Source organism: Mesoplodon bidens (assembly GCF_964165515.1).
Source record: "Mesoplodon bidens genome assembly, chromosome: 4".
In the NCBI taxonomy this organism is placed as follows: domain Eukaryota; kingdom Metazoa; phylum Chordata; class Mammalia; order Artiodactyla; family Ziphiidae; genus Mesoplodon; species Mesoplodon bidens.
In genome coordinates this window covers 124,680,192-124,819,584 of record NC_138160.1, presented here as the reverse complement: position 1 = coordinate 124,819,584, position 139,393 = coordinate 124,680,192, and the positions used below count along the sequence as shown (strand labels likewise).

Sequence of the window (139,393 nt, the reverse complement as noted above, 5' to 3'; positions counted from 1 at the left end):
TTCCGGTTGGGAGTTATTTGAAAAATTATGCAGAGAGAAAGGAATAAAAAAAGGCAGGTTTCTGATGAACTGCATTCTTGTTGCTTATAATGCATTTCACACAGTTATTGGTCAGATTGCATTTTTAATTAAGCAGAAGAGGAAAGGGATGCCCAATGTTGAATGCACTAGCAGGCCACTGAAAACAAAACAGGATGTGTTTGCTTCTTGCTGAAGAGAGGCAAGCTGAGGAGCCCCTTTTTTTCAAAGTCCTGAGTCTCTCCTGTGTGATGTGCTTGGGTAATATGCATGCAGGCAATGAGCAATGCTACTTCTTAGGACAAGATGAGATAAGACATTTCTGTGTGCCTCTACACTACTGAGGTTATAAGCCAAGTCAAAGCTATTTATGATAAATTTGGTGCTTAAGTATATGGGTGTGTGTGATAACGACTTCTTCCAGCCCCCAAATTATTACCAAATGAATGCATTTATTTTAAGGCTGAGATATAGCCATGATCTCTTCATAAAAGACTGTGAATATTTTATAGGTATCTATTGGAAACTTCTAAAAAAAAAGCTAACCAAGGCTGATATTTAGTAATTATGTTTCTACTGTCTATGAATATGCATACTAAGGATAATTTTTCCTCTTAAAGTTGGTTGTAAAATTAGAAAAATACGTTTGTTAATGAATTTTGCAGCTCTAACAGCCATTCCCCTTCCCCCTTGAGAATAGCACTGTAAAATCTGTTATCTATTTATACGCATTGCTTTTCTATGGTAATTATTTTGATTTTCGTAACTTAATTTTTTCAAGATTTGTTTGTTATTCTCTAATATTCAGCTGTTAATATAATTCAACAGTGGAGTGATCTTCAGACAATATACATACTTCTAATAAAAATATTAAACTATTTTTCAAGACCAAGATAATTTTGCCTGTTCTCTTTCAGCCAAAACAATGACACTATCGCTCACCAACTTCCTTTGCTTCTGTACTTAACTATTTCCTGACTCTGTTTATGTTTTCTTACAGCTATTGGCTCTTCTGTCTTTCCAGAATATCAGAGGAAGGAATGATGTCGAGAGATCCTAAGACCTTTAAGTGTATTCTTCTGCTTTTTGACAGGAACATTCGACCACAGATACTGTTTGTTGGACATGCAGGATGGTATTACCAGGTGCTTGATGTGCAGTGTTTCTCAGATGGGCACCACCCTTTGGTATCTTATGGGACTTAGAGTTTCAGTGGAGGAGACATATATAAACAGATAATTACAATATAGTGTGACAAGTTCTGGGAAAGGGGAATTCCAGGGAGCATTTGGAGCACATAGAAGGGACACCTAACGTAGCCTGAGTGGGGTTAGAGTGGCTTCCCAGAGGAAGAGGTGTGAACTCTGTTGGTTTCTTTTCCTTACCCCAAGCTCTTAAGAGCATTTAATACTTTTCATTTCATAATAAATACATCTACTGATTACATTTATTTATTAAGTTAAGTATTTATTGAATACTGGGGATGCATCCCTAGACAAAACGGACAAAGTCCTGGTCCCTGTGGAGCTTACATTTTGGTGGGGTGATATTGACAACTAAAATATATGTATTTAGAGACAACTAAAAATATGTAATACAGAATAAAAAGATACTTATCTGATTAAACTATATACGTATGTATATAATGTATAGTGTGTTAGAGAAGGATAAATGTTTGCTGAAAAATAAGACTGGTGAGGATCGGGAGTTAGGAGGGGCTGCATTTTTTTTTTTTTTTTTTTTTGCGGTACACGGGCCTCTCACTGTTGTGGCCTTTCCCGTTGCGGAGCACAGGCTCCGGACGCGCACGGGCCCAGCCGCTCCATGGCATGTGGGATCCTCCCGGACCGGGGTACGAACCCATGTCCGTTGCATCGGCAGGCAGGCTCTCAACCACTGCGCCACCAGGGAAGCCGTGGGGCGTTGTGTTTTTAAATTAGTTTTCAGGATATATATATAACTGATTAAATTTGTTATAAAGCAAAAAAAAAAAAATTAGTTTTCAGGGAAGTGTCCTTGAGAAGGTGTCCTTTAAATAAAGGCTTAAAGGGGACGAAGGAGTTGCGAAGTTATCTGGGGTAGGACTATTCCAGGCAGAGGAAACAGCGCAGGAAGGAGAGCATGGTGTGTCTGAAGAGCAACGAAGCCAGCGTGGCTGGAGCACAGTGAGCAAGATGACAAGAGGAGGTCAGAAAAGAAGGCGTGTGCGTGTGTCGGGACCAGGCGGTGCCTTCTTGTGAAACCGTCGTAAGAACTTGGGTGTTACCGTGAGAGAGGTGCTGCTCTGGATGGGAGCTGTTTTCTGAAACGCCTCACCCTCTCCTTCAGCTCCTTCCTCTCACTGCTGGGGCAGGGGACCTGCAAACTACACTTCCCAGAGTCCCTTGCCCGCTGGCGTCCTCTTAGGTTCTGCCCTGGGAGGTGCTGGCAGGACTGGAAGAAGGGAGAAAGGAGGAGCCTTTCTTGTTTTTCCAGCTGAGGGTCCTGGCAGCCTTTCCCATGTGGCAGCTGCCCTAGCAGCAACGGCAGCTGGGGACTCTGGCTCAGGCAGCTCCTTCCAGCCATGGTCCCTTCAGTGGCTCTGATTGCAGGTTCCATGTCACACCATATTCCCTTTGTTCCTCCAGCCTGAGGGTGGCAGTGGCTTCCTGCAGTTACTCCTCTTTGTCATCAATTCCTTATAATCCGTAGCCTCTCTCTTTGAGATATGTAGAGTGGTTTCTGGTTTCCTGATTGGATGCCGACTGATACAAATGTTTTGAGCAGCAGAGGGTCACCATCTAATTTACGTTTTAACAAGCTCCTTTGGCTGCTGTGTTGAGGGAAGATGCTACAGGGCAAAAGTGAAAGTGGGAGGCCAGTTAGGAGACTACTGAAGTAAGCCTGGTGACAGCTGATGGTGGCCTAGGCCAGGGTGGCTCCAACGGAAGTGGTAAAACTGGTCAGATCGTGGATATATTTTGAAGGTAGAGATATAGGGTCTACTTACTGTCCTTTGTATGCAGAAATATTGCATGTGACCTACTTAACTGTATACAAAACTTTCCTGAATTCTTTGCTTACTAGTGGAGATAAGTTTGCACAAAAATCCGCTTTCTGATTTGTGTACTACAAGCATTACCAGTGGGTTGGGCAGTGTCAGGGATAGGTTTAGGGCAAGGTTAGCCAACCAGGATGCCTAAGACTATGAGAATTCCTTCAGAGCTAGAGACAGATAAGAGGGTTAGAAAGTATCACAGTGATGCTGTGGTCAAAATAAAAATAATGCTATATCCTTTGAAAACTCAAAAAATTTTCAATGAATACATGTTTTCAAAAGGCACACTATCTATCCATTCATTTATATTCCAGCAAGATCAGATTCCAGGAAGCTAAAGTCTAAGCGTTAATCTCTTTCTTATTTTGAGATTTAAAAAATATTATACATAAAAGACATTATATAATATCACAGTGTATTTGTATAGTCTTAGTAGCTTTTTTTTCTGTTTGGTTTCATAGACTTTTGTGTGTACTCTTCTTTTGTTTGTTTGTTATGTGTACTCTTTTAAATCATGCTTCTATTTAATAAAGAATTAATAAGTAGGGGATTCAAAGATGAAAATACACTTAGTATTTAGCATTAATGAGATTATAATCTTGGGCCTCTGGTCAGCATAATGAGTGAATCTGGCCTACAGCTCTGGGAGGACTCAGTTGCCTCCTCTGCTACTTCCTCCAGTGACTTTTGGTTCCTGTGCTGGCCCAGGTCAGCTGTATTGCAGAGTTATTTTACTTGTTTATTTTAACAAGTACATATCAGCTGTAGTGTGTGCAAGACACTGTTCTTTTTTTCTTCTTTTAAAATTTTAATTTTCATTATTATAATAATTTTTTTTGAATTTTAGAATTTTATTTATTTATTTATACAGCAGGTTCTTATTAGTTATCCATTTCATACATATTAGTGTACATATATCAATCCCAATCTCCCAATTCATCACAAGACACTGTTCTTAGCACTCCACATTTACTAACACCTTGAATCGTCCTAACAATTGAATTAATTCAGTTTAGGGATCACCTCTTAGTCCTGATGCCAAAAACTCAGCCTCTCTGCACCAGTGCCGAATGGGCTCTTCGAAACAAGAGTTCTGGGTGACGTAGAAAAGAGCAACTTTACTGCTTTGCTAGGCAAAGGGGGCCACGGTGGGTTTGTTCCTCTCAAAACTCTGTGTCCCAACCTGGGGAGATTTGGTAAGGAGTTTTTTTTTTATAAATTTATTTTTATTTATTGTTGGCTGCGTTGGGTCTTCGTTGCTGTGCACAGGCTTTCTCTAGTTGCAGTGAGCACGGGCCACTCTTCATTGCGGTACGTGGGCTACTCATTGCGGTGGCTTCTCTTGTTGCGGAGCACAGGCTGTAGGCATGTGGGCTCAGTAGTTGTGGCGCACGGGCTTCGTTGCTCCGCGGCATGTGGGATATTCCCGGACCAGGGCTCGAACCCATGTACCCTGCATTGGCAGGTGGATTCTTAACCACTGGGCCACCAGGGAAGTCCCTGGTAAGGAGTTTTATAGCAAAGCTTCAAGGGCAGAGTTGCTGATAGGGATCAGAGTGTGTGCAGGGCCTGTTCTCCTTTAATCCGGCCTCCTGATGAACTTCTCTGGTTCCTTTAATGTGGCCTCAGGTAGTCCTGATGAGCTTCTCGAGGTTATCAAACTGTGACCTTCTCTCTGGGACATCTTCCAGTTGGTGGAGGTTTTAGATCTGCAGAAGAGCTTAAAGATATTGTTATGTCCTATATCCCTTGAGGTGGAACCAGGATCCTGTTCCAAAGCTGCACTGTTGTTTCTTGGCGGCTTCGCCCATGTCTCTGCACCCCCTCCCTTCCCTGATTAGCAACTGTTGGAATCTGCCCTTTGGATCTCAGGGAAGGTCATGGAGGCTGGAAACTATTCCCTACAAACAAGAAATGGGGGACACGGAAAGGCTTCCATGCCCAGGAGCCCCACAGGGTCCTGCTCGATTTCAGTCCCACACAGGATGTTCCTTTCCATTGGGTGCCACGTCCACCCAGACTATACACCTGCAGGCCCTTGCTGTGGTCCTCACAAACGTCTTGCCTCACTATGCCTTTGTGAAAGGAACAAGCTGTAGGAAAATGGGGGCTGACCTTATATGATTGTAATGAGGCAATCTAACTCAGCAAGACTACCTTTGCTGACTGTGCTGGCCACTTGCAGCCATCCTGCTGGTCCTTCCTTTCTTTTCTAGTTCAGCCTCTGTTTTTTTTTTTTTTTTTTGCGGTACGCAGGCCTCTCACTATTGTGGCCTCTCCCGTTGCGGAGCACAGGCTCCAGACGCACAGGCTCAGCGGCCATGGCTCACAGGCCCAGCCGCTCTGCAGCCTGTGGGATCTTCCTGGACCGGGGCACGAACCCGTGTCCCCTGCATCGGCAGGTGGACTCTCAACCACTGCGCCACCAGGGAAGCCCCCACCCTCTGTTTTTATTAATCTGTTGGGTAGAGTGACTCATCTTCATGGCCCCTATTCCCAAACATGGCTTAGCCTCAAGGCCTATCTGCTTCTCCACAGGCCAAGATCTGCAGGGCCAGGGGTTTTCTTTCACACACCCCACCCTTCTTGGAAGATGCTTGTGGTTTGAAATGACTTATCTTCCCTTCCCTTCCTGTCCAGGGGATTCTGTGGGATGAGGAGGGCAAGAGTCCACACTCCTGAAACCTTTGCCTCTAGAATAAGTCTACTATTTTTCTGGTTTTTTTTTTTTTTGGCATCCTTGTTTTTTTTCCAGATAAGATTCTTCTTGAAGAGAATGTTGCATAGTTAAAATATTTTTTGAAATCCACATAATTTACCTTTCCAAAGACATCAACTAAGCTTACATTTATAGAGAAGATGTTGTTCTTATTCTAAGCCTTCTGAAAACACGAATTGCTGTGGTAAAATATTCATTTAGACCTGTGCTGGTGACATTTATAAAAAACTTCTGTGGTTCACTAGAGCTTAAGCTGAGTGAATTTTATGCTAAAGGTAAATTTGAAAGAAATGTTCACAGTTGTTTTTATCACCTGTCCTCATTAGTTGCGTCTCCTCATTTTCTAATTAACCACAGTGATTATAGAGAGTTTGCATTCCTGCAATTATGTGAGAGAGAAATGGAGTTATGTCTGTGTCAGATTGTGGCATATAATTACTGCCTGTGTTAAAGAACGTGTACAGCCCAGAGAAGAGAAGACTTGGAACCATAATACGGTAGAACTTCCTCATTGCTTGGGGGTGGGACAGTGGGGGAAGGAAGTGGGAGGGGGAAGTTAAATCAGGCCTTGACAAAATTAGAGTCAACCTGTATCTCCTTTAACATGACAAGATTCCTCTTTGTACATTTCCCTTAGCATCACTTTTGTCCAGCTCCCAAGTCCTTCTTTCCCTATTAATGATTAATTCTCAGAAGACTGGGGCCGTTAATTCACATTTAGATGCGAATGGCTAGTAGATTATTGACCATGGCTGCTTTTTAGGTTCAAAGTGTTATGCCGTTGAAGGCCTCCTATGAGTCAGGTCATGTGCAAGACACGAGGAGCCAAAAGATGAAACAGACATAGTACCTTTTCTTGGGGACATTATAATCTCACAGGGAACCAGAGATTTTTTTTTTGTTTTTTGAGCACTAAAATATTTTATAACAATAAAAGGTAGCTGGAAATACTATATGCTAACAGACAAACGATACATAACTCCTGGGGTAGGAGTCAGCAGCAGGGAGTGTGGCAGAGGCCACACTCTAAGAGCCTTTCAATGGACTGTTGGATGGATTGGGTCTGCTGCTTCAGTTGTGAGCCTTCTTTGATGGTGACAGAACAGGCGATGACAGGCCTGGAGACCCCACAGGCTTGCCCCACGGCCTGCTTGGAGCACACAAACACGTAGGGCACATTCTTTTCCTCACACAGCAGTGGGAGGTGCAGGATGATCTCCAGGGGCTCGGCATCTGCAGCCATCACAATGAACTCAGAGATGCCTCTGTTGAGGATTTTGGTGGCCTCATTGGCTCCTTTTTGAAGCTGCTTGTAGTTACATGACTGCTGAACAAGGTCCAATAGTTTCTTGGTGAGGTGGGCATCTGCAAGAGGGTAGGCCTCCAGATTTACATCAGCCTCAGTCATTGAGTCCGCCTCGGCAGTCTCCTGCCTGATGCCGCAAGGACAAAGAAATGACCCCGGAACCAGAGATTTAAATAAATATTTGCAAAATAAAATTATGTTTGCCATAGGAGAGGAAGAGAAGAGAGAGTGGCTAACTCTCCTTGAATTGTGGGTCTCTCATTGAGCTATGAGCTCCTTAAGAGCAGGAAGTGTGCCTCATCTATCACTGTATCCCCAGCATCTCCTACAAAGCCTGGTGCATAGAAGGTGCTCAGTAAATGATTGGTGATTTGGTGTTTGCAGAGACATGACATTTGGTTGCACACACATGGCCCTCAGTATATTGCCGTATGGGCCAGTGCCTTGGGAAATTTCACACGTAGACAGCTTCTAAAATGGCTCCCAATGATCCCCACCTTCTGGTAATCATCCTGTGCAATCATCCCCTTGAGTGTGAACTGGACTGAGTGATTTGCTTCAAACAGTAGGCTATGGCAAAAATGATGGGATGCCATCTCTGAGAATAGATTATAAAAGACTATGACTCTCTGGCTTTTCTTGCTTCCTCACCTGATGAAGCCAGCTGCCATGCTGTGAGCTGCGTTATAGAGAGGTCACATGGCCACGAACAGAGGGTGGCTCCTGGCCAACAGCCAAGGAGGAATGGAGGTCCTCAGTCCAGCAACCACTAGGAACTAAATCCTGCCGACAACCACATGTGTGAGCTTGGATGTGTGAGCCTCTGCTCCTTCCCTAGGTGAGCTTGAGACTCAACCAGAGCTGACCTCTTAATTGTAGCCTTGTGAGGGACCTGGGGCCACAGCCACCCAGTTAAGCCCTGCCTGGATCCCTGGCCTGTGGGATGCTAAACTTTGAGATAATAAATGTTACTTTAAGCCAGTAAGTTTGGGGACCATTAGTTACATAGGGATAGATAATTAACACAAGGTAAGACTACCTTCTCTTTAGGTCTTTACTGACAGATCATTTCTTTTGTTTTGTTTTGTTTTCTTTTTTTTTTTTGACAGATCATTTAAATCCAAAAGGTTTTCCCACGGAGAGGAATACACAGAATCATTTGTTCTTTGTTTAATGTTCAATTTATTAAACTCATGAATCTAATACCCCAAACTGAAAATGAATTTTTTCTTGGAGCCTTTAAATATTGTTTACAGATTTATTAAGCATATCATTTAAAACAGTTTAAACTAACTGTAATTATATATTTAGAACAGCTGATCCTTTTAAACACTTTGAAACCATGATTCACAAACATATAAAACAAAGGCTACAGAACTTATTGTTATAGTTTCACTTAAATTTACTCTAAAGCATCAATATCATAGGTTTAATGTGTTTCTTATTTCTCTTCTTGTTTTTCTATATTTGTTTTTAGATACCCTCAGAGTTTCAGCATTATTAATTTTATTCCTTTCCTTGAGTCATAAAATTCTTAGCAGATCCTGAAGAAAAGATAACCTTATCAGAACTGCCTAGATTGCAGAACTTTGGTATATTGACTGACTAATTCTTGATCATACTTGTTTGTTTCTCTCAAGATGATTCTAACCCAAACTACCTTTCTATATTAAGCTTTTCTATGAAAGCTTAACTCTAAAAATTAACTATAATTTTCTATAGGTAAATTACACCTGTTAATTCCAGTGCAACTATTTCAGGCCTTATCTTATGCCTAGGGTTTTAATTTTGCAACCTAGTATTTATTTCTGATTAAAAAAATCACTTGGCCATTCTTATATATAACCTATTATCTTGTCATAATCAAGTATTGATTTTTGTCTCTTAGCATTAAAAATTACATCTCCCTTATTAGCATTGAGATTTAATCTCCTAGGGGTTGAGAGATTAAGTCTGTGTAGTTAGTGTTCCTCTGTAGCTCATCTGGCAAACACTGTGGAACCCCCTTTCTTGTTGGTTATTGTGGGTGCCCACCCAAACTGAATAGTCCTTCTTGTTCTTGGCATCTACATTTTCTGGGGCTATTTGACTTACAGTGTCCAGTGTTTATTCTTAACAGATAAAGCAGACATATGACTGTGCTTTATAAACATACAAGATTCATAGAAGAAATATCAAACCCTCTTAATTATTAAAATCAATAAAAATAAACATGATCTATTATAGTCACTACTTTCTATTACAGTAATCTTTCGGGCAAGCTTCATAATAACTTTTCTATTTTAAGTCATTTTGAATTCATGGTCTTTCACAAAACTCATCTTTTCCTGTAAACCATGATGATGATTATGATGGAGATGGTGATGGTGATGGTGATGGTGATGATGATGGTGACGGTGCTTTTGATGCTCAAATTGTAACTTCATCCTAAGAGATGCATCTTCTTTTAAATGGGCAAGAGTAAACTATAGTGTTTAAGGATGCACATTTGGGTGATAAAATCAAAAAAACAAAAAATAAGAAAGTCATTATTATAAAAGTGAGGATATGAGGAAGGGGAAGGGGGTGTGATCAGAATGAGGCTCATGGAAGGAGCTTATGGAATAGGTGGCAAAGTTCTATTTTTTGACCTGGGCAACCATTTGATTTGTGTGTGTGTGTTATATCTGCTCTATTTGTATAATAGTAATTTTGTTAAAAAAACTGTCAACGTATGGTCACTGGGGAGCCCTTTATGTTGACTCCTTTATCCTTTATAAACTGCCCCTAATATTTTTGAAAACTCTCTTGCTTTTTGGCAACAATAGGATGTTGGAGAGATGTTCTGAAATTTTTTTTTCCATCATAAATCATGAAATTAGCTACCTTCCAAAGGATTCTGTTTTCTTTTAATAGGAAATAATTCTAAAGACCAGGAGCTGGGCTCTGGGGATGCACATGGAAATGTGTGGGGAGCAAGAATGCATTGCTGTTGCTACTGGGTCACTGAGAGCTGAAAACATACTTATTAAGGTTATTATTTCACATTGATATTTCCAATTTAACTTACGGTATTGCTATTCCATACTTTTCTTGTATTATATAAGGTTTCGTCAACTACAAGCCTTTCTCCTGAATTGACAATCTTTTTGGTCTGATGAAGCTCCTGGATGGAACCAAGAAATGCTTTATATTACATTCTGCTCTTTGGTACAATAATTCCCAAACTTCTGTCAGTCACATAATTCCTAAATTTTTTTCTACAAATTTGCTAAGTTTATAATTTTGTACCATTTATATTATTGTCTTCTTAATATTTTTGTTTAATCAACATTAAAGTGACCTCCTTAAAAGAATGATATTCATATTAGACAATAATATCTGTGGAAATATAAGGTTTCATTAATGGGCCATATATTTTTTCCAGTATCTATTAAGATGGATGTGAGTGTTGGAATTTGAGGAGACTCAATAAATGTCATCTTTCTCACTCAAGTTTAGCACCACCTGAAAGATAGACAAAAATCAGGAAAAAAGAGTTCAAAGCATGAGGTTCATTACTAATAAAGGCTGCACTGGGGGTGTTGCTTAGGAGCTGGATGATTACGGGCTCCCTTAGAGTGGACCCCAGGCTTGGATAGAGACATCCACTGACAGGCTTGACCTGCAGTGTGGCCCCATTTCCCTCACAGCCAAGGAGGAGGATTCAGAAGGAGACAGATTCAAACAGTAAGGAGAGAAAGACTGAGCTACCATACTTAGTTTTTTCTCCAAACTCACCAATCAGGCAGGAATGAGTAAGGGAGCAGAGAGGGGCCAGGGAACATTAAGCTAATGGATATTTCTGTAAATAAAACACAAATTCAGGGGAAATAATTACTAAAAATACATGTTTGTCCATGTATCGAGTTAAAGCATCTAAGTACAACTTTTGGGAAATGCTGCTATAGTGAACAGTGTTATGATAAAGTGCCTGTGAAGTTCACCTTGTCTGATATTTCTTGGGTACTTTCCCTGAATCTCAATTTATTTGTTACATTTGGAGGAACACATTTAATGTAGAAGAGTCTGTCTGAATCCAAATCAGAGTGAGTCATATTGACAATGTAGCACATATGCCATCTGGATCATTTTTCAGATACTTGTGTTAAATAAACTATCATTATGAAATCATAATCAAAAGGTTCCAGCCCTTCTTATGCCACTGGGTGTTATTTTACCATCACTATTCACAAAGCGACTATACTATGGCAAAATCTTCTGTGTTTTCATTCTTTATTTCCTTAATTGAGTCGGGGACACTTATCCCATTCAAATATTTTGATATGGTAGTTTCCTCTGATCAAGCTCCATAGAATGACAGTGCTTAAAGGAAAAAGTAGAGATACCCTGACTCCCCCCTTGTTTTATAGAGATGAGAAGTCAAGGTCTGCAAAGGCAAAGGACTTGTCCAAAGTCACGTCCTACTTAACTGACTTAACCCCAGATTTGGGGTCTTCTAACTCTCAGTTCATTAATTTTTTAATGCTGCCCCTGGGCTGTTAAACATAAAGTCAAAATGAGAAAGCAAGGGGTCTTAGCAGAGAAAAATTATTTCCTATCATTTTCTATCTCTAAAATATATTTTGAATCTCTCCATTCTTTTCCATACTCCATACCATCACCATAGTCCAGTCAACATCACCTCCTACTTGGATCACTGAAGTAACCTCAAAACACGTCTTCCCCATTTTCAACCTCCAATTCAGTTTCTTCCCTTCACATGAGTTGTTCACTGGAATGCTTTGTCTTTTATTTTTCACCACTCAGAACTCAAGCCCTAACTTTTTTGATTCCTCATACTGTGATCTCTAATAGAACACAAACTTTCCCCATATTTAGCTGATTTAAAGATCTGTAAAATGAAAATATAGATACTAATTTATTGGAAAAAATCCACCTATAAGTGGACCCATGCAATTCAAACCTGTGTTGTTCAAGGGTCAACTGTATATCTATTTTGTTTAGTGATGTTTCCTCAGTGTCTGGAAAACTGCCTGTATGTGATGGCTCCCCAAAAAATATTTATTGAAAGAAATAACAGCAAACACTACCCATTGGATACTTACAGATTTTAAGATAAAGACATGGAACAGAATTTTGGGGATTTTGGCTCAAAGATACATGGCCTGGTATGTCTAGGTTAACAAGGAGATGCATTTTATTTTTTTAAAATTTTATTTATTTATTTATTTATTTTTGGCTGTGTTGGGTCTTCGTTGCTGTGCGCGGGCTTCTCATTGCAGTGGCTTCTCTTGTTGCGGAGCACAGGTTCTCGGCGTGCGGGCTCAGTAGTTATGGCACACGGGTTTAGTTGCTCTGCAGCATGTGTGATCTTCCTGGACCAGGGATCGAACCCGTGTCCCCTGCATTGGCAGGCAGATTCTTAACCACTGCGCCACCAGGGAATTCCAAGAAGATGCATTTTAGTAAGACAGTACAGCTAACAGATTGCACTAATAGCATGGATTATCAAATGCTTCTACAATAACTTTTAGACTGCAGCAAAATGAAAAAAACGAGTTTCCAAGAATCTATAAATCAACATAGCATATTAAAGTGTTGTAAAAAACTAAGCAAATCTATATTTTTCAACCTCTCATCCTGTCTAGAAGATGAAACACGATCCTGTTATGAACTGGCTTAGGTAAGTCCTATTGGTTGAAGTATGGAGACTTTAAGATTTTCTTTTTATTAGTCGTTAGTTAACTACTGAGAATTTTCATCTTAAGCAAACTTTCTTGTAAGTATCTGAGTAGGTGTGTTGGACCTCAGCTTCTTCGTCTGTAAACTGTGGATATAACAGTTCCTGGATATTGTGGTGAGGATGAAATGAGTTAACACATGCAAATTACTCAAAGCAATTACACAAAGGACAGTGCCTGGCTCATATTAAGTGCCCAAGAAATGTTACCTATTATTACGAAAAGCTTGTATTAGTGCTTTAGTTCCTTTATTATTTTATTTGAATAGCAATTTCCTCTATCAGAGAACTTATTTATACATCACCTTATCTGAATTGCATGAAAGATTCAGCACTTAGTGTTTGCAGGGTGCCAGAGATACAAAGAAACGTAAGACCCAGTCCCATCTTTGAGAAATTTGCAATTGAGTTCCAGCAAAGTACTTTATCCTATGGCTTGCTTTTGGAAAATACCGCTCCAAGGGAGCTAAATTTGGACTGTCAGCTTTTTACCAATTAGGATTCTCTAGGTTGCAAGTAAGAGAAGCCAGCTCAGACTGGCTTGGGCTACAAAGTGGATTTGTTAACCCATGTATGGGGCAATGAAAATAGTGTGGATTAATTGGGGGTAATTGGCGAGGGGTTCCATAGTGTTCACTTTAAGGCCGAGATTTAAAAAAAAAGACTGGGAGTTCCCTGGCAGTCCAGTGGTTAGGACTCCACGCTTCCATTGCAGGGGGCTCGGGTTCAATCTCTGGCCAGGGAACTAAGATCCCACAAGCTGTGTGGTGCGGCAAAAAAAAAAAAAAAAAAAGAAAAAGAAAAAGAGGCCTAGATTTTCCTATCTGTTGTTTCCTGTCATCACAGGGATGGCATCAAACCAAGGCTGTGGCCCCAGTAAACCTCTCTTTACATTTCACTGGTCCAGACTGGGTCAGATGCCCATTCTACTGCCAATCAGTGGTAATGAAGATCTTTCCTAGGCCAGTAAGGCCCACCACTGAAGCTAGGGGTCGAGTGAACACCTGAAGAAAAACAGGGCTCTATCCTGAAGACAGAGGGCAGGATGAATGCAGAGTACACAACCAACAATTCCCAGCCTACCCTCCGAAGGGGGAACTGTATCTTACTTTTCTTTATGTTCTAACACGTTCTGTGCCAGCTGCACAGAAGATACTTAATAAACACTAGCAGAAAGACTGGGTAGTAAATAGATGTAGGAAGAATTATTTATTCACCTTACGTAAGCCTCCTGAGTCCGAGAAATGTTTGTCCCAGGAACTAGCATGACCAGTTCTTTCTTGTTTAATTGCCTTTTCCCTTAGCAATATAACCATGGGTTCCATCTAGTCCCAGTAGTGCTAGAGGGGAGGTCTGGATTGACCCTTCCTTCTGGAGCCCCATCGTTGATTAATTATAAGTTGTGATGTTCCTCATTCATTCCCAGGTCATGGGGCATCTTTTGGCTGGTTGGTATCATACGTCATGGTAGATGAGTCAATCTTCTAAGGTTTGTGCCCAGAGAAATTGCCATTTAAGCTCCCTCTGTATTTCAACTCTGAGGTTAGGGAAGCAGATGTTGATGGACATCTAATTAGCATCTTAGGAGGACTCAGAATGATCTCCCCATCCTTAAACTGTTGTTTAATCGGTTGTCCCAGAGAGACACTGAGAGCCTCACTGGAATGTTGCTTCATGCAGAAAAAACAACCCAGCCTAGCCTCCCAAGTCACCATATGTAATGACAATGGTAACAACTATAGTAAAAAAAAAAAAAAAAAAAAAAAAGCAAGTCTAATGCCTGGTCACAAGTAAGAATAATGTTAGGTACATGTGACATTGGTAAATGTGTTACATCCCTGGAATTAACCCTTTGACTTGCACGCTCAGCATCTCTTTTATCTCATCTCTAACTGAGACAGCGTCCATATTTTAGGGGTAGACTTGGGGTAACCAAGTACACACAACCACTGCATAATATCACCTACAATAGTCATTTAAGCTTTTGGGGAGCTAAAAGCAAAGCCAGGAACCACTTTATTCTGAGACATCACTACCACATTAATTAGATATGCTCTTACTGGTAAGATCAGCCTTCTTGGTGAGCAAACAAAGGCAGTTGCTTGATGGCTTAAGTTAATCTTGATGTGACCGTTCTAGGAAAAGAATATTTTTTTCCAAAGAGGAAAGAATTATTCAAAGTCCTTGCATGAATCGTCTATTTCTAGGGGTCATTTCTCTAATATTTATGTTTACCTTGAATTTTATTTTCTCATGCTTTCATGAGTCACCAGTACCTCTTTTGATTGGCTTATTCTTTCTTCAGAATTATGAATGCCTTTAATCTAAACGCTCTTTTGTGTTCTGCCTTCAAATCATTCCAGTTTTCTTCCAGTGACTTTGTGTCTATTAGTTTACACCTCTGCAGAGAAAAATTTTAGGAGACTGGATTCTACTCCCTTCAGATGAGTTAACCTCTGCAAGCTTCAGTTTATTCATCTGTAAACTGTGGACAGGAATGATAATGGTTGTGGTACTCTACCCGGATCCCCTCTTCAGGACCTATGCTTCCTCCAACCCCCAACCCAAAGCCATGCTCCTCACTGGGAATTGTCCTGCACTGCAAGGGAATTGCCTCCCCTAGCCCCTCGCCTCAATGGGGCTCACCCAGAACCAGAGATTCTGCTCCTAGAGGGTTGGCTGAGACTCAGTTGGAACCATATTTTGGGGCAGATTATCTCTTTGCCTAATCTTGCATTCTTCACTACCTGTGGTTGTATCTCCCAAAGCGCCCCCAATCTTCCTGTACGTCATTGACTGATGACATTCACATTTCTGCCTGATCTCATCAATCAGATAGTCCTTTGAGAAAAGTAATAACTAACTCAAGGCAAAGTTAAGTTGTCTTAAGTTTGTTATTTGTCCCTAAACTCACTCTTCTTTTGCCCTGGGGCTCTTCATGGTTGCCTCTTTCTCCTCCAACAATTCCAGCCCTCCAGTTCCTTACTGCTCACACCTTCTTGCCCTAGAAAAATAGTTGGGAAGGGAAAAGACTTGGTAAACTTATTCTCATTGAGGCTGAATATATTACCCCTTAGCTTTCTAAGTTACACTTCTTTTGAGATTCTCTCTGTGTGCCTTTTCTTTTATTATTATTGTTCCCTGTATTATGACCACAACTGCCCTTCCGTAATTTCTGGTTTTCCGTCTGGTGTGAGATCAGTCTTTTAAAATTGGCCTTCTCAGACAGGAAATATCTTAGATTCTTTCAAAACTCATGCCATTGGGCTTCCCTGGTTGCGCAGTGGTTGGGAGTCCGCCTGCCGATGCAGGGGACACGGGTTCATGCCCCGGGCCAGGAGCATCCCACATGCCGCGGAGCGGCTGGGCCCGTGAGCCATGGCCACTGAGCCTGTGCGTCCGGAGCCTGTGCTCCATAAAGGGAGAGGCCACAACAGTGAGAGGCCCACGTACTGAAAAGAAAAAAAATTCATGCCATTAATTGCTACCGCTATTACAAAGAATATTTCCCTATTGGTACGAACATCATGAGGTAAATTGGTGTAAATTGGCCTTAAAGGATGCAGTTTTACCAAACAAAATGAATAAAATTCTAAGTGGATTTCTAAACAATCAAGGTGGAAAAAGTAAAAAGAGAGAGTTGAAAATATAAATGTGAAAGGCAGCTCAACTTTCAAAGGTATCAAGAGTTGGGTTGATTTGCAGATGGAATAAGGCCTGGCAGGCAATAAGGGGTTCTTTTCTCTTTTCTTTTTTTCCTGGCATATGAACTCATAACAGCTAAATTTTTCTCCCACATTATATTAGGCAGGAGTCTCAGTTGAAAGTGTTAGAGAACTCAACTCAAATTAAGTTAAGCAGAAAAGGCGATTTACTAGAAGGATTCTGGAGAAACTCAGAAAACCCAAGGAGCTGCAGGAAACAGGGCAACTCATGGGATTCAGGGACTAGACCTGGAAATCCGGTTCCACCAGTCTCTCTTTTCATCTTTGATCTCTGCTCGTTTGTGTCTGGTGTTGTGGGCTGATACCTTTGTCCTCTAAAAGGTTTTGAAGTCCTAATGCCCAGTACCTGTGAATGTGACCTTATTTGGAAAGAGAATTTTAACAGATGAGCAAGTTAAGATGATGTGTTAGTTTGTTGGGGTTGCCATAACAAAGTACTACAGACTGGGTGGCTCAAACAATATAAATTTATTTCCTGAGAATTCCCTGGAGGCCCAGGGTTAGGACTCTGTGCTCTCACTGCCGAGGGCCCGGGTTCAATCCCTGGTCAGGGAACTGAGATCCCACAGGCTGCGGAGCATGGCCAAGAAAAAAAAAAGAAAGAAATTTATTTCCTTACAGTTCTGGTGGCTGGAAGTCTAAGATCAAGATGTTGACAGGGTTAAAATGGTCCTCAAAAAAAGCACTATCTTTTTACCCTGTAATTACCCTCAAGGACTCTGTTCTAAAAAAGCAATGAAACATGCTGATAAAAATTTACCCACCAAGATTTTCATGATAGCAATAGTTCCTATCATGTCCCTCCTCAGCTCAAAGTTTTCAGTAACTTCCCATTTCACACAGAGATAAAGCTAAAATCTTCACCAAAGGCCCAGAAGACTCTCTGTGACCTACATCCTTGTTACTTTTTTGAACTTTTCTCCCAGGACTCTGCTCCAGCCACACTGGCCTCAGTTCTCAAATACACCAGGCAAAGGAGCGCTGTCTCAGGGCCTTTGAACTTGCTACTCCCTCTGTCTGGAATGATCATCCTTCAAGTATGAGCATGACTTGCTCCCTCTCTTCTTTCAAATCTTCTACTTAAATGTCACTTTGTCTGGGAAGTCTTCCCTTCTGCCCTGCCCCCATTTATCATCCTTCTTCTACACTTTTTCTCCTTAGCACACATACTTCTGTAATACCAGATATTCTACATATTTGTTTTGCTCTGCGTTGGAAATTGAATACCTTCTAGGTTCTCTATAACACATGGATGGTATGATGACGAGCTGGCTCCTTGCCCTGGAACGTTTCTTCTCTGCCTGATTAAAATTCTTGAACTTCCTTTGTGTGGAGCTGCACCCCTCAGGCCTGCAAGCCCTTTACTTGCCCAGCCTTAAGACTGAAGAAAGAGCCCAGAGTCAGGGACAGAGACATCACCGGTTTAATGGATGGGAGAGCTTACATGTCTAAAGCAAGGTCCTGGAGCTACACCCCACTGTCACCCCACCGTCTGTAGAGGGAGGGCAGGGCATGGCAGAAGTCTTTGGCTGGGGAGGAATGTGTATGTGTTACCAGTTGCAGAGGGAATTGAAGTCAGGTTGCCAGGGAAACCAGCAGAGGGGCACACCCTTTTGATAAATTATCATAGTGGAGATAGTTCTGATCTAAAGATTAGAACAATCACTAGTTGGGGCTAGGGGCAAGTATGTAGGCATTTACCAATTAGGCTCTATAATTTAGAGGGAAGGTCAGTCATGTGAGTAGGTGTAGTTAAAGCAGGGGATGTACAGAAAGCAAGAGAACCGCTATTTTGAGTGACCTGACCATACGCTTTGTCTGACCAGTGTCATCCTTAATTGGGGGAAGAGAAGTCTGGTTCAATGATGCCATGGGTCTAACTTACCCTGACATTGTGAACTTGTTCTGAGATTTTGCCTTGTTTTCCCTGCAGATTTCTGCTTTGTGCCCTTGTGTCCATGTTGCCTGCCCTGAGTCTCTAGTCCATATCTGAAATCTCAGGGAGCTAGAAGGGAATTTAGAGATAAAATTGGCCCATGTGGTCATTTTGTTGATGGTGAAACTGAGGTGCAGGGGCAGGAAGGAACTCGCTCAAGGTCATATTCTATGTTAAGTACATTCATGAATTTATTCAATATATACTATGTGCTAGGCACTTGTAGAATAATAGAAAAAATATATATTGGTCTCTGCCGCCCTCCCCCCTACACTCCCCTCTCCCACCTCTTAAACTCCTCCTGGCACAGAGCTCCTGAAACCCTTGTCATATCATAAGTGATCAGAGCACTAGGAGCATATTTTGTTCTAATATTTGGTCTTTGACTCTGTTCCTGACACTAAGCTCCTAAATCCCTTGGAAATTTCTGGGTGATAGGAGTGTCTTTTGTTCTAATGAGGCAACTCTGGGTAGGCTGCTGGATGGGGGCTGATCACCAGAAAGACCAAACCAGGATTAGAAACTTGGAATTTTCAGCCGCATCCCCCATGCTCCAGAGACGGGAAATGGGCTGGAAGTGGAGTTAATGATTGATCCTGCCTATGTGTGATGAAGCCTTCATAAAAATCCCCAAAGTATGGGGCTTGGAGAGCTTCCAGGTTGCTGAACATGTGGAGGTGCTGGGGGAATGGGATGGCCGGAGAGGGCACGGAAGCTCGATGCCCCTTCCCACCTAGTCCTATGCAACTCTTCCATCTGGATGTTCATCTCTAACCTTTGTCATATCCTTTTATAAGAAAATGGTAAACAGTAAGTAAACTGTTTCCCTGAGTTCTGTGAGCTGCTCTAGCAAATCAATTGAACCGTGGGAACCTCTGATCTATAGCCCATCAGGTAATCACCTTGACATGGGCTTGACACCTGGAGGGAGGGGCCGTCTTGTGGGAGTGAACCCTTAACCCGTGGGGTCTGAAGCTATCTCCAGATAGATCGTGTCAGAATTGTGTTAAATTAGAGGACACCCAGCTGTGACACCCAGGTGTCACAGAATTGCCTGATGTGAGGGAAACCCCTATGCATCTAGTGTCAGAAGTGTGAGTGTGGTAGTAATGTGAGAATAAAAGAAACACAAGAGGTGGACTGAGGTTTTTTCCTACCCAGCACTGAATAGGGAAGAGTGAATAAGACACAGTTCTTTCCAGTCTGGACAACCTCACAGTTCAATGGAGAATTCACATAAACAGACAATTACAAAACTGGATAAGAAAGATCAGTGAGAGAGAGACGGTCAGCATGAAGAGGGTGAGAACAGCACAGAGGTGAGAGGGCAAGGAGAGAAGTTCAGGGCTGAAGCTCTCCATCCACTTAAATCTCACAATATTTATAATGGGCCAATCATCGATTCTTTCCATCCAAATGTATTGGATGTTCTTCTACTGGGCCTTGCCTTGAAGATACAAAGATGAGTCTGGTATCTTAAAGGCCAAATAAGGTCATGAACTTGTGAGGTTGGCCAGCAAATTTCCAAACTCGAGTCCCTGACTGGTTAAGCCACTCAATTTCAAAGCAAAGGAAATTTGTTTCACAGCCCTTTTCTCTTCCTTGGGACACAGCGAGTAAGTTGTGCAAACTGGCTGTGATGCTGAGCCACAAGACTGCTTGGAGGTGGCCTCCCTTGTCAAGCCTGGCACCCCTTTTCACCTTCAGAGTGCTCTGATGTCCTTGGAACGGGCAGGTAGTGTTTGTTCTAACACAAGGCAGTTGGCCAGTCAGCCCAAGTAGAGCCAACAGGTGCTGGGTCCTTTAATCTTTCAGGACACAACCTTAGCCTTTTGTGGCTGGTTGATCAGGAGTGGGTGAGCAGCTGTCCAAGGATACATTCTGGAAGAAATCGGTGGTCCAGGTGGAGCGTGGGCACAGGGTCCAGTCTGGTAGGAGCTTTGCTTTCACACCCAGTATCCAGCTGCTGTCGGTTGCAGAGGCAGATTAGAGACACCATCAACTCCACAAGCAAATTATCTCTCCTTTGTAGGCCTGTGTAATTCCCCAGGGACATTGGTGTTTGTTCTTTTCCTATAAGGATGGGTTGGTGATATAGTAGAGATGCTTTATACATACATTCAACATGCAATGGCTTTGGTGCCTAACTCTCCACCTCACTTCTCATTCAGTATTTCAAGATAATGCAGCCCATAGGTTTAGTAAGGTGGGGATTAAGAATTAACTAGTGGGTTTAGCAATTTGGTCCTTGGTGACCTTGACAGCAGTAAGTTCAGTGGAGTGCCAGGGGCCTGAACTGGCTGGAATGGGTTCAAGAGATTATAGGAAAAAAATGGAGCAGAGAGTTGAAATAGAGCTGAAAGAAGATATGGGGTTAAGAGTAGATTTTTTTTTTTTTTAAGATGGAAGAAATCACAGTGTACTTGTATGCCGGTTGTAATGATCCAGTAGAGGCAAAACTGATGATTCAAAAAAGAGGGAGTGGATATGGCTTGAGATGTCCTTGAACCAGAAAGAGGACAAAGAACTTTTAGGGATGTGGTAGAGCTGTGTAGGGGAGGAAGAAGTTTTCCTTGACCCTCTTAGGGTCCCTGGCTGGATGTGAAAATTAAACTGACAAAGACAGATTAACAGGAGAAAAGCATACACATTTACTTACTGTAAGTTTTATAAGTGACATGGGAGCCTTCATCAGGAAATGAAGACCTGAAGAAATGGTTAAACCTAAGTGTCTTTATTCTAGGTTTGATGAAGAGTGGGCAGTTGTGGAGAAATATGATAGGACAAAGGGTACGAGGTAAGTGTAGTAAACTGGGGGAAACTTGGCAAGGCCTGTTTGTTCGGATTCTTCCTGGTGACCCTTCATCCTGGAGATAAAGATGCTTCTTCCCTCCGGGTATAGAGGGGCACCTGTTAGAAGAGGGTCTTATGACCTGCTTCAGGGGAGAAGGGTGGGGGACAGCCAGAGAGATCTTTCTGCTTCTGCTGTTTTCTCAGACTCCTTCAGCTTAAAATATCCTATACGCTAAAGTGCATGTTTTGGGATACTGTGTTCTGAACCTCATCAGCTGGTTGTTAAACACAACTGCAATTAAATATTAAATTATATAAATTTACTATTAAATAAACAATATTTTAAAAGGTAATAGATATTCAAAAAGCTTCCCTTCCTAACTTCATTGCTACCTTTACCATGGTCTGTGTTCCTGCAGTTATGTCTATCGTGAGTGGAGGTGGGTGGTGGAAATGACACCATGCTGGTCATTTCAAATTGGCCATGGTGGGAATATTTACACCACAAAAATTGCAGCCATTAGACATCAGGACCTTGTTTTGGTTTGTTTTTTAAAGGAGAGCTGTTTGTTAACTATATGCAGCCCATGCCTGGATTTGGTGGACAAAGGGAGAGATTGGCCCTCAACTAAGTGGCAACAGTTTGTCCACAAGAACAGGAGAGAAGGCAGGGCATTTGGACAGGTGGGTAGATAGATGTGGTAGAGAGATGTTTCCTATTTACTAAGGGAAAAAGGAAGCAAGGTAATCACCTGAGAATAAGGCTGGGGAGGGAGGTGCTGGAGGTTTGAAGAGAGAGGAGCCTGGCACAGTAAGTGGGTTAGAGAAATGCAGTGTTTTTGTCTAAGTCTCTAAAAAGGCCCCCTGAGGGCTTCCCTGGTGGCGCAGTGGTTGAGAGTCCGCTTGCCGATGCAGGGGACACGGGATCGTGCCCCGGTCCAAGAAGATCCCACATGCCGCGGAGCGGCTGGGCCCGTGGGCCATGGCCGCTGAGCCTGCGCGTCCGGAGCCTGTGCTCCGCAACGGGAGAGGCCACAGCAGTGAGAGGCCCGCGTACCGCAAAAAAAAAAAAAAAAAAAAAAAATAAGGCCCCCTGAGGTTGGTGGTTATGAATCTAAAGAGAGGCCTGGGTGTATAGTAGTTTTCCTCCAGGCCCTTTCAGTGGCTTGGGTGAGGCAGTGAGTAAGTGGAGAGCTGGATTTATCCAAGGCTAGGGTTTTGCCAGTCCAGTATGACTATGTGTAAGTGAGATTATAAAATTATAAATGAAAAAGCCACCACCTCAAAGACCTCCCTTATTTATCCGAGCTAAAATCATGCCGCCTGTAACTTTGAGCTATTATCCTGCTTCTTTTTCTATTTTGTTTATTGGGTGTTAAATTATCTGACAGCAGGGACTGTGCTTTCCTTACTGCGGAATCCAGTGCCTACCACAGTGCTTGGCACATAGTAGGTGCTCAGGAAGTAACATGTTGGATAAGTTATTGGATTAATGGATTCACTTGCTTGCTCCATGGTGTTTAACCTTTCCTGAGCGTAGGATTTCCTTACGGAGTCAGATGCAGATATGGGCAATTTTTAAGTACTTGAGATGCAACCTAAAGCCACAGAGGCAGCTGCCCGGGTCGTGTGAGTAATGAAGCTGTTGGTCTTTGTCACACAGGACTCGGCAACACGAGGGGGGTTATATTATAATCCCTAAACTTGGAGGGAGGGTAGTTTATGTATTTATTATTACTTTTTTTTTAGTGCTGCCAATAGCGGCTTAAGGCTCCAGGAGAGGTGATGACAAAAGCCTCAGTGGCAGGGTCCAAGCCTCCAACACACTGCGCCGCGGCTCCAGGGCGGATACTTGGGTCCATAGGCGTGGTCGGGGGCGTGGCGTGGTCAGGACGAGGCGTGACCGGCGCGGGGAGGGGCGGGGCCGGGGCCGGGCCGCTCCAGGCGCCTCCAGTCGACACCGCCAGGGGCCCAGGCACCTCCCGCGCCCTCCGCCCGACGGGACGCTGGCGGAAGGGGGCGGGGGCGTGACCGACTGTCTGGTTCTCTGGACAATAAAGTTTCGAAAGTTTGAAAAAGGAGGAGAAAAAAAACCTCCCACGCCCCTTCGGCTACCCTGACGCGGACGCCTGCGGCCCGGCACCTACAGAGCTCCAGCAGCAGTGTGCTCGGCGGAGGCGTGGCAGGCGCGCCGGAATGGGGGTCACCGTGGACGTGCACGAGGTGTTCAAGTACCCCTTCGAGCAGGTGGTTGCCAGCTTCCTCCGAAAGGTATTCGCCCCGCTCTTTCTCGGCCGGGGCTCGCATTCTCCCGCGCTGCCCCGGTGGCCCAGCGGTCTGCGCTCCGGGCAGCGGGCGCCCGCAGCTCCCCTCACCTCCACTCTGCACCCCTCTGCCCGCTCGGAGGTCCACATCCACGGTCGGTCTCCCCTTCCAACTGCGGGTTTCGCCTCTGGGATGTGCTGGGCGAGGGCGGGGGTGGATTTCCTTGAGAGCTCCCCCACCAGGATGAGCGAAAGGCTCCGTGCGCGGCATCACGTTCACACCCTGCCCCAGCTGGAGGGAGAGTCGCGGGGAACCCAAGTTCTGGAGCTCCGGTGAGGCTGCACAGGGCTTCTCGATCTCTCTAGTACATCATTGACTCCTTCAAAGCTAGTGGAGGCTGTTGAAGCCGTCATCTACCACCTCACCACTTTCTCTTTTATTAACAGCTTGGGACTTTGGGCAGTCCCCATGCCTTAGTTTTGTAATATGTAAAATGGGAAAAATAATAGTACCAACTCAGGAGTTGTGAGGATTCAAGTGAAATAATTCCTGTAAAGTGCTTATCACAGTGACTGATGCTTGCTAAGTTCTTTAAAATATATTGTTGTTGTTTGTGCTACTATAACTGTACACCCTAGCCTCAATATTCAGTGGCCCTCTTTATCTCAAGAGCTGCTCCTGGGACTGTGGCTCGTAACGGTAGAATGGGAAATTTCTTTCTAGTCTGGTTCTGCCTTTAGTTAGTTCACTTGATGACCTTGGTCAAGGGTCATTTTCTCTCTAGGCTTCAGTTTCTGCATCTAAGATGTGTCCACTTAAAAAAATGCACAGCCTAAAAGTTGAGAATTATGTTTTATTGGGCAGACTTGCTGAGGACTTAAGCCTGGATACAGCCTCTGAGATAGCTCCTTGGGGCTGGTCTGAGGAGGAAAGGGAGGGGCCAGGGTATATAGGAGTTCAGACAAAAAAAAAGGATAGTTGACCATCCAAAGATTACTGCTAATTAAAGAAAAACGGGACATCTCAAGTTAATGAAATTAGTGTTTTTCTGTGTATGGAACAATGCAAGAGTCTGGGCCCATTGAAATTCCTTTGATAAGTGCCTTAACTATCTAGGACCTGTATCCTGTTTTTCTCTGTCCTGAACCCCATCAGGGTGCACCGCTGGGGATGGCTGCAGAGGCTGAAGGGACTTATGGCCACAACATCGTTTGTTTACTGAAATGGCAGGTGACGTTTTTTGTCCACAGATGAGTGTTGTATCAGATCTTCTTTCAGCTTTCACGATCTTGAGGAAGATTTGCAAGAATTGTAATTTGCCTTGGACAGCTGCCACTGGCAGTGCTCCCGGTGTGCCACCTGGAAGCCTGGAGATGGATTTTTTTAAGTGATAAGACCTGACCTCCATTAGAGGATGCACTTGGGGGCCCAGGTCACAAAGGAGTGAGTAGGACCCTGGTTAACATGATGCTGCCATGGAGGCCTTTTTTGGGGGGGAATGTCAGCTGGTTAATATTGTTAATTATCTCCTGTATGTAGTACCTGGTACCTACTAGGTGCTCAATACAAATCTGATGAATGATGAATGAATAAATGAATGAATAAATGAATTACAGATGTGCTGTAGACTTTGCCTTAGGCTAGGCTTCTGGGCCCTAAAGAGAAAAAGCCAACACCCCATTTTTGTTTTAGGGCTGGCACTTTGGAGTGTGGATTCTCCAGTGTCACTGCCCCTTTGGAAAGCCTTTCTGGGTTGTCCTCATCAAGAGGCAATCTCTGCCTTGTCAGAGCTGGAGGGACACTTTGGGCCTCAGTGACTGTCTTCTACAGTGTTGGGTAGTTACTACTGCATGTGTCTTTTCCCTCATTAGGCTCTAACCTTCCTCGGGGTAGGTCTCACTACTGAGGAAACACGTAGCACAGTGCCAAGCTCTCATTTAGAGAGTACTTGGCATGTGTCAAGCTTCTGGGCTAAATGCTTTTCTTTCATTCAGCAGGTGTTTAGAGACACTTTGTGTGCCAGGCTCTGCGCTGGGTGTAGGGCACCACAGACAGACTCTCTTCTCATGGAGCTGATGGTCTCTGGTGGGTGAGACTGACATTAATAAATGATTAACAAGGGAAAACGTAACTCCAGCTGATGATGTGTATTTACACAGGGAAAGTTCACAGTGTTGCGAAGTCCCGGAGGGTGACATGGGGAAGACTTCTTCGAGAAAGTGACATTTGTGAAGTGATGGCTGAAACATGAGACGAGTTTCCTAGGCCGGCGGGGTGGGGGAGGAAGTGCTGTCATACGTTATCGTTTTTACTCCTCCCAGCAGCTTCAGGAAGTAGTTAGGATTGACTTCCATTCCATGGTCTGGAGAAACTGCGGTTCAGATTCCAAGCTCCCGCAGCTAGCAAGTGGGAGAGCCAGGATTTCAACACATCTGACTCCAAGCTCACACCCCCTAATTACCAGGCTGTGCTGCCTTGCACATAATAGACACTCAGATAATCACTGAGGGAATACCGTGCTGTAGACTCTACTTTGTGTAGAGTCTACAGTTTCCTTTTGCCTGCAGTCTTCTCTCAGGGTTTATTCATCTCTGACCGGTTGTGCCTGGTCTAAGAGTATAGCTTTGAAGGTGCGAGGGTGAGAAAATACATTGTTTTGGTTATCTGCTGTGTAACAGATCACCCTAGTGATTTAGGGGCCTAAACCAATGGTAAGCTTTTGATGGAAAGCTTTTAATTCTCACATTTCTACGAGTTGATTGGGCTCAGGTGGGCAGTTTTTAGGTGCCAGGTGTTATAGCTGAGGTCGCTTCTCTAGCTCGGTTTAGTTAGGATCTGGAAGAGTTTTTTTTTTTTTTTTTTCAGTACGCGGGCCTCTCACTGTTGTGGCCTCTCCCGTTGTGGAGCACAGGCTCCGTACGCGCAGGCTCAGCGGCTGTGGCTCACGGACCCAGCCGCTCCGCGGCATGTGGGATCCTCCCGGACCGGGGCACGAACCCGCGTCCCCTGCATTGGCAGGCATACTCTCAACCACTGCGCCACCAGGGAAGCCCTGGAAGAGTTCTTATACAATACTTAGCAAAGTGCCTGGCACGTAGTAAGTAAAAACTGAGGAGGACATTTTGGAAGGTAAGGCTAGGGAAAGTGGAGGAGGACATTTGCAGAAAAGGTCTAGGGATGGGACAGTGTTATCTCTATGGACAGTACACTTGCATTCTTTCTATTCACAAGGCAGTCCTTCAGAGATCCCTGGATGGGGCTATGTGACTGTCTCTAGGATGTCAGTAAATTCAGTTGCTCTGAGAATTTTTACCTTACATTATTCATTCTTTTTTCTTTTCTTTTCTTTCTCTCTCTCTCTCTTTTTTTTTTTTTTTGGCTGCGCGGCATGTGGGATCTTAGTTCCCTGACCAGGGATCAAATCTGTGCCCCCTGCAGTAGAAGCGAGGAGTCTTAACCACTGGACCACCAGGGAGGTCCCCACCTTACATTATTTAAAGCCATGAACTGGAAGTCAGTAGACCTGGATTCCAATCATTGTGCTTCCTTCATTAAAAGCAGTTTTGAGGTGGCCTTGGGAAACAGTTTTCACCAGCCTATACTGTGCCCTTGAGCAAATTAGAAAGAGGCATCATCTAGGTGTTCTACACCCATAAGCTCACAGTAAATGGGGCTAGTGGGAGGTGTATGGGGCTACTTATGCAAGTTAGAAAAAAGTGCTCCTTCTTCTAGGTGCCCAATGGCCTGCTTGACTGGAAAACCTTGTGCAGTGAGCAACATGCACAACCTTATGAGACAACCCTACTGTCTTAATTTCTTATCTGTGAAATGATATGCTATGTACCCCACCAGTCTCCCAGGATTGTTGTGAGGATCAGATGTGTAACAGTTTGACAAGCATATGTTTCTTTTAAAGCATAAGGTAGTAAGAATGAGCCTTTTAGCAAAATACACTTTTATTTTTCTTTTACTCTTTTTGTATTTTTTTTTTTATTATTCAAAGGAAAGCACTTGGCAGAAGGGACAATCGTAGGATCTCTGGGAAGCATTTAATCTGATTTTGCACAATGGTATGTTTGAAGGTGCTACAGCACTGAGGAAGTTCTATTTTAAATAGAGTCTACTGATCTCTGGCTTTTGGTATGTTATGGCTTGCCTTCCAAGTTATAATATCCTGCTATTTTTAAAACCTGAGGAATGTTTGCTCTTCTTACACCTGCCTGTTGGATACCACAGGCAAAATATTAGCTACATACTCTCAAAGCTAAGTGGCACCTTGAAAACAAACACCACAATACTCTTTGTTCGTGGAGTGCAATGTTTCTCATTGAACTCTTCATAGAGGAGTGCTGTGAAAACCAAGATGGTTTATTCATCAGATGCTAAACTGCACTTCCCATGAACTACAGTGTCAGTGCTCCTGACAGTGTGTTTTGGTTTCTTTCTTTGAATGACTCTTAGCTTTCTAGTTATCATCATTTATAGCTGTTTCCTTCCTTTTACTGAAAACCATCTGCAAAGAGAACACACTGTTGCATAGATGGATATAGCAGCTGATAGGCTTACTCATCTCTGGAAGCTAACATGGGTCTGTTTAATGGGCTTGCCTTGCATGAGCTGGATTCCTAGATTTTCTAAAAATTTCTTCCTAAAAGACTTCCTAAATTTTGTCTACCTGAAATTTAAAGTCATACAAAAGGCCATTATGTGGCCTGGATTTTTCTTGTTTATTCTTAAATGAGGCCAGAGAAGCTACAGTTTTTCTTTTTTTTTTTTCAGTTTCTAGAAAAACATAATGGGATTTTTACTGTTATTGGATTATATCTGTAGATCAATTTCAGGAAAACTGACATCTTAACAATATTGACTTTTTCTATCCATAGACATTGTGTATTTTTCCATTTAATTATGTTTTCTTTTGTTAGTGTTTTATAGTTTTTAGAGTTCAGGTTTTACAAATATTTTGTAAATTTATTCTTAAGTGTTTCCTATATATATATATATATATATATATATTTTTTTTTTGCTTTATAACAAATTTAATCAGTTATACATATACATATGTTTCCATATCCCCTCCCTTTTGCGTCTCCCTCCTACCCTCCCTATCCCACCCGAAGCTACAGTTTTTCTTAGCATAGAGTTGTTCAGGTTGATTTTCTTGTTATGCTGTAGGTAAAAGAATCACTGTGAATAGAGTGTAAGCTTCATGGGTGGAGATTTTATCATCTGTTCCTGATGTATCTCAAGTATCCAAAGAGATCCTGGAACATAGTAGGTTATCAGCAAATCCTTATTGAATGAATGAGTGAAATACTGTCTTCAGGATTTAGCCCTATGTAATTTCAGACCGAAGCCAGTGTGGATTCAGTAACATGTCCTTACTTTGGGTACTGTAATCAAGCAGACAGATTAAAATAATTTCTTTGCTTCAACACAGTGGCCTCGGATTTTATTTATTCTAGCCAGGAGCTTGATGTTGTGAACAAAATGGTTTGAATGTTTACCCTTAAACTCAGAAAGGGGATTTATGAATGGCTATTTCCATTTAGAGTAGAAAGTTGATTGGGTAATTAATAATGTTTCCATTTCTGATCCTATTTTTTCTTCCTTGCATATCTGACACATGTGTGGAACATCTCTCAAAACAGAGCTCCTGAAATATTTGGAGTGGACCCGTATTTCCAAAATAAGTGATTTGAAAATGATAGGCCTGGGTTAGCATAATGGTTATGTATCTTTTTGTTCACACTATAATAGTCTTTCTTCACTTTTATCTTCCTATCCTCAATTCCACTAGAAAATTAGGCACAACGGGAAGAAGGTGCAGACAGGAAGAGCGTGGGCTCTGACATCAGCCAGGTGTCGGGGTGCTTCTAGCTGTGTGAGTTTGGGCAAGTCAGTTCATTTTGCTATGCCTCAGTTTCCTCATCTGCATAATATTAATAATAATATCGTCTGGAATTGTTGGGGGAAAGTAAGTTGGATAATGCACACAGTTGCATACAATATACATAGTTTAATGTCACCACACAGTAGGTGCTTTACTACTTGTTTAAAACAAGTACTTTTAAAGTACTTGTTAAAAATCGTTATAATAATACTAACAGAAATAATTTATGACATGTAAATCCATGAACTTGAAAATAAAAAGCTGAGAGAAGTAGTCTGCAGAAATCTTTTTAACTTGGAGTAATTAAAGGGAGAGTAAACATGAATAAAGGTGCATATTTGAATTACGACTTTTTTTTTTTTTTTTGCGATACGCGGGCCTCTCACTGTTGTGGCCTCTCCCGTTGCAGAGCACAGGCTCCGGACGCGCAGGCCCAGCGGCCACGGCTCACGGGCCCAGCCGCTCCGCGGCATGTGGGATCTTCCCAGACCGGGGCACAAACCCGTGTCCCCTGCATCAGCAGGCAGACTCTCAACCACTGTGCTACCAGGGAAGCCCCGAATTATGACTTATTTTTAAAATGTCATTTTAAATAATATTAAAGCATACTTAGTAAGTTACCTAGTAGAAGTTGTGGCTTAGTGCCTGAAAGATAGGAAAATTTTAACTATCAAAGTATAGTAGTTAAACATTCATTATATGTCTCCTAATAGAAATCTACAATAGGTCTGTGTATCATTTGGCCCCTGGGAGATGAAAAGCTAAATAAAACATATCCCTGGCCTCAAGGAGCTCACTGTCAAAGGGGACAAAGGGAAATAAATTAATTTTTGTGGTAAGTGCCTTCTCAGGGGCATATCACAGACATACAGTGTGGTGCAAGATTCATGTTTTAATTATAAATCTGTAAGGGCTTTTAGAGTACTTAGAGTTTGTTGCCTTTTTAAAAAGTAAGTGTTCTCTCTATTCTCTTCTCCAATGTGGCGCTTCCCCTAATGCTAGTGGGCAGGGATGTGTCAAGGAGTCCTTGTCGTATCTTCTACAAATTCTACAATGGTAAAGCATGAGCTTGTGAGGTTTTACTAGTCTAGGAAAATAAGAAATATCTTCTAGTAATTTTTGAATAATCATTTAAATATATCTGGATTGCAAATGGGCACTAATAGTATACTTAATATGACACCACAGTAGGTTACAAGTTAAAGACTGAAGTCTTGAAACTAAGTTTTCAAAAATATTGAGTCATTTTTTAGTAGCAAAACCAGTAAGGGTGCCAGGTGTTACACTTTACATAAAATTATTTCCTTGAATTTCTATAACAACTCTTTGAGGTAGATTTTTTTTTGTTTTTGTTTTTCTAATTTTACAGATGAGAAAACTGGACTGACTGAGATAATTTGCCTGAGCCTGCCATAGGTGGGCATCAACTGAGGTCTCTTAGATTCTAAAACTCATTCTGTTTCCCAGACTTTCTTTATTTTACTTTCGTTTATTTCTTAACTTTTCATTTAGAAGTAATTTGACTTACAAAATGTTGCAAAAACAGACAGAAAATTCGTGTCCTTAACTTCCTCAAACCACTATATAATTTTTAAAATCAGGGAATTAACACTGATACCATGTTAACTGTCCTATAAACATTATTCAAATTTTGGCACTTGTTTACTAATACGATTTTTTTTCAGTCTAGGATTCAATCCAGGATCCCACATTACATTTAGTTGTTGTATCTTAGTCTCCTCTTCAGTTCCTTAGTACTTTCTGGACCATGGTGCTTCCCAAGAGTACTGATTAGTTATTTTGTAGACTTTGTAACTTTAAATGCATTGGGTTTGTGTATGCATTTTTTAAAAAAAATAGATCTTTATCGGAATATAATTGTTTCACAATACTGTGTTAGTTTCTGTTGCACACCAAAGTGAATCAGCCATATGCATACATATGTCCCCATATGCCCTCCTTCTTGAGCCTCCCTCCCACCCTCCCTACCCCACCCCTCTAGGTCATTGCAAAGCACCGAGCTGATCTCCCTGAGCTATGCTGCTGCTTCCCACTAGCTGTCTATTTTACATGCAGTAGTGTACATATGTCGATGCTACTCTCACTTTACCCCAGCTTCCCTCTCCCTGCCCCCGTGTCCTCAAGTCCATTCTCTATGTCTATGTCTTTATTCCTGCCCTGCAACTGTGCTCATCAGTATCATTTATTTATTTATTTTTTAAGATTCCATGTATATGTGTTAGCATACAGTATTTGTTTTTCTCTTTCTGACTTACTTCACTCTGTATGACAGACTCTAGATCCATCCATCTCACTACAAATAACTCAGTTTCCTTTCTTTTTATGGCTGAATAATATTCCATTGTATATATATGCCACATCTTTATCCATTCATCTGTCAATGGACATTTATGTTGGTTCCATGTCTTGGCTATTGTACATAGTGCTGCATTTAATGTTTAGGGAAGAGGATTTTCCTTGGTGTCACAATTGTATGAATGATTCTTTTTAATAAACGTCATTATGTCATTGCCAATTATTGGGACATTTTGGTATGAATGAGTGTGAAGTGACATTGGTTGGCCTTTGTTTAGAATCATAACTTGTCCCACCAGAAGGGCCTTTGAGGATCATCTGGTGGTCTACCACCTGGGCTTCACAGATGGCAGCAGCACAGTCTGCACATCTTGCCTCCTTGTCCTTTGTTTCTTCTACTTCATCCTCCTACTGCGAAGGCCAACGAACAGCCTTTCAAAATGTTTGCTGACTTAAATGTGTTTAGTCTTTTTTTTTTTTCTTTGTTGTTGTTTTTTTGTTTTTGCGGTACGCGGGCCTCTCACTGTTGTGGCCTCTCCCGTTGCGGAGCACAGGCTCCGGACGCGCAGGCCCAGTGGCCACGGAATCCTCCCAGACTGGGGCACGAACCCGCGTGCCCTGCATCGGCAGGCGGACTCTCAACCGCTGCGCCACCAGGGAAGCCCCTTTCTTTAAAAAAAAAAAAAAAAAAAAATTTATTTATTTGGCTGCACCAGGTCGTAGTTGTGGCATGCATGCGGGATCTAGTTCCCTGACCAGGGATCGAACCCTGGCCCCCTGCATAGGGAGTTTGGAGTCTTAACCACTGGGACACCGAAGTCCTGGAAAGTTGATATGTTAATAACTCCTAACTCTCTTAAGAGTCAGCTTTATGAAAGCTTATTATATTTTCCCCTTGTAAGTAAGAAACGTAAATATACCCTATCTTCATGGATCTACTCCCAGAAATGTACTGAATGTTATTCCTGTAGTTAGATGGACTCTATTTCTTGACCTCTCACTCTTCATAGCTATGTATTTGTTTTAATGTGTATTTTGTTTTTTACGCATTATTTTGAAATTTTTGGCCTCTTGCCTTTTAATATGTAAAACACATGAAAGCAAGGTATATGACAGTGTAGGAGAGTCTATGTTTTACCCTTGTTAGACTGTTACATACATATAATATAAGCAGTGATATTTGCAACACATTTATATCTTGGGGAAAGGGAAGGGATTAGTTTATACGTTCTGTGAAGAATGTAAAAATTATAAGTAAATTCAGAATGAACTCAAATATACCTTGAAAAATCCCTTGTGTCACCCAGAAAGTATGGCAAATGTGCAGAGCCCTGTGCAGTAATTATTAGCCACTGCAGTTTGTGGTCCACTGAGTGAGTTCCAAGGATGGCAAGTGTTTTTGGTAGATATTTGGGTCATCAGTCCACTTTGCTTCCATGAAAGTCACTAGTGTGTAGCGGGGACCGGAATATCCCAGGGTTACCCTGCTCGTGTGCAGGTCTTATACCATTATGTTTTTTAACATGGAGACTCCTTATCTTAACACTTGTTAAGAGATTTACTCATTTTGAGGAGACCAAAATGAGATAATACATATGGTGACCTCTAATATAGCACTCTGCACGGGCAAAGTAGATGTGCAATTAAGTCTGATGGGCTTGATCCTGATCTAGCTTAACCCTTTCCACTGTCACACTGTGTTTGTACAGGTGTCCAGAGAAGCCTGGTCACCTGCTTCCTGTCTTCCCAATTGGCATTCCTGGTGGTGATCCTCTCTGAGCAGCCTTCCCTCTCTCGACCCCTTATTAGCTGACTTCAGATACATTTTTGTGAATTCAATCATGAATATTCAAGTTACCACAAGATGGTGTCAGAAAATTTTGAGTAATGCCAGGTAGGGGGCGCCTCAGCACAGTAAATCTTTAAAAAAGTTAAAATATATGCCTTTCACGTCATGGTATTTAGCTATTGTAAATAAACCTCTGATTTCTTTTTCCATTCACATATGGAAGGAAACTTGAGGCTCACGTCTCTTCAACTCCAAAAGTAGTTGCATAGGAAAATGCCTTGAATCTTGCAAATGAGTTTACTAGAGCGAATAGTTTAGGATTTCTTGTGTTTGGCTGAGACAACTTCCATTTTACTTTGTAATTTGCAAGAATTGTCTAATGAGTGACCCTTAAGTATCTTACAATGGCTCCTCTTCATGATTTCCCAAGCCCCTGTTATCCCTTAGTCTGATTTATTTTCTCCTTATATATTTTATTTTTTGTTTTTCTGACTAACATGTAAACTCTCTAAGAGGCTACAATCTTGTTTGTTTCATTACACTGTCCCTAGTGCTTGGAACAATTCTTAGGTAGTCAGAAAACTGTTAAGTGAAGAATAGTTTCACTATTATTTAAATCGATACCCTTCACCCTAATAAGCAGATATTAAAGTTATATAAAAGCATGAGTAAAGCATTTGAGTTTATAATCTTTAGGAATTTCACTGATAACTTTGTGAAGTAATCAGAACTTGGGGAATTTTTATCATTAGCCTTCTCTGGTGATTATGTTTCCAACCTCTTTCATAATTTAGTTCAGTCATCTTCCTACAACTTACAGTGTATTTATAATAGTCAGTTAGGATGTATTGATGAATATAATAAAATGAGTAAAATAGAACTGTAGTAGAGGCAATATTCTCATACTCTCATTTTACCTTAGTATAAGAGTTCTGATTTCTATACACACACACACACACACACACACTAAAAATTAAGGGCATCTGTGTGAGTCTCAGATATCTCCCTCACTTCAAGGGTGTTGTGTAAGTGAAGCCCCCTTGCTGAGGGACAGAATAGCTAAACCTGACCCCCCGTGATGGCCATTATCTTCAAACAAATACTGAAGGTTAAACTTAAAGAAAACAAGCATTGTAATTTTGAGCATTTTTTTCTGGAGCAAACATGAATGAATGAATAAATAAATATTTAAACAGCCATGTTGGGGAACTCCTTGGCAGTCCAGTGGTTAGGACTTGGTGCTTTCACTGCCGGGGCCTGGGTTTGATCCCTGGTCTGGGAACTAAGATCCTAAAAGCCGAGCGTGTGGCCACAGACAAACAAACAAAAAGGCAAGTTGTTGATGTGTTATCAAGATTGCAGTTGCCCGGATGGGAGTGTGACTGGCAGAGTTTACGGCATGGGGTGTGATGTGGTGTTGAGGATGCCAAGGACTGAGCCCACTGCTCGCTTCATAGATTGGTTCCCCTGGTCCTCGAAGGGAGTAAGGTTTAGTTTCCACATTGATCCCAGAGGTTATCTTCCAGATTGTTCATTCATTCAGCAAATATTCATTGAGTGCCTGCTATGTGCCAGACACTGTGCTGGCTGGTGGAGATACAAAATTCCTGCTCTTGTAGAGTCTGTGTTCTTATCCCAGGTCTTTTGGGGCCACAGATATCTTTAACAATGTGTGAAAGTGATGGTTCCTTTTCCCTGAAAAATCAGTCCCTCAGTCAACCTCTTACACAAATGGATGCATGCAGACACAGAGCTGCCATGGGGTGGGGAAGAGCCCTGCTCACTGAGTTTTGTAGACCATTTCCTGGGTTCAGAAGGCTTAAAGCTCAAGCTTACCAAGTGGAGGGCCCTGTCCCCTGCCGCCCCCCCCACCTCCCGCCCCCAGCCTGTTCGCTGCTCTCATCTCCCCCTCAGCACCTTACGGTGTTTTGGATAAGACTTCCCTGTGATTTTCCTTTCATATTAGATCGCATGATGAAGCAGTAAACCTCTGGGAATAGAGCCCGACAGGCGTTCAGCAGGCCTGGTCAGCAGCCTGCTTGTCCTCTGGCTTTGAGGACTTCTACTGTCTGAGTCTCTTTTTGCATCTGAGCAGTGGAAAGTGTGGGGTTTGAGTGACTGAGGTGTTTGAGGGTAGGTTAGGTGGGCAGGCCTTGAAGGCAAAAGAAAGTATCTGTGGCTAAATTACAGTCTTGATGATCATTAGCTGGGGGATTTTGAGCAAATGACTTAGTTTATACAAGCTTAATTTCTCACAAGTGAAAGGGAAAAAAAAAAAAAACCCAGAATGTAACTCATGGAATAGTTTTGAGAATTAAACTGAAATAATATATTAAACTGCCTAGGACAAAAATGGTAGCTATTATCAGTTTTTTTTCTTTTCATAAATTTATTTTTGGCTGTGTTGGGTCTTCGTTGCTGCGCACGACCTTTCTAGTTGTGGCGAGCAGGGGCTACTCTTCGTTGTGGTGCACGCGTGGGCTTCTCATTGCGGTGGCTTCTCTTGTTGCGGAGCACGGGCTCTAGGCACGCGGGCTCAGTAGTTGTGGCGCACGGGCTTAGTTGCTCCGTGGCATGTGGGATCTTCCTGGACCAGGGCTCAAACCCATGTCCCCTGCATTGGCAGGTGGATTCTTTTTTTTTTTTTTTCCCTTTCTTATTAATTAATTAATTTATTTTTGGCTGCGTTGGGTCTTCGTTGCTGCGCGTGGGCTTTCTTTTTAGTTGCGGTGAGCGGGGGCTACTCGTCATTGCCATGTGTGGGCCTTTCATTGTGGTGGCCTCTCTTGTTGCGGAGCACCGGCTCTAGGCGTGCGGCCTCTAGAGTGCAGGCTCAGTAGTTGTGGCACACGGGCCTAGCTACTCTGCAGTGTGTGGGATCTTCCTGAATGAGGGCTTGAACCCATGCCCCCTGCATTGGCAGGTGGATTCCTAACCACTGTGCCACCAGGGAAGCCCTGGCAGGTGGATTCTTAACCACTGTGCCACCAGGGAAGCCCTATCAGCTTTTTATTAACATGAAATTGTGTTTCAGGGGAATTTAATCAATAAATAAACTTTTTTGGGGTATTTTTTTCTTTATTGAAATATAGTTGATTTACAGTGCTGTGCCAGTTTCTTCTGTACAGAAAAGTGACTCAGCCATACACATATACACATAAATAAACTATTGGGCACCTGGCATAGACTCCTTCTGTGATTATACTCCTGTGATGCTGACCCAGCCACCAGGCAATAGTAAAGGACAATAGTGAAGGAATTCACTATGTATTGATACTAGGCCTGATTTAATTTTGTGGCTCTACCACTAACCAGCTGGGTGACCCTAAGCTTTCTGATTTTATTTAGTTTCCATTTAGTTTCTGAAAGATGGGATAATGATATCCCATGATCCAATCACAACAGAGAGGCTGCTTTTAAAAAAGATCATGCAAGTAAAGCATTCAATGCAGTGCCTCTTACAAAGAACACGCTTGATTTATGTAAGGCTGGTTCAGTATTAATAGTATTATTTATTAATTAGCTTAACCTAACCTCCCCCTCTCCATCCAGAGCTAGGTTGACTCCAAAGAAGGTTTCTCCTGATTTCATACAGGTCCAGTTGATGACAACATCTACTTACCTATTACGAACTAGTAAAATTAAGACTCTTGATTGAAAACTGGCCTTAGAGATTGCTTGGATAATATTTACTGTTTCTGCAAATAACTGGTTACTATGAAGTCATACACTGGTAAAAAAAAGAATGGTAATTTTTCTTTATGTGTTTTCATTTAGTATCCAAACCCCATGGATAAAAATGTCATCTCTGTAAAAATTGTGGAGGAAAAAAAAGGTAAGTGCTACCGATCTTTGTAAAGATGTGTGTCTTTGTGTGTGTGTGTGGCCTGTTATATTTTAAACAGGTATATTACCAGGTATAGTTCTGGATTCGAGGTGACTGATAGAAAAGAGCACCCGGCATTTCCAGCAGTAGAAGGCATGCCTTATGCTCTTGTCACCTTCTCCATTAAGAGTTGACGACAGCTGTGACAGTTTACATTTTTGAACACTTAAGGTGTGCCAGGCACTCTTACTTGTATTAACTTAATCCCCAGAACAATGAGGTCACATGGCTACGTTTCTTGATATAGTCATATATCATTTTATAGATGGCAAAATAGATATGACTAATAGCATGTATATGAGATGTGACTGTAAAATGATTGGATTATGGAATCAAAACTGCTTAACAATACGGTGCAGTATTGACTAGAGTAGGGCTTGACAAATTATACTTGTGTTGCCTGTTGTTGTAAATAAGTTTTATTGGCACACAGCTATGCCCATTTGTTTATGTATTATCTGTGCCTACTTCTTTATCACAGCAATAGAGTTGTGGTAACAGAGACTGTATGGCCCACAAAACCTAAAATATTAATATTTACCATCTGGCGCTTTACAGAAGATGTTTACTGATCCTTGGACTGGAGTGTAGGAGTCTCTCCTGTTCTCTGTCATTTACATCTCTGGTAGAAGCGTTTTCACTGTCAGTGTTTGAACTCGAGAGCTGGCAATGAAGGAAGCTATAGTGATGCACATCACCAATGTGTAAACCTTTGGAGACACCCAGGCTCGGTCTACCATGCTCTTGAACCTGCTGAGAAGACGTATGAGATGTTCATTTCGTGACTCTGAGGCATTCTCTCTGCTTGGTGAAGAGAGAACTGTCTTTGCGAGGGTATTTCCTGCACTCCCATAACTCTGTAAATATGATTAAAAGCCATTTTCTCAGGTACCTGCACTTGTAGGAGAAAGGTTTTATATGGCATTAGGAAAGTCTGATTTCAGGTCCTGATTTTGTTACTATCTACATGACCTAACTTCTTGGAGGCTCTATTTCTTCATCCGTTAAATGGGAAAATAATAACAACCTGCCTTTAGATTGTTGAGAAGATCAAATGATAGAACAATGTGCATATTCGTAAGTGGTTAATTATAATTTCTACCACTGACAGGGGCATCTTTGCCTCCGGGAGTGGCTCATCCATTTTCACTATGTGTGCTGCAGACCTTGGATGAGATGGCCAAAGGCATGCCAGTGGGCAGAGGAGATGGACCAATTTCTCACCCTACCAACAACTTCTGGGCACTCAGGGTGTTTGCACCAAGGTTCAGGGCTGTTATAGCCAGAGCTTTGAGAAACTGTAGGAACATGCTGAGTCACAGTAATTCACAGAGCAAAAGACAATACTTCAGAGTTTATATTTTTCTCTGATTTGGTTTCCTTTTTTTCTCAGCTCACATTTATTGTGTGTGTGTGTGTGTTTTTTTTTTAATGTCCCTAGTGCTATTCTGTAAACTTCTTTCCAGAACAGAATAGTTCCAGCCACAGGGAGTCTGCTCCCCTACGAGAGAAGAGTATGCCCAATATAATTAATAATAGGTTTAAATTTGTAGCCAGAAACCTGTGCTTGAAAACATGTTTGGTGCAGAAGGTGGCAGAATCAGATTCTCCATCGTTTTGTTAAAACATTCTCTTTGGGCTTCCCTGGTGGCGAAGTGGTTGAGAGTCCGCCTGCCGGTGCAGGGGACACAGGTTTGTGCCCCGGTCTGGGAGGATCCCACATGCCGCGGAGCGCCTGGGCCCGTGAGCCATGGCCGCTGAGCCTGCACGTCTGGAGCCTGTGCTCCGCAACAGGAGAGGCCACAACAGTGAGAGGCCCGCGTACCCCCCTAAAAAAAAAAAAAAAAAAAAACCCAAAAAATAAAAAACATTCTCTTCATTGGAGCTGAGCAGGAGGCTCATTGGTCATGGCCATTGGAGTGTTGACATTGATAGTCCTGAGCAGTGAACGATTTACGATTCTTTCGTCCTTGAATTTAGAATGTGCAGTGTGAGTGGCTAGCTATTTTATCCTTATTCCTTGCTCACAGATACTTGGAGGGATTTGGCCCAGAAAAGTGGTCAGGATGCTGGGTTTTGAGTTAAATATTTTCTCTGGGAATTCTACATATAGAACATTGAGATTGACATTAAAAGTTTTATTGACATTAAAACAAGAATACATTTCTGTCAGTTTTTTTTTGAGTGTAAAAATTTTCTGTTTCTAGATGTGTCAACAGGGATCATCTATAGAAAGAGGATTGCAGTCTGTCAAAATGTGGTTCCAGAAATTTTAAGGAAGGTAAATTCATTTCAAAATTTAATCAGATTTGGTGTAACGTTGGGTGTTTTCCAAACAGTCATAGAAAGAGATAGCATTTTCTGATGTGAAGGAGTGTTAGAACTTCCCCAGTTCTCCTACCTCAGAGCCCTTCAAAGGAAGAAATCTGTCTCCTGTCCAACCTCAGTTTTGACAGGTGCTACCAGAGAGAGTTTTTTTCCTGTCTGTTTTGTCTCTTTTATGGAGGGCTCTTAGTGTACATAGAGATGGGCTACAATTATTTTAAAAGATACTTTGGACATTTTGCATGAAGTGGCCGTGTTTTCTAATCTGTCCATGGTAGATATGACTCTTAGGTAAGAATGATCAGAAGTGGGCAGATGGTAAATATTAAGTGTAATCTTCAGTAAGGAAGAGAAAAGCTTCAGTTTCCATTTTAATGTCAGTAAGAATGGTTTGGGGAGTATAGTGTTTTCAGCACCCTCTGTAAGTCTTTTTGTGTGTGTTTCTGTAAAGTAATGGTATTGATGATGAAATCTTCATGATAGCAAATTGTTTTCTCTCTTTGAATCCTTGAGCACTCTGGTGATTGTTGGAAAAAGGTGAGTGAAATTTTTAATCACATTGCTTTAACCGTAGAGGGATTATTGACAAGAGTCCTTTTAGAATCATTAGGAAATAGAGGAGAGTGTCTTGCTGTGTACTTTTAAAAATGTCTCAGTCTTTTCAACCTGGAAGTGATCCTGTGTGTGATATAAAACCCAGCGGGGCTCCTGCCGGTTAGCTTGCAAATTGCTTTGCTGTGCTGTATGTAGAAAACATGGCAGCTTCCATCACTTTCTTATCATGGATTAAGACTCTGTTGCTTGCTTTAGTGGAAAGAAGGCTGATAGGACAATGAAAATGAACTTTCTTTTATTTTCCAGATAATAATATGTTGCAGTATGTGCAGCAAATTATTGCTGGCTTTTTCCACAGAGTGTGCACCCTGCCTTTGCCCTGTATACATGCTTTGCATCTATTATTTAAAAAGGCATTCAACTTTGTCTTGTATCTCCATTCTTAAATAATTTAAGGACACCCTGACTTGTACAATTCTGCCTTTGTAGCTTTGCATGTTTCCTCCATCTAGGAAAGCATACATTTCTAGATATTGGGCAGAGTTTAAAATGAAGAAAATATTTTATCTGATATTGTCCTGCATGTGAGCCCATAAGTGGGCCCAATTAGAATCTGTCAATTTAAGAAGGCCATAACCAGCCCTAGAGGAGACACGAAGGAGGCTGATACTTTGCTTAGTGTTTAGCAGTTAGGGAAATAAGGCCAGGGACTATACAGGCTGTGTAAATCCTGGGCCATTTGCATGTCCTTACTGGCATTTAGTAAGGTCATAGTATGTTTGATTATCAAGGACTTACAGCCATTGGTGAGCCATCATCCATATATCAGGATCACTTGTCCTCTTAATTCCCCAAGACTAAAAGCAACTCTGAACACAGTCCTTATGTAGCTCGTTCTTCCTAAATTCAGAAAGCCATTTTCTGTCTTTTGGACAGGTGAACATTTTAAAGGTACCTAATGTCCAGTTAGAAGAGGAATCATGGTTCAATCCTCAGGAAAGGAACATGGCTATAAGGAGTCACTGCCTTACGTGGACACAATATGCATCCATGAAGGAAGAGTCTGTCTTCCGGGAAAGTATAGAAAATCCAAATTGGTAAGATCACCTTGTGTGTGTGTGTGTGTGTGTGTGTGTGTGTGTGTGTGTGTGTGTGGTGTGCATGTAGGTTGGGTGTGGGGAAGCACAAATGAGCACGCATATTAAAAAGCTATGATTCCATACTTATAACCTCTGTTTACAACTCACATAAATTATATACTATTAATTTTTAATCACACAAGTAATCAGTAACTAGATTTCCCTTTGGGGGAAAAATGACAGCTCAACTCCTTTCAGACTGTCCTATCCAATTTGGTGCCCTTTTTGCCTTCTCCAGAGGCAGTGAGTGTTATCAGTGTATTGAGTATTCTTCCAGACCTTTAAGAGATACCTTTAGATACTCATAGAACCTGTATAGTATGGTTTTGATTATCTTTTTTACATACATGCTTTCATTCTGTGTAAATCATTGTGCACTTATCTTTTTTGTTTAGTAGAATGTTTCTAAACTTTATCCATTTGATGTCTATAAAATCGTTTATTCCTTTGAACTGCTGCATAGTGTTCAATCCTATCATTATACTACATTCTATTTAGCTTTTTTCCTTTTGGACAGGTGTTCAGATGGTTTCTAGTTACTCTTATATATAAACAGTACTGTAATATTTGTGAAGCATACGATCCTTGTATATTCTATATGTGAATGTTTCTCTAAAGGAGAATTGATTTTATTATTGAAATATAGTTGACATACAGTATTATGTTAAAGGAGAATTTTTAATTGTCAGGTTTATTGAGTTATTATTTACATACAAAATTTATTCTTAGTGTATAATTCAATGAGTTTTGGCAAACACACACATATACAGTTGTGTAACCATTGCCACAATCAAACTACAGAACACTTCAGGTAGATTTTAAAGAGCTATATGCCAAGATAATTCCATGAGGAAAGAGTATTCTTTTCAACAAATGGTGCTGGCACAACTGAATATCCACATTCAAAAGAACGAAGATGGACCTCTATCTCACACCAAATACAAAATTAACTCAAAATGGATCAAAGAACTAAATGAAAGGGTTAAGACTATAAAACTCTTAGGAAAAAACATAGGTGTAAATCTATGCGATCTTGGATTAGGCGGTAGTTTCTTAGATATGACACCAAAAGCCCAAGCAACAAAAGAAAAAAATAGGTAAAGTTGACTTCATCAAAATGAAAAACTTTTGTGCTTCAAAGGACACTGTCGAGGAGGTGAAAAGACAGCTCAACAAATGGGAGAAAATATTTGCAAACTGTATAACTGATAAGGGTTTAGTATCCAGCATATGTAAAGGACTGTTACAACTCAGTAATAAAGAGACAACCCAATTAATAAATGGGCAAGGCATTTGAGTAGATATTTATCCAGAAAGGTATACAGATGACTAATAAGTACATGAAAAGATGCTCAACATCTTTAGTGTTTAGGAAAATGCAAATTAAAACCACATTGAGATACCACTTCAAATCTGCTAGGATGGCTATAATAAAAAAGAGACACAGTAACAAGTGTTGGAAAGGATGTGGAGAAATTGGAACCCTCGCATACTGCTGGTGGGAATGTAAATGGTGCAGCTGCTGTGCAAAATGGTTTTTCAGTGCCTCAAACAGTTAAATGTTGAGTTACCACTTGACTCAGCAATTCTACATTGTATTGAAAAAATCCACAAAAATTTGCAGGAATGTTCATAGCCCCATTATTTGTAATAGGCAGAATGTGGAAACAAGCCAAATATCCTTCATCTGATGAATATATAACCAAATGTGGTATATCCATACAATGGAATATTATTCAGCCATAAAAAGAAATGGAGTAATGATTCATGTTACAATGTGGATGAAGCTTGAACACACTGTTTTCAGCGAAAGAAGCCAGTTACAAAAGGCCATATATTGTTTGAGTCAGTTGATTTGAAATGTCCATAACAGGCAGATCCATAGGGACAGAAAGTAGATTAGTGGTTGCCATGGGCAAGGAGGACAGGAGAAGAGGGAGTGAACTGCTGATGGGTATGGAATTTCTCTTTGGGGTGATGAAAATATCCTGGAACTAGCGTTGATGGTTGCACACCTCTGAAGATACTAAAACCACTGAACTGTGTACCTTAAAGGGGTGAATTTCATGGTATATGAATTATTCCTCGATAAAAGAAAGTTATGTGGCTGGTTCTCAGGACATGCATCTTTTAAGTGTATACAGATTCTGTCACCAATATATTAATAAGTTAATTTACACTCTCAGCAGCAGCACATGAAAGCTTATTTCCTACAATATTGCCAGGACTTAATATTAACATACTTTTTAATTTTTGCCAGTATAATGGGTGAGAAATGATTAATTCCTTTGAAATAGGTTTACAAACAAAAGCAAACTATAACAAGCACCACATGTTAATAGTGATTATTGCTGTGAACTATGATTTCAGAGGATAATTTACTGTATGTTTTTCTGTTCTATATGGTTTGAGATTTTTACTTACCTGTCATTTTAAGGGAAATAAAGCCCTCAAACCCAAATAACTAAAAATCAGAAATCTAAAATCCGTCTGAAGCCCTATCACTTGTTCAAATCATTTCTGCTCCCCATAATTTTGGTCCTATAGTGTTAATTCTAGAATGCTCCAGCAGCACACTGGGTGAGTATGAATGTCAAGTCTTATTAGTGTATGAGGTGGGCTTGCTGTGAACCACCCACTAGCTTTTTTCTTCTTAGTCTCCCTCATGTCAAGAACTTCACATAGAACATAGATGTTTAGGATTAACTATAAAAGTTGTGGGTAAAGAATAGAGGTTTTTTTTCCCTTTTTTTGTAGAAGTAGTAAAGGGACAGAATTGGCTGATTTTATGCAAAAAGCACAGAAGTCTCTCATATACCTCATTTTAGCCTCATTTTATCAGCTACCTGGGCTGTCGGCTGGTCTGAAAAGCAGTACTAAACCTTCATCAGTTCTTTGTAAAATAATAACTGTCCTGGAGAATCCAAGAAAGTGTCCTGCAGGACCTTTTTCCATTGTGTGTTTTTAAAAATTATTTTTTAAATAGTCATTCTGATTTTGGAAAAAATGTTACATGTATCTTGTAAAAAACACTAAATTCAGGGAAAAAAGCAGTTTTCATCATCTATCAATAGTGTCTGTTTACATAGGTTTCTTGGTCCAATCCTAATGGCATTTAGATTGTTTCTGAATTTTTCGCTATTATAAACAATGCTGTGATGAAATCCCTATGATTACATATTTCCTCACTTATTCAATGACCTTTTAAGATAGATGGGACAGGTGGGATTTCTGGGTCAATTCAAAGGTTATGTGCATTTTATATTTTGATACATATTACCAGATTCCTCTGTAAAAAAGTTTGACCAACTACACCTTTTCCTTTCTTTGGTTTGTTATGTTCCTGTCCTCTGCAAAACACTCTCTTTTTAATTTTTTTTTTTTTTTGTGGTAAGCGGGCCTCTCACTGTTGTGGCCTCTCCCGTTGCGGAGCACAGGCTCCGGACGCGCAGGCTCAGCAGCCATGGCTCACGGGCCCAGCCGCTCCGCGGCATATGGGATCCTCCCGGACTGGGGCACAAACCCGTATCCCCTGCATCGGCAGGCGGACTCCCAACCACTGCGCCACCAGGGAGGCCCAAACACTCTCTTTTTAATGATTGACACAGAAGGCCAGTATTTACTGACTCCTATTATGTCAAGATCAAAGCTAGATCCTTCACCTGAGGTGTTTTGAAGCTAAGGTTAAATAACTTACCCAAAGAGAGATGGTCACTAAGTTGCCCAGCCAATATGTGACCCCATCTTGAGCAAAGTGGTGACGCAGGAATATGGACATTTTTAAAGGATGGACTTAATCTCAAACTGTAGGTTGCTTTGGATTCCAGGTTGTGGAGAATGGGTTTTGTTCTTCTGGCAACAAGCAGTCACACAAAGGTTTCTGAGCAGGGGATGATGTAATGACAGCTGTGATTTAGGCTCTGGGAAACTTATGTTTTCTTAGGTCTTGACATGGATTTAGAAAGGCATTTTAGGTGGACATTCTAAATGAGTGGGTAATCTTGGGGGGACATGAAAGAAAGGACCCATTATTATTTCCATTCCTCTCCTTTGCAGGGAATGTGAGAGTAAGGGCTATCTACTGCACCCAGAAGATGAAATATGGACAATCTTTTTTTAAAGAAAAAAAATGCTGTCACGGCTGCTGAGTCTAAAATTAGACCTTCAAGCTGTGTGTTGGTTAGCAGGTGTGGATGTGTGACGGGAAACCAGATGTCATTCTGTCCCTGTGCGTGGCCTGTCGGCTCAATTCAGAGATGGCCTGAAATGGGTTTCCCGTAGAATCTGGCCAAGCCTTGATCTGTGTCTCTTTACATAGATCCAGTTTTGGCTTTCTGCTGACGTCTCTGCAGTTGTGGCACCTTCTTGGGGAAGAGCTCCTTCGGTCTTCCTCTGTCTGTGTGTCACACAACTGGGTATTTCTAATATGCTTTCTTCCTTTATTACCTTCATTGGACATTTTTCCCCTGCAGTTTTTATGGAATGGAGTTTACATCCTTTTCAGAAGCTAGAGTGATGTGATGTTTTGCACTCATCTCAAATTTTCCAGAGTCCAGCTTGGCACTCCATGCCTCAGAGACGTCCTACTATACTTGTTCTGTTCCTTCTCCTATACCCATCAGGCCGCCTTCCACAGCAAATTACAGACACCCTGACTCAGGTGATTCCAGCCATCACTTATATATGTTTACTAGGTGCCAGCCTCTGTTCTAAGTGCTTGATATATGTATGTATTTGTGTCTATATGAGTTTCTATATATAAATTCATTTAATTCTCATAGCAACCCTATGAGGTTGGAACTATTATTATGCCCATTTTACAACTTGAGGCTTAGAGAAGTTAAGTAACTTATACTAGCTAAGATGGCCAGTAAGTGTCAGAGTCAGGTTCAAACCCCAGGTGGTTTGGCTCCAGAATCTATGCTGCTGGCAATGACACTGTCCTTCCTCTTAGTAAGGAGCTCTATTATCTCCTAACCAAGTGGGGTACAGTTTCATAGTTGTTGTTCTTTCGGCTCCACCTTTCCCTGTGTATCCAATTTTTTTTTCAAGTTTGTTTAGCTCATGGCTGCCAGCAGCAACTAGGGTAGCACACATACTTGTCCTCATTTAGTGAGGGAAAGAGACCTGTGAGAGTGAGAGAACCCATCCCAACCAAGAGGGAAAAGGCCTTTCCCTGAATCTCTTTGAGTCAGCCTCAATCACCTGCTCCCTCGTGGACCAGTAAGTGTGATCGGAGGCTGATACCGGCTGACTGGCCCTCACTAGTCAGGATCTGCCCCTAGAGCTGGGGGTGGGATCCCTTCCCTCTGAAACACATGGGCTGCATAGGAGAGGGATGGGCACCTGGACACAAACACCACTAGAGTATAGTAAGAAGGACCACTGCATACCAGTTTTCCTCTTCAACATGGTACCCACTGTCTTTGTTATGCATTGGAAGTGATAAACACTTACTACAGCAAGTGAATACAGGGATATCTCTGTACCAGTCATTGGGCCTCCCAAGGGACAGGAACCAGGAACTAAGGCAGTCTCACCGTCTCTTGTCTTTCCATACTTGGCTCAATTGTCCAAAATACAGATCTACTTCATTACACAGCCAGCCTGGCTGCTCCAGGCCTGTGCAGGGTCTCTCCTGTCCTGTGTCATGGTAACTGACTAGATTCTGGGGTTAGAAACCACCTCTGAAACTAAAACTATATGCCCTTGCACAATTTATTTTGCTTCTCTAAGCCTCAGTGTCCTCATCTGTATGATGGGGATGATATCCCTACCTTGGAGGGCTGTTGTGAGAATCAAATGAGTTGGTACATGCAGAGAGCTTAGAGCAGCACCTGCCCGTGGTGGTCAATAAATGTTAGTGCTCAACATCATGACTTATTGTTGTTGGCATCCTCATCTGCTTAAAAATTCACATGGCTTTTGATCCTAATCCTAAGCATGTACTATTTTAATACAGAAACAGTGTTTATGGGACTTCCCTGGTGGCAGAGTGGTTGAGAGTCCGCCTGCTGATGCAGGGGACACGGGTTCCTGACCCTGTCTGGGAGGATCCCACATGCCGTGGAGCCGCTGGGCCCGTGAGCCATGGCTGCTGACCCTGCGCGTCCGGAGCCTGCGCTCCGCAATGGGAGAGGCCGCAGCAGTGAGAGGCCCACGTACCGCAAAAAAAAAAAAAAAAAAGAAAAAGAAACAGTGTTTATGGTTATTTCCATCATGCTGCAGGGAGATGTTCCACGTTGTGATTTTGCATTCCCCAGGTTCACTGTCTCTGGGGGTATGAGCTCCTCAGTTCGAGAGTCATGGGAGTAGGAACACTTCTCTTTTAGTTCCAGAGTGAGATTGAAGCGCTGGAGAGCATAGCATGTAGGGGTCAGTGCAAGCGTTTGGCATGGATTGAATTCTCCTGGATTTGGGGTTCTCTTCTTGTCTCCTGCTACGACCATGGCTACTGTAGACCCAGGACTGTCACGCGCAGTGCTCTGAGGAACTGACTAGGTTTCCAGAGTCAGAGATGCTGCGGGTGATGCACAGCTTGGCCTTGGGACACTTGGGCCAAATCAGAGAATAGAAAAATGAATCTTAATCTGAAATAAAAAAAATCAGAAGTCAGCTCTCGTGGGAACATGCTTTATTTTTATTTATTTATTTATGGTTTTGGCTGTGCCACGTGGCCTGCGGGATCTTCCCCGACAAGGGATCAAACCCAGGTCCCCTGCATTGGGAGCACTGAGTCTTAACCAATGGACTGAAAGAGAAGTCCTGTGCTTTGTTTATTATGTAGAGTAGGATACAGACATTTACTCTTGGAAGTGGGGAAAGGAGTACACTATTTTAGATTTTTCAGAATGAAAAGTCATGATGTCTGCCCTCTGAAACATTACTTTCCAAGATAAGCTTATTAATTTCTTACTCTTTTGTGTTTGCTTCTAGACTTTTTAATCTAAAAAAGTTTTTTAACATCTTTATTGGAGTATAATTGCTTTACAATGGTGTGTTAGTTTCTGCTTTATAACAAAGTGAATCAGCTCTACATATACATATATCCCTGCATCTCTTCCCTCTTGTGTCTCACTTCCCTCCCACCCTCCCTATCCCACCCATCCAGGTGGTCACAAAGCACCGAGCTGATCTCCCTGTGCTATGCGGCTGCTTCCCACTAGCTATCGGTTTTACATTTAGTAGTGTATATATGTCCATGCCACTCTCTCACTTCATCCCAGCTTATCCTTCCCGCTCCCTGTGTCCTCAAGTCCGTTCCCTAGTAGGTCTGTGTCTTTATTCCCATCCTGCCTCTAGGTTCTTCATGACCACTTTTTTTTTTTTTTTTAGATTCCATATATATGTGTTAGCATAGGATATTTGTTTTTCTCTTTCTGACTTTCTTCACTCTGTATGACAGACTCTAGGTCCATCCACCTCACTATAAATAATTCAATTTCCTTTCTTTTTATGGCTAATATTCCACTGTATATATGTGTCACATCTTCTTTATCCATTCATCTGTTGATGGACACTTAGGTTGCTTCCATGTCCTGGCTGTTGTAAATAGAGCTGCAGTGAACATTGTGGTATATGACTCTTTTTGAATTATGGTTTTCTCAGGGTATATGACCAGTAGTGGGATTGATGGGTGGTATGGTAGTTCTATTTTAGTTTTTTAAGGAACCTCCATACTGTTCTCCATAGTGGCTGTATCAATTTACATTCCCACCAACAGTGCAAGAGGGTTCCCTTTTCTCCACATCCTCTCCAACATTTATTGTTTGTAGATTTTGTGATGATGGCCATTCTGACTGGTGTGAGGTGATATCTCATTGTAGTTTTGATTTGCATTTCTCCAATGATTAATGATGTTGAGCAGCTTTTCATGTGCTTCTTGGCCATCTGTATGTCTTCTTTGGAGAAATATCTATTTAGGTCTTCTGCCCATTTTTAGATTGGGTTGTTTGTTTTGGTGATATTGAGCTGCGTGAGCTGCTTGTAAATTTTGGAGATTAATCCTTAGTCAGTTGCTTCATTTGCAAATAGCTTCTCCCATTTTGAGGGTTGTCTTTTAGTCTTGTTTATGGTTTCCTTTGCTGTGCAAAAGTTTTTAAGTTTCATTAGGTCCCATTTGTTTATTTTTGTTTTTACTTCCATTTCTCTAGGAGGTGGGTCAAAAAAGATCTTGCTGTGATTTATGTCATAGAGAGTTCTGCCTATGTTTTCCTCTAAGACTTTTACAGTGTCTGGCCTTATATTTAGGTCTTTAATCCATTTTGAGTTTATTTTTGTGTATGGTGTCAGGGAGTGTTCTAATTTCATTCTTTTACATGTACCTGTCCAGTTTTCCCAGCACCACTTATTGCAGAGGCTGTCTTTTCTCCATTGTATATTCTTGCCTCCTTAATCAAAAATAAGTTGACCAAATGTGTGTGGGTTTACCTTTGGGCTTTCTATCCTGTTCCATTGATCTGTATTTCTGTTTTTGTGCCAGTACCATACTGTCTTGATTACTGTAGCTTTGTAGTATAGTCTGAAGTCACAGAGCCTGATTCCTCCAGCTCAGTTTTTTTTCTCAAGATTGCTTTGGCTATTCTGGGTCTTTTGTATTTCCATACAAATTGTGAAATTTTTTGTTCTAGTTCTGTGAAAAATGCCATTTGTAGTTTGATAGGGATTGCATTGAATCTGTAGATTGCTTTGGGTAGTATAGTCATTTGCACAATGTTGATTCTTCCAATCCAAGAACGTAGTATATCTCTCCATCTGTTTGTATTATCTTTAATTTCTTTCGTCAGTGTCTTATAGTTTTCTGCATATAGGTCTTTTGTCTCCTTAGGTAGGTTTATTCCTAGGTATTTTATTCTTTTTGTTGCAATGGTAAATGGGAATGTTTCCTTAATTTCACTTTCAGATTTTTCATCATTAGTGTATAGGAATGCAAGAGATTTCTGTGCATTAATTTTGTATCCTGCTACTTTACCAAATTCATTGATTAGCTCTAGTAGTTTTCTGGTAGCATCTTTAGGATTCTCTATGTATAGTATCCTGTCATCTGCAAACAGTGACAGCTTTACTTCTTCTTTTCCGATTTGGATTCCTTTTATTTCTTTTTCTTCTCTGTTTGCTGTGGCTAAAACTTCCAAAACAATGTTAAATAAGAGTGGTGAGAATGGGCAACCTTGTCTTGTTCCTGATCTTAGTGGAAATGCTTTCAGTTTTTCACCATTGAGGACGATGTTGGCTGTGGGTTTGTCATATATGGCCTTTATTATGTTGAGGTAAGTTCTCTCTATCCCTACTTTCTGGAGGGTTTTTTATCATAAATATGTGTAGAATTTTGTCCACAGCTTTTTCTGCATCTACTGAGATGATCATGTGGTTTTTATTCTTCAATTTGCTAATATGGTGTATCACATTGATTGATTTCCATATACTGAAGAATCCTTGCATTCCTGGGATAAACCCCACTTGATCATGGTGTATGATCCTTTTAATGTGCTGTTGGATTCTGTTTGCTAGTATTTTGTTGAGGAGTTTTGCATCTGTGTTCGTCAGTGATATTGGCCTGTAGTTTTCTTTCTTTTTTTTTTTTTAAAGTTTATTTATTTATTTTTTTAATTAGTTTCTGCTTTATAACAAAGTGAATCAGTCATACATATACATCTGTTCCCACATCCCTTCCCTCATGCATCTCCCTCCCTCCCACCCTCCCCATCCCACCCCTCCAGACGGTCACAAAGCACCGAGCTGATCTCCCTGTGCTCTGCGGCTGCTTCCCACTATCTATCTACCTTACGTTTGGTAGTGTATACACGTCCATGCCTCTCTTTCGCCTTGTCACAGCCCACCCTTCCCCCTCCCCATATCCTCAAGTCCATTCTCAAGTAGGTCTGCGTCTTCATTCCCGTTTTGCCCCTAGGTTCTTCATGACATTTTTTTTTTAAATTCCGTATATATGTGTTAGCATACGGTATTTGTCTTTCTCTTTCTGACTAACTTCACTCTGTATGACAGACTCTAGGTCTATCCACCTCATTACAAATAGCTCAGTTTCGTTTCTTTTTATGGCTGAGTAATATTCCATTGTATATATATGCCACATCTTCTTTATCCATTCATCCGATGATGGACACTTAGGTTGTTTCCAGCTCCGGGCTATTGTGAATAGAGCTGCAATGAACATTTTGGTACATGTCTCTTTTTGAATTATGGTTTTCTCAGGGTATATGCCCAGTAGTGGGATTGCTGGGTCATATGGTAGTTCTATTTGTAGTTTTTTAAGGAACCTCCATACCGTTCTCCATAGTGGCTGTACCAATTCACATTCCCACCAGCAGTGCAAGAGTGTTCCCTTTTCTCCACACCCTCTCCAGCATTTATTGTTTCTAGATTTCTTGATGATGGCCATTCTGACTGGTGTGAGATGATATCTCATTGTAGTTTTGATTTGCATTTCTCTAATGATTAATGATGTTGAGCATTCTTTCATGTGTTTGTTGGCAGTCTGTATATCTTCTTTGGAGAAATGCCTATTTAAGTCTTCTGCCCATTTTTGGATTGGGTTGTCTGTTTTTTTGCTATTGAGCTGCATGAGCTGTTTATAAATTTTGGAGATTAATCCTTTGTCAGTTGCTTCATTTGCAAATATTTTCTCCCATTCTGAGGGTTGTCTTTTGGTCTTCTTTATGGTTTCCTTTGCTGTGCAAAAGCTTTGAAGTTTCATTAGGTCCCATTTGTTTATCTTTGTTTTTATTTCCATTTCTCTAGGAGGTGGGTCCAAAAGGATCTTGCTGTGATTTATGTCATAGAGTGTTCTACCTATGTTTTCCTCTAAGAGTTTGATAGTTTCTGGCCTTACATTTAAGTCTTTAATCCATTTTGAGCTTATTTTTGTGTATGGTGCTAGGGAATGATCTAATCTCAAACTTTTACATGTCCCTGTCCAGTTTTCCCAGCACCACTTATTGAAGAGGCTGTCCTTTCTCCACTGTACATTCCTGCCTCCTTTATCAAAGATAAGTTGGCCATATGTGCGTGGGTTTATCTCTGGGCTTTCTATCCTGATCCACTGATCTATCTTTCTGTTTTTATGCCAGTACCAGACTGTCTTAATTACTGTAGCTTTGTAGTATAGTCTGAAGTCAGGGAGCCTGATTCCTCCAGCTCCGTTTTTCGTTCTCAAGATTGCTTTAGCTATTCGGGGCCTTTTGTTTTTCCAAACAAATTTTGAAATTTTTTGTTCTAGTTCTGTGAAAAATGCCATTGGTAGTTTGATAGGGATTGCATTGAATCTGTAGATTGCTTTCGGTAGTAGAGTCATTTTCACAATATTGATTCTTCCAATCCAGGAGCATGGTATATCTCTCCATCTATTTGTATCATCTTTAATTTCTTTCATCAGTGTCTTATAGTTTTCTGCATACAGGTCTTTTGTCTCCTTAGGTAGGTTTATTCCTAGATATTTTATTCTTTTTGTTGCGATGGTAAATGGGAGTGTTTTCTTGATTTCATTTTCAGATTTTTCATCATTAGTGTACAGGAATGCCAGAGATTTCTGTACATTAATTTTATATCCTGCTACTTTACCAAATTCATTGATTAGCTCTAGTAGTTTTTCGGTAGCATCTTTAGGATTCTCTATGTATAGTATCATGTCATCTGCAAACAGTGACAGCTTTACTTCTTCTTTTCCAATTTGGATTCCTTTTATTTCCTTTTCTTCTCTGATTGCTGTGGCTAAAACTTCCAAAACTATGTTGAATAAGAGTGGTGAGAGTGGGCAGCCTTGTCTTGTTCCTGATCTTAGTGGAAATGGTTTCAGTTTTTCACCATTGAGGACAATGTTGGCTGTGGGTTTGTCATATATGGCCTTTATTATGTTGAGGAAAGATCCCTCTATACCTACTTTCTGCAGGGTTTTTATCATAAATGGGTGTTGAATTTTGTCAAAAGCTTTCTCTGCATCTATTGAGATGATCATATGGTTTTTCTCCTTCAACTTGTTAATATGGTGTATTACATTGATTGATTTGCGTATATTGAAGAATCCTTGCATTCCTGGGATAAACCCCACTTGATCATGGTGTATGATCCTTTTAATGTGCTGTTGGATTCTGTTTGCTAGTATTTTGTTGAGGATTTTTGCATCTATGTTCATCAGTGATATTGGCCTGTAGTTTTCTTTCTTTGTGACATCCTTGCCTGGTTTTGGTATCAAGGTGATGGTGGCCTCATAGAATGAGTTTGGGAGTGTTCCTCCCTCTGCTATATTTTGGAAGAGTTTGAGAAGGATAGGTGTTAGCTCTTCTCTAAATGTTTGATAGAATTCACCTGTGAAGCCATCTGGTCCTGGGCTTTTGTTTGATGGAAGATTTTTAATCACAGTTTCAATTTCAGTGCTTGTGATTGGTCTATTCATATTTTCTATTTCTTCCTGAGTCAGTCTTGGCAGGTTGTGCATTTCTAAGAATGTGTCCATTTCTTCCAGGTTGTCCATTTTATTGGAATAGAGTTGCTTATAGTAATCTCTCATAATCTTTTGTATTTCTGCAGTGTCAGTTGTTACTTCTCCTTTTTCATTTCTAATTCTATTGATTTGAGTCTTCTCCCTTTTTTTCTTGATGAGTCTGGCTAATGCTTTGTCAATTTTGTTTATCTTCTCAAAGAACCAGCTTTTAGTTTGGTTGATCTTTGCTATCGTTTCCTTCATTTCTTTTTCATTTATTTCTGATCTGATCTTTATGATTTCTTTCCTTCTGCTAGCTTTGGGGTATTTTTGTTCTTCTTTCTCTAATTGCTTTAGGTGCAGGGTCAGGTTGTTTACTCGAAATGCTTCCTGTTTCTTAAGGTGGGATTGTATTGCTATAAACTTCCCCCCTAGAACTGCTTTTGCTGCGTCCCATAGGTTTTGGGTCGTCGTGTCTCCATTGTCATTTGTTTCTAGGTATTTTTTAATTTCCTCTTTGATTTCTTCAGTGATCACTTCGTTATTGAGTAGTGTATTGTTTAGCCTCCATGTGTTTGTATTTTTTACACATCTTTTCCTGTAATTGATGTCTAGTCTCATAGCATTGTGGTCGGAGAAGATACTTGATACAATTTCAATTTTCTTAAAATTACCGAGGCTTGATTTGTGACCCAAGATATGATCTATCCTGGAGAATGTTCCATGAGCACTTGAGAAAAATGTGTATTCTGTTGTTTTTGGATGGAATGTCCTATAAATATCAACTAAGTCCATCTCGTTTAATGTATCATTTAAAGCTTGTGTTTCCTTATTTATTTTCATTTTGGATGATCTGTCCATTGGTGAAAGTGGGGTGTTAAAGTCCCCTACTATGATTGTGTTACTGTCGATTTCCCCTTTTATGGCTGTTAGTATTTGCCTTATGTATTGAGGTGCTCCTATGTTGGGTGCATAAATATTTACAATTGTTATATCTTCTTCTTGGATCGATCCCTTTATCGTTATGTAGTGTCCTTCCTTGTCTCTTCTAATAGTCTTTATTTTAAAGTCTATTTTGTCTGATATAAGAATTGCTACTCCAGCTTTCTTTTGATTTCCATTTGCATGGAATATCTTTTTCCATCCCTTTACTTTCAATCTGTATGTGTCTCTAGGTCTGAAGTGGGTCTCTTGTAGACAGCATATATATGGGTCTTGTTTTTGTATCCATTCAGCCACTCTGTGTCTTTTGGTGGGAGCATTTAGTCCATTTACATTTAAGGTAATTATTGATATGTATGTTCCTATTCCCATTTCCTTAATTGCTTTGGGTTCGTTATTGTAGGTATATTCCTTCTGTTGTGTTTCTTGCCTAGAGAAGTTCCTTTAGCATTTGTTGTAAAGCTGGTTTGGTGGTGCTGAACTCTCTCAGCTTTTGCTTGTCTGTAAAGGTTTTAATTTCTCCATCAAATCTGAATGAGATCCTTGCTGGGTAGAGTAATCTAGGTTGCAGGTTTCTCTCCTTCATCACTTTAATTATGTCCTGCCACTCCCTTCTGGCTTGTAGGGTTTCTGCTGAGAGATCAGCTGTTAACCTGATGGGGATTCCCTTGTGTGTTATTTGTTGTTTTTGCCTTGCTGCTTTTAATATGATTTCTTTGTGTTTAATTTTTGACAGTTTGATTAATATGTGTCTTGGTGTATTTCTCCTTGGATTTATTCTGTATGGGACTCTCTGTGCCTCCTGGACTTGATTAACTATTTCCTTTCCCATATTGGGGAAGTTTTCAACTATAATCTCTTCAAATATTTTCTCAGTCCCTTTCTTTTTCTCTTCTTCTTCTGGAACCCCTATAATTCGAATGTTGGTGCGTTTAATGTTGTCCCAGAGATCTCTGAGACTCTCCTCTGTTCTTTTCATTCTTTTTTCTTTATTTTGCTCTGCATCAGTTATTTCCACTATTTTATCTTCCACCTCACTTATCCGTTCTTCTGCCTCAGTTATTCTGCTATTGATCCCATCTAGAGTATTTTTCATTTCATTTATTGTGTTTTTAATCGATGCTTGATTCATCTTTAGTTCTTCTAGGTCCTTGTTAACTGTTTCTTGCATGTTGTCTATTCTATTTCCAAGATTATGGATCATGGAAATAGAATCTTGGATCAGCTTTACTATCATTATTCTGAATTCTTTTTCAGGTAGACTGCCTATTACCTCTTCATTTGTTAGGTCTGGTAGGTGTTTATCTTGCTCCTTCACCTGCTGTGTGTTTTTCTGCCTTCTCATTTTGCTTATGTTACTGTGTTTGGGGTCTCCTTTTTGCCGGCTGCAGATTCGTAGTTCCCGTTGTTTTTGGTGTCTGACCCCAGTGGCTAAGGTTGTTTCAGTAGGTTGTGTAGGCTTCCTGGTGGGGGGGACTAATTCCTGTGCTCTGGTGGTTGAGGCTCGATCTTGTCTTTCTGGTGGACAGGTCCACGTCTGGTGGTGTGTTTTGGGGTGCCTATGGCCTTATTATGTTTTTAGGTAGCCTCTCTGCTAATGGGTGGGGTTGTGTTCCTGCCTTGCTAGTTGCTTGGCATAGGGTGACCCGCACTGTAGCTTGCTGGTCGTTGACTGAAGCTGGGTGCTGGTGTTGGGATGGAGATCTCTGGGAGATTTTCGCTGCTTGATATTATGTGGAGCTGGGAGGTCTCTTGTGGACCCGTGTCCTGAAGTTGGCTCTCCCACTTCAGAGGCACAGCACTGGCTCCTGGCTGCAGCACCAAGAGCCTTTCATCCACCCGGCTCAGAGTAACAGGGAGAAAAAGTAGAAAGAAAGAATTAGTAGAAGAAAGAAAGAGAGAGGGAAAGAAAGGAAGAAGGGAAGAAAGGAAGGAAGGAAGGAAGGAAGAAAGAAAGGAGGGAGGGAGGGAGGAAGGATGGAAAGAAAGAAGGAAAGAAAGGAGGGAGGGAGGGAGGAAGGAAAGGAAGAAAGACAGGAGGGAGGGAGGAAGGAAAGAAAAAGAAAGTGGAAAGAAGAAGGGTGGGAGGGAGGAAAGAAAAAGAAAGAAGGAAAGGAGGAGCGGAGGGAGGGAGGGAGGAAGGGAGAGTAGGAAAAAAAGAAAGAGCAGGTAAAGTAAAATAGAATAAAGTATGAAATATAGTAGCGTTATTAAAATTAGAAAGTAATTATTGAAAAAAAAAAAAAAAAACCGGACCGATAGAACCCTGAGACATATGGTGGAAGCAAAGCTATACAGAGAGAATCTTACACAGAAGATTACACATACACATTCACAAAAAGAGAGCAGGGGGAAAAATCAAAAATCTTGCTCTCCAAGTCCACCTCCTCAATTTGGGATAATTCGTTGTAAAAAGATGAAAAGGGCGAGAAGTCTGAAATCTTGCTCTCTAAGTCCACCTCCTTAATTTGGAATAATTCGTTGTAAAAAGAGGAAAAGGGGGGAAAGTCTTAAATCTTGTCCTCAAAGTCCACTTCCTCAATTTGGGATGATTCGCTGTCCATTCATGCACTCCACAGACGCAGGGCACATCAAATGGACCGTGGAGCTTTAATCCGCTGCCTCCGAGGCTGCACAGAGAGATTTCCCTGCCTCTGCTCTCACAGCTCCCGGGTCTCAGCCTTGGACCTGGCCCCGCCTCTGCGCGTAGGTCGCCGGAGGGCGTCCGTTCTTCGCTCAGACAGGACGGGTTTAAAGGAGCCGCTGATTCGGGGGCTCTGGCTCACTCAGGCAGAGGGGAGGGAGGGGCGCGCAGTGTGGGGCGGGCCTGCGGCGGCAGAGGCCGGCGTGACGTTGCAGCAGCCCGTGGCGCTCCGTGCGCTTTCCCGGGAAAGCCGTCCCCGGGTCTCGGGGACCCCGGCAGTGGCGGGGTGCACAGGCCCCCCGGAAGGCGGGGCGGACAGTGACCCGCGCTCGCACACAGGCCCCGCGGCGGCCGCGGCAGCGGCGGCGGCGGCGGGCCGCGGCGGCGGCGGCGGCGGCGGCGGGCCGCGGCGGGCGGCGGTGGCGGTGGCGGCGGCGGCGGCGGCGGCGGCGGCGGCCCACGCCCGTCTCCGAGGTCCGTGCCTTACCCGCGGCTCGTGCCTGTCTCCGGCGCTTCCCCAAGCAGCCCTCTTAATGCCCTCTCCTCGCGCACCAGGAAACAAAAGGGAAAAAAGTCTCTTGCCTCTTCAGCAGCTCCAGACCCTTTCCCCGGACTCCCTCCGGGCTAGCCGTGGTGCACTAACCCCTTCAGGCTCTCTTCCTGCCGCCAGCCCCAGTCCTCTCCCTGCGCTCCGACTGAAAGCCGATACCCGAGCCTCAGCTCCCAGCCCCGCCCGCCACGGCGGCCGAGCAGACAAGCCTCTCGGGCTGGTGTGTGCCTGAGGGCACCGGTCCTCTGTGCCAGAATCTCTCCGCTTTGCCCTCCGCACCCCTGTTGCTGTGCTCTCCTCCGCTACTCCGAAGCTTTCCCCCTCCGCCACCTACAGTCTCCGCCCGCGAAGGGGCTTGTAGTGTGTAGAAACCTTCCCCCCTTCACGGCTCCCTCCCACTGGTGCAGGTCCCGTCCCTATCCTATTGTCTCTGTTTATTCTTTTTTTCTTTTGCCCTACCCAGGTATGTGGGGAGCTTCTTGCCTTTTGGGGGGTCTGAGGTCTTCTGTCAGCGTTCAGTAGGTGTTCTGTAGGAGTTGTTCCACGTGTAGATGAATTTCTGATGTATCTGTGGGGAGGAAGGTGATCTCCGCGTCTTACTCTTCCGCCATCTTCCTCCGGGCAGTTTTCTTTCTTTGTGACATCTTTGTCTGGTTTTGGTATCAGGGTGATGGTGGCCTCATAGAATGAGTTCGGGAGTGTTCCTCCCTCTGCTATATTTTGGAAGAGTTTGAGAAGGATAGGTGTTAGCTCTCCTCTAAATGTTTGATAGAATTCGCCTGTGAAGCCATCTGGTCCTGGGCTTTTGTTTGTTGGAAGGTTTTTAATCACAGTTTCAATTTCAGTGCTTGGAATTGGTCTGTTTATATTTTCTACTTCTTCCTGGTTCAGTCTTGGAAGGTTGTACTTTTTAAGAATTTGTCCATTTTTTCCAGGCTGTCCATTTTAGTGGCATATAGTTGCTTGTAGTAATCTCTCACGATCCTTTGTATTTCTGCAGTGTCAGTTGTAACGTCTCCTTTTTCATTTCTAGTTCTATTGATTTGAGTCTTCTCCCTTTTTTTCTTGATGAGTCAGGCTAATGGTTTATCAATCATGTTTATCTTCTTAAAGAACCAGATTTTAGTTTTATTGATCTTTGCTCTCTTTCCTTCATTTCTTTTTCATTTATTTTTGGTGTAATCTTTATGATTTCTTACTTCTGCTAACTTTGGGGTTTTTTTGTTCTTCTGTCTCTAATTGCTTTAGGTGTAAAGTTAGGTTGTTTATTTGAGATGTTTCTTGTTTCTTAAGGTAGGATTCTATTGCTATAAACTTCCCTCTTAGAACTGCCTTTGCTGCATCCCATAGGTTTTGGGTTGTCGTGTTTTCATTGTCATTAGTTTCTAGGTATGTTTTGATTTCCTCTTGGATTTCTGCAGTGATCTCTTATTAAGTAATGTAGTGTATTGTTATTAAGTAGTGTATTGTTTAGCCTCCATGTGTTTGTATTTTTTACAGATTTTTTGCTGTGATTGATATCTAGTGTCATAGCATTGTGGTTGGAAAGGATACTTGATATGATATGATTTCAGTTTTCTTAAGTTTACCAAGGCTTGATTTGTGACCCAAGATATGATCTATCCTGGAGAATGTTCCATGAGCACTTGAGAAGAAAGTGTATTCTGTTGTTTTTGAATGGAATGTCCTATAAATATCAATTAAGTCCATCTTGTTTAATGTATCATTTAAAGCTTGTGTTTCCTTATTTATTTTCATTTTGGATGATCTGTCCATTGGTGAAAGTGGGGTGTTAAAGTTCTGTACTATGATTATGTTACTGTCAATTTCCGCCTTGTGTTACTGTCGATTTCCCCTTTTATGGCTGTTAGCATTTGCCTTATATATTGAGGTGCTCCTATGTTGGGTGCATAAATATTTACAATTGTTATATCTTCTTCTTGATTCTTGGATTGATCCCTTGACCATTATGTAGTGTCCTTCTTTGTCTCTTGTAATAGTCTTTGTAACAAAGTCTATTTGTCTGATATGAGAATTGCTACTCCAGCTTTCTTCTGATTTCCATTTTCATGGAATATCTTTTTCCATCCCCTCACTTTCAGTCTGTATGTGTCCCTAGGTCTGAAGTGAGTCTCTTGTAGACAGCATATATACAGGTCTTGTTTTTGTATCCATTCAGCCAGTCTATGTCTTTCGGTTGGAGCACTTAATCCATTTATATTTAAGGTAACTATCGATATGTATGTTCCTATTACCATTTACTTAATTGTTTTGCATTTGTTATGGTAGGTCTTTTCCTTCTCTTGTGTTTCCTGCCTAGAGAAGTTCCTTTAGCATTTGTTGTAAAGCTGGTTTGGAGGTGCTGAATTCTCTTAGCTTTTGCTTGTCTGTAAAGCTTTTAATTTCTCCGTTAAATCTGAATGAGATCCTTGCTGGGTAGAGTAATCTTGGTTGTAGGTTTTTCCCTTTCATCACTTTGAGTATGTCCTGCCACTCCCTTCTGGCTTGCAGAGTTTCTGCTGAAAGGTCAGCTGTTAACATTATGGGGATTCCCTTGTATGTTATTTGTTGTTTTTCCCTTGCTGCTTTTAATATTTTTTCTCCATATTTAATTTTTGATAGTTTGATTAATGTGTCTTTACGTGTTTCTCCTTGGATTTATCCCTGTATGGGACTCTGTGTGCTTCCTGGACTTGATCGACTATTTCCTTATCCGTATTAGGGAAGTTTTCAACTATACTCTCTTCAAATATTTTCTCAGTCCCTTTCTTTTTCCCTTCGTCTTCTGGAACCCGTATAATTTGAATCTTGGTGCGTTTATTGTTGTCCCAGAGGTCTCTGAGACTGTCCTCAATTCTTTTCATTCTTTTTTCTTTATTCTGCTCTGTGCTAGTTATTTCCACTAATTTATCCTCCAGGTCACTTATCCATTCTCCAGCCTCAGTTATTCTGCTATTGATTCCTTCTAGAGAATTTTTAAGTTCATTTACTGTGTCGTTCATCATTGTTTGTTTGCTCTTTAGTTTTTCTAGGTCCTTTTAAAACATTTCTTATATTTTCTCCATTCTATTTCCAAGATTTTGGATCATCTTTACTATCATTACTCTGAATTCTGTTTCAGGTAGACTGCCTATTTCCTCTTCATTTGTTAGGTCTGGTGAGTTTTTGCCTTGCTTGTTCATCTGCTGTGTGTTTCTCTGTTTTCTCATTTTGCTTAACTTACTGTGTTTGGGGTCTCCTTTCACAGGCTGCAGGTCTGTAGTGTCCATTTTTTTTGGTGTCTGCCCCCAGTGGCTAGGGTTGGTTCAGTGGGTTGTGTAGGCTTCCTGGTGGAGGGGACTTGTGCCTGTGTTCTGGTGGATGAGGCTGGATCTTGTCTTTCTGGTGGGCAGGTCTGCATCCGGTGGTGTTTTCTGGGGGTGTCTGTGACCTTATTATGTTTTTAGGCAGCCTCTCTGCTAATGGGTGGGGTTGTGTTCCTGTCTTGCTAGTTGTTTGGCATGGGATGTCCAGCACTTGTAGCTTGCTGGTCGTCGATTGGAGCTGGGTCTTGCTGTTGAGATGGCGATCTCTGGGAGATTTTTGCCATTTGATATTACATGGAGCTGGCAGGTCTCTGGTGGACCAATGTCCTGAACTTGGCTCTCCCACCTCAGAGGCACAGACCTGATGCCCAGCCGGAGCAGCAAGACCCTGTCATCTACATGGCTCAGAATAAAAGGGAGAAAAGGAAGAGAGAAAGAGAGAGAGAGAGAGAGAGAGGAAGGGAGGAGGAAACAGTAAAATAAAATAAAATAAAATAAAGTTATTAAAATAAAAAATAATCAAAAAATAAAAAAGTTGAAAAGTCATAAAAAAGAGAAAGAAAGAAGGGAGCAACCAAACCAAAAAACAAATCCACCAATGATAACAAGCACTAAAAACTATCCTAAAAAAAATCCAAAAAAAAAAAAAGAAAAACATGGACAGACAGAACCCTAGGACAAATGGTAAAAGCAAAGCTATACAGACAAAATCACACACAGAAGCATACACATACACACTCACAAAAAGAGAAAAAGGAAAAAAAAATATCATTGCTCCCAAAGTCCACCCCCTCAATTTGGGGTGAGTCATTGTGTGTTCAGGTATTCCACAGATGCAGGATACATCAAATTGATTGTGGAGATTTAATCTGCTGCTCCTGAGGCTGCTGGGAGAGATTTCCCTTTCTCTTGTTTGTTCGCACAGCTCCCGGGGCTCAGATTTGGATTTGGCCCCGAATCCGCGTGTAGGTCGCCTGAGGGCATCTGTTCTTCGCTCACACAGGACGGGTTAAAGGAGCAGCTGATTCGGGGGCTCTGGCTCACTCAAGCCAGGGGGAGGGAGGGGTACAGATGTGGGGCAAGCTTGCAGTGGCAGAGGCCAGCGTGACGTTGCACCAGCCTGAGGCATGCTGTGTCTTCTCCCAGGAAGTTGTCCCTGGATCGGGGACCCTGGTAGTGCTGGGCTGCACAGGCTCCCGGGAGGGGAGGTGTGGATAGTGACCTGTGCTTGCACATTGGCTTCTTGGCGGCGGCAGCAGAAGCGTTAGTGTTTCATGCCCGTCTCTGGGGTCTGCGCTAATAGCTGTGGCTTGCGCCCGTCTCTGGAGCTCGTTTAGGCCGCGCTCTTAATCCCTTCTCCTCATGCACACCGAAACAATGGTCTCTTGCCTCTTAGCCAGTTCCAGACTTTTTCCCAGACTCCCTCCCAGCTAGCTGTGGCACACTAGCCCCCTTCATTCTGTGTTCACGCAGCCAACCCCAGTTCTTTCCTTGGGATCTGACCTCCGAAGCCCGAGCTCAGCTCCCAGCCCCGCCCGCCCTGGCGGGTGAGCAGACAAGCCTCTCAGGCTGGTGAGTGCCGGTCGGCATCATCCTCTGTGCGGGAATCTCTCCGCTTTGACCTCTGCACCCCTGTTGCTGCGCTCTCCTCCATGGCTCCGAAGCTCCTCCCCTCCGCCACCCGCAGTCTCCGCCCGCGAAGGGGCTTCCTAGTGTGTGGAAACCTTTTCTCCTTCACAGCTCCCTCCCATTGGTGCAGATCCCGTCCCTATTCTTTTGTCTCTGTTTTTTCTTTTTTCTTTTGCCCTACCCAAGTATGTGGGGAGTTTCTTGCCTTTTGGGAGGTCTGAGGTCTTCTGCCAGCATTCAGTAGGTGTCCTGTAGGAGTTGTTCCACGTGTAGACATATTTCTGGTGTATCTGTGGGAAGGAAGGTGATCTCCGTGTCTTACAACTCCATCTTGAAGCTCCTCCTGCTTCTAGACTTTAAAATGTATTTATCTGTCAGTCCTGGTTCTTTTCCTTATTATAAATAGATTTTTATTGTACTATGTGGGAATGTAATTGATATGCACTAGATTTGGTTTTAATAACATTTACTGTATCCAAGTAATGTAATTCTAAATGATAATCATCTTGTAAAAGTTTTTTCTTGGGCTTTGCTCTTTCATCATAACTGTGTGTGTTTTGGTGGTAAATAAAAACTGTTATCTTGAAGCAGGATTTAAGTTATCACTGTCACTGGAGACTCATGCTGTTCGTGAGGGTACAGAGCTGGGTTTTGCTTCTGAGTGACAAGACCATAATCCCATACTCAGCACTGAGCATCATGATGGCTCATGTCTTCACCTTTCCATGTCTAAGAGCTTCTGCTTATCCACTGAGGCTTGCAAACCTTATTTCTGAGATTTGGAGATGTTCATCCTAGTAGAATGTGTGTTAATAACATTGGTTACGTTGACTCAACATTTATAAGATATCAAAAAAAATCTCACCTGCACTATAGTAAAAGAAACAAAAAAGTCAAAATCAAACTTTATACACAGATTAAATGACTCGGATGAGCAGCTGTTCTTAGTTCAGTAAGTTTTTGTTATCACTGAAGTGACTTGTATGAATATTCTTTGTTCTGTTAAATAAGGTATATAATATTTTTAATGTTTAATTTTTAAATTTCTGGATTAAAACATCCCAAGTCTCAAGTATTCATTTGGTGATTCACAAATAGTATAATTTGCATGTTTCGAGGGACTAATTGTTGGGCATTTTTTGTTGTGTATTTGTTTTTTCCGTACTCTGATGTATTTTTTTCCCACGAGCAAATCTGATAGTTTGGTGACTTGCATGCATTTGGCAGTAGCCTTTTTAGTTGACCTCCACGCTTGTTTTCACTGAGGTATTAAAATATTCTGGCTTTGTCAACTTTACTTAGGAATGATTCCTAAGCCTCAATCATGATGATAAAGGTCTTGAGGGTGTTGTTATCTAATATCCTGAATAAAAACCACTGTATTCATCCCCAAACAGGATGCCCTGTGCTTATATTGACCTTGATTTCCCATGCACCAGTGGGTGATGAGATAATTAGCAGAACGTACTGCCAGTTATAGAACACGGAGCACCAGTGCCTTTTCTGTAAATATGGCAGGCGTCTGGGCAAGAACCTTATTTTCCACTCAGTAAGACTGCCCTACAAAGATACGTTTGTGTCCATATAATCAGGGCCTTCTCTGATTTTCCATCCTGTTGCACCCCTGCGTCTGGCACAGTGCTGGGCTCACAGAGAAGTCTCCGTGGCCATTTGTTGAATGAATGGCAGATAATGCTTCTTATGGGCTGAAAAGGGGACTGGCAGAAAGGGCACACGCAGGTTGGGGAAGTCTGATAGGATTTGGTACGAAATTCGGTGTAGAGGGACTCTTGAACCCAGTAATATGGATACTTCTCTGCTGGTTTTTGCTGCTTGGTCGCTTACGTGCTGTTGGACTCTGGGAGAAGGGATAAAGCTGGCCTGAGATCCCTCACAGAGTGGTGTGAAGATTTAATAAGATAATAAATGCCCTACACTTGGGGAGTATAAAGCACTAGATAATGTAGGTTGTCGTTGGAACTAATGGTGAATAAATGCTGTTTTCAAAGTGCCGTGTTTCCTTAAAGGTACTAACTTTGACAAGTGGAGTAAGCTGTTTTATTGAAAATGGAGGTGATGATTGAACTGGAAACAATGATGTTTAGCCAAGAGAGCATTCTGTGCCATTTACAAGTAAGAGCTTTTGAAATATATTAGTGAATGCCTATTGATTTTTTTTTTCCTCTCCCATCCTCCTTTGCCCTTTGGTTTTCAGTTGTGTATTAGTGAAGGGTTGGGGGGAGTTTAAACGTGTGGATTCATTGTGGTGATTCTAGTTCTGTCGGCTTGGGCTGGCTCCTGGGAGTCAATATATTTAAAGTTTTCCCAGTGAATCTGTTGAGCCTCCAGATTTGGGAACCCTTGATAACTAGTTAGTATCCTGTGCTTACAGTGGAAAGCAGACATACAGCTGGCACCACTTTTGGAGCTCTGTTTTGTGCAAAGTTCCTGTTAATCTTATAAAGCATGACCAGTTGATAATCTGACTCTCCAGCAAACAGTAAACATTTCTTGGCAGAAACACCCTGCTGAAAGGTTTAGCAAAATTTGGATTAACTCTTCTGGAATCTCTTACGGAGCAGAGAGGCCAGTTTAATTTCCTTCCTCCCTTCCTCCCTCCCTCTCTCCCCACTTCCCTCCTTCCCTCCCTCCCTCCCTCCCTTCCTCTCTTTCTCTTATGTTTTTTTCCTTTCCTTTTTACTTTCTCCCTCCCCTCCCCTCCCCTCCCCCCTCCCCTTTCTTTCTCTTCCTCCATCCATCTCTAGTAAATAAAAAGTTTGGGTATTAAAAATTAGAATGTTTTACCAACCAAGAATCGATGCCGTGCAGAAACCCTAACGGTCCTGGGACAGTAGCCAGGAGCCTGATGACTGTCCTCCCAGTGTAAGGGTCTAACTCCTCCATCAGGTTGCGGGTCAACGCCTGGGAGCTGTTCACCCTCTTTTTAATCAAGGCTAGTATTGGTAGCTAAGCAAAGAGATGGGAAAAAAAATTGACCAGCTGAGTTCATTTTCCTGGTTTGAATTCACAGCTACATTTTGAGACATTTTCTGTGCTGCAGGTGGACGCTGTTCCATTTCATATGTGTCTGACCTCAAGAGGGGTGTAGCCTTGAGAGGAATCTAAGTGGTAATTCCTAGCTTGCTCTGTTTTATTCTCTGCTGTGCTCTGGGAAGACTCAACAGCCTCTTTTCTGAAGGTAGGAAAACGTTCTGGCCCTCACATAGGTCCTGTTTGGATGAGTCTTGCTCCAAGTATTCTTCATTATCATGTTTAAAAATAATGTTTCCAGGGCTTCCCTGGTGGCGCAGTGGTTGAGAGTCCACCTGCTGATGCAGGGGACACGGGTTCGTGCCCCGGTCCGGGAAGATCCTACATGCCGCAGAGTGGCTGGGCCCATGAGCCGTGGCCGCTGAGCCTGCGCGTCCGGAGCCTGTGCTCTGCAACGGGAGAGGCCACAGCAGTGAGAGGCCCGCGTACTGCAAAAAGAAAAAAAAAAAAGTTTCCTCTTTTTTTCACAAGTATTACATGTTCATTCTAGGACAGTTACAAGATACATATAAGAAAAAACAATATATTCATGCCCTCTTCAGGTCAGTGCTGTTTCTAGTCAGTGACCCCAGAGGGAACCAATATTCTGACATCCATCTTTATAGATTAGTTTTGTCTCTTGTTGATCTTCACATGGAATGGAATCGTATAGTATGTATTCTGTTGTATTAGTTTTTTGTCGTTGTTGTTTTTTGTTCGGCAGTGTGTCTAGGAGCTTCATCTTGTGTGTATCAGCAGTTTAGTTTGTTGTTTTCCCATTGCTGTTTAGTACTCCATGGTAGGAGCATACTGCAGTTGCTACAATTTATTTACTCATTGTGCAGAATTTTTACAGACTTGGAATCATACTGTACATGGTATTCTGACTTTTACAATTAAACATTGCATTTGGGACTGTCTTTCCTTATTGAATGTGTCATTTTAAAATGATTTTAAAAAATGGCTGGTCAGCTGTATTTATTGAATAAAATTATTCTAGTGTGTTTAATTATTGGGCATTGCATTATTTGCCATTATTTGCTCTTATAGATAGCAATGTGATGAATATGTTTGTAGGCTGGTCTATGCCCTCATCTAAGATTTTTTGCTCAGAACCCATTGTTAGAAGTAGATGTTATGGGTCAAAGGGTTTGCACGTATTTGAGGCTTTTATTAGGTATTGCTAAACTGAAGTATGTATTCCTAAGCATCTCATAAAACTTCCCAGGGACCTGGCAGTTGGCAGTGTTGTATAGACTTATGTTTGAAATGGGATCAGGAACAGCTACATAATTTGCAGGAGCTAGTGCAAAATGAAAATGCAGAGTCCCTGTTAAAAAATAGATACGAATTTTGAAACAGGTACAGTGGAGCATTCAACTGAGTGTGTAGCCCTTCTGGTAGCTGAGCCCTGTGCCACCCCGTAGAACGTACATCCTTGAAGCCAGCCTGAATGGGATACATGCGCTGGTGGGCCCGATATCCCAAGACCAGCCTCCAATTAGACCAGTTCACAGAACTGTGTATTTTGAAGCTTTGTCCACCACTTAGGATGCCAGTAAGCTTGCACTGAATAGACACATTTCTAGGAGGCAGGACTGTGGGAAGGGACACAGGAGCTGATGTTACCTGTGTGGATTCAAAAAGTGGTCATGCCATTTACTTTTGGGTGACCTCATTAGCAAATTTGCCACTCGGAACCTCAGTTTTTTCATCTGTAAAATGGGGTTAATATTATCTACCTCATAAGATAGATAGTGAGAATTAACTGAAATGTGTATATAAAGGACTTAATACAGTGCTTCTGCACGATAGGCTATTAATAAGATAGATTGTGAGAATGAATGCTATGTTTTAAGAGACTGAGCCACCCTGCCCTATAATGTTTACCCGCATTAGGCTGCTAGGCTCCTGAGATCCACCGTTTACTTACTCCCTGTTCCTGCTCCTGGTTAATCGTTTAGGCCGCAACCCAGTGGTTCCTGGGATGGGTTAAAGGAGAGCCGCTCAGAGGGGAAGGGCTTTAGGAGTGAAGGTTATAGAGACCAGCAGGGTGTTTGGTCTCTGTGGCCGCTGTGCTGGGTGTGTGACATGTGATAGCAGGGAGGGAGGGAAGGCTGGAAAGATGGAGGGTTCTGGAGCTCCGAGGGCCTTGAATGCCAGCATGGGGCGGGAGGGACTCCTTGCCAAGTAGTTTATGGGGATTGAGTGCCATCTAGATGCCAGTGAAGTGGAAATCCTTTGGAGTTTACTGGAGCTGGATTTGTACTGTGGGCATTTAACCTCCCAGACACCGTGCCCTTCTTTCTGCAAATGGGAATCATAATGATGGTAGTAGTAAATAGCATTATTACTACCAGTGTTAGTATGATTAACTGACGTGTATCGAATGCTTACGCATATTACCTTGAGTGCTGCACACCTATTACCTTATTCACCTTTGGAACAAAGTTTGAGTAGGTGTGATTAACCCCATTTTACAGAGGAGACTGGGCTTCAGGAACTTGCCTACGTGGGCAGGTCCCCATTCGGTGTTAGAGAGGAGATGTGAGTCCAAGCCATCTGACTCCAGGAACCATATGCCTAATCATGTCCTGTAAAGATATATATATTTAATACAGATGTATAAAATATAAGAAGCGCATGTATAATTGTGTGTGTTCGTGTTAAGGCTAAAAAGTGCTTAGCACTGATGGAGGACCCTGAAAATTGAATTGAGTCTCTGAGGAAGCACAGTTCTGTAAGTGGGTCTGGTAAGCTGGGGGGAGGGACCGCGTGTCCTGGCATGGTGAAGTGCACGCCCGGGCCGGGCAGTGTCCGCAGCAGTGTTGGGCCCTGCCTGTCCCTTGGGCCACCACTCTGTGTGGTTACAGGAGAATGCCAAAAACAGCCTGACTAGAACTGAGATGTCATCACAACAAGCATATCCGTGGAACCATTCTTCCTTCTCAAAGACGCTTTAATTAAATTCCCAATCATGAAAACAATTGGGCAAGATTTGCCATACCCAACCAGTCAATAATTCAGGGACAGGATCTCATTAAGAGCTTTTGCTTTCTGGAAACTGCTGTTTTGAGGATTCAGAGCTGGTGGCTGTGTGCTCTGGGGATTAATTCCTGATCCATGTTTCCTCTGAACTTTTTTATTTCCCCAAATTCAGAAGGAAACACATTTTCAAATGACCCCAGAGTAGGAGACTGATGGTGTAAGCTGTCATTCACTGTCACAAAGGTGTTCCTAGCTTTGAGCTGTGCGCGCTGTCATGATTCCATTGTGTTCTGTGTTGAATTCTGTCCGCCCATGGACAAAGCGATAGATGTGACTCAGGTATAGGCACCATGGGAGTGAGTGAGCCTCCTCTTTGAACACGTTTCCAGATGCTGTGCTGGCTTATCTCTCAGCCAGGTGAAGGCTGCCCCCTACTGACACTAGCAAGTGACCTCCTGAGACATTTGGTTCAATTTCCCTGACAGAAGTATTGAGATGTGCCATAAATTTCTCTTCTTTTGCTTCTCCCCTCCTCTCCCTCCTCTCTCCATCCTTCTGCCCCTAATGCATTGTTGATTTCTTACCATGTGCTAAGTCACTGCAATTGGAAATAATGCAATGAAGAAAAAATATATAGGTACAACCATTTAGAAAAACATTTGGCATGTTTTCCCCAGGTTTCTTTTTTTTTGGGGGGGGCCACGCTGCACAGTATGCTGGATCTTAGTGCCCTGACCAGGGATCGAACCTGCGCCCCCCTGCAGTGGAAGTGCAGAGTCTTAACCACTGGACCACCAGGGAAGTCCCGGCATTTTTTAAAAGTTGAAACTGTGCATGTCCTGTGACCCAGATATTTGACCACTAGACACTCTAGAGACACTTGTGCACATATGTAGCTGGATGTATTATAAATATTTACTTTACAGAACTATTAGTAGCCCCAAACTGAGTCCACATTAAATGTCCATCTTCAGTAGAGTGGATAAATAATTTGGAGTATTTTCAAGCAATAGAACAGTATGCAGCAATGAAAACTAACAAACAACAGCTTCATGCAACAGTATGGGTGAATCTCCACTGAGCATGCAGGTTTAATTCCCTGTGCCTTAGTGAACAGTGACAAGATCAGGGTGTGCTTAGGAAGCTGATGGGGCAGTGTGGGTTATGAGGAGCCCATGCTGGAGGCAAGGATCCCATTGGGAGGCAGTTGTGGTGGTCCTGGAGAGAGAAAGTGCTGTGCTAAACCCAGGCAGTAGCAGCAGCAAGAGAGAGAATGACATGGACTGTTGAGGAACATTGGAAGTATAAACACAATCTGGGGACTGAGTGAATGTTTGGATTGATTAGAAAAAGAACCATTTAACCTGTTGCCGAGATTTCTAATCTTATAGACTAGGATGATGGTTGTCTCCTTCACTGAGATAGGAGCAGGACTTGGGTTTTGAGGTGAATCTGCATGACATTAAGCTGTGACCTCAGGCAAGTTATTTAACTTCTCTTTGCCACAGTTTCCTCATGTGTAAAAGAGAGAAAACATTGAGTAACGACCTCAGAACATAGTACAGTGTCTGATACATAAAACACATTGTTACTATACAGTTTTTTGAAGAATAAGTGTGACCCTGAGTATATAACATCATAAATGGATGCAGTCATTCCTTTAGGCTTAACAGAGATAAGACAGGTATAGGAAAACTTGAATCATCTTTATATATCTCTTGAGTGAAACATCAAACAAAACTTGGAGGCAGGAGCAAGTCTTAGATCAAAAGGCACAAAGAAATGGAATTACATAGTGTGAGAAAAGGAAAGCCAAGAGGTGATATAATGAGACTTTAAATGAAGGATAAGTCCGGAGTTAACATGTCCTCGGCCTTCCCTGGTGGCGCAGTGGTTAAGAATCCACCTGCCAATTCAGGGGACACGGGTTCGAGCCCTAGTCTGGGAAGATCCCACATGCCACAGAACAATGAAGCCCGTGCACCACAACTACTGAGCCTGTGCTCTAGAGCCCTCAAGCCACAACTACTGAGCCCATGTGCCACAACTACTGAAGCCCGTACACTTAGAGGCCGTGCTCCGCAACAAGAGAAGCTACTGCAATGAGAAGCCTGCTCACTGCAACTAGAAGAAAGCCCACGTGCAGCAATGAAGACCCAACGTAGCCAAAAATAAATAAATAAAATAAGATAAAATTAAATTTAAAAAAGTGGCAGGATACACATTTAAAAAAAAGTTAGCAAGTCCCTTTGCTGAAAATGGTTCTTGGTAGCACAGAACCTTTTAAAGAATAACTTTTTATTTATATAAAAATGATCCTCAAGGATTTATTAGTGATGTTTTTTGGTGATTGCCAAGTAATACATCTTTATTACAGAAATTAGTGAAAAGAACGAAGTAAATAAATAACACCTATAATTCTAATGCCCGGAGAGTCTGTTCATATTTCAGCTCTGTCCATTTTTCTGTCTGTCCGTCTGTCCATCCATCCATCCATCTTTTTCTCTTTCTTTTTTTAAAAAAGAGCTGAGGACTTCCCTGGTGGTGCAGTGGTTGAGAATCTGCCTGCCAATGCAGGGGACACAGGTTTGAGCCCTGGTCTGGGAGAATCCCACATGCTGCGGAGCAGCTAGGCCTGTGCGCCACAACTGCTGAGCCTGTGCTCTGGAGCCCGCGAGCCACAACTGCTGAGCCCATGTGCCACGACTACTGAAGCCTGCGTGCCTAGAGCCCATGCTCTGCAGCAAGAGAGGCCACCACAATGAGAAGCCCATGCACTGCAATGAAGAGTAGCCCCTGCTTGCCATAACTAGAGAAAGCCTGCACCCAGCAACAAAAAACCCAATGCAGCCAAAAAATAAACAAAGAAATTAAAAAAATAATAATAAAAAAGAGCTGAAATTAAACCCATAAATTGTTGTGTAAGTTGCTGTGTTTTGTGTAGGAACTTAAATGGAGGCTTATCTAGCATGAGGGATTTAGGTTAGCAATGTGTATTAAGAAGAAAATGTCTGATGTGCTTTGTCAATGAGTTATTGAGAGAAAGCACAGCAGTTCCTTCTCTGGCAGTCTTAAAATACAGTGGGATAAACTCTCATCTCATTGATGGCAAGGGCATGACCCTGCTTTACTGCCCTGTTATTCTCTTATATGTGGGCCAAGCCTGAGAGTGCTTTTCTGAGCACTTGCTTCTCCCAAAAGTGGCAGAAAGAAATGTTGGTTAGAATATGTTATAAGTGAGACTTATATTAATCCCTCACCTATGTTTTCCTTGCAGACTGAAGAGTACATTTCTCCTAAGAGTGTAAGACTGCTCAACTTCTCATTTTGAAATATTAAAATCACTGTAAATTTCTACTCTGACTGATCTGGAACAAAGACAGGAAAGATTAGTGTCACCAGGATATAGTTTTACATGAGCAAATCATTTAAAATAGGCTTAAATCTAAGGTGGAAGCTGCTTTGCTTAGACTGACTAGTTGCCTAGACTATGTCATATTGGCTGAGATAACTGTGTGTGTGTGGAGGGGAGGGGAGAGGGGAGAGAGGAGAGGGTGAGGGAGAGGGAGAGAGAAATATTCTGAAGGCTTCCTTTCACTATATGCATGATCTAAATGTAGAGGCTACTGCTATTAGAGAATTAGAGAGAAGCTCTAATTAAGAGGTTATAGTAGCTATTTTTACCAAAATCACAGCTTTTTGAAATCATAGTTTTCTCAATATATTTCTTAGTGTTAGTGAATGTGCTCATATATACATGTACAAATACACCCAAGTACACCTATGGGAGATTTGGCTCCCATTTCCTTTCCTTAGAGATATAAGAAGGTAGGGGGAAGTTTTTTGTTGTTGTGGAATATTTTTGATTGTAAAGAAATTTAATATTAATTTATCCATTTAACAAATACTCATTGAACTCATTGAATGTAGGCACTGTGCTGAAAATGGGGGATAGGAAGTCATCTAAAAGCATTAAGGAATGGTAACAAACCTTTTAGTCAATGGTGCACATGTAACTGTTCATCTGTACCTGTTACTTGGTGGCCTCAGATGCGAAGTCCTTCTTGCCTTCAGGGTAAAGTCTAAACTCCTCAGTCTGGGAATACCATCTGCAATCTGGTCTCTATCTGTCCTTCCAGCCCTATCTCCTAACATCTCCCACACCTACCTTATACACTAGTCATTTTTATGGAAAAAAATTGATCAAGCCCCTTACTAAGTATTGGGTATTTTCAGATAACTGGCTGCTCTTCAGACATTCTCTGCTCCTTCACACCTTCTTGTCTGAATCCTTGTGGTTTTCCTCTGGTGGAATGCTTTGCCTGCATTTGCTGGTGTGACACTCACCCTCTTGTCTGTGTGTCTTTCCCACTAGTCAGTGAGATCCTGGAGGACAGAAACTGTCCTTCCCTGTGGGGCTCTTGCACCCAGTAAGGTGCTTAGTAGATAGTAGCCACTCAGTCAGTGTGTAATGAACAAATGAATAAATGAGGCAAAGTCCGGTATCTTGTGGTGATGAACTCCCTCAGCTTTTGTTTATCTGGGAAAGCCTTAATTTCACCTTCATTTTTGAAGGATAGTTTTAACAAATACAGTATTCTTGGTTTCCAGTTTGTTTTTTTTCTTTAGCACTTTGAATATATCATACCAATTTTTTGTGGCCTACTAAGTTTCTCCTGAGAAATCGCTGAAAATTTTATGTGGGCTCCCTTGTATGTGACAAGTTGCTTTTTTTCTTGCTGCTTTCAAGATTCTCTCTCATTGTCTGCAACTTGATGATTTGATTATAAAAGTCTTGATGTGGGTCTCTTTAAGATTTATCCTCTTTGGCATCATTGAGCTTCTTGAATTTGGATGTCCATTTTCTTCCTCAAATTTGGGAAGTTTTCTGCCATTATTTCTTCAAATAGGCTTTTTGCTTCTTTCTTTCTCTCCTCTCCTTCTGGCACTCCTGTAATGTGTACATTGACCACTTCATGATGTCCTATAAGTCCATTAGGCCATCTTAACTTTTCTTCATTTTTTTTTCTTTTTCATTTTTCATTCTCCTCTGACTCAGTAATTTTAAATGACTTGTCTTCAAGTTCACTGATTCTTTCTGCTGCTTGATCAAATATGGTGTTTAACCCTTCTAGTGAATTTTTCAGTTTTTATATTTTATTCTTCAGTTCCTGGATTTCTGTTTTTTTTTCTTTTTCTTAAAATTAGTTTCTATCTCTTTGTTGATATTCTTATTTTGTTCATGCCGCATTTTCCTGATTTCATTTAGTTGTCTACTTCTGTTCTCTTTTAACTCATTGACCATCTTTCAGGTGGCTATTTTGAATTCTTTGTCAGGTAATTAATAGATTTCTATTTCTTTAGGATTGGTTTCCAGAGATTTATCTTGTTATTTTGGTTGGGCCTTGTTTCCTTGTTTCTTTGTTTACTTTGTGATCTTTTGTTGAGACTTGGGCATTTGAAAAGACAGCCACCTCTCCCAACCTCTGCAGACTGGCTTTGTGCAGGGGAAGACCTTCACCCATCAGCCTGGGTAGAGATTTTTTTGGGGGGGCCCTCATGTCTTTTGTGAGGATGTTTCTCTTTGGGGCTTGTGTGTGTAACTTTCCAGTTAGAAGGTTTGCCCCTGTTATCAAGAGCTCATATTCTCTTGCTCTCCCTGGTGTCTGTTTGTGGTACTGCAGATTCTTTGGTGCTATAACAAGCCACCATGCTTGCTTTTGTTTTTAGCAGCCCCCAGACATCCAAAGTATGCTGCTGTTCCCTTCAGCATTCTGAGTCAGGCAAGACAGAAACCAGTTCCTTGGACAGCCCACTGTAAATTCAGATTGTTAGCTGTACATTCCGCTCTTTTCTTTCCTTCCAAGGAGAAGCCAGGAGTCAGGGTTTTTTTCCTGATTGTGGTGCCCTGTGCTGGGTGGATGGGGACTGTGACAGGTAAATGCAGCAAACATTCTTGTTCACTTCAGTGTGACTCTGCTTGGCTTTGTACTCGCCTGGGGTGCTGCAGTCTCTTAGCTGGTTTATGCACTTCTCATAAAGGCAACTTGGCCCATAAGTTGGGGTTGCTGTGGGGGAATGAGGGCCTGGGGCTTCCTATCCTACCATCTTTATGACATCACTCTCAAGTGTTATTCAAATCTTTGCTTTATGAAATGGAGATAATTAATATTGGTAGAACTTTTAAAAAAATTTTAATAAATGTATTTATATATTTATTTATTTATTTATCTATTTTGGGCTGTGTTGGGTCTTCATTGCTGTGTGCAGGCTTTCTCTAGTTGCGGTGAGTGGGGGCTACTCTTTGTTGCGGTGCATGGGCTTCTCATTGCGGTGGCTTCTCTTGTGGAGCATGGGCTCTAGGCGCGTGGGCTTCTGTAGTTGTGGCACACGGGCTTCAGTAGTTGTGGCTTGTGGGCTCTAGAGCGCAGGCTCAGTAGTTGTGGCACACAGGCTTAGTTGCTCCACAGCATGTGGGATCTTCCCGGACCAGGGCTCAAACCCGTGTCCCCTTCATTGGCAGGCGGATTCTTAACCACTGTGCCACCAGGGAAGTCCCAATATTGGTAGAACTTTAAATAGGTTAGTGGCACATATAATCTGTCTCACCTCCTTTTCTAATCAAAGATTAAAGAAGTCATTCCAGGGTTCGTCCCTGTCTCTGTCTGTCTGTCTGTCTTTAGTAATGGTGGCTAACATATAATTAAGTTCCTTACTTTGTGTCAGGAACTGTTCATGTTCCTGTTGTATGTATTAATTCATTTACTTCTGATACTAGTTGTAAAAGGAAGATACTATAATTATTCCCAATTTTCATGGGAAGAAACTGAGTTAAGAGAATCTAAGTAATTTACCTGAGGTCATACAGCTGATTATTGTCTCATACTCAATTTTAACAAGACATTTTGTAGCATGGAATGAGAAATATATATATATATATATATATATATATATACTTAGAATAAGTTAAATTTATTTATTTTGGGTCAGGTAGAGATTCTTAAAGCTTGTTGACTGTCCTGACACTCACAGTTTGATCACTGAATTATTTGTTAGGTATAAATAAAAATTCTGTGTTTTGCAGTTTTTATAATCAGAATAATGTACCCATGTGTTTTCTCTTCTTTCCAGCTTTATTGAGATGTAAGTGACATGTAATATTGTGTGAGTTTAAGAGGTACAGTGTAATGATTTGATACCTGTGTATATTATAAAATAATTATCACAATAAGGTTATTTAACACATCCATTACCTCACATAGTTACAGTTTGTGTGTGTGTTGAGAACTTTTAAAATCTACTTTCTTAGCAACTTGAAATGAATAGTCTTTAATTTGAATATAATACATTGCTTATATTATATAAACTGGAAGTCTCCTTTTGATAAAATCTTTGTTGTAATAGGCTGTTATTGAATTACTATGGATATTATTTTGTGTTGATTATAAGTGGTAGTAATGCTGTTGGAAATCCCTATAATTTAAATATTCAAATATAGAATGACACCAAAGGTGACACCAATGACACCAAATGTGTGTATGTATATATATATTTTTAATTAATTTTTATTGGAATATAGTTGCTTTACAATGTTGTGTTACAAAGATGTATATTTTTGTTTTTTGCAGGACAGAGTTCATTCAAAAAGGCAGGATTTCAATCACAGGGGCTGGTTTTCTCAACTGCGTTTTGGAAACTTTTGCCAGCACATTTTTAAGACAGGGTGCCCAGAAGGTAAGCTTCTTTTCACTCTGAACCAACATTAATTTTAAGAAACCATGGAGATTCCCACTGGGTTCTTGAGCAAGGCTCATGAACAGACAAAACAAGAAAAAAATAAAATTAATAAACATATGCAAAGATAATTACCCTCACTAATTATTACATAAATCCAAATCAAAGTAAAACTAAAGTGCCATTTGTGGCTCATTAAGTTAAAAACATGCCAATGAAGAGTATGTGATAATGTGGGAATACTTATAGTCTAATAAAGAGAAATAATCAGAATGAATAATTATATTTACTGTATATACAATGTGATGACAGCTATTTAGTAAAAAACATAATAATAGCTAATATTTATGGAGTGCTTACCATGTGCTACTCACTAAAAAGAATATTTAATCTTCATTTAATGCTCACAAACCTTGGAAATAGCTGTTATTGTTGTCCTGATATTCTGGACAAAGAAGACACAGAGTTCTGGAGCTCCTGATTGTCTTTTATTGTGGTTTTCAAGCTCTGTACTTGTGGGAGCTTAGGCTTCCATGAATGTTATTCAGAGGCCACCTTGAAGTTCTAAGGTCCTGTGTTACCCTGTGTTTTAAATAGTGCTATTCTTTTTTTATCTGTCTTATATAGCATTACATATGAGATTGATATATCCTGTTTTCTTGCCTAGGAAAGTCCATTTCTTATGCACCTTTATATGCCTATTGTAGGTGTTCCAAAATATTTTAAAATTATTTTATTAGTATTTTATTTTATTATATTTAAAAATTATTTGTCATTATTATTGTTATTAATTATGTTGGTGAACATAATCACTTATTTCCAGGGTTTACTCAGGTATGATGCATATGTTACCTAGTTTTGTTTTGTGGGACAGGCTTAATGGCTGGTCTAAAGAACTATTGTTATGACCTTAGAGATTTTATGGGTAATAGAACTTGGTTCTCATTTTACAGATCTAGGTTCAAGAATGAACCTGGACCACAATGTGTTAATCTGGGAGGCTGAGGGTGATGGATGAATATTTGGTATTGTACTGTACTCCATAGATATACTGTCTAGATTGATGATATGTTCCTGACCCTGGTGAGAACATTGCCAGGCTGGCCCCACCTGTTTAAGCCTGGGCTTGAAGTGGATAGTTGAGCTTCTGCAAGGTCTGATGTGACTGTCACTTACTCAGACATTATTGTGGGTTTACCCTGCTATCTTGCAAAATATGCATTTGTAAAAAGCCCCATGTTCTGCAAAATTGCACTCTAAAAATAATAGTGCTGATGAGAAAAATAACTTTGGTGCTATGTCCCTGACTGAGTTGACTTCTTGGACATTGTTTGTTTGGTTTATTTATTTATTTATGGGCACATTACATGGCTTGCAGGATCCTAGTTCCCCAACCAGGGATTGAACCGGAATCTTTGCGGTGTAAGTGCAGAGTCCTAACCACTGGACCACCAGGGAATTCCCAGGGACATTGTTTAGATTAAAAGTGGCAAAGTTTTTCTGTAAAGAGCCAGATAGTAAATTTGTTAGACTTTGTAGGCCAATAGGCAAAATCAAGATACTGTGTAGGTGCTTTGTAACAAGAGAGAACCAAATGTGCACACATTTTTAATTGACAAAATTAAAATTATAATAATTGTAATTGAGTATAGTTTTTACAATAAAAGTCTACTAAGCATATAATTCTTAAAAGAATGGAATTCTTTTTTGGGGGGAGATAACATTTACCTGAGTTGGGGTTAAAAATTAGTATTCCTTACCATCAAATTGGTTGCAAATGTTCATTTGTAAAAACCATTGTTATCTTGTGCACCATACAAACACAGGTGGTGGCTGGATTTGGCCTGTGGGCTATAGTTTGCCAGCCCTTCCTTTAGATAAATAAATATTGTTTGTTTAATCCGAGTGGGTCTCTATTTGACCTGCCCATCATTCTGAACCTTTTAGTGACTTTTAATCACACAGTGATTGTGTACATTCTGATTCTGTGAGATACATAAAGAGACACTATTATTCCCATTTTGTTGATGAGAAATGTCTTGAAGAGGTAAGTGCACGCAGTCTTTAGGTGGCTACTTGCCCAGAGTTCTTCCTCTTGCATATATATTTTGAGTACCTGCTTTGTGGGAGGCACTGTGTTGAGTGTGGGCTAAATGGATTTACTCAAGGTCATAGGACTGGCAAAGGGTGGAGACTGGACTCACATCCCCATCTTTTATCACTTACTGTGCCACTCACTGTTCAAAATGTGTTCAGATGAATGAAGCAGAATGCTAGCCAACTCAGCATCATGTTGTTGTGCTTTAGATGAATTTGTGTTGCAGTCCTACTCCCTCTATAGTTATTAGGACTCTTTGGTTGCAAATAACAGAAACTACCTTTGGCTAGCTTGATATAGAGCTACAAGGGTGGTGAGGCTGGCAGGCTTCAGAATGGTCTGCCCTGGAACTGAGAGCTGCCAGGAACTCAGGTGGTATTCCTTCTTTAGCACTTGTCCATACGAATATGCATCGGCTTTATTTTCTTCTTATGCAGTCTGGCTTTCTCTGCTTCACAGGCGGTATAGTGTGACCTCCGCAGTCCAAGTGTACTGTTACGTAGATTTCTGGCCAACAGAGAGACTGCTTATTTCTTCCTTTCCAAATTCTCTGGAAGGAACTCTCAGTGGCCTTCCATAGGTCAAACATGGCCAGGAGGGGAGAAGCCAGGTTGTGTAAATATGGCTAATCCTATGTCACAACTACGTGGATCAGCATTAGGGTGTTAGTTCCCAGGGAAAGGGGTGGTAGAATGGGTAAATACTCCTAAAGTTTTCTGGCATGGTCTTAACAGTAGTACTAGGCTCTTGATGACAGAGACAGTTTTATTCATCTTACACCCAGTCCCCCCAACCATAGTACCTAGGACAGTGCTCAGTACATATACGTGGACATGAGTAAAAAGGAAATAGAATGCACAGCAAGGTCCACAGCAGGTTTCTGGTGACTGTTATCTGGAAATCATCAAGTGACTAAATTTTTAAAGTGAGTAATCCAGGTGATTCCTCTGAATTCCCACTTATTATGCTCAGAAGGAAGAATATATTTTTCCTGCTAGCTTTTGCCTTTTCTGACTTTACTTTTTTTTTTTTTTAAAGAGGCTTAGTTTAATTAGTTAGCTTTTCAATTTTAGGAGCCACTCATGCTTAAGTGTCTTTTATCTTTTACCCAAGTGGTGATGTTTTCCGGTATCAGCCCGACTTCCTGATAAACCTTCACAGCTGAGCCTGATTAAGTGGTTTCTGTAGAAGTCATCATTAGAGTGTTTTAGGTGACTTTATTTTCAGTTTAGAACTTTACCCCTGAGGCTGTTTAGTGGGGACGTTACCAAATTGATCGTTGGACCATAGCTCAGCAGAAGCCCTCTGCCTCGGTGTCGAAGGTTCCTTTTCCATTTGGATTCAGACAGCCAATAATGAAACCGATGCTGTTACTGAAACAGCACAAATTTTATTCAATGGCCAGAGAATGGAGAAGTGGGAAATTAGTTTGCAAATCAACTTCTGGGGGTGGGGAGTTGATCAAGGCAAGATTTTTAAAGGCAGGGTTAATGGTGGTGGTGGGTGCATATGCATTGGTTTTCTGGGAAAAGGCAGGGTTCTTCCTGCAACTGCGTGCCACTTCTTTTTCTTCCTTCTGTGGTCCCGTACTTCCTGTCATGGCACTGGTAGGTGTGTCATTCAGCATGATATTGTTATCATGAGCATATAATGAGGCTCAGGGTCTACTGGAGGTCAGGTCTTCCACCTTCTTGGATTTGGCTCGTTCTAACCAATTCTGGTGGCCTCTTGTTTTTCTGTTCTGGTGGTTTCCTGTAAGACAATATAACACTTCCCTTCCTTCAAGAAAGAGGGCAGGTTAGAGCTTGAGGCTAATAGTCATGGTAACAGTGGTGAAGGTGGGATCTGTTTTTTTTCCCAGAAAAAGAAAAACTAGGTGCTCACTAAGTATATATATATATATATATATATATATATGTATAAATTAAAACCTAGTCCTAGATATGGACCCCCAAGGTGAGATTGAAACCGTGCAACTCAGATTGGGACTTGAACCCACATGCTGGGACTCAAACCTGGCCAAAATCCAGATTGGAACTTGAACCCACAGTCATTTTTTTTTTTTGGATATATTTAATGATTTTAGTTGTGCCCTATGTGACCACGGGAGAGAAGGAGATTAATCTTGAGATGTTATGGAATGCCTTCTTATTTATTTATTTTTTTAACATCTTTATTGGAGTATAATTGCTTTACAATGTTGTGTTAGTTGCTGCTGTATAACAAAGTGAATCAGCTATACATAAACATAAATCCCCATATCTCCTCCCTCTTGCCTCTCCCTCCCACCCTCCCTATCCCACCCCTCTAGGTGGTCACAAAGCACCGAGCTGATCTCCCTGTGCTATGCGGCTGCTTCCCACTAGCTATCTATTTTACATTTGGCAGTGTATATATGTCCATGCCACTCTCTCACTTTGTTCCAGCTTACCCTTTCCCTTCCCCGTGTCCTCAAGTCCATTCTCTAGTAGGTCGGTTTCTTTATTCCCGTCCTGCCCCTAGGTTCTTCATGACCTTTATTTTATTTTTAGATTCCATATATATGTGTTAGCATACGGTATTTGTTTTTCTCTTTCTGACTTTCTTCACTCTGTATGACAGACTCTAGGTCCATCCACCTCACTACAAATAACTCAATTTTGTTTCTTTATATGGCTGAATAATATTCCATTGTATATATGTGTCACATCTTCTTTATCCATTCATCTGTCGATGGACACTTAGGTTGCTTCCATGTCCTGGCTATTGTAAATAGAGCTGCAGTGAACATTGAACCCACGGTCTTTTAATTGAGATCACACACCTGGTCTCAGGACTTAATGAAACTCAGGTTCTTGATTCTCATCACAGAAATAATTCAGTGAGAGACAGAGTGATAGGTAAGAAGTGGATTTATTTAGAGAGAAACACACTCCACAGACAGAGTGTGGGCCATCTCAGAAGGTGAGAGGCACCAGCGTACGGGGGTTGTCAGTGTTTATAGGGGTGGATAATTTCATAGGCTAATGAGTGGGAGGAGTATTTCAGCTGTTTTGGGGAAGGAGTGGGGAATTGGACCATGGCCCACTTTTTGACCTTTTATGGTCGGCCTTGGAACTGTCACGGCGCCTGTGGGTTTGTCATTTAGCGTGCTGATGTGTTACAGTGAGCATATCCTGAGGCTCAAGGTCTACTGGAAGTCGAATCTTCCGCCATCTTGGACCTAGTTAGTTCTCACCAGTTTTTGTCATGTCCTATGGCTGTCATTCTTTTAAAGGTTGTGCCCTGCCCCCTTCCCTCCTGTTTCAGGATCACTTCTGTTTTTGTTCCTCTGGGGGCTTGTTCAACTGCTTTTCTCTTTTCCCTTTACCATTTTGAGGTGACTTGCAATTCGGGGGCCTTTCTGACACAAACATTGCTACTATGAACAAAGGTGAATAAATATCTGTTTAAATCTCTGCTTTCAGTTCTTTGCTGGATTATATAGTAATTCTGTGTTTAATTTTTCAAGGAAACTTCCTAAAAGTTTCTTTTTGAGATAGCTGTCTATCTTTGTCCATGATAGCAATGGATAGTATCATTACTGTGTATTTTTCTCATACTGTGGACAAGTAATATGCTAGTTGTCAAATACATATTTTGCCATATACATACAGATACATATGCCTCCAGGTAAGCAAGCACTCAAAAAACTGACTAAGGAAACAGAGGAATATCTGAAGGAAAATAGAGATTGGTGGAAATCTGGGAAACATGTAAGGCTTCATACACATTTCTGCAGCCTAGGGGAATGGCCAGCAACTGTGAAGCAGAGCTGGTAGTAACCCAGGCCAGCCAAGTCTAACCTCAGGGATCCTCAGAACAGGAAACAGAGATCAAGATATTACCTGGGGCAGACATGGCTCTGCAGGTGCTCCCCAATTCTGGGAAGGCAACCCTCAGGCCAGTGTTGCTCAGTCTTTTTTCCATTATCACCCCCAACTAAGGATCCTTTGTAGACTTTCCTAATTGTCCCCCCCACCCAATGTTAATACTAATATCCTATAGTATTATCCTATAATTATGATAAATATCCTAATTATCTGTTTATACACTGTATTATATCTTTGCTATATACATAAAAATTGCAAGATATTTTTCACTTCCATGAACAAATTGTCATCTGGTTTCAATATTGTCCCCGCTGAGAAAGCGTGCTTTATACTGCATTGGGTGTAATAGTCTTTTGTAGTTTTTGTCTCCATCTCTCCAAATCAAAACAAAACAATCACCAGTTCACCCCCACTCTCCCACCACCCCCCAAATTCCAAACAAAAATCAAAAGAACTTTTTGGTGAACTCCCATGTGGTTCTTGTAAATCCCACATTTTACTTTTCTGGGAGAGGTGCAGGAGATAATATGGGTGCTAATAGTCTTGTCATGCAAGTGTTCTTTTTTTAGTCCAGTTGTCTGAGTACTTCGGGATGACTACAACTGCTGCGGAAATGCAGGGCCTTCATTATGCACTCACACAGAGATATTTTTTTTTAAGTTTATGAAATACATTTTCAACGTGTGCTAAAATAATTTGTTATTTCAGCTACTCTCCTGGCAAGGCCCCATTATTGGTTCCATCATTATTCTTATTGTGTTGATTAGGAGGCTGAAGCAGAGAGAGATTGAATTCAACAGCATGTGAAATATTTGTAACTGAAACAATGTGGGCAAGTCAAGCAACTTGTGCCTCTTTTTAAAGAAGGTCTGGTCTAGACATGTTATGGCTAAAGAGATCTGAATATGCTGCTTCCTTAGGGTGTGTGCTTATTTGAGCCTTATGAAATCCATTTTAATAGTGGAAGATAATTCTTTGAGACAGAAGATACTGTTCCTGTGTATATACTAGTATATATATATGTATGTTGTGTGTGTGTATATATATTGGATGCAGGTATGTGGATATATGGATATATACACACACACACTATATGCTATATGTATATAGTATAGTATATTCAGGTACTATATATGTAGTCCAAATGTGCATTGGAAAAATCTGTTTGTTGCATCATTCTTTTAAACTAACTGTATTAGTTATCTGTTGCTGTGTAACAGACTACCCCAACACTCCACAGCTTGCAACAGCGCACGTTCATTGTCTCTCAGTTTCTGTGGGTCAGGAGTCTGGCATGGCTTAGTTGGGTGCTCAGCCTTATGGTCTCACAAAGATGTAATTAAGTTGTTGGCTGGGGCTGCGATCTCATCTGAAGGCTCAATGGAGAGGATTCAGTTCCAAACACTCACGTGGTTGCTGGTAGGATTCTGCCGGCCTCCCTTGGTTCCTTGCCATGTGGGCCTCTCTGTGCAGCATCTCACAACATGGCAGCAAGCAAGAGGGAGGGCAAGAGGGTGCAAGCAAGGCAAAAGCCATAGTTTTTTTGTTTCCTAATCACAGCAGTGACATCTCTTTATTTTCTGTATTCTGTTCATTAGGAGCAAGTCACCAGTTGTAGCCCACAGTCAAGGGAAGGGGTTACACAAGGGCATAAATACCAAGAGGTCAGGAACACTAGGAGCAGTGTCAGAATTGCCTGTCATACTGACCTAAGCAGATTGGTGTGCCAGGTTGTATGTACAGTTGTTAAGGTCTTTTTGGTACCTATTGGGAATGGTGAGGGTAAGCTGCACCCACATAACCTCACTACCAGCTTATGAAAAAGTTCTGCAACACATACAGATGCTTTGTTAATCATTTACAAGGAGACCCAAAGTAGCTTCCTGTTCTGTAAGTTTGATTACATTTCTGTCCTTCTGGGTGCTTCGTTCTCTGCAGGCAGAGCTGATGATATTCCAAAGGCAAGATTCAGCTCTTTTACAGATAGCATCAGGTAGCCAGAATCTTCAGTCCAGTGTCCGGCTACAGGACTATTTAGTCATAAACTGTGGGTGCCTTCCCTAAAGTTGGCAGGTGAAGGCATTGCTAAATCGTCTTAAATCCTCATTGCAAGGATGAGTGTTGCTCTAGAATTTTGAGCTAATCCCCATATCTTAAGTTCTACTAATTGAGGTAATGAGAGTCCATTTCTAATATCCATTATGCTGGTTAGCAAGCCAGTGAAAATTCACTATTTTAACATTCCTTATGCTAATTATCAAAGCCTCTGGTGGTTTCTGATAAAGATTACCGAGGTTTCTATGGAGTGAAGATTGCTGATTAGAATGCTCATAACCAACGCCTGGAGCGTGAAGCCTACATTAGGGCAACTTACTACCTGGTGTATAACTTGAGCTAACACATGCACCATAACATTATGCTGCACATGCTGAAATATTTTGAAGCAAATTATAGACATCCTATTAATCGTTTTCCACATGCCAACTCCTGAACTAAAAGCCTAGTATGTTCTGCCTTTAGAAAGATTATTCAGTGTGAAACAAGGTTTTGCCTGTGTGCTTAACAAATGTGAAGCTTTAGAGAAGTGCCCCTTGGTACATGATCTGGTTTTCTTATTTCCCAGATGTCATGTTTCACATCTTGGACCCTCAAATTTCTCACCTCTAAAATGGAGTGATAATAATCTTTCACAGGGTTATTTTAAGGGTTAAGTGAGGGCATATGTATGAAATATGCCTGGCACATAGAAAAACTTAAATAGTCACTAGCGTTAAGATAAATTCTCTAATAAGAAGTATATTTTTTAAGTAAATATGCTTTTAAATACTTATCCAAACAAAAATTTTACATAGCAGCAGTATGGGTAAGGTTTCGTTTCTTTAAAAATTATTTTTCTAATCATTTTTTAGATCCATAATTTTATTACTTGTTGTATCTACATTTAACATTTTGATATAGATCCTTCCATATGTCCTTGTGTATGTTTGCATATGTATGTATATGTTTTTTTTTTAATAACAAAATTGGAATTGTTCTGTTTATTTAGCCCGACCTTGTCATTTATGGACATACTGTGAACATTTTTCTGTGTCATTACGCATTCCTTGAAAACATGATTTTTGATGCTTTCATAATATTCCACTGGCATAATAGCTCTTATTGTTGTTTTCTATTTTTTTCGCTATTATAGATAATATTATAGTAAATCCATGAATGTAAATATTTGTGTATATTTCTGATCACTTCCTAGGCTAACGAGTGTGCACATTTTAAAGACCTTTTTTTTTCTTTTTACATCTTTATGGAGTATAATTGCTTTACAATGGTTAGTTTTTGCTTTATAACAAAGTGAATCAGTTATACATATACATATGTTCCCATATCTCCTCCCTCTTGCGTCTCCCTCCCTCCCACCCTCCCTATCCCACCCATCCAGGTGGTCACAAAGCACCAAGCTGATCTCCCTGTGCCATGCGGCTGCTTCCTGCTAGCTATCTATTTTACGTTTCGTAGTGTATATATGTCCATGCCACTATCTCACTTTGTCACAGCTTAGCCTTCCCCCTCCCCATATCCTCAAGTCCATTTTCTAGTAGGTCTGTGTCTTTATTCCCGTCTTACCCCTAGGTACTTCATGACATTTTTTTTTCTTATATTCCATATATATGTGTTAGCATACGGTATTTGTCTTTCTCTTTCTGACTTACTTCACTCTGTATGACAGACTCTAGGTCCATCCACCTCACTACAAATAACTCAATTTCGTTTCTTTTTATGGCTGAGTAATATTCCATTGTATATATGTGCCACATCTTCTTTGATATGTAACACCAATTTGCTTCCAGAAGAATTCTGCCCATTTGTAGCTTCCACCACCAGCTGGCTCTGGGTATTATCAGCTTTCTTGCTGTATGACTTGAATGAATCACAACCTCTTAGGAACTTGCATTTGTCACTAGGAAAGCAGGGCTAATTAGTCTGTCCTCATGGGATTGTTGTGAAGAAGAAATGAAGTTGTTAGCTCCAGTCTTCTGATTCTTACTCCAAAGACAGTGAGAGTTAATGCTCTGTCATTAACTAGTTGTGTGACCTCAGTCCTCTTCCAGGGTTTTAATTGTGTTACCTTGGGCTAGTTGCCCTGAACTGCTCAATTCCTTATCTATGAATTGACTATATAGTGTCTACACATGCATGGCAGTCACAACCCTAAAAAGAGCGGACATTTCAAAACCCAGTAATAATTCCAAGATAGGGGAAAAGAGCAAATAAAACTGTCATTCAAAAGAATAAACTCACAAAGATGACATAAGAACACAAGTGTAATGTTCTGCTGACTATATATTAGAGACTTCTATTTCGTGCTTAATTATGTGAATTCTTTCAATATTCTTTTCATTACTTGAATCACTTGAAGAACTGATGAAATATTTTCTGTCCCTCTTATTTCCCAGCTTTCAACTTAAATCTATTGATAATACTTTTTAATCCCACTCTTGGGTGCTCAAATAGATTGATTTACTTGATATTTATTCATTAGATGCCATGAGAATATTACCAGGATTCTGATTTTTAACAACTTATTTCTAGATCAGTTAAGTAATAGCAGCTGCTCTCTTTTTGCATATCCCACTCCCCATCAACTCATCTCAGCCTGCTCTTATCTCTAGAGTTTTTAGTCCCGAGAAATATAACCTTTGCAGTGAAAACATCTTACTGAAAATGAGTATTCTGCAACTGATAACAGTTTTTGTTTCTTCCACGAAGTTTAAATCCATGCCTTTACCTTGACTGTGAGACTCAGGAATCCAAAACCCCTCAATGGCTCATTTGAATTCATCATGGTTGTGATAGACTACTCAGCGGTAAAGCTTCTGGGAATCCCTTAAGTCAGCCAGCTGAAATTCTGGGGTATTATCTTCTATGAAACTAGATGAAACCTGGGAAGTTAAGCTCTTTCCTGAAATGATAGAAAGTGGTTTCCTGAGCTTGAGATGAGTCTCTGTCATTATTTGCATAGTGATCAGAAGTCATGTCCCTGCACAGTGGACTGTGCAGCACAGGGGCCAGGAATCAGGAAATCTGAGCTCTGGCCCTGCCTTGGCTGCACTCTCCTGGCCATGGTGCTTGGACTAGTTATTCTCAACTTCACTATCATTTTTTGTAAAATCAGGGATTGGACTAGGAGGTCATTTTCAATTCTGACATTGTATGATTTTTTTTTTTTCCGAAACCACCCTCCTTTTCCCCAGTGTGTAAATACCAAGATTTTTAACAGTGATTAAAAATCTTCCAACAAACAAAAGCCCAGAAGCAGATGGCTTCACAGGCAAATTCAATCAAACATTTAGAGAAGAGCTAACACCTATTCGTCTCAAATTCTTCCAAAATGTAGCAGAGGGAGGAACACTCCCAAACTCATTCTATGAGGCCACCATCACCCTGATACCAAAACCAGACAAAGATGTCACAAAGAAAGAAAACTACAGGCCGATATCACTGATGAACATAGATGCAGAAATCCTCAACAGAATACTAGCAAACAGAATCCAATAGCACATTAAAAGGATCATACACCAGGATGAAGTGGTGTTTATCCCAGGAATGCAAGGATTCTTCAATATACGCAAATCAATCAATGTGATACACCATATTAACAAACTGAAGGATAAAACCCATATGATAATCTCAGTAGATGCAGAAAAAGCTTTAGACAAAATTCAACACCGATTTATGATAAAAACTCTCCAGAAAGTAGGCAGAGGGAACTTACCTCAACATAATAAAGGCCATATATGACAAAGCCACAGCCAACAGCATTCTCAATGGTGAAAAACTGAAACCATTTCCACTAAGATCGGTAACAAGACAAGGATGCCCACTCTCACCACTATTATTCAACACAGTTTCGGAAGTTTTAGCCACAGCAATCAGAGAAGAAAAAGAAATAAAAGGAATCCAAATCAGAAAAGAAGAAGTGAAACTGTCACTGTTTGCAGATGGCAGGATACTATACATAGAAAATCCTAAAGATGCTACCAGAAAACTAGTAGAGCTAATCAATGAATTTGGTAAAGTTGCAGGATACAAAATTAATGCACAGAAATCTCTTGCATTCCTATACACTAATGATGAAAAATCTGAAAGAGAAATTAAGGAAACACTCTCATTTACCACTGCAACAAAAAGAATAAAATACCTAGGAATAAACCTACCTAAGGAGACAAAAGAACAGTATGCAGAAAACTATAAGACACTGATGAAAGAAATTAAAGATGATACAAACAGATGGAGAGGTATACCATGTTCTTGGATTGGAAGAATCAACATTGTGAAAATGACTGTATTATCCAAAGCAATCTACAGATTCAGTGCAATCCCTATCAAACTACCAATGGCATTTTTCACAGAACTAGAACAAAAATTTCACAATTTGTATGGAAACACAAAAGACTCCGAATAGCCAAAGCAATCTTGAGAAGTATAAACGGAGCTGGAGGAATCAGCCTCATGGACTTCAGACTATACTACAGAGCTACAGTAATCAAGACAGCATGGTACTGGCACAACAACAGAAATATAGATCAATGGAACAGGATAGAAAATCCAGAGATATACCCACACACATATGGTCACCGTATTTATTTATTTATTTTTTTGCGGTACGCGGGCCTCTCACTGTTGTGGCCTCTCCCGTTGCGGAGCACAGGCTCCGGACGCACAGGCTCAGTGGCCATGGCTTACAGGCCCAGCCACTCTTCAGCATGTGGGATCTTCCTGGACCGGGGCACGAACCCGTGTCCCCTGCATTGGCAGGTGGACTCTCAACCACTGCACCACCGGGGAAGCCCCAAGGACACCTTATTTTTGATAAAGGAGGCAAGAGTATACAATGGAGAAAAGACAGTGTCTTCAATAAATGGTGCTGGGAAAACTGCACAGCTACATGTAAAAGAATGAAATTAGAATGCTCCCCAACACCATACACAAACTCAAAATGGATTAAAGACTGAAATGTAAGGCCAGACACTATAAAACTCTTAGAGGAAAACGTAGGCAGAACACTCTGGGACCTAAATCACAGCAAGATCCTTTTTGACCCACCTCCTAGAGAAATGGAAATAAAAACAAAAATAAACAACTGAGACCTAATGAAACTTAAAAGCTTTTGCACAGCAAAGGAAACCATAAACAAGACAAAAAGACAACCCTCAGAATGGGAGAAAATATTTGCAAATGAAACAATAGACAAAGGATTAATGTCCAAAATATACAAACAGCTCATGGAGCTCAATATCAAAAAAACAAACAGTCCCGTTAAAAAATGGGCAGAAGACCTAAATAGACATTTCACCAAAGAAGACATACAGATGGCCAAGAGGAACATGAAAAGATGCTCAACATCACTAATTATTAGAGAAATGCAAATCAAAACTACAATGAGGTATCACCTCACACCAGTCAGAATGACCATTATCAAAAAAGCTAGAAACAATAAATGCTGGAATGGGTGTGGTGAAAAGGCAACCCTCCTATACTGTTGGTGGGAATGTAAATTGATACAACCACTATGGAAAACAGTATGGAGGTTCCTTAAAAAACTAAAAATAGAACTACCATATGACCCAGCAACCCCACTACTGGGCATATACCCTGAGAAAACCATAATTCAAAAAGAGACATGTACCACAATGTTCACTGCAGCTCTATTTACAATAGCCAGGACATGGAAGCAACCTAAGTGTCCATTGACAGAGGAATGGATAAAGAAGATGTGGCACATATATACAATGGAATATTACTCAGCCATAAAAGACACGAAATTGCGTTATTTGTAGTGAGGTAGTGGACCTAGAGTCTGTCATACAGAGTGAAGTAAGTCAGAAAGATAAAAACAAATACCATATGCTAATGCAAGTATATGGAACCAAAAAAAAAAATGATACTGATGAACCTAGTTGCAGGGCAGGAAAAAAGAGGTAGACATAGAGAATGGACTTGAGGACATGGGTGGCAGGAGAGGGGAAGCTGGGGTGAAGTGAGAGTAGCATCGACATATATACACTACCGAATGTAAAATAGGTGGCTGGTGGGAAGCAGCAGCATAGCACAGGGAGATCAGCTCGGTGCTTTGTGATGGCCTAGAGGGGTGGGATAGGGAGGGTGGGAGGGAGGCTCAAGAGGGAGGGCATGTGGGGACATGTGTATGTATATGGCTGATTCACTTTGTTATACAGCAGAAACTAACACAACATTGTAAAGCAATTATACTCCGAAAAAGATGTTAAAAAAAAGATTTTTAAATTTGTCTGACAAAGTCTTGAAGTCTGCATAAAAATTCAGGAGTTGAAGCTAAGTATGGATCCAAGAGCATCAGATAATTCATGTAACAAGTAGATGGTCACGCGTTGAGGTGTTGGTAACAATATATTTAAAAATAAGACGCACACTTTTACTTTTTTTTTTTTGCCATGTCATGTGGCTTATGGGATCTTAGTTCCCCTACCAGGTATTGAACCTGGGCCCTTGGCAGTGAAAGCGCAAAGTCCTAACCACTGGACTGCCAGGGAATTCCCAGACACATGCTTTTAAAAAAATACTAATTAGCAAGAGAGGGTAGTAAGCACGTGGTACTGATGTTCCAATTTCATTTTAAAATCCTATGCACGTGAGCTGAATACACCACATATTACAAAGATTGTAAATCTCTTAGATGTCTTTGAGTATTGGTGCCTGGTAATAGATACGTTGGCTTGTTTTCAGTCCCTGTCTTCTGTAAATGCAGACTCTTCTGGAAAATTTGGAGAAAGCCAGTTACAGTAATAATAGTTGTAGCTATAATTTATTGAGTGTTTACCAGGAGCCAGGCCCTGATGAGGAAGTGGAGGCACACGTAGGTTAAATTACTTGCACAGTGTCATCAGCCAGTGTACAGAGCTTAGTACGCATACGACTTTGAAGTAGACACTCGAAGTGTACAGCATTGTACTTGCTTTGCTGTTGCTCTTTTACGCTCACAGCCGACTGGAATCTTTGGAAATTTGGGTGCCATGTTCTCCTCACTGTTCTGGATGGAATTTCCAACCAGTCTGTTACTTTTCTGAGCCCGTTCTTGTACTCTGTTGTGCTAAATTCAGAGACAATGAGAAAATAGGAATTTGTGGCTACCATAAATCTTCACGTACCTCATGTAAACCTAAGGCAGACACAGAATTGAAAACTGAAACAGCTCTGGCTGGGCTGCATTGAAATAGGAGAAAAATAGGGGCTGTATCCGCAGCTTGTGTGGACTAAGAGTGTTTTAGTCACAGATCTTTGGTGGATCAAATCTGTTGTAGGATCGGGCTTGGATTCAGCTAGGCTCTTGGTGCAAAATTAAGGCTGTTAGTTTGACCAACAAGGCCAGGAATTAATACAGAATTCTGGACAGAGCAACTTGAATTGCAAAGCTAATTTAATTTTTTGAAGGTACATCTAATAGTTAAACTTCAGTTGTGTGCTTAAGCCCTGGAGCATGCTAATTAATGCCCCTTGAGCTCTCTGAGGTGTCCAGCTGTTCCTCTTGGTCATTCTCACCCCTTCTGTCAGTGGTCATTTCTTATTCTGTATCCCCACTCTATGGTAGAACTTCATCTCTTGCTGAAGGACCCCTTGGTGTGCCCACACTCTGTGGGACTAGGGGCACCAGGTAGAGCCCCAAGCAGATGATGGGGAGGACGCTGGGGTGTCTGCCTGTTAAGGAGAAAAGAAGCCTTGTATTTCATGAGCCCAGGTTTGTTGGAGTGATGTTTCTTGTCACTTTCAATATCCTCAGAATGCCGTTTGCTGCCTGGGATTTGACCCCTTATTCTTTGTCTAGGTTTCTTTCTTAGATTCTGGCTAAACTATTTTTTTCTGAATTTCCTTGGTAAAGGAAAATGGTGGGTTTTGGAGAGTTGAGTTGTTGATACCCAGTTTAAGAAGAATTTAAAGGCTATAATTAAAAATTTTCTTGATCACTGGCCTTTGATGAGGATGTAGCTTTTGTTACTTTTAAAGACATTGATGTTTGTTAAAGCCCACTAGTTTTTCTACTCTTTGCACTTCTTGATATGTTTGAAATATTTCATAATTTAAAAAATTGCTGCACTCCCCCCAAAAAGACTTATTCCATTTTTAAGCAGAATTAAAAAAAAACATTTTATATAAAATGTTTTTGAGTAGGTATTACCTGCACATAAATGTGTTAAATTATATTTGCAGCAGAGCCATTTATGTTCTTTTGCTCTTGCGCTCTCTGAAAGCAGCGTACCCTGTACTGACCAGCTATGTGACCTTGGGCAAGCCGTTTAATTTTCTGAGTCTCACTGTTGTCATCTGTAAAATGAGGATAATACAGGAACCTATTTCAGAGAGTACTTGTGAGGAGTGAATGAGTTGCATACATAAAATGCTTAGGAGCCGACTTGGCATACAGTAAATGATCAGTTGTTACTGTTTTGAAAAATATTTATTTATTTATTTATTTGGCTGTGCCGGGTCTTAGTTGCGGCTTGTGGGATCTAGTTCCCTGCCTAGGGACCCAACCCAGGCCCCCTGCATTGGGAGAGAGGAGTCTTACCCACTGGACCACCAGGGAAGTCCCAGTTGTTACTATTATTTAAAAAGAAAAATGCAAGGAAATTATAGGCAAAAACTTAATTTTTTCATTATGACATGATAGACAAATGTTTAGCGGTTATAATGAGGCTGTTTTGGAGTCAACCCAACCTGATTTTAAATCTCCGTCCCCTCTCTGATAGGGTATATACGAACTTAAGATAAAAAGAGAATTATCTGGGCACCCATTGGATTTGTTTATTGTCTAGGCATCAGTTGGATTTACTTACTCTGTTAGAGACAATTCATTGATTAAATGTACCAGCATGCTGCTAACCATTTTCTCTCTCAGAATAGGGAAGAAACAAGGGGAAATTATGACTGAGCTTAAATCTGATGAATAGTGAAAAAAATGGCTAATAAAGGGAATTGATAGGAACCTTGTTGTTTTTTAGTTTGGTAGTATAAGAGTTGGTACAAGACTTGGTACTAGGACCCTTTGGTGCCAGGCACCGAGCCAGTGCTGCTTCAATGTGAGGAAGATTGTCTTACAATTAGGCCTGAGACAGAGGGAATAAGGAGTATAAAGCATCCCATCCATGGAGGTTTCTAAGCAAGATCACAATTGTCAGAAATGTCATGGGTGGATGTGGCACTGCATGGGAGGCTGGCTTTGATGTTTATTTTTATTTTATTTTTTTTTATTTTATTTTTTTTTGCGGTATGTGGGCCTCTCACTGTTGTGGCCTCTCCCGTTGCGGAGCACAGGCTCCGGACGCGCAGGCTCTGGACGCGCAGGCTCAACAGCCATGGCTCACGGGCCCAGCCGCTCCGCGGCATGTGGGATCCTCCCAGACCGGGGCACGAACCCGTGTCCCCTGCATCGGCAGGCGGACTCTCAACCACTGCGCCACCAGGGAAGCCCTGGCTTTGATGTTTAAAAAAATTACTGATAATTATACCCAACAGATACACATGAACAAGCCATATTTTGCATGAAGTCTAAGTCAGAAAAACTGAAATTATATACGTCACATTTAAAAAAACGAAAAATGGAAATAGACTTATTGAGTCACACTGGAGGGTGGGAGACCAGTGACTAAATGCCTTTTAGCCAACAAAAGGTTCATGTCAGATCAGGGTTTATTTGCAAATTGGCAATATGGAAATGGCTTTGTCATCTTCCATTGTGATATTTGATCCCAGGACAACTCCTTAAACTGGATGGTCCACTTCCATTTCTTTGCTGAGAGTTTCCTATCTGGACTAGATAATATAATGTGCCTTCCAATTTTTAGATTTTATTATTTTGGAATATATTCTTTTCCTTTACAAACTGTGAGATTAAATGTTCTCCTTAAGGAGAGAGGAAGCTTTATAATGTGAAGCAAAGACATCTAAATTACTGTATCAGTTTAATGTTCTGCAGTTACATTTAAAGATTTTGAGTTACTTATCAAAATAAAAGTGAATCTCACTCAATAGTTTATTAGCCCCTGTGGGAAAATTATATTGAAGTCATACAGTCTGTTAGGATATTCCTACTTGAAAAGCATTATATTTAAAATAATTTGTGGGTGCAATTAAATATTGATTTGTATATTAAGAATCATGCCATTTAGTTTGGGCATAGGGCTGAAATACCTGCTTTATGTATCAGGCTTTTTGAACATAATCAATAGGGAAGGGAAGGAAAGCCCTTGCTGTGTACCCAGCATCATACTAGGTGTCTTCACACATGGAATCTCATTAAAACCCTACAGCCCCCAGTGTTGTAAGATCCTGGATCCTGGACTCTTAATCCAGATTGCCTTGGGTCAAGTCAAGGCTCTACCTCTTGGTTATTATGTGATTTTGGTCCAGATGCTTAATTTCTCTGAGCCTTGGGTCTCATCCAAAAGAAGAAAATACTCTCTAAGGCAGACAGGAGGGTAAAATAAGCCAGTGCAGATGAAGTACTCAGCACAGTTCCTGGCACACAGTGTGTGCCAGTACATTTGAACTCCTGTTGTTTGGTGTTATCCTGGTTTTATAGATGAGAACTCCTAAATATAAAAGAATTGGACAGCATCAGATTAAAAGATACTTTATTGTGGCAAAGAATCCTTTCCTGGAGAAGCATTGAGCAGTGTTCTCTTATCTTTTGATGAGAAAACTGAATGAGGATTCCTCCCTTCCTCCCTCCCTGCGGTTGAAGTGGGTTAGAGGCAGATCAGACAGAGCCTTAGGTTTTAAGAGCAGTGGAACACTGTTGAAGGGTTGAAGCAGGGAAGCGACATTTTCTTTTTTCTACCATTTATTCATACTGTTATGGTTCTACATAACGGAAATGAAAAGATTCCGAGAAAGTTTTTTATAAACCAACTTAACAAAAAAAGTTTAGAATCAAAAGGGAAGTGATATTTTTAAAGTAAACTCAATGGGTACCTTTTTATCAAAAGGTGAGTGGTTTTATAATGCACACTTCAGCATCTGAGATTATGTCACTTTCTAACTCCTCTCGGCTAATCAGGCTTCTTCAGGACTCATTTTAAGTCCCTGCTTTGCTGTCAGTTCTTTCCACAGCATTCCCTTCCTTTTGTCTTTCATTCTTTATTCTTTCCTTGTTTGGTTTTTTTTGTTTGTTTGTTTCCTATGGCAGCCCCTGTTATCCTGACCTTTCACCACACTTTCTAGGATGCCAACTACTGGGCAGATCGCACTATAATTCCAAAATTCACACTCATCAGCCTGGCATTCAAAAGTATCAGTTATTCCGTCTTATGATTCATCAACATTGAGCATGTATTTTGTGCCAGATTCTGCACCAGACAATAAGGATTCAAACGTAAGTAACTTTTGTTCCCTGTTTCTGAGCACCTTACCATCTAGTGTGGTAGACTTGTAAGCCGATGATTGATGGGTTGATTGATAGATTCATTCGTTCATTCAGTACACATTTACTGGATGCCTTCTGTGTACTGGGCATTGTTTTCCTAGGGGTTACATCTTGAACAAGACAGACAAGGCCTCTAGCCTTATGGGATTTGAATTCTAGTGGGATTAGATGATCATGAAAGAGATTTAGATGAACAGCCATTTACTGAGTGTCTACCAGAGGCTAGGTACTGTGGTAACCAGATCCGACATTATTTTGACAAATTCTTAGCGCAAACCCAAGTTACTATATTATCTCCATTCAAAGATGAGGCAGTTGAAGGTTGGAGAATTTAAAGTGCCCAAGGTTTCACAGCTAGCTTGGACTCAACCCTAAAACCTTTTAAGAGTGTTGTTGCCTAATTACAGGGCTATTTGTGAGATGTTTTATGTGCTGTTGTCTCTTCCAGGAAAGAGCAGAACTAAGGTGGGAGGAAGAGTATGTGTGAGCAGGTGGGGAGTTTGCAGGGGAGTGGAAACATTGGAAGTGTAATAGTCTCGTCTCCTGCTGCATCCAGTCCGCTTAACTGCACATGGACTGATGTTCCCACCCCCGTGCGTTTTGTTAATCCCTCTGCTTGGCCCTTCCCCTCACTCTTGTATGTCACACTCATAACCAGGCTTGGGTCTTATACAAACCATTCACCTTCTAGCAGCTTCTGCAGGTCCTCCGTTTACGCAAGATCAGTCTCTACTTCCCTTCTTCCATTGACCTTTTTTTTTTTTTCCAAGTGTGATAATGTTTCTCAGAGGCTGTGTTGTTTTTCAGTTATTTTGCATTCTTCTAATTCCTCCCAAGAGACCGATGATGCCCTCCTGAGTAGAAGCATCATGTCTTATATTCATCTCATTCCTCACAGCAGCAGTGCAGTCTTTTACACACAGTGGGCACGGATACTGTTTCCGGTACTTATTCCAAAGCCATGATCCAAAAGAAAGCTTGTTTTCTGTGGCGGGAGGAGAGGTCTTCCAGTGCCTAATCTGGTTATCACAGTACCTAGCTTCTGGTAAACACTCAGTATGCAAACAGTTGTTCTTCATCTAATTATGGCCAACCTTTTATCATTGTGATAACTAACTGAGCAATTCTCTTTTGTTAAGAGCTCCCTATATATGTGTCTTTTGAGAACTGCTTTAGAACTTTGTAATTTTTTTTTTTTTGGCTGTGCCACACAGCTTGTGGGATCTTAGTTCCCCAACCTGGGATCAAACCCAGGCGCCTGGCAGTGGAAGCACAGAGTCCCAACCACTGGATGGCCAGGGAACTCCCCAAGAACTTTTTAATTTTTATAACATCTAATATTACCCTCTTCTCCTCTGCTTGGACCTTCCCCTCACTCTGTATGTCACACTCATAACCAGGCTTGGGTCTTATTCAAACCATTCATCTTCTAGCAGCTTCTGCAGGTCCTCCCTTCATGCAGCCCTCTTCGGGGACTCATAGGTAAATCAGAGCTTCTTAAGGAAGCATCAGTTTGATAACAAAATAAAGGTAGCGTCTGGATCTAGCCACATTTAGTTCCAACTTATTCTGCCTTCTCTTCAGGCAAGCTTTTCGTTTTCTGTAATAATCAGCTATTTTTCAGACACTTCTAGAGTGGGGAATTGGTGAAGTGTTTTGAATCTGAAAGACGTGACTCTGGGACCCCTCTGTGGGAACGTGTCTGACCAGCACAGCCCTGGTATTAGGGAAATGAGCCTGGGAGGTCTCCCTTGTCTGTACATTGGCAAATACAGAAAGATGGCCTGGTAACAGGGAGAAAAAATTCTCAGAGGGGAAGGACATAATCAAATCAAGCTGGTTTATGGTTTGTCAGTCCAAAAAGCTTTTAAGTTAAGCTCTATCTATAAAGGTGGATCCATATAATGTTTGTTCTGCATTTCAGGCATCACTGTGTGATAAGTGGTGTAAATTTAGCCCCTTTAAGCCTGATCTCTTGGGGGTTGAATTTTAAGCATTGAAACTATTCGAAAGGACTCTATCCATTGGGTTTTGATTTGGTCCTTCCTTACCAAAGAGACGGACTAAATAATGGCTTGGCCTCCCTGGTAGGTTTTGTGTTTTTAATTCATTTATAGGTCTCTCTCTGTTTGCCCCTGTTCTCCACCTTCTATTTCTAACTGTTCTGCTTAAAAAGACTAAAGTGGTATGAGAGAGGGGGAAAAAAGGGAAAGAAAATCAACTGTCACAGTGTGAGCATAATTGATTCAATAAATAATGTCTTTCAATTCCCAAGGCAAACCCCAGCGTCTTCACTTGTGTCAGTTAGCGCTCAGCTCAGTAAATGGTGGCGTTCTTAATTTAGACAGATGGGGAGAGCTCACCTGTGCTCACTTCCTAAGGAAGGAGTCAGCTTTTCTGGTTTTAAAGACATTCCGACTAGACTTATGGGCCCGCTCTGCCAAAAGAAGCTTGCAAAGGAATTACCATGGCTATTTTTATTCTTCCTGAAAATAGAAGGAAGGCATTTAATTATTGCCCAGGGGTTTGTTGAAACAAACAAAAGAAGTTGAGACAAGGGGAATGAAATCTATTAGTCTGTAAGTTCCATGGAGGCAGGGACTTAGGTTTGTTCACCACTTCATCTCCAGTGCACATAGCAGGTACACAATAAATATTGGTTAACTGTTCTGTTGTTGAGTGAGAGAGAGCAGAAGTGAGCACAATTCAGATCTTAGGTTAAGCATTAAGTTAAATTTCATTCCACTGGTTGTTTCATCCCCCAACCCCTCCTTTTCCCCCTAGTTCTTAAAAAGGTGAGTAGCTCTAAGAGTACAAGGGTATATTACTGGATCTTCACAAATGATTAAGGACAATTATTTCCTCAATTCCCAGGCTTGCAGAGGTGGTATCAAGCTGCTTTTTACAAATTCTAGTATATGAACTAGTTGTGCTTCAGAACCACATGAGGAATATTTGCAGATTCCATGCCCCAGTCCTCGAAGTTCTGATTGAATGGGTGTGGGGAGGGCTTGGGAATCTGTATTTGCTTTTGTGGGTTCCCCTAGTAATTCTGGTGTGCACCTGCACTATCCAGTCAACCTCCCAGTCCCCTTGGCTCTCTGGTCTAAGTTGCAACTTTGTAAAAGTGATTAGCCTAAGGTACCCAGCACAATAATTGGCAGGGCTGTGACCAGAACCCAGGTCTCTTGACTCTGACAACAGGGCTCCTGGTCCTACAGTCTACTGTTGTGGCTCACCCCACAGTCCGTGCTCCTTGGCCTTGCCAAGATCCTTTAATTAATACTTCCTCCTCTCAAGCTAGTGGCAGTATTTGTGGTGATAGCCAGCTAGAATCTGAAGGACCTTCGGAAACCTCAAGGAAACGTTAGATTTTGTTCAGTGTACTTTAGGACTCAATATATTTTATTGTCTTCTCGAGGTGCATCCCCCTCCTGTGGCTCAGAACAAACCCCAGGTAAGAAGTCCCTGCCTTTCTCTTGTAGGCCCACTCAGTGTCTCCCAGCCCTGCCTGACCATGTGGAGCAAGCAGCTGGTACTTGTTAAAGGTACAGCCCTCTGGGGCCTACTTGAGTCCTATGAAATCAAAGCCTTCCTGTGCGGGTCCTGGGGACCTGCAATTTAAGTTAGCATTGATCTTTATTATTCCCTCTCATCCACACTCCTGTCCCTGAGAGCATCGTGTCCCATTCCCCACAATCCAGCTTTGAGTTCCTTAACACCCCAGTTCATAATTATATCACAATCCTGCCTTTCCGTCTGAAGGTTCAGCCTCTGGTACAGGACTTGTCCTTGAAGGAGGAAAGAGGGAGTATCTGCTTTCCTCTTTTTTCCAGGGTAGAATTTGACCGGCCGGGGTGGGTGGGCAGTCAGCTTGATGCGTACAAACAGCTTGATGCATACAGTCATGGAGTGAGCCTTGCAAGGTTAAGGGGTGCCCTTGAAACCAGAATTCAGTGTCTGTTCCTTCCCTGGCTTTATTACTTAATAGCTGTATAACGTTGGGAAAATTACTTAACTCTCTTTGAATTTCTGTTTTTCTCATCAGTAAAACGGGGGTAAGAATAGTACTTGTTCATAGATTTTGTGTGTATTACACAAGGTGTCCTAGTCGGCTCTCGGACACAGACTCAGATGGACATTTTTATGCGGAGGGTCACTGGAGAGGGCTCTCGGAAACAACTCTTGTAAGGGAGCGAGGCAAGCAGGATTAGGTAGAAGGCGACGTTGAACAGCGATGCAGTTGTGATGTAGGTCCCAGCTGATCCCGTGGGGAACTGTGGCGATGGGATGCCCTTCAGAGTTGTCCCGAATTATGGGCGGGGGCTGGGTCTTTCTACGCTATACCCACCAGCCATGAGATGTGGGCCACCCCTGCAGAGGGGCATGACCTCAGGGAATGCATCTCCCTTTGGCTGAGGGTAGCTGCGTGCCAGCCTATGGTGCTGGCAGAAGGGGGAGGAGTGCCTGAGTCCTGGGGGTATCTCCGTGGTGCACCTTGCACCCACTACCTCAGATAATGCACATACAGACCTTAGCAGTGAGTCTAGCACATTTGTAAGTGTTCAGTGAACACAGGCATACCTCGTTTTATCATGCTTTGCTTTAGCACACTTTGCAGATATTGCACTTTTTACAAGCTCAAGGTTTGTGGCTACCCTGCATCAAGCAAGTCTTTTGGCATTATTTTTCCAACATTGTCTGCTCACTTTGTGTCTCTGTGTCACATTTTAGTAATTTCAAACTTTTTCATTATCATTATACTTGTCATGGTGATCTGTGATTTTTAATGTCACTATTGTAGTATTAACTATTACCATGATTATTCCAGCTCTAGCAGTGCCACTTAGTAACTGGGCCACTTTCAGGAAGTTCTTAACATCACTTGGATGGCTTTCTTATATTTAAAATGGAAGAGGCACAGTTCTGCTCTGCCTGCTTCCCTGAGTAGTTCTGAGCACATGTGAGGATAAAGTATGTGAAATTGCTGAGTAGAATATTATAAAAATGTAAAGTATGACTACGAGCCTTTTCTGAAAAGAATATGTGGCCATGGCTTGGATTCCTTGAAGGGAAAGGTTGTGATAAATGTAAAAGTGCTTGTCCGTGAAATGTGGCATTTTGATTTTTCTTTCTTCTCTCCATAGGGAATTAGAATAATGGAGATGCTGTTAAAGGAACAGTGTGGTGCCCCCTTAGCTGAATAAAGAATCATCAGTGAGTACCAAAAGCAAAATCAGAATTATTTACTCAAGCCATGTCTTCATGCTTATAAGCCTGAGTATTATGCATCAGCCTCCCTGGGCTATTCATGCTGTATGTTTCCCAGTTATATGCATGGGATACTGCCTCACAGGTTTTTGTTATCCGTTCTGTACCTTTATTTACTTGGTTCTTTGATTTTCAAAGCAGTTTTGTACTACGTTCTGGGTTACAACCGCACTCAAATTGTTTAAACTGTTTAACACAATCCACCATGATTAGCACCCTCAAGGTGGCATAGGTTTGTAGAGACTGCAGTTCAGAATTAACTGAAGCTTAATTTCATTGTCCTGAGAACAGTGAAAGGAGGGGTTTAAAATTGTATTTGGAGCAGATTTAAACTGCTTCAACTGTTTAAAAGAAAACAAGAAAGGGGCATGTTGATTGGCCAGTGAAATACAGACATTTTACCAGTCATGAATACTCCTCCCGATTTGGGGGCAGGGTGCTCCCTGAAATGCTATTGAGAAGGATTCCAAGGCCTTGAGAATAACTCTCCAGCTCTGGGTAAGAGTGTTATGATTGATTAACAATGTCTGCCATGGGCACAGGATGAAGAATATAGCACTTGTGCTGTAGCACATGGCACTTTTAGGGCAAGTGATGTAGGGTTAACAGATAAGCAGGGGGATTTTGGAATTACTTCCTTTTTTTATTCCTTAAGTTTTTATTGTCTGCCTCAGGGACAATGGTCTTCATGGTGGAAAGCACAGAACAAAATTATCTGAGAGACTCAAAGCCTAAAATAAATTTGTATAGTGGATTTGCATCTTACAAGATTTATTGGACTTTGATTTTTAATGTCTGAGAGAAGGTAAAACCTTTGAGTAGAGCACACATTGTTGTGGGTAGTTCAGAATTACCTCAAATTTCCTTATGTTGGCTTAAAACTAGAGTATACATGGTTTTGTGTAAGCAACTTGGTCTCTAATTTTGATATACAATAAAGTTTGAGAACAGTTAACCAAAGAGGAAGCAAAAGGAATATTTGTGTACGAGAACCTCAGCATTCAAAGCATGCTGGCCAGGCCTGTGAATGAGAATTGGAGAATTATAAAGGTTTCTGCTTGTTTGCAGGTTTGACTCCATTCTGATTAATATCAAGCCTCTGTATACATAACACATACTAATACATTTATTTATTATTGGAACGGCTAAGCAAGATAATTTCATTTAGCGCAAGCCCGGAAAATGGCAGGTGCTCCATCAAAAATGTTGGCATGGAATCTAAATGTGGCGTGCTCCCACATCTCTGTATGTGGAAAAGCTGTGGAGAAGAACTTGGCCATATCCCCCTGTTTTTCCAGGCTGGCCTCCTGTGAGGCTCACCAAGCACCACTAGTACTTGTGCACTTGAGCACAGAGCCCATCTTATCCTGCAGGGTGGGATCTAAAGTCAGCTCCAAGTTAAAAGAGAGGACGAGGAAACTCCACTTACAAGTGTACATTGGTTTTCAGACTTTAAATTAGTTATTTGGAAACTTTAGTGAGTATCAGAATCATCTGGAGAATTCGGTAAACACAGCTTGGTGAGTCCCACTGTCAGAATTTCTGATTCATTAGGTCTGCAGGGAGGGGAGCCTGAGAATTTGTGCTTCTAGCCAGTTCCCAGGTGATATTGGTGAGGCTGATCCATGGACCACACTTTGAGAACGATTGCTTTAAATAAGTTCTCATCTCTGAGTTTGAGACAGATGAAATGCAAGCCCCGCAAAAGCTAATAGCTGGGGTTTTGAAACTGTTGTCACGTATTCCATCGACTTTAGATTAATCAGAGGAGGAATGATTTTCTTTGTGGGGCCTTTCCCTGATTTTAGCATCTCAGCTTCTGCTTGTTTGCCCTTTTTTCTTTTTTTTTTTTCTTCTTTTCTTCCCCCTGCTTGAATGTTGACAGGCTCCACAGTGGAGCAAAGATGACTGAAAAGAAAAGAGTTGAGATTCAACAACAACTCGTATTTGAAATTATCAACTTGTGTTTGTGATTTAGTGTTGCTAATGGGAAAGAGGAAACTAAACAAGTATTACCTCCTGTCTTAAATGACCCATGTTTTTGTTTTTTTGTTTTGCTTTTACTGTGGTGGAGAGCTAAGTCATGAACTCAGGGCTTTGTATTTCCTTTTTTTTTGAATTTATTGTATTTTATTTATTTCTGGCTGTGTTGGGTTGCTGCGCACGGGCCTCCTCTAGTTGGGGCGAGTGGGCTCTACTTCGGTTGCAGTGCCAGGCTTCTCATTGCTGTCACTTCTCTTGTTGTGGAGCACGGGCTCTAGGTGCACGGACTTCCATAGTAGAGGCACATAGGCTCAGTAGTTGTGGCACATGGGCTTAGTTGCTCCACGGCACGTGGGATCTTCCCAGACCAGGTATCAAACCTGTGTCCCGTGCATTGGCAGGTGGATTCTTAACCACTGTGCCACCAGGGAAGTCCCTGTATTGTTTCTAAAAAGCAACCAACTCCTCCTCGCTGAAGTGAAATAGTTGAGGTCCGGATAACTACGAGTTTAGTGCAGGACAGGTGCATTTAATGCATTTAATGCAACGCAGTTCCCGAAGGATTTACATAGTTGGAACTGTCATAATTTATGACCAGTTTTCTCAGGAGCAAATATGAAGTAAGAGGTGTATACTCTTACCACTTGGATCTACAATTACTGCAAATTAGGGGCTGTTGATGAGACTTTAAGCTTTTTTCAAAATCAGCTTCATTTAGGTATCATCTGTGCACAGTTAAAACGACTAATTTCAATGTAGGATTTGGTAAGTTTTGACACATATGTACAGTTATGTAAGCATCACAAAAAAACATGATATGGAACATTTTGAGGCATTGCTGTTGCTGCAGTGCTGTTGCCAGCTTATTACTTTTAGCTCATTTTCTTGACTGATTTTACAAAGTTTGGCAAGTTTGAAATACACCTGTTTTAATGGAACTTTTTATTTTCTCAAAATTATATCTACTGGAAGTGGGAGAATGTTTGTAGATAGGGGAACTACCTTTTATGAGCAGTAAAATGCTACATTAAAAGAAAAGGCTGTGGGGGGGATTAGCTCCATAGCTGTAGAGCAGAGGTCAGCCAACTGTAACCTGGGGGCCAAATCTGGCCTGTGGCCTCCATTTGTAAATAAAGTTTTATTAGAAAACAGCTATGTTCCTGGCTATGTTCCAGCTACAACAGAAAAGTGAAGAACTGTGACAGAGATCTTACAGCCTGCAAAGCCTAAAATATTTACTATCTGGTCCTTTAAAAAAAAAGTTGTCTCTCCCTGGGATTACAGTTTGCCTAAATTAACATCAGGTGGCCTCGTGGTGGTGGTTTGGCCTTTTTTTTAATGTAGCATTTGATCACATCTTACCTCTATTCCAAAGTTAATAGTGCAAGAGTTTATTTTTTCTGCATTAGCGCCAACATAACCACTTGGATGGTATTATTTTAAGGCATAAAAAAGCACTAAAATGATCACAACAAGGAAGTTAAGATACCAGCAATAGTGATCCTTAAAACTGCTTCATAAAGTTCCAATGCATGTGCATGAATGGGGTAGGAATATAGGCATTTTGTTTAGCAGATAAGATAGCGCTGGGATGTGGCAATAGTGTAGGTGCCGTATACAGTGTACTCAAATTTTGAGCTTTGGGATTTTGCAGTTCTTAATGTTTTAAAAAAACATTCCATGGGGTCTGCACAAGTGTGCCTAAGGAGACATTATTTAATATTTTTCTATTCTACCACATTTCAAGTTTGCATAATTTAAAGTCACGTAGAACGTGACCACATTGGGTAGGGTACCTCACACTAAAGATGCTCCCTAGATCTCTCTGGCCTGTAGATCTAAGTGGGCGTTTGATAGTTAAAAAGCTTAGAAAGTGATTTTGTCCTGAGCCAAACGGACAAATGGAGGTGCATAAATCTCACTAATCAGTGGGCTTGGGGTGTTGCTGCTGACACATCCATCTGATAGATTTTTGATTTCCTGTCATTTTTGAAGAAAACAAATAGCCCTGACATCTGTTTATTCTTGCTGCTGGCAGTTGGGAGACCGGGCTTGGTGAGGTTTGAAAATACAGTAGAGTTCTTTCACATCGGAATGATTAAGACCTCAATTTTAGCTATGTCTTAACTGCCCTTTGAACCAGCTCCTCTGGGCAGTTGGTAGCTTATTAATAAAATGAGGTGCTTGCTTTGTTTGAAGATCATTAGGAGGCGGAAATGCAATTTCTTCAAGAATTATCCGTAGTGATAGAATTCAAGTGACTCTTAAGAGTTGCTTCAGAAAAGAGGGCAAATAAGTATTGATTGTTGAGACATGTTTATTAGGTGATAAAGCCTGTTTGCTTTCTCTTGCAGGGAAGCTGTGTTGTGTCTACTTTTGCTCGAGAATCTTTTCTCGGACACAACACACCCAAAGACACAGTTTTCGAAATACAGGTGTTGGCAGCTTACAGAAGAGGAAACCTTTCTGCCGGGATTTGACATGATACACTCCCCCTGGGAGCCGACCTCACATAGAGGCTCTCGTGGAGCTGAGACCTTCTGGCTGATTCTTATGGCATAATCTCTACGATTTTACAAATAAAGGAAAAATCCCATAGAAGGTGATGTCTGCCCTTCTTCAGGATGTCCTGCTGGTTGCCTGGTGGCAGTGTTGGGGCAGCCAAGGATGGGCCAGAGGCATGGAAAATGCTGCTTTTGCCTGTTCGTTCTCTACATCGTTGCTCATAGGATTCATGAGAGGATTCTGGGGCGAATAAAGGACTTAAACCTGATACCTGATTCTTAGGTGGCCTGGAACAGACAGGAATATACCATACCTGTGTTGAAGTTAAGCCATATTCACAGTAATGTTGAAGATTCTCAGAAATCAGGAGCATTTGATTTCTACCCATCAGTACTACATAACTGCCATCAGCTAGCTTTTATAATATAACACATGAACTGTGATTGGTCCTTAAAAGAACCTGGGGAGTGGGGAGACAGGCTATCATCTTGGCTCCTTCTAACTCATTCTGGCATGTGGAGCAGATTACGTGACCTCTCTGTTTTTCATTGGGCAAATGGGGATAATTGGGCACAGCTCTTTCTACTTGTGATGATTAAACAAGGTTGTTTGGTATGAAAAGCACAGGTTTGGGAGTCAGACGCACTCCGGTTTGAATCTGAGCAGGACCACGCAGCAGCTCGGTGATTATGTATGTAATTTAAAATCTTTCTTAAAGATCTTTCCTAGATTCATTTTTTAGGTTTGTAAAATGGGACTATAGAGTTAACCTTATGAGGCTGTTGGAACAATTGGAGATCATGTGATAAAGTGCCTAGCATGCTACTTGGTACACAGAAGTAAATAGAAGCTATTATTAGTACATGAAACCATTTTGGAAATATACTTTTCTAACGTAAGGTAATGTAGTGGTATTGTTTGAAAATTAGGTGATGGTAGTTTGCATTCCCCATGATCCGAAGCCAAAATGTAAATGCACACTACCTAAAAGAAAGCTTGAAGAGGGGCAATAATTTGCAATTCATTGTCTTAAGATAAAACAAGTTGGGCTATTACTGGAAAGTCCTGGGGAAATTATATTTTTTTAATATTTGAAAAATTTTCCATTTAGTGAATTGATGAATTTCAAAGCAATTGTTTTTTTAAATTTCTTTTTTTTAAATTTTAATACAAGCCTGCCACTGAGCTCCTCTTATTGCATTTGAGCTGTTTGTTCTGCCTGAGTTTTGTGTCTTAGGATAATTTCCCTTCATTTCCTTAGTGTTTCATTCTTCAGTTGTGTTGGAGGGAAAATGAATGGTAGAAACCAGAACACACTTTGACCTTTTTCCAGTTTGTAAATGGCAGTTGGTAGGCTTTAGGAATAAGAGTGCATTTACACACATAAAAGGTGATGTGAATTATCACAGAGGTGAGAGGTGAGAAATCTGTACTTGGAGGTTGATGTTAGAATAAATGTAATTCTGGGAGTTCCCTGGTGGCCTGATGGTTAGGACTCCAAGCTTTCACTGCCAGGGTCTGGGTTCAATCTCTGGGCGGGGAACTGAGATCCTGCAAGTCTCCTGGAACAGCCAAAAAAAAAAAAGAATAAATGTAACCCTTCATACTCAACAACTTGCATTCTGTGAAAGCAGGAGTTCTCAACCTTGACTGTCCATTAGTACCACCTGGGAGCTTTCTGCACTCCTGCTGCCTACCTTACGTCTCGGACCAATAAGTCAGAAGCTCTGGGGGTGGAACCCAATCAGCAGTATTTTTTAAAGCTCCCTAGGTGATTCCAATGGCCAGCGAACACTACAGTTCTGGGTGATTTGCAGATATCATCTGATTCCTTTCTTCACATCTCCGAGGTAGGAAAGTATCTTTGTAGTAAGAATTATTGTTAGAGTGAAGCACAGAGAGGCTGATTTTTTGCCTTAATTCCTTGAAGCTGGCATGGCCAGTGCAAATGCCTGCAGCGGTCTGGCAGGTGATCTGATGTGTGCAGCAGGCTGGTGGCCACTGGGGAGACCCCAGGAGTACATGGCTGTGGTGAAAGGTGGGCAGCTGCTGCCTGGCTCCAGCACAGTGTTGCCAAGTGGCTGGTTTTTCTAGTTCTTCCAGTTTCCAATTTTCCAGGAAAAGATAGTATTAAAAAAAAGAAAGAAATCACCCAATTTTTATGTGTTGGCAACGAATTCAGGATTGTTTAAGACATTGTGCCGGCCAAACAAAACATGTTTGCCAGTAGTTTCCAGCCTTTGCTTCAAGAGTGTTAAGGACCAGCTTAAACATCTCAGCCAACTTTTAAGAGATTTGCGTTTCCCTATTCTGGTTGTAAGCTGCTTTCTGTCTCTCCTCCAAGACTGCTTTTACATGTATTTTCCTCCCCATTCCCAAGCAATCCTCTGAACTTGCATCAGACACTTATCCTCAGTTCCCCCCCCCCCACCCACCGTGGGCATCCATTACTTCAGGTTTCACATATATGGCTTAGACATCGTATGCTCCTTTTAAAATCAGTTAGGGCTTGTTAAACTTTTTTATTATGTGTCAGAATCTTCTTCCTGTGATAAAACATTTAGAAGTCCACATGTGATTTGATTATCTATAAAATGTCAAAACCGGGAGTATAGCCTTACTGGGTACATTAGGAACAAGTGTGGGAAGGGTTAATTCACAGACCTGACCAGTATCCTCCTGACTGGGTTGCTGAACCTACACACGGAAGGTGCGGATGTATTACAGTGATTCCCAGGCTTCTACTTGTACCAGAAATCCTTGGGTAGGTGGGCTCAACTGCAGGTTCCCAGGGCCTCCCCCAGAGATTCTAATTCATGGAATTTCATTTGGGACTCGGGGATCTGCATTTTAAAACAAGTTCACCAGGAGTCTTGGTTGTGCTGTTTCGCAGACCAGATTTTGAGAAACAGTGATTTAGGGGAGGTGTTTGTGGCCTCTGTGTCTTCTATTATTTAAGAAGGGTTTATAGTCAGTTGGGCCTACTGATCAATACAGCTGATCACTCAGGACACAATATAAAGTTCCCTTGCACAGAGAAGCTGACTGACGCTATCCCTACGTGGTTGAGGTGCTTTTACCATGAACGGGCTTTTATGGTTTCAATCGTGGGGATAAAAAAGGTGCTATATTCTTTTGATATAAATTGCTTTGTGTATTTTATAAGCAGTACCTGTGTAGTAACATCCCATTTATCAGACATCGTGGATGCATGGTATAGCTGACTCAAGGTTATTCTTTTAAGTCTCACATCTTTTTTGCTCTATTTCTGCCATTTACGCGGAACTCTTTTTTTCCCACATCTTCATTGGAGTATAAATGCTTTACAATGTTGTGTTAGTTTCTGCTGTACAACAAAATGCATCAGCTATATTTATACATATATCCCTGTATTGCCTCCCTCTTGAGCCTCCTCCTAATTTAGTATACATTTCCCTGCTTTTGCAAGCAGAATCTACTGAACATAATGAAATCATTTGAGTCATCATTTACGTTTTGAATTATTTCAGGTCCTATTTAGGTTTGTTAAAGCCCCTCCACTGAATGGCTCTGCTCTGAGTTTTGCCATGGTTTTCATAGTTTCTTCTTTTCCGTCACTGTTCCCTGTCGTTTCTCTCTTCCTTAACTCTGCCTGTCTTTAGGAACTTTGCTCTCCTTTACTGTATGGAGTTGGGAATTGCTTTAATTGCATACTATATGTCAAGTAACAGTAAACAGGAGCTGAGTGAGTCTTTGAGAGGCTTTTTTTTAGCAGTGAAATGGATGAACGTTGCTGCATTGACTTGGTGACATTATTTTAGTGGCTCTGCTACTTCCTCTAACTTACTTCCTCATCCTTGACTGCAGTTGTCTGATCTGTGACCTCAAGATAACTGAGATATTGCTACAAATGATTTACTTAGATCTGTAAGCTGTTGTCTCTCCAGCTGTGTTAGTGTTTTTATATGTCCAGTTTTATAATGTGAAATGTAAGTAGATTACAAGTGAACATTTCTGTGCCAAGTTTCTGTGCAGGATAAAGTGTTTTTGATTCAGTGTTACTGTGATCTAGAACTATAAATTAGTTGTATACCTGTGAAATTCAATCCTGCTGTCATTCTGAAATAAAGGTGTCACAACTGATATTTATGTGTGAATTTTAATTTCTTGAGGATATCACATCACCTGGCAGAGCTTGTGTTTATCATTTGTAGTAGTGATTCTAGTCCTTTCAGCAGCCCCAGATAAGAGTGTTATACCAGCCAGATGATGTTAGCTCCCCGCTTCCCCCAAGTTGAGCCGTTAACGTTAACGTTTCTCCCAGAAATAAGCAGAAGCTGCTCTTACTAGGTGACAGAATGGGCCACGTGCTAATGGAGCAAAGGACCAGGATATGCAGAGCAAGAAGAAATGAAGCACAAACAGTGGCATGAAGTCATGGGGTCCCAAAGGGGGAGGGAGAGACAGAGCAACTGCTTGTTGACCTGCTTGTGGGCTCAGCTGTACCTTCTGTACTTTGTTTCCATGAGATTTGCCTTTATCCTTCTATTTGTCTGCCTTTTACCTGAATGTATGCGAGTGGATTTCTGTGCCTGGTTTCCAGAGTGCCTTGTCCAAGCCCTCTTGATGCCTTTCTTTTGTTAGAGCCTGAGGGCCTTCAGGGTAGAGTCTTTGGTTCATCCAGCACTTACTGAGCACCTGCTGCATGCAAGAGAAGGGCAGGATTTGTCTTCTCTTTTGACTTGATCCAGTGGCTTTCCAAGAGGCTTGCACCTTCATTGTACTGACAGAGGGCAGTAATGGGCACCAATTGATGGTAAGACCAGACACATTTACCTCTTGGGTAAATCACACCATGATTGCTTAAAGGATGCAGAAAATAGCACAGGAGGCATAGCATAATGGAGAGCTTAGCACAAAATGTATAGCTTGATGGCCTCAGAGCCTCACCAGCAGATTGCACAGTTGCGTAATCATGTCTGAGTTAGTGGGAGACACCTCATACCTTTTTGGAAGATAATGGGTTCTCTCCAGCCTCAGCCTTATATACGGAAAGGTGGAGCTGCCTTGCATGAGGCCACCTTCTCATCTGAGCCACGTAGGGGCTGCACAGTGCACAATGATTGCAGGGTGCAGGATTTTCTGGCATAAAAGTCTTTTACTTTCAGACTGTTCTATTACAGCCTGATCTGAGGACGTCCCTGAATTCAGGGCTGCAGTATGTGTCTTGCTTCCCTGATGTCTGGGTGGTCATGCTAACTAGTTCTGGCTAATCCTGCAAACGCCGGAACCTTAACGTGAACCTTGGAGAGACTGAGGCAGATAGAGGGGTAGAGTCCTAAGAACGACAAACCCGGTGTGGTGAGGACTCAGAATAAAAATTAACTTACAGAAACAATTGACAGAAATTTAAAATGCAGTATTTCTTACATTGCTCGACTGCCAGTTGGAACCCCCTGAAGAGCTTCAGAAATACTGATGCTTGGATCCCACCCCCCGAGATTCTAGGCTGCAGCCCCTGCATCAGGAATGCATCAAGCTCCCCAGGTGATCCTGGTGCCATGGGCAGCAATTCTGTCAACTTCAGAAGTAATGTTTGTTCTCCCAGAAGGGGTTATCCTTAAGCTAGCTGGCAGAAGGAGTTTGCAATACGAGAACTCTTTTTTCTAATGTTTTGCCTCTAGTCCTTAAGAAAAATATAATTCACTGTCTAAGAAAAAGGTGCTCCAGTGTCTCTTAAATGCTAATAGAAGAAAAGAGAGCCTAAAAATATTTCATCATGCTCAGCCTGCTTTGTTATGATTAAAAGTTTGGGTTGTATTTGGTGGAACAGAATCCCATGCAGAAAAAGGATTCCATAATAACTCAAGACCCTTACTTGTCTGAAAGGGTTAAACTGAGTAACTGTACTTCCAAACCTTAAGATGTAGTGCTCTGTGCTATGGACAGCTGTGCTATGGACAGCCGTGCTGTGCAGGAGGCAACGGAGAGAAAATAGCAGCCCCCATCCTGCTAAATTAAACTTCATGGAGCTCTTCTCCAGCATTCTCAGAGAAGGTTAGAGCCATTTTGTGCCTGCCATCTGTTAGGCTGCTGGTGGAATCATTTCTTCTTTGTGTCGGTGCCAGGATGAACATTTAGATCTGATGACAAAGGAAAATGCTAACTGTTCAGTTGTATGTTTTTGTTTTCCTATTTTGAGTTTAGGTGTCTTCTTAAATTCAGAAGTCCTTAAATTGTTCAAACTTTGAAATCATCACATTGCCAGTTTCTTTAGAGGTTTAGGGGACATTATTTTCTGGGCTGAAGCTCCTCTGTTATTTGTGTTTGTTTAAGGATGTAGTCGTTAGTGTAGTCAAAACCATTCTTGTCAGTAAGTCCAAAAAAAATTCCCCTGGTCCTCAGGACAAGAGGTTTACAAAAATAGCCAGAAATATTTTAATGAATGAATTACCCCGGCGTAACATTATTGTAAATGGGAACAGAATTTGGGGCAAGGAGGGGGAGAAATGTACAAGGTCATACCTGTCACTCATTAGGGTGACTACCAGGAAACCTTTACTGTCTGACAATTTCTTTCCCAAGTGGCATTTCAGAGTTGGGGGATATAGCATGGAAGTTTAGAGCCTTAATTCATATCTTAAAAAAATATTTCTGAACATATCCATAGGTACAGCAGAAAAAAGTCCAGTACAGTTCTTCTGGTATCTTGATGATTGGATTTAAATAAAGCCTTTGGAAAACTTGGAGTCGCATCTGAGGTGCTAGATGGCTACGATTTTTAAATTGGATTAAACTATGCCTCAGAATACAATTAGAACGATTCCAGTATGGGAAGTAGTCTTTTTGTCTGTGTGAAGTTAGAGCTAGCATTATAACTTATTTCCTTAGGTGTTAATCGTTCTGTCAAGTGGTATGAGTCCATTTCCTCCTGGAAAAATAAATGCTAACAATGTTTTTGGGCCGTATCAAAGGCAAAGATTTTGCAGAGAAGAATTGGGGAATAGCAAAGTGCTAGCCAGGCATTTATTTCCCTCGATCTGCCTCTGAAACCTCTTCCTGGGGTATCACCTGCCATAATCAAAGCAGGGTATGTATTTGTAGGGGGAATGTATGGCCGTCTATGTGAGGGAGGTGTGGAGCCACAAGATAGACGGGCAAAATGTTCCTCTTAGAACATTTTTCTCAAAGATTTGTGGGAAAAACACTTTTATTAAAACAAACGTATAACTTCGTAGACGGTAAGATTGGAATGGATTCTTAATTTTTAAAAGAGGAGATGTAGAAGACATTTTGCTTGGGACACTGCTTAGAAAGCTGCATTGTACGTAGCAGGTGTTATATTAGGTTGAATATAATGGAAATACCAAAGGATGACAATTACATAGGCTCAGCCTGATAGAAACACTTGCAATTAGTACATCCTCAAACACTGCAGGGCCTTGTTCTGCTGGGGAGAGGTCCCTCTTTGGAAAAGTTGGAGAAACCCTGATGTAGGCCACCTCCAATCCCTGGAACTCCCAGAATTCCCATGCCCCTCAGAGTCGGTCTTCCCTCCCAGCAGCATGGCTTTTGTCTGCCAATGTCTTGTAATATAAAATGGGTAAACCTTGCCTTCAGGGGCATCACAGATTATTTTGAGGGCTGGGTTAATGTCTCTTAGTTGTTGAGAAGGAAGAACATAAGTAGGAAGAGCAATTACTGAATATTAAAATTTAAATTATTTTTCACTATAATTTTTTGGGGGACAGTTGTGTTTCCACTTTTGTTCAGAGAAAACATTAGTCAGGAAAATTTTATTTGTCAATATAATGTTTTTCACATACTGTTTTCTCCTAAACAGAGGCAGTTCAGATGCACCTATAAACCACAGCTTTCTCTAACCAGGCTGTCTGCAGTGTTAACCCAGGGTGCTTGTTTAAATCAATGGGAAGGGGCGTGATTAAGTCTTGATGAGGTAAAATAACAAACGCAGGGAAAAATTAATGAAGCAGTGTTTTGATTCTTGTAATTATAGTGGTGTGACTGGCTCTGCTATAGTGAAGCTCTTATCATTTCCAATAAGAAACCTCTTTTCTGGTTTACAGATATATTTTAACTGTCATGTAGATGGAAATTGTATGGCAGCTGCTAGCAGGAATAACCTTTATTTTTGTTTACAAAACACATATTTCTATTGAGAATGACAACTTTGGTATTACCCCAGCTTCTTTGTTGAAATAGCACATCCTGGTCAGATCTGAATTTCCCTTCACAAAAGTGATATTTGACAATACATTTGGCATTAGATTAAAATACAAGAAATCTGAGCATCTGATTGGATTTGAATATAGCCCCAAGGTTTAAACTAGAATCCTAGTTATGCTCTGTGCTGGCTGTGTACATAAGCTCTCTGAGCTTCATTTTCCTCATATGGGATGGAGTAATAATAGGGACTATTTTATAGGGTTGTTGAAAGGATTGAATAAGTTCCAGACATGTAAAAACAGTTGGAATGGAACAGTGCCTGGCACATATAAACACTCAGCAATCTCTGGAAGAGACTCTAGCGTTAATTCTTTAAACATTTGGTAGAATTCACCAGTGAAAGTATTCAGGCCTCAGATTTTTGTTTTAGGGAGATTTTTAATTACAAATGTGGTCTGTAATAGTTGTAGAGCTATTCGAATTCGAATGTTCTGTTTCGTACTGGGTGAGTTGAGGTAGTTTGTGTTTTTCGAGTAATTGCTGTATATTATACAAATTGTCAAATTTATGTGTGTAGAGTTGTTCATAGTATTTTCATATTATCTTTTTGATGTCTGCCTGGTCTTTAATGATAAGCTCTGTTTGTCAATTTTATCAGTCTTTTCAAAGAACCAGCTCTTTCTTTCATTGATTTTTCTCTGTTGCTTTTCTGGTGTATTTTATGGACTTCTGCTCTTTATTATTTCTGTCTCCTGCTTGCTTTGGGTTTATTTTTCTCTTCTTTTATAGGTATTGAGGTGGGAGCTTTAGAGTATTCTTTTGAGACTTTTCCACTTTTCTAATGTGTGCATTGAGTGCTATAAATTTCCCTCCTAGCACTGCTTTAACTGTGTTCTACAAATTTTGATATGGTGTATTTTCATTTTCATTCAGTTCAACTTATTTTTAAAAAATATCTCTCAAGACTTTCTTTTTGACCCATGGATTATTTAGAAGTGTGTTGTTTAGTCTTCCGATTGGGGATTTTCTAGATGTCTTTTTCTTTTTTAACATCTTTATTGGAGTATAATTGCTTTACAATGGTGTGTTGTTTCTGCTTTACAACAAAGTGAATCAGCTATACATATACATATATCCCCATATCTCCTCCCTCTTGTGTCTCCCTCCCACCTTCCCTATCCCACCCCTCTAGGTGGTCACAGAGTGAGGTAAGTCAAAAATAGATGTCTTTTTTGCAATTCATTTTAATCTGCTTACACTGTGAGTGGAGAACACACCCTCTATGATTTCAACTCTTTAAATCTGCTGGGGTTTGTTTTCTGGCCCAGGATGTATAAACTATCTTGGTATATGTTTCATGAGCACTTGAGATGAATGGATATTCTGCTATTGTTGGGGGAAGTGTTTTGCAAATGTTGATTATCTCCTCTTGGTCAATGGTGTTTTTGAGTTCTTCTGTATTCTATCTGATGTTCTGTCTAGTTGTACTATCAATTATTGAGAGAAGGGTATTGAGATCTCAAACTGCAGTTGTGGATTTGTCTGTTCCTTCTTTTATGTCTATAGATTTTTGGTTTACATATTTTGTAGTTCTGTTGTTTGGTACGTAACACGTTTAGGGTTGCTATGTCTTCTTTTTGGATTAACCTTTTTATCATTTTATAATGTTGCTCTCTGTCATTGATAATTTTCTTTGCCCTGAAGTTTCCTTTAGCTGGAGTACCTTTAATAGGAGTGCCTACATTTCTTTTTATTAACATTACATTTTAAGTGCATTTCTTATAAATAGCATACAGTTGAGTCATGTTTTTTAATCTGCTTTGCCAATCTCTGACTTTTAATTGGTGATTTAGATAATTTACATTTAATGTAATTATTGATTTATTAGGGCTTAAGTCTTCCTTTTCAAAAAAATCTTTGTTCTTTTTGAGTGGGGGCCTTCCTTGGGGTTATTCAAACACATTTTAGAAATCGTGTTTGGTTTATCAATACAGTGTTTTTGAGTGAATCTCTTTGTATAGCCTTTTCTTCTAGTGATTGCTAGGCTGCCCCTTTCCTGGTCCTCTGCCTAGAGAGAGAAGGCTTTTATTGTTGTTGTTTGTTGTTTTTGTTTTTGTCTGTGCCTCTTGGCAGTTCCAGGTTGCTGGCTTCTTTAACACTCAGTCTGAAATATGAGTGTCACGGAGAGAATTCAGAAAACTCATTGCAGTGTTGTCATTTGACTGTCAAGTTTCCTGGTTGGTTTGCATTCTTTATTTTTCATAGCATTCTTGTTTTGTTTTGTATGTCATGTTCAGGGTTTTGTTTTGTTTTTTAACTGGGGTATAGTTGCTTTACAATGTTGTATTAATTTCTGCTGTACAATGAAGTGAATCAGCTATATGTATACATATATCCCCTCCCTTTGGACCTCCCTCCCCACCCCCATCCCACCCATGTAGGTCACCACAGAGCACCGAGCTGAGCTCCCTGTGCTATACAGCAGGTTCCCGCTAGCTCTCTGTTTTACACATGGTAATGTATATATGTCAATTCCAATCTCCCAATTCATCCCCCTCCCCTGTGTCCACACATCCATTCTTTACCTCTGTGTCTCTATTCCTGCCCTGCAAATAGGTTCATTTGTACCATTTTTCTAGATTCCACATATATGCCTTAATATGCGATAGTTGTTTTTCTCTTTCTGACTTACTTCACTCTGTATGACAGACTCTAGATTGATCCACGTCTCTACGAATGACCCAATTTTGTTCCTTATTATGGCTGAGTAATACTCCATTGTATATGTGTACCACATCTTCTTTATCCATTCCTCTGTAGATGGACATTTAGGTTGCTTCCATGTCCTGGTGAATTATTAGAGAAATGCAGATCAAAACTACAATGAGGTATCACCTCACACCAGTCAGAATGGCCATCATCAAAAAATCTAGGAACAGTAAATGCTGGGAACCCTCTTGCACTGTTGGTGGGAATGTAAATTGATACAACCACTAGGGAGAACAGTATGGAGGTTCCTTAAAAAACTAAAAATAGAACTACCATATGACCCAGCAATCCCACTACTGGGCATATACCCTGAGAAAACCAGAATTCAAAAAGAGTCATGTACCACAATGTTCATTGTTCAGGGGTTTAAGTTTACTACTACTGACTTTTTATGAGTCCAAAGTCATTGGGCTCCTTTCTCTACTTCAATCCTACCTGTCTTTCAAGTCTTAGCTACACCCTAGGCTGACGCTCCATTTCTCTTTCCCATAGCACTCTGCACTTCTCGTTCTAATGACTTTGTTCAATGTCTGTCTCCTCCATTTGACAGCTCTGAGGGCAGGAATTTGGTCCCATCCTGATTAAATGAGTGACATCAACATTTGTAAAACGAGGGAGTTGAAATTGATGAACTTAGAGATCTTTCATCTCTCCCTTCTTTTCCTTTTTTCTCCCCATTTTCTCTCTTTCTCTCTCTCCTTTTCTCCCACCTCCCCCTTCCAAATAATTTCCAAAATAGAATCATACCTGAAATCTTCTCCTTCTGTGCCTTGCCAACATTAGGTTTTATCATGAAAAACAAAATCAAAATTTTGGTTATGTTAGATGAATTATGACATCTTACTATGGTTCTGTTTTGCACTTATTTGAATACCAGGGAAGTTTATTCATCCTGTCAGCAAATATTGAACATCTTCTATGTTCCAGACTCTGTGGAAGAAGGCCCTAGACGTAGAACAACTCACAAAACAAAGGCCTTGCTCTCATGGAGCTTACAGTTGAGGTTTTCTCATATTATTATTGATCATTTACATATCTTTTGTGAATTACATCTCCACATTAGCTGCTTATCAACCTGCTACCCTCTCTTTTTTTGGTGTTCATTTAACAAATATTTTGCTCAGGAGTATGGGAGGTGTAAAGTTAAGACAGTCCATTTCACAATTCACTTAGCATCTATTCTGCCTCACCAGTACATACATTCAAACAAAAATGTTTTTCTCAAAAAACAGGTCTGAGCAGCCCACTTGTCACTATATTGTACACTCGATAAAAACTTTATTTTGAAAAAAAGACCAAAGTGATTGTGCTTTTTGGCATTTTATTTTTATAATAAATGTGTGGCCTCACTGTGTAGCAGCAGTTAAATACCATACGTTGAAAGAGGGAATTGAGCAGCTGGATTTAATGGAACCATTTTAACAAGGACCAGTTGCAGTGTTAGGTAGTAATTGCAAAGGAACCTGCCTGGACTTTAATTTGTCATCTTGTTTTATTTAAAAATGATACTCAATTTGCATTTTCCAGACACCAGAGGCAGTAATGAGAGGTCCTGGGTGACAAGTCTGTAACATCAGCAAGGTTTTATCTTTTTAATTTATTTTGTTTTTAACATCTTTATTGGAGTATAATTCCTTTACATTGTTGTGTTAGTAGCTACTGTATAACAAGGTGAATCAGCTATACGTATACATATATCCCCATATTCGCTCGCTCTTGCATCTCCCTCCCACCCTCTCTATCCCACCCCTCTAGGTGATCACAAAGCACCGAGCTGATCTCCCTGTGCTATGCAGCTGCTTCCCACTAGCTATCTGTTTTACATTTGGTAGTGTATATATGTCCATGCCACTCTCTCACTTCCTCTCAGCTTACCCTTCCCCCTCCCTGTGTCCTCAAGTCCATTCTATACATCTACGTTTTTATTCCTGTCCTACCCCTAGGTTCTTCAGAACCATTTTGTGTTTTTTTTTTAGATTCCTTTTATATGTGTTAGCATACGGTATTTGTTTTTCTCTTTCTGACTTACTTCACTCTGTATGACAGACTCTAGGTCCATCCACCTCACTACAATTAACTCAATTTCATTTCTTTTTATGGCCGAGTAATATTCCATTGTATATATGTGCCACATCTTCTTTATCCATTCATCTGTCGATGGACACTTAGGGTGCTTCCATGTCCTGGCTATTGTAAATAGTGCTGCAATGAGCAATGTGGTACCTGACCCTTTTCGAATTATGGTTTTCTCAGGGTATATGCCCAGTAGTGGGATTGCCGGGTCATATGGTAGTTCTATTTTTAGTTTTTTAAGGAACCTCCATACTCTTCTTCATAGTGGCTGTATCAATTTACATTCCAACCAACAGTGCAAGAGGGTTCCCTTTTCTCCACATACTCTCCAGAATTTTTTTGTAGATTTTTTTGATGATGGCCATTCTGACTGGTGTGAGGTGATACCTCATTGTAGTACTGATCTGCCTTTTTCTAATGATTAGTGATGTTGAGCATCCTTTCATGTGTTTGTTGGCAACCTGTATATCTTCTTTGGAGAAATGTCTATTTAGGTCTTCTGCCCATTTTTGGATTGGGTTGTTTGTATTTTTTTTGATATTGAGCTGCATGAACTGCTTGTATATTTTGGAGATTAATCCTTTGTCAGTTGCTTGGTTTGCACATATTTTCTCCCATTCTGAGGGTTGTCTTTTGTCTTGTTTATGGTTTCCTTTGCTGTGCAAAAGCTTTTAAGTTTCATTAGGTCCCATTTGTTTATTTTTGTTTTTATTTCCATTTCTCTAGGAGGTGGGTCAGAAAGGATCTTGCTGTGATTTATGTCCTAGAGTGTTCTGCCTATGTTTTCCTCTAAGAGTTTGATAGTGTCTGGCCTTATATTTAGGTCTTTAATCCATTTTGAGTTTATTTTTGTGTATGGTGTTAGGGAGTGTTCTAATTTCATTCTTTTATGTGTAGCTGCCCAGTTTTCTCAGCACCACTTATTGAAGAGGTTGTCTTTTCTCCACTGTATATTCTTGCCTCCTTTATCAAAGATAAGGTGACCATATGTATGTGGGTTTATCTCTGTGGTTTCTATCCTTTTCCATTGATCTATATTTCTGGTTTTGTGCCAGTACCATAGTGTCATTATTACTGTAGCTTTGTAACATAGTCTGAAGTCAGGGAGCCTGATTCCTCCAGCTCCATTTTTCTTTTTCAAAATTGCTTTGGCTATTCTGGGTCTTTTGTGTTTCCATACAAATTGTGAAATGTTTTGTTCTAGTTCTGTGAAAAATGCCATTTGTAGTTTGATAGGGATTGCATTAAATCTGTAGATTGCTTTGGGTATCTACTACATGAATTTTTACTTTTATCTATTATTTTCTTCTTTGTACTTTACTTTGGTTAACTTTACTGTTCTTTTAAAAAACAATTTTTGAGAGTAAACCTCAGAATATCGTGGAGGGCCTCCATATGTCTGGGTTCCCTCTAAAAAGATATATTTTTAGTTTGCAATAAGCATGTAAATCAATTTTTTTCTTCTGATTACTGCTTGAATGTATTCCATTAATTCTAATATGTAGTGGTTTCATTATCATATTTTAGAGATTTTGAAATTTGGAGCTGTATTTCCTCTTTCACTTAATATTTGTTTAAGAGAAAAATTTATTGCTTATTTTATTGCATTATAATTAGGGAGTGGTGTTTGTAATATTTCTTCTCCATAGGACTTACTGATGCTTTCTTTGTGACCTAAGAGTTGAGTGGTCAATTTTGTAAATGTTCTGTGCTGCTTGAGAGGAAAATGTATGTTTCATTATCAGGGTTTAATGTTTGCTATGTTTCCATAAGATCTATTTTATTGAGAATGTTGTTTAGGTGTTCTATAGCCCTGTTAACTTTTTGTCTATTTCACCTGTGTTATAATGAGTGTAGTTTGCTGAAGTCTATTATCAGTGTATTTTTGTGTACTTCTACTTGCTTCTCTTGTAGTTTCAGCTCTATGAAGATGATTGCTGTGTTATTTGGTGCATAGACACTTCTGAATATTATAGCTGTATTTTGAATTGCAGCTTTTAGCATTAGTAGTGCCCTTGTTGTCACATTAATATTTTTTTGTTTTTGGCTTGCATCCTACTTTGACTGATATCAGGATTGCAAACACTGCTTTCGTATTGATTTCATTTGCCTGTTGTGGCTGTATCCATCCTTATATGTTTAGCCTTTCAGAATCACTTTTTTTTTTCAGGTGTGGCTCTTGTATACCAAAGGTTCGATATTTCTTTATGAGTCATTTTGGAAATATTTTTCTCTTAAAAGATGAGTTAAGCTAACTCACATTTATTAATATACTTGTTACGTTGGGTCTCTGTCATTTTATTTTAATTATAATTACTATATCATCTTATTAAATTTTCTCTGTTTATGTGACGTGTTTGCTTTGGTCTTTAATAACAAAACATTTTTTTAAAATTAGGATTAGGTATCTATTGATAAGCTCTGTACTTATACCTTTTTAAATACCCTTCTCTACTGTTTGCTTAGTTAACCTTTATTATCTGGTGTGTCAGTTTCTAATGTATCCTTTGACTCCTCCCTTTTATCTGTACAACAGATGTTGTCAAACTGTGGTCCACTGGAGGCCCCTGAAACCCTTTCAGAGGGTCTGTGATGTCAAAACTGTTTTCATAATAATGCTAAGACTTTACTTTGCTTTTCCACTCTCACTCTCTCATGAATGCACATGAACATTTTCCAGGGGCTACATGATATGTGATGACATTATCCCTTTGATAGCTAATGAAATGTGTGAAACACATATGAAAATTAAGGTGTCTTCTATTAAGTCAGACCTTAAAGGGATTTGCAAAAATGTGAAATGATGCCACTCTTCTAACTATATTTTTTGGGAAAAGCATTGTTTTTCATAAAAATGTTGTTTATGTTTCTGTGTAATAGGATTATTATTCTTATTTGTAAGTAAAATTTGTAATATGGGATATATTGATACCTATAATTCAATAAATAAAAACTTTCTGAGATTTTCAAATTTTACAAGTGCAAGGATTTGGGAGGTCAAATCCCACATTTGTGCAACATCAGTGAATTTATTCTCCTTTCCATTTTCCCTCTCCCTTCTCTTCTACTTTTTATTTATATCATATTTACTTTATCAAATACATTTATTTGCATTTTGTCATATGAGGTATTCATATACACATGATTGTGTTTTTAAGATATTCATTTCCATTGGTCTATTTTTCTGCTATTATGGCTTTATTGTGTGTCTTTATATATGGTGGGCAGCTTTTTAACTTTCTGTTTTATAGTTGATTTAGATATGCATTGACCTTTCTTCTTCCATGTAAATTTTAGAGTAAATATGATGACTTTCTCAAAGGTTTTCAAGTTGAAATTTTATTGGGAATTTATAGATTAGTTATGGGAAAATTTACATTTTAAAAATTATAATTTCCATTTATTCCACTCATCTTTGTCCTTTATTGGATTTTAAAATTATTTTCTAGAGAGGTATTGAGATTTGTTGCTTAGCTGAATTCCTAAATATTTAATATGTTTGTTGCTTATTATATTTTCTATTGGCTATTGCTGATGTTGAGAAATACTGTTGATTTTTGTAGGTCAATCATATATCAACAACATGGCTAAGCTCTCTGATTTTTTTCTAGTAGTTTGTCTTTAGATTATGTTGGTTTTTCTAAATAGACGGCCATATATAATCTATAAGTAATGTTTCCAGTACTCACTGTTGCATTTTGAGCCTTTTATTTTGTACTTGGGTGAAATAAAAGTAAGAAAATATAGCAGTGTCAGGTTTGTTCTTTGTTGTCCATGAGCTTCATTTATTCTTACCTGTACTGTCCAGTGTGATTATTTGAGAGTTGGGGCAGCACCTGTAGGCGTGTGTGTGTGTGTGTGTGTGTGTGTATGTATGTGTATGTAGTATTATGTTAAGACTCATTATGAGTCCAAAAAAGTCATTTTTTGTAACATGGAGAAGAAAATATTCAGCCTCTGAAGACCACATGTACTGAGGAGGAGAAACATTTCTCTGAAGTCCTCTCATTTGTATGATACCTGCTGATCTTTTTTTATTATTAATTTTATTGGAGTATAGTTGATTTACAATGTTGTATTAGTGTCAGGTGTACAGCCTAGTGATTCGATTATACATATACATATAATCATTCTTTTTCAGGTTCTTTTCCCATTTATTACTATGGAATATTGAGTAGAGTTCCCTGTGCTATACAGTAGGTCCTTGTTGGTTATCTATTTTATATATAGTAGTGTGTGTATGTTAATCTTGAGCTCCTAATTTATCCCTCCCCCACCACATTTGCTCTTTCATAACCATAGGTTTGTTTTCAAAATCTGTGAGTCTGTTTCTGTTTTGAAAATAAGTTCATTTATATCACTTTTTAAAAATTAGATTCCACATATGAGTGATATCATATGATATTTGTCTTTCTCTGTCTGACTTACTTCACCTAGTATGATAATCTCTAGGTCCATCCATGTTGCTGCAAATGGCATTATTTCACTCTTTTTAATGGCTGGGTAATATTCCATTGTATATATGTACCACATATTCTTTATCCATTCCTCTGTCGAGGGACATATTTAGGTTGCTTCCATGTCTTGACTATTGTAAATAGTGCTGCAATGAACATTGGGGTGCATGTATCTTTTCGAATTATGGTTTTTTCTAGATATATGCCCAGGAGTCAGATTGCTGGATCATATGTTAGTTCTATTTTTAGTTTTTTAGATATCTGTTGATCTTAATACCTTGGTGAGTTAACTAACTAACAAAAATCAAACATTGTCTATTTTACTTACTTGATTTGAATTAAGAATTTTTTGTTATTTTTATTACACAATTTATTATTTTAAACTAAATAAGTAATAAAACATTTTAATTGTAAATTATTCAAATCATATTCAAATGATGTAGAACTAGACAGGATAGAAGCCCCTCCTTTTATCTTATTTCATATGTCCACCTGCCCTTCCTTCTATCACTATCAGCAGTTTTTGGGTGCATCTTTCATCCTGTTTCTTTATATTTAAATACATATGCTTATCTATTACACAACTTTTTTCTTCAGCTACTTTTTAAATATATTCTTTATTGAAACAATTCACATGCCATAAATTCCACTGTTTTAAAGTGTACAATGTAGTGGTTTTCAGTATTTTCATAAAGTTACATAACCATTGTCACTATTTCCACATCATTTTTATCACCCCAAAAGAAGCCCCATAGTGGTTAATAGTCACTTGCCATCTCTCTCTTCCTCTAGTATCGCACAACCACTAATATATTTTCAGTCATTGGATTTGTGTAGTTTGGATACTTCACATAACTGAAATCAAACAATATGCGATCTTCTTTTACTTAGCTGCATATGACTTTTTAAAATAAGTATTAATGGGATCATAATAAACATATCATTCTGATTCTGTTTTCTCTTAGTATTTCTTTCATATCATCTTATATATTTCTGTGTAATTATTTTTAGTGGCAGTATAGCATACACGGACCTGATGCATCCTAGTTTATTCGTGTTCCATTATTGATGAATATATGGGTTGTAGCCAGTCAATATTATCAACAATCTAATACTGAAATTTGTTATTGATACATGTAATGTGCATGAGCTTTGTCTACCAGGGGAATCTACAAAATAATAATAGTACCCACCTTAAAAATTTATTGTGCAGATAAAGCAAGAAAATACCAGTGCTTTGAACAATGCCTGGCAAATAGCAAACTCTCAATAAATGGTAGCTATTATTAATATTACAGAAATATTCAGATCTTCAGTAGCATAGAAAATGTTTATGATACAGTAGTGAGTTTACAAAGCAACCCAGTAAAATAGTATATATTCTTCGGTTGCAATTTTGTGATAACTATATCTGCTTATGAATAAAAACTCAAAGGAAATATTTATATGTGGAAAGAATTGCTTTGCTATGATGATGGTATTGTGGGCTGCCTTTTTATGTTTTCAGAATGTCTTTCAAAATGTTGTTATGTCAGTATAAAATGATAAGAAATGTGGAGAGAGAAGAAGAAATCTTGATTTTCCCTTGTGTGAGAAAGAGGTTCCCAAGCATCTTCCTAGGGGGGCCCCCCACCCAAAACAGTGTGGCTCTGACAGGAATGAGTCAAGACTAAGGTAGCTCACCATGATTTTTTCATCATCTTCTGAAGGCTTCCTCATGGTTTTCTCTCCCGTCATTGTAAAAATCTTTGCTTTATCTCCTTGGTTATTCATTTATGCATCCATTCAGTAGATATTTATTGAGAGCCCACTGTGTGCTAGGCATTCTAGGCACTGAATGGACATTAGTGAACTATGTTGAACAATGGAGAGTTCTTGAGTTTTACATTAGAAAAAAAATCTTAGACTTATACCAACAAATAAATAAACAAGAAAATACCAATGATAAGTGCTGTGTAGATAATTAAAATACAATGATGTGATGATACTAGACAGCATGGCTACTTTAGTATTATATTTTTAAGAAATTTATTTTATTTATTTTTGACTGCATTGGGTCTTCATTGCTGCATGTGGGCTTTCTCTAGTTGCAGAGAGCAGGGTCTACTCTTCATTGTGGTGTTCAGGCTTCTCACTGCAGTGGCTTCTCTTGTTGCAGAGCATGGGCTCTAGGCACGCAGCTTCAGTAGTTGTGGCTCAAGGGCTCAGTAGTTGTGGCTCGCAGGCCCTAGAGCACAGGCTCAGTAGTTGTGGCACATGGGCTTAGTTGCTCCACGGCATGTGGTATCTTCCTGGACCAGGGCTTGAACACATGTCCCCTGCGTTGGCAGGCAGATTTTTAACCACTGTGCCACCGGCTAAGTCCCTGGGGTGGCTACTTTAGTTTGGTGTTTAAGACTTCTCTGCAGAGAAGTTTACCTGTTGAGACCTAAATGACAAGAAGAAGCCGTCCATGGGAATGTTCTGGGGAGGAACATTTCAGGAGAGTGAATAGCAACACCTGAAGGCTTTAGAGCAGAAACCAAATTGGTGGGTGGGAAGTACAGAAAATGGGCCAGTGTGTGTGTTGCTGGATAGTGGGTAAAGTGGGAGCAGAATGAGGTCAGAGAGGAAGAAAAGCATCAGATCGTGTGGGGCTTTGTAAGCTAGGGCAGGGAGTTTGGATTTTATTCTAAGTGTGGGAAGCATTAGATGGTTTTAAATAGGAGAGTGACTTGCTTGGATCTATGTTTCAAAAAACATCTAACTGCCTGTTCTTTGAGAAATTGATTTTAGGGAGAATGGAATCAGGGAGATCAGTTGGGAAGTATAGCAACGGTCTAGACAAGAGATGATGATGACTCAGGATAGGGTAGGAGCTGTGGAGAAGAAATGGCTGTTGCGGTTCTTTTGAAGACATTTACCTGGATCTGCAACTGAATTGTGGGGCATGAAGGAAGTAAAAGAGCCAAAGATAACTCCTAGATTTTTGGCTTGAGTAAACGAGTAAGTGGTGATGCTATTTCCTTTGAAGAAAACTGAAGACTGTCTGGGGAATAAAAAAGTTCTGTTTTGATTGTAGTAAAGATTCCTATTAGATATGCAAATAGAAATGACAAATGGAGACTTTATTATATGAGTGTGGATTTCCAGGAGAGATACAGAAGTCGTCAATACTGCTGTGGTATTTATTTATTTATTAAGTCTAGTTTTCTTAACAGACTTCATTTTTTAGAGAAGTTTTAGGTTTACAGAAAAGTTGCACATATAGTAATTAGAGTTTCCACATTTGTCTCTCCTCCACACATGGTTGCTCCTGTTACTAATATCTTATGTTAGTGCAGTTACAATTGATGAACCAATATTGATACATAATTATTAAACTCCATAGTTAGAATAATTTACTCTTCGTGTTTTACAGTCCAATGGCTTTTTACTAATGTATAATAGCATGTATCCATCATTACAGAATCATACAGAATAATTTCACTGCCCTAAAAATGCCCTGTGCTCCACCAATTCAGCTCTTCCTTCCTCCCCTTGAACCCTCTCATCCATTGATAGTTGTACTGTCCCTATAGTTTTGCCTTTCTAAAATGTCACAGAGTTGAAATCATACGGTAGGAACCTTTTCAGACTAGCTTCTTTTACATAGCAATATGCATTTAAGAATCTACCATGTATATTTGTGGCTTAATAGCTAATTTACTTTTTTATCACGGAATATACTCCATTGTATGTACCATAGCTTTTTTTTACCATTTACTATTGTAGGCAGATGTGGTATTTAAAACCAGGGGATTGGGTGGGCTCAGCTAGAGGGAGTGTGTAGCTAAAGAAGAAAAAGAGGTCCTGTCTTGTACTTTCATAGTGCGGCAGTTCTGATGTGAGATTTCAGGTGGACCCAGAAGCTCCCCCTGCTCCTGATGAGAGAGATGACAGGAAGCCACATCGTTTTATTTTTGAATGATTGTGACTACGGTCCCTTCTGGAGTAAGATATTAATGAGGAAGGGGGAGAGAGGATTAATGATAGATCCATGGGGAAGCAGAACTGAGCACTACTAAGATTCACAGTGGGTGGGATGGGGGAAGGACATTCTTGGGCCAGGAGAAGACACCAAAAACATGGCGACTGGAGGTCTAAAACCTGTTCTACAGAAGTTTTGCTCAGGATGGTCTTGTAGTCATTTTGGGAGGTGTCAGTTATATTTATTCCATGGGATCAGAGATAGGGCAACTTTCCCACTCAGGCACTTGCCCCAGCATAGCTCATGGCATCTCACTACCTTTGTGTGGTTTTCTGGCCATACCTGGAGACAGCTGTAGACAGTGTCCTTGATGCCAGTTTGCTGGGAAATTTTCCACAAAAGCACATGAGGATTTGTCCCACCCAACTGAGAAGGCTGTTTTTCTCGATAGTTCTCTGTTTATGCATGAAGAAACTTGGCACTGGTGAAGCGGTAGCTTATTTTCCTTTTTTGTTTGGTTTCATTTGTGCTTCAGAAATAGAACAGATTAAGCATCACTTTCTTTTGAAGGCTCCAGCTCTCCTTACAGCATGACTTTAAATTCTGTTCTCCCCAGGCGAGAACGTGGAAAACATCTCTTCTAGCTTTTGTTAAAAGCAAATGCAGGTAGCCGGGGAAGCGCTATGTGGAGACTGGACTGAGTGGATGCGGAGCCCTGGAGCTGGGGTACTAGAGGGCGGATCTTGAATGGGATGCTAGACATTGCTCATGAGAAACCTGAGGAGGATACTAAAGAGACAGCTACAATTTTCCTGATGACTGCCGCCAAGTTTTTTGAGGCCCCAGCTGTTGCGGGTCTCTGGTTGAGTTTTTAAGCAGGATCAAGTTACAAAGTGCAACACACCTATCCACAGGGGCTCTGATAGGATGTGTTTTTTTGGAGCTGAAATTCATATATACATCTAAGCTATTAGTCAGAAAGCTCTTTGGTTCTAGATATTTATTGGATGTCTGTGATGCACCAGGCTTTATGCCAAGTACCAACGATACAGGGTGAAGAAGACCAAACAGAATCTGCCTTTTAGAGCTTACAGTAGGGTGGCGAAGACACTACTGAACTGGAGCTGACAGTCCTTGGGAGGGTCAAGAAGGAGCTGATGGCAGGCAGCCTTGTCAAGCTGTGTGGATGACAGGCTCTTGGTGCTCCAGCCAGGTGTCAGGGCTGTGCCACTGAAGTGGGAGAGCCAAGTTCAGGACACTGGTCCACAAGAGACCTCCCAGCTCCACATAATATCAGATGGCGAAAATCTCCTAGAGGTCTCCATCTCAACGCCAAGACCCCGAATAGCCAAGGCAATCTTGAGAAAGAAAAACGGAGCTGGAGGAATCAGGCTCCCTGACTTCAGACTATACTAGAAAGCTACAGTAATCAAGACAGTATGGTACTGGCACAAAAACAGAAATATAGATCAATGGAACAGGATAGAAAGCCCAGAGATAAACCCACGCACATATGGTCACCTTATCTTTGATAAAGGAGGCAAGAATATACAGTGGAGAAAAGACAGCCTCTTCAATAAGTGGTGCTGGGAAAACTGGACAGCTACACATAAAAGGATGAAATTAGAACACTCCCTAACATCATACACAAGAATAAACTCAAAATGGATTAGAGACCTAAATGTAAAGCCAGACACTATTAAACTCTTAGAGCAAAACATAGGCAGAACACTCTAGGACATAAATCACAGCAAGATCCTTTTTGATCCACCTTCTAGAGAAATAGAAATAAAAACAAAAATAAACAAATGGGACCTAATGAAACTTAAAACTTTTTCACAGCAAAGGAAACCACAAACAAGGCAAAAAGACAACCCTCAGAGTGGGAGAAGCTATTTGCAAATGAAGTAACTGACCAAGGATTAATCTCCAAAATTTACAAGCAGCTCATGCAGCTCAGTAACAAAAAAACAAACAACCCAATCCAAAACTGGGCAGAAGACCTAAATAGACATTTCTCCAAAGAAGATATACAGATTGCCAACAAACACATGAAAGAATGCTCAACATCATTAATCGTTAGAGAAATGCAAATCAAAACTACAAGTAGATATCATCTCACACCAGTCAGAATGGACATCATCAAGAAATCTAGAAACAATAAATGCTGGAGAGGGTGTGGAGAAAAGGGAACCCTCTTGCACTGTTGGTGGGAACGTAAATTGATACAGCCACTATGAAGAACAGGATGGAGTTTCCTTAAAAAACTAAAAATAGAACTACCATACGACCCAGCAATCCCACTACTGGGCATATATCCTGGGAAAACCAGAATTCAAAAAGAGTCAGGTACCAACATATTCATTGCAGCTCTATTTACAATAGCCAGGACATGGAAGCAACCTAAGTGTCCATCGACAGATGAATGGATAAAGAAGATGTGGCACATATATACAATGGAATATTACTCAGCCATAAAAAGAAATGAAATTGAGTTATTTGTAATGAGGTGGATGGACCTAGAGTCTGTCACACAGAGTGAAGTAAGTCAGAAAGAGAAAAACAAATACTGTATGCTAACACATATATATGGAATCTAAGGGAAAAAAAACAGTCATGAAGAACCTAGGGGCATGGGGCTTCCCTGGTGGCGCAGTGGTTGAGGGTCCACCTGCCGATGCAGGGGACACGGGTTCGTGCCCCAGTCCAGGAAGATCCCACATGCCGCGGAGCGGCTGGGCCCGTGAGCCACGGCCACTGAGCCTGCGTGTCCGGAGCCTGTGCTCCGCAACGGGAGAGGCCACAGCAGTGAGAGGCCCGCGTACCGCAAAAAAAAAAAAAAAAAAAAGAACCTAGGGGCAAGATGGGAGGGAATAAAGGCAGACCTACTAGAGAATGGACTTGAGGATACAGAGAGGGGGAAGGGCAAGCTGGGACAAAGTGAGAAAGTGGCATGGACATATATACACTACCAAACGTAAAATAGATAGCTAGTGGGAAGCAGCCGCATAGCACAGGGAGATCAGCTAGGTGGTTTGTGACCACCTAGAGGGGTGGGATAGGGAGGGTGGGAGGGAGGAAGACACAACAGGGAAGAGATTTGGGGACACATGTATATGTATAACTGATTCACTTTGTTATAAAGCAGAAACGAACACACCATTTTAAAGCAATTATAATCCAATAAAGATGTTTAAAAAAATAAAAAAGCAAATGCAAATGCAGGGAATACTTGGGAGGGATTTTTTTTAGTTTAATTTAATTTATCTGTGGTTGAAAATAAATCTTTTCTCCCTACAAAAAAAATAAATGCTCATTGTAAGGAAATTAGAACAAATCGGAAAAAATACAATGAAGAAAGAAAAAAATTGGATGGTAATGACACTGATGAAATAAGATTATGTTAGAGCTGGAAGGGACCTTAGAAATAATCTAACTAAACTCATCAAACTGTTTTATAAAGGATGAAACTGGGGCTCAGAAAAGTTAAGCAACTTGTTCAAGGTCACATGGCTAATAATGATAAGAAGACTTAGAATCTTTTTAGTTTTTGATTAATATGTTTTTATTGTACCAGGGTTTGTGAAATTTTTATTTTTTCCCTTTTAGTGATGAGACTCTTTTTTCAGTCAAATCTTATTTAGAAGCCCAGCATATAAAACAAAGATGTTCTTGTTGGATGGGAGCAGGTGGGGAGGGAGAGCTGCAGGTCTATTCTCCCCACCTCCCATGGCCCCCAGAATTATTTGGAGATACCCCAAGAGCATGCCTCAGATTTTCCAGGACAACATATGATACATGTAATAATCATTCCTTGATACCATTCATTCGTTTATTTTTTTCACCAGCCATTTATTGGGTGTTTACTATGTGCCAGGCACTTTTTGAGGTGAAAGGAATACATACTGCCTTGAACAAAAACAGGCAAAAAGAAGACAGGATGTGTGGCGGGGAGTGGGGGTGGTATAGCGTGTGTAGGCTGCCTCTCCTGGGCTCTGTTCTCTGTTGACCCATGGCAGCCTTTTCTGTTCCTTTTGTGTAGTTTTAGATACCCCTTATCGTGTGAATCAGGGACAACAATTGGTCAAAAACATCCCTCAAGTCCTAGTTATTTTTCTGACTTGGTTTGCATAACTGTTTGGTCTTTCTTTGTTCTGAGAAGATGCAACATTCCTCAGTGTTCATTAGCAACCATCCATTTCTCTGACAGTGGGCTTAGGCATTGCCCTGAGACTAATTTCTGCTTCCACTTTTATTAGAGATGAGGAACTTGTCAATTCTAAAGGCTGCCATTTTAGCCTTTTGGGGACAAATTTTGTAAGGAAACTACACATCCTAATTTAACAGAAGTTAAAAAAAAAAACTCATTTCTGTGGGAAATTGTCCCCTAATGTAGCTTATTAGAAAATCACCCTCTTTCCAACATTAGCAGTAAACTCAAATCCCAAAGGTTAACCGAGCCTCTTGCAAGTTAGCTACATGGTCCTCCACCTCCCTTTAGACCCCAACACAAAGCTAAAAGGCAGACAGAGCAGAGTTGGGGTCGTTGGGGTCAAATCTGGCTCTGCCCTGCACTGGCTGACGATGTTGGACAAGTGATTTAACTTCCCTGAGCCTCAGGCTCCTTACCTATATATTAAGATAATGGGCATGAAATCAGGGTCATTGTGTGATTAAAAGGAAAAGAATTTTATGAAAGTGGCACAGTGCCTGGCCCACAGATGGACGCATAATACATCTTGTTTCCTTCCTCCCTTTCCTTTGAATCTCTAGTTTGAATTTATTCTTTTCCTAAGAATAAATTTCTTAGGACAGTGACTTTATGGGGAACAAGACTCACCTGGGGATTGTGTCAAAATGCAAAATCAGAATCAGGTCTGGGGGTGGGAATTGAAAGTCTGCATTTCCAACAGGTTTCCAAGTAGTAACTGCATACAAAGCCCCTGGACATGCTTTATATGCTTGGTCACTTTGGAGTCAGTCGTATGATTGAATCCTGACTTTGCCAGTCACTGGCTGGGTGATCTTGAGGCTCACCTTTCTGAGCCTCAGTTTCTCAACTGGGGTGATTATGCATCACAGGTACAGTGAAGATTTAAAATGAGATAGTGGGTACCAGGAGTACAGCACCATTACTATTTTTGCTACTTTTATATTAAATATATTAAACTGAAGGCTAATAACACTGGCATAGAAAACATGACCTGCAGCTCTAGGTGAAGGGAGCACATCCTTTGAATAGCGACTAGCCCAGTGCCTGGCATGTAGGAGGTGAAGCACAGATGTTGGCGTCCTCTGAACATTTGATGTTCATATTGGCAGAGGCTGGTTGAGAACTGGGAAGGGTTGCTATGTGGAGGCATTCAGGCCGGGCTGAGAGTTTAGGTGGATGGTCCCTTGAGCTCCCTTCTATAAGCAAAACCAACTACTTATCAGTCATCTGGGTCCAAAAAGAAGGAGTGATGCCATTAATTTCTGTTTTGTTCCTTCTGGAAACCACTATGATTCGAGGCTGTGGGTCTCGAGGCTGTGTGGAGGCCAGGATAGCTGAGGCTGGTGTGGTTGGTAAGGTGACTCTGTGATGATGTGGGAGGCTCCTTTCAGACAGGATTCTCTGCTTTGTCCCAGCAGTGTAGTCAGGGTTCACAGTGAGACATGCATCCAGCCTAGCTCCCAGGGAGAGTGCTGGGGCTCCAGGGGGCCTCCAATCCTGCCATTCTCATGCCTCCTTGTTTACCTATGTTTCATGAACTATATTTTATGACTCTGTTTTCCATTAAAATTTTTTTTAATTAAAAGTAATTTTATAAGTAATGTATGCCGATCCTAGAAAAATAGAAAATATAGGTGATCACAAAGAAGAAAATAAGTAATCCTGAAACTCAAGACTTTAAAATAAATTCTGTTAGCTTTTTTTTCTATTAAGAGCTTGAAGTAGTACTTTCTTTTATTTTAAATTTTTATTTTATATTGGAACATAGTTGATTAATAGTGTTGTGTTAGAACTTCCCTGGTGGCGCAGTGGTTATGAATCTGCCTGCCAATGAAGGGGACACGGGTTCGATCCCTGGTCTGGGAATATCCCACATGCTGCAGAGCAACTAAGCCCATGTGCCACAACTACTGAGCCTGTGCCATAGAGCCCACGAGCTACAACTACTGAGCCCACGTGCCACAACTACTGAAGCCCGAGTGCCCTAGAGCCTGTGTGCCGCAACTACTGAAGCCCGTGCTCTTAGAGCCCATGATCTGCAATAAGACAAGCCACTGCAATGAGAAGCCTGTGCACCTCAATGAAGAGTAGCCCCCACTTGCTGCAACTAGAGAAAGCCCACGTGTAGCAATGAAGACCCAACACAGCCAAAAAACCCTCCCAAAAAACAAAAAACAATGTGTTAGATTCAGGTGTACAACAAAGTGATTAAGTTATACATATACATGTATCTATTCTTTTTCAAATTCTTTTCCCATATAGGCTATTACACAATACTGAGCAGAGCTCCCTGTGCTATACAGTAGGTTCTTGTTGGTTATCTATTTTAAATATAGCAGTGTGTACATGTCAGTCCCAAACTCTCCATCTATCTCTCCCCACTCCTTCCCTCCTGGCAACCATAAATTTGTTCTCTAAGTCTGTGCATCTGTTCCTGTTTTGTAAATAAGTTCATTTGTATCATTTTGGTTTTTTGTAGATTCTGCATATAAGGGCTATCATATGATATTTGTCTTTCTCTGTCTGACTTATTTCATTTAGTATGATAATCTCCAGGTCCATCCATGTTGCTGCAAATGACATTAATTAATTCTTTTTAATGGCTGGGTAATATTCCATTGTATATATGTACCACATCTTCTTTATCCATTCCCCTGTTGATGGACGTTTAGGTTGCTGCCATGTCCTAGCTCTTATAAATAGTGCTGCAGTGAACATTGGGGTGCATGTATCTTTTTGAATTATGGTTATCTCTGGATATATGTCCAGGATTAGCATTGCTGGATCATGTGGAAGCTCTATTTTTAGTTTTTTAAGGAACATCCGTACTGTTCTCCATAGTAACTGTACTAATTGATATTCCCACCAACAGTTTAAGAGTGTCTTAGAGTGTTAAGGGTGTCTTTTCTCTACACCCTCTCCAGTATTTATTGTTTGTAGACTTTTTGATGACGGCCATGCTGACTGGTGTGAGGTGATATCTCACTTTAGCTTTGATTTGCATTTCTCTAATAATTAGTGATGTTGAGCATCTTTTCATGTGCCTCTTGGCCATTTGTATGTCTTCTTTGGAGAAATGTCTAAGTCTTCTGCCCATTTTTTGATTGGGTTGTTTTTTTGATATTGAGCTGCATGAGCTGTTGGTAAATTTTGGAGACTAATCCCTTGTTGGTCGCATCATTCACAAATACTTTCTCCCATTCTGAGGGTTGTCTTTTCATTTTGTTTACTGTTTCCTTTGCTGTGCAAGAGCTTTTGCGTTTAATTAGGTCCCATTTGTTTATTTTTGTTTTTATTGAAGTAGGACTTTCAAAGTCGTGTGTGTTTTTGTGTAGGTACAGTGCACAAAGTATATATTTTACACTTTATTTTTTAATGGTTGAAAAAATCAAAAGAATATTATTTTGCGACATGTGAAGTTATATGAAATTCACATTTCAGCATCCATGAAAAAATCTTTTTTGGACACAGCCACACTCAGTTGTTTGCATGCTATTTATGGCTGCTTCCTAGATGTAACAGTAGTGTAGTGACAGGAATTGTACAGCCCCCAAAGCATAAAGTAGTTACTGTCTGCCCCTTTACCATAAAATTTTGCCAACCTCTGATATAAATAATGTCTAGGCTTCCCTGGTGGCACAGTGGTTGAGAGTCCGCCTGCCGATGCAGGGGACATGGGTTCGTGCCCCGGTCCGGGAAGATCCCACATGCCGCAGAGCGGCTAGTCCCGTGAGCCATGGCTGCTGATCCTGCGCGTCCAGAGCCTGTGCTCCACAACGGGAGAGGCCACAATAGTGAGAGGCCCACATACCACAAAAAAATAAATAAATAAATAAATAATGTCTATGTTGGTAACCTGTTCACCTGCTTAATGATACATCTTTTTATTTTATTTTATTAAAAAAATTTTATATTGGAGTATATTTGATTTACAATGTTGTGTTAGTTCCACATGTACAGCAAAGTGATTTAGTTATACGTATACATATATGTATTCTTTTTCAGATTCTTTTCCCATATAGGTTATTACAGAGTATTGAGTAATGATACATCTTAAACATCCTTCCATATCAAGAAATTCCTCTCTCCAAAATAATTTGTTTTTCATTAGCAAAACAGGACACTTGTTTTGTCTAGGTCTATGTCTTTGTCAGTCACTATATTTATTGTCCTTACCAGTTTTTATAAGTACTTTCCATTTACAAGGCATTATTATCTCATTTAATTCTCACAGCCACCCAGTGAGATAGACATTATGAGTTCATTAAAATCATTTTCTTGCAAGTAATAGAAACCAACTTAAATGTCTTAAACAAGAAAAGGGGATTTAGGAGGATTGATTTAAGATTATGGGATTTGCTATGGAACTCTTGAGCAGGGCTATAGCTGGAAGGGCCTGGAAAGTAGTCTCATGGTCTCCTCTCAGCCCCTTTGTGTGTCTACTTTTTAATCTTTTTGCATAGATCGTCTTCCTCTGCTGGTCAGTACAAGTGGACTCTGGTTGCTAATAGTATGAGGTTCCGGATTACTGGCCCCACCACTCTGAAGGAGTTTAATTGTTCCCTTTTGGGCCCAATTCTAAATATTATGAGGAAGAGTAATGTATTTGGCCCAGTATTGGCCAGATTTTACTCCTGGTCCGATCACCTGTAACTATCATAGAAAACAGCTGCTGGGGAAGCATTTACAAAATGGCACCTCTATAAATTGGGGAGAGTTAGGTGGGGTAATTGTGAATTACACAGCTACTTCAAAATGTATCAACTTCATTAAATTGCTCCCATTTTACAGAGGAGGAACTTGAGTCTCAGAGACACCAAGTGAATTACCCAAGTAGCAAAATAATTGGTAAAATATAAGTCTACAAACTCCAATCCCAGGCGTGTTTTGAGTACAGCAGACTGCTGTTGGTTAACTGCCTTGCACTTGGGATGTTACAACAGTAACATTCTATTTGGCTGCAGATGGTGGTTCACTCATTTTTTTCTCGTTGTTTTATATGTTACTGGAAGCTGGGAATTCCCTTGGTGTCTTTTACTTTGTCTCCAGGCTGGGAGCTGGATGGACAGATGCAGGTTTTGGAATTTTCTCCTGGTTGATTGCTGTGCTTAGAGTACTTTGATCCGTCCACGGAGGGAAATTGAGTGAAAATGATCCACATGCCAATCTGTGGATATTGTTCCTTAGCCTGGCTTTTGTCTCACATCCCTGTGTCTAATGCCAATAACTAAATCTCCAAGCTTGATTAGCAATGGTTGCAGCCCAGTGAACATGAATCCCGAAACTGCTGTGACATGATGTTTCGTCAGTGATGGCTGTTGCTACAAAACCCACTCCTGTGCCAACCCAGGAGGACACCCCAGGCACCATGACTCTGATTCTGGGGCACTTGTTGAATAAAATATGCTGTGATTTTATGGATTTTTTTTCTCTTAAGTTGAAGGAGTAAAATGAGCCATGTGGTTCTGTAAAACGTAGTTCTGGAATAGCTCTGGAAACTGTGGACTTGCTGGAAGAATTCCTTTATCTAGAGGAACTCAGGTGTGGAGGACAGGTGTGGTGGAAATTTGTTGTTTGTCACTCCAATAACCATTCCTTTCTCCTCTCCTTCTCCCTCTGATATGCCCTGAACATATCCCCTTTCTGTGTGGTTTTGGAGTGGGCCTGATCCCACCCACAGTTCAAAAAGTAGGCTCTGATGGATCCACACCAACCTGTGTAGTCTTTCCCCTGGTTACAGTTATTAATTTGGGTTTAGTCAGATGACTCATTTTAGGACAAAGAAAGGTCCCAGGACAAGGGTATGTGCTATGGGAACTGGTATTTTCTTTGCCATAGATTATTTAGGATAAGGATGTGGGACCTGGAATTGAAGCAGCCATTTTGCCATAAGAGTAAAGTTTAAGCTGTTGCATATAAGTGGGGTGTGTCTGCCATCTGGAGTCTGATGATAAGGCTGACCCCATGGGAGGCAGAGCTAAGAGACGGAAAGAAGACCAGGCACCAAGGGTTCTTGGTGATGATGTCTGAGCTGCTAAATCAACAAACTTCACTGAAAGTCACGCTGAGTGGGTTGCTTAAGCCATTTGAGCTGAGTTTAAAATTATTTGCATTAAAAAATTCCTATCATATATAAGTAGTGCCACCAATTGTCTACTCTGAATAGATGATGTTTGCTTGGTTATTTGGCTTTTTCCGAAGGCTGAACACACTTGTTACTTGATGGCCAGTGGGTGCTACACACACCACTAAAGGAACGGCAAATCTAGTTCCCAATTTTTTCCCAGCCTCCTGTTTGCATGGCTAGTGTACATTTATCAGGGTTGAGAGATGAATGATTGCTTTATTTGACAGTATTTGCTGTCTTTTGATAGAAATGGAAAAATTATATATCTGTCTGTTAAATTACTCCCTTTCTTCCTGTGGTCTACCTTTATGAATTTTTCTAGTGAATGTAGAACTTAAGCCCAAGTGGTATCTTTTCTGCCTTTGGGCTGATGAAGTTTGACTAGGGGTGCTCTGGAATCTCAAGAGTGTCATGATGAATCTACGTCCCTGGGACAATTCCTTCCCCTATGGGAGTACATGGCTTAGAAGGATGTGTGTGGCTCAGTTCTGGCCAAGGAGGCAGAATGGAAGTCTGCTGGGGATGAGATTGCTTTAGGGAAAGGTTCCTTAGCTCATTGAAGAACAAAGGACCTTAATGTTATTGAATTGTTTTCCCTTTTGGCTTCTTATTTGGTGAGATTGTTATCTCACAGTTCTTAATGTCTTATTATGTGAGGCTGGTTGTTAGGGGTTTTTTTCCCCCTCTTTTTCTTTCTTAATTAATGTTACAGAATGTGTCCTGATGCATTCTGCCAGGACCACATGAAGTAAGGGAGTGTTAATTCTCCCAGGGAGGGATGCTGAGGGCTAGCCCCATCCCCTGCAAAATAAATAAATAAAATAATAAAAAAGGAAGGGAACTAAGGATGGACAGAGGGAAGTAAGGAAGATAAGAAAACATCTACTGTAGATCCTTTACATTTACCTGGATGTCCTGAGTCTCTGTGCATGGCTCTAGCCCCAGCCATAGACAAGGAGTATTCTGTGTGTCTATGAGATTTGGAGGGCCGTTTTGTGCAAAGTTGTGGTGCTTGAATACTATACTCAGATTACCATAAATTTGCTAGTTCGCTCTATTTCATATTTATGAAATATACTTTTTATAAGTGAATGCAGGGATAGTATTTAAAAACACTTAAGAAGCATTACAGTAGTATAAATTCATGTGTAAATCAACCTATACATAAAATTAGACATGCATTGCTCTTCATTGCCTGAACTAAACTTATAAAACTGCTTACCAAGTGATAGAAGTTGTAGTGCACACAGTTCACTAAAAAGACAGTGATTTACAGGTCATTCATTGATTTTTAGACACTGTTGGTGTGATCTTTTATGGCATGGCTCTCACATGCTACAAGGCACCATGTGGTTTGACATGGGGAATCACATCCACCTCTTCTATCCAGCTCTCTATTCAATTGACAGTCATTAGGTGGTTTACAGTCTTAAAAAGTGGAGACTTGCTCTCACCACTCTTATTCAACATAGTTTTGGAAGTCTTAGCCACACCAATCAGAGAAGAAAAAGAAATAAAAGGAATCCAAATCGGAAAAGAAGAAGTAAAGCTGTCACTGTTTGCAGATGACATGATACTATACATAGAGGATCCTAAAGATGCTACCAGAAAACTACTAGAGCTAATCAATGAATTTGGTAAAGTAGCAGGATACAAAATTAATGCACAGAAATCTCTAGCATTCCTATACACTAACGATGAAAAATCTGAAAGTGAAATTAAGAAAACACTCCCATTTACCATTGCAACAAAAAGAATAAAATATCTAGGAATAAACCTACCTAAGGAGACAAAAG

General features: G+C 40.7%; 2 protein-coding genes across 5 annotated transcripts; one reads left to right on the top strand and one right to left on the bottom strand.

The window, feature by feature from the left end:
* Positions 1-6,664: 6,664 nt before the first annotated feature.
* On the bottom strand, positions 6,665-7,184 carry LOC308615429 (NHP2-like protein 1). Its single transcript, XM_081230835.1, has one exon. It carries the CDS (start codon positions 7,180-7,182, stop codon positions 6,769-6,771), a length of 414 nt encoding a protein of 137 aa, XP_081086961.1. The 5' UTR covers positions 7,183-7,184; the 3' UTR covers positions 6,665-6,768.
* Positions 7,185-23,366: 16,182 nt separating this feature from the next.
* Positions 23,367-109,954, top strand: PRELID2 (PRELI domain containing 2). Of its 4 annotated transcripts, none has more exons than XM_081230511.1 (7): positions 23,367-23,527; positions 37,297-37,354; positions 39,613-39,686; positions 41,222-41,382; positions 76,577-76,682; positions 101,232-101,301; positions 105,693-109,954. In XM_081230511.1, the coding sequence occupies exons 1-6, from the start codon at positions 23,453-23,455 to the stop codon at positions 101,289-101,291; spliced, it is 534 nt and encodes a 177-aa protein (XP_081086637.1). In that variant the 5' UTR covers positions 23,367-23,452; the 3' UTR covers positions 101,292-101,301; positions 105,693-109,954. The 4 variants fall into 4 exon arrangements, with proteins under 4 accessions (XP_081086637.1, XP_081086640.1, XP_081086639.1 ...); XM_081230513.1 differs by lacking the exon at positions 23,367-23,527 and adding an exon at positions 23,834-23,853; XM_081230512.1 differs by lacking the exon at positions 23,367-23,527 and adding an exon at positions 33,599-33,624.
* Positions 109,955-139,393: the final 29,439 nt, after the last annotated feature.

Bases quoted from the DNA above. Each gene is read 5' to 3' on its own strand.
- LOC308615429 (XM_081230835.1), bottom strand. From the start codon at position 7,182: ATGACTGAGGCTGATGTAAATCTGGAGGCCTACCCTCTTGCAGATGCC.
- PRELID2 (XM_081230511.1), top strand. From the start codon at position 23,453: ATGGGGGTCACCGTGGACGTGCACGAGGTGTTCAAGTACCCCTTCGAG. The intron at 23,528-37,296 runs GTATTCGCCCCG...GTTTTCATTTAG, and splicing joins TTGCCAGCTTCCTCCGAAAG to TATCCAAACCCCATGGATAA. The intron at 37,355-39,612 runs GTAAGTGCTACC...TTCTGTTTCTAG, and splicing joins AATTGTGGAGGAAAAAAAAG to ATGTGTCAACAGGGATCATC.